The sequence below is a fragment of the Cervus canadensis genome, chromosome 24, assembly GCF_019320065.1.
Source record: "Cervus canadensis isolate Bull #8, Minnesota chromosome 24, ASM1932006v1, whole genome shotgun sequence".
NCBI lineage: Eukaryota > Metazoa > Chordata > Mammalia > Artiodactyla > Cervidae > Cervus > Cervus canadensis.
The window spans coordinates 8,951,948-9,091,406 of record NC_057409.1 but is presented as its reverse complement, the minus strand read 5'-3'; the positions used below and the strand labels follow the sequence as shown (position 1 = coordinate 9,091,406).

At 49.8% G+C, this 139,459-nt stretch overlaps 5 protein-coding genes and 1 non-coding gene across 19 annotated transcripts; 3 read left to right on the top strand and 3 right to left on the bottom strand.

The window, feature by feature from the left end:
• The first annotated feature begins 7,229 nt into the window (after nt 1–7,229).
• Nucleotides 7,230–14,960, top strand: ZNF683 (zinc finger protein 683). Of its 5 annotated transcripts, none has more exons than XM_043445952.1 (6): nt 7,230–7,324; nt 8,226–8,350; nt 8,999–9,203; nt 10,513–11,201; nt 12,292–12,420; nt 13,591–14,960. In XM_043445952.1, the coding sequence occupies exons 2-6, from the start codon at nt 8,237–8,239 to the stop codon at nt 13,897–13,899; spliced, it is 1,446 nt and encodes a 481-aa protein (XP_043301887.1). In that variant the 5' UTR covers nt 7,230–7,324; nt 8,226–8,236; the 3' UTR covers nt 13,900–14,960. The 5 variants fall into 5 exon arrangements, with proteins under 5 accessions (XP_043301887.1, XP_043301890.1, XP_043301889.1 ...); XM_043445955.1 differs by having other exon boundaries at nt 7,243–7,324; nt 8,223–8,350; XM_043445954.1 differs by lacking the exon at nt 7,230–7,324 and adding an exon at nt 7,433–7,722.
• Nucleotides 14,961–15,593: 633 nt separating this feature from the next.
• CRYBG2 (crystallin beta-gamma domain containing 2) lies at nt 15,594–46,007 on the top strand. Of its 5 annotated transcripts, none has more exons than XM_043445606.1 (22): nt 15,594–16,830; nt 18,773–18,842; nt 20,469–21,208; nt 27,099–29,424; nt 30,087–30,134; nt 30,231–30,343; nt 30,525–30,654; nt 34,321–34,460; nt 35,245–35,371; nt 35,608–35,643; nt 35,995–36,131; nt 36,289–36,415; nt 36,648–36,787; nt 36,889–37,015; nt 37,275–37,307; nt 37,434–37,546; nt 40,813–40,942; nt 42,219–42,358; nt 42,743–42,866; nt 44,332–44,490; nt 45,569–45,728; nt 45,825–46,007. In XM_043445606.1, the coding sequence occupies exons 1-22, from the start codon at nt 16,715–16,717 to the stop codon at nt 45,911–45,913; spliced, it is 5,325 nt and encodes a 1,774-aa protein (XP_043301541.1). In that variant the 5' UTR covers nt 15,594–16,714; the 3' UTR covers nt 45,914–46,007. The 5 variants fall into 5 exon arrangements, 4 of the variants coding, with proteins under 4 accessions (XP_043301541.1, XP_043301540.1, XP_043301542.1 ...); XM_043445605.1 differs by having other exon boundaries at nt 27,099–29,733; XM_043445607.1 differs by lacking the exon at nt 18,773–18,842 and having other exon boundaries at nt 27,099–29,733.
• An 11,878-nt stretch (nt 46,008–57,885) lies between these two features.
• On the top strand, nt 57,886–82,280 carry UBXN11 (UBX domain protein 11). 3 transcript variants are annotated; one of them, XM_043444873.1, is made up of 15 exons: nt 57,886–57,971; nt 63,598–63,703; nt 64,484–64,512; nt 65,085–65,183; nt 66,563–66,630; nt 67,108–67,162; nt 67,681–67,757; nt 70,039–70,147; nt 77,389–77,603; nt 77,882–77,959; nt 78,920–79,037; nt 79,162–79,265; nt 81,078–81,151; nt 81,227–81,367; nt 81,448–82,280. In XM_043444873.1, the coding sequence occupies exons 2-15, from the start codon at nt 63,633–63,635 to the stop codon at nt 81,602–81,604; spliced, it is 1,395 nt and encodes a 464-aa protein (XP_043300808.1). In that variant the 5' UTR covers nt 57,886–57,971; nt 63,598–63,632; the 3' UTR covers nt 81,605–82,280. The 3 variants fall into 3 exon arrangements, with proteins under 3 accessions (XP_043300808.1, XP_043300807.1, XP_043300809.1); XM_043444872.1 differs by having other exon boundaries at nt 57,887–57,971; nt 66,563–66,663; XM_043444874.1 differs by lacking the exon at nt 57,886–57,971 and having other exon boundaries at nt 63,597–63,703; nt 65,038–65,183; nt 66,563–66,663.
• A 68-nt stretch (nt 82,281–82,348) lies between these two features.
• Nucleotides 82,349–83,984, bottom strand: SH3BGRL3 (SH3 domain binding glutamate rich protein like 3). Its single transcript, XM_043444875.1, has 3 exons — nt 83,644–83,984; nt 82,910–83,077; nt 82,349–82,796 (listed from the first exon to the last, which is right to left on the bottom strand). Exons 1-3 carry the CDS (start codon nt 83,689–83,691, stop codon nt 82,731–82,733), a joined length of 282 nt encoding a protein of 93 aa, XP_043300810.1. The 5' UTR covers nt 83,692–83,984; the 3' UTR covers nt 82,349–82,730.
• A 1,017-nt stretch (nt 83,985–85,001) lies between these two features.
• Nucleotides 85,002–123,050, bottom strand: CEP85 (centrosomal protein 85). 4 transcript variants are annotated; one of them, XM_043444868.1, is made up of 14 exons: nt 122,912–123,050; nt 117,420–117,495; nt 113,830–113,982; nt 105,682–106,370; nt 104,728–104,861; nt 104,209–104,326; nt 102,725–102,910; nt 95,362–95,514; nt 94,993–95,147; nt 93,802–93,916; nt 92,839–92,889; nt 88,440–88,547; nt 87,023–87,248; nt 85,002–86,705 (listed from the first exon to the last, which is right to left on the bottom strand). In XM_043444868.1, exons 2-14 carry the CDS (start codon nt 117,472–117,474, stop codon nt 86,545–86,547), a joined length of 2,304 nt encoding a protein of 767 aa, XP_043300803.1. In that variant the 5' UTR covers nt 117,475–117,495; nt 122,912–123,050; the 3' UTR covers nt 85,002–86,544. The 4 variants fall into 4 exon arrangements, with proteins under 4 accessions (XP_043300803.1, XP_043300805.1, XP_043300804.1 ...); XM_043444870.1 differs by having other exon boundaries at nt 105,790–106,370; XM_043444869.1 differs by lacking the exon at nt 122,912–123,050 and adding an exon at nt 122,651–122,828.
• Nucleotides 116,795–116,901, bottom strand: LOC122426958. Its single transcript, XR_006265304.1, has one exon. It is a non-coding gene; the product is annotated as a U6 spliceosomal RNA (small nuclear RNA).
• Nucleotides 123,051–139,459: the final 16,409 nt, after the last annotated feature.

Sequence of the window (139,459 nt, the reverse complement as noted above, 5' to 3'; positions counted from 1 at the left end):
ACACCAGGCTTCCCTGTCCTTTACTGTCTCCCGGAGCTTGCTCAAACTCATATCCATTGAGTCGGTGATGCCATCCAACCATCTCATCCTCTGTCATCCCCTTCTCTTCCTGCCTTCAATCTTTCCCTGCATCAGGGTCTTTTCCAATGAGTCAGCTCTTCACATTAGGTGACCAAAGTATTGGAGCTTCAGCTTCAGCATTAGTCCTTCCAGTGAATATTCAGGATTGATTTCATTGAGAGTTGACTGGTTTGATCTCCTTGCATTCCAAAGGACTCTGAAGAGTTTTCTCCAACACCACAGTTTAAAAGCATCATTTCTTCAGTGCTCAGCATTCTTTATGGTCCAACTCTGACATCTGTACATGACTACTGGAAAAACCATAACTTCGACTAGGTAGACCTTTGTCAGCAAAGTAATGTCTCTGTTTTTCATATGCTGTCCAAGTTTGTCATAGCTTTTATTCCAAGGAGCAAGTATCTTTTAATTTCATGGCTGCAGTCACTATCTGCAGTGATTTGGAGCCCAAGAAAATAAAATCTATCACTGTTTACATTGTTTTGCCATGAAGTGATGGAACCGGATGCCATGATCTTCGTTTTTTGAAGGTTGAGTTTTAAGTCAGCTTTTTCACTCTCCTCTTTCACCCTCATCAATAGACTCTTTAGTTCCTCTTTGCTTTCTGCCATAAGGGTGGTGTCATCTGCATATCTGAGGTTATTGGTATTTCTCCTGACAGTCTTGATTCCAGCTTGTGCTTCATCCAGCCCAGCATTTTGCAAGAGGTACTCTGCATATAAGTTAAATAAGCAGGGGAACAATATACAGCCTTGACATACTCCTTTCCCAATTTGGAACCAGTCCATTGTTCCATGTCCAGTTCTAACTGTTGCTTCTTGACCTGTGTACAGATTTCTCAGGAGGCAGGTAAGGTGGTCTGGTATTCCCATCTCTTGAAGAATTTTCCACAGTTTGTCATGAACCACACAGTCAAAGGCTTTCAGTTCAGTTCAGTTCAGTTGCTCAGTAGTGTCTGACTCTTTGCGACCCCATGGACTGCAGCACACCAGGCTTCCCTGTCTACCACCAACTCCCAGAGCCTGCTCAAACTCATGTCCAATGAGTCAAAGGCTTTAGCATAGTCAATAAAGCATAAGTAGATGTTTTTCTGGAATTCTCTTGCTTTTTCTATGATCCAACAGATGTTGGCAATTTGATCTCTTGTTCCTCTGCCTTTTCTAAATCCAACTTGTACATCTGGAAGTTCTCGGTTCATGTACTATTGAAGCCTAGCTTGGAAAATTTTGAGCATGACTTTGCTAGCATGTGAAATGAGTGCAATTGTGTGGTAGTTTGAAAATTCTTTGGCATTGCTTTTCTTTGAGATTGGAATGAAAACTGACCTGTTCCAGTCCTGTGGCCACTTCTAAGTTTTCCAAATTTGCTGGCATAATGAGTGCAGCACTTTAACAGCATCATCTTTTAGGATCTGAAATAGCTTAGCTGGAATTCCATCACCTCCGCTAGCTTTGTTCATAGTGATGCTTCCTAAGGCCCACTTGACTTCCCACTCCAGGCTGTCTGGCTATAGGTGAGTGATCACACCATCATGGTTATCTGGGTCTTATTTTTGCTGACTGTATAGAGTTTCTCCATCTTTGGCTGCAAAGAATATAATCAATCTGATTTCAGTATTGACCATCTGATGATGTCCATGTGTAGAGTTGTCTCTTGTATTGTTGGAAAAGGGTATTTGCTATGACCAGTCCCAAACCTCTTAATGATAATAAACTTTAAAAAAAAAATTGTTTATTTGGCTGTGTAAGGGTTTTGGTTGCAGCATGTGAGATCTTCCGTTGCAGCATGAGGGCTTCTCTCCAGTTGCAGCCCTCAAGCTCCAGGACAAGCAGGCTCAGGGTGGGGCCCTGAGGCATGTGGGATCTTGGTTTCTGGATGAGGGATTGAACCTGAGTCTCCTGCATTGGAAGGCAGATTCTTAACCACTGGACCACCAGAGAAGTCCTGATAATAAGTCTTGACAGTTGCACACAACTCATTATTTCAGCAACATCCTGCAAACCTCCTGGTAAGTGGACTGTAAATTCTAAGGTCTGGGTCATGTTCCTACGGGATATATTCCCAGCAACTGGTTCAATGCCTGACACACAGTTGACAATCAATAAATATGTGAATGAATAGGTGAGTGAATGAATGGCAGATTCTCAGGCCACTTGCAGGGTGCCAGCTGCTAATTCTACAGCTCATTTCCCTAGTACTTGACTTGGGCCTCCATCCATCCTAATTTTTCTGAGGGTCCTTTGGCCGCTGAAGGGAATCCAGACCTTACTGTGCTACATCTGTAGCCTTTTTATCTCTTCACAGGTGCCTCTCCAGCAATTCTTCCCTCAGCTCTCCTTCCCCTCTGGGACATTGCAGCTCCATGTTGGGTTATGCAGTCTTGGGCCAGTCACTTTCCTTCTGAGTCTCAATTTTCTTATCCATAAAACAGAATATAATAGCATCCAGGGTCATTGTGTTGATGGAGTTAGACCAAGCATGTCGAAGTGCTTTGCAGGGTTCCTGGCACATGGTGAGGGCTTGAATGCCAGGAGCTATTAATGCTGTGTTGTGCGGACTGGTGTGGGGACAAGACTGCTTTGGAGGAGAGCAGTGGTCTCCAACCGGGGGTTAATGAACAAAGCAATAAAACTGAATGTAATTCATCTCTCCAAGTGTGCTGCCTAAATTCTGGTCTTCCAAAGGGAGCCAGGAACATTCATCATCAGCTTTTAGGAAACTGACTTGCAGATACTTGCCTAACGAGGCAAAGATCGATGTACATTATTAACAGTAATCCACATTTGTCAAGTGCTTGCATGGGGCCAGGCACTGTCCTCAGGGCTTTACATGAATTATCTTGAGGAATCACTGAAAGAACCCTGGGAGGCAAGCGCTCTTATTATCCCACTTGACAGATGGAGAAAGAGGCAGAGAGGTTAAGTGACTTGCCATAAGGTCACAGAGCTGGAATGAAATCCAGCAGAGGTAACATTCTTTAAAACATATCCACCTGGTGCTTCCCTGGCGGCTCAGTGGTGAAGAATCTGCCTACCAACACAGATGACGCCGGTTAGACCCCTGATCTGGGAAGAGCCCGCTTGCCTCGGAGCAACTAAGCCGATGCACCACAACTATCAAGCCTGTGCTCCAGAGCCTGGCAGCTGCAACTACTGAGCCCATGTGCTGCAACTGAGGAAGCCCTGCGCACCCTGGAGCCCATGCTCTGCAAAAAGAGAGGCCACTGCAGTGAGAAACTCTCACACTGCAACTACAAAGTAGTCCCCGCTCGCCTCAACTAGAGAAAAGCTCCGGCAGCAGTGAAGACCCAACACAGCCAAAAATAAATAAAATTATAGATACATACATGTATGTTTGTCCAATTCTTTTCCATTATAGGTTAGTACAAGATATTGAATACAGTTCCCTCTACTATATAGTAAATTCTTTTCCTATATATTTTACATATATATAAATAGGGACGTGTTTATCTATTTTATACATAGGGATGTGTATCTTTTAATCTTACACTCCTAATGTAGCCCTCCCCTTCCTCTTTCCCCTTTTCTAACCATAAGTTTGTCTTCTATGTCTGTGAGTCTGTTTTTCTTTTGTAAATAAATTCATTTGAATTATTTTTCAATTGCACATTTAAGTGATATCATATAATAACTATCTTTCTGTGCCTGGCAGTGAATATTCTAAAATATTCTGCGTATTACCTCTGTATGGAACTCCTTCCCAGTCTTGTGTGGCACAGGGAAAAATTGGAGCCCACCAACAGAGGGATGCTACATATTATGTCCACCAGAGGGCACGCATGCACTCCTCTGCAGTGGAATACTATACAGTCAGAAGACAGGAGGCAGATGGTGTGTATGTTCTGGCATGAAATGATGGCCACAGTAGACTGTCAATAGAAAAAGTTACAGAATAGTATTATCATATCATCTATTAATGTTCATGTATAAAAACAAAATTTAGAAGTCCATTTATTGTTTGTAGGTTCATGGATAGATGTCTGGAAAGGTTAACATCAAACAAGTCACACTGACCTCCAGGAAACTGGGAAGGAGGGGAGCTTCCATTTTTGTCTTTATATTCCCTGCTGTTTTAATCACTGACCATTCATCTGTATTATCTTGTAATTCACAGAAAGATGAAGAAAGTAAGTGCACAGTGGACCAGGGGTTTGAGGATCCACGTCCACCCCTCCAGCTCTTCTGCTCCAGATGCTGATTTTCTGAGGCCTCCTTGGTGTCTTCCGCTCATCCCTGAAGACCCCTTAATCCTACCTTCCCTCCACAATCACTTCCCAAGGCCTCTCTGGTCTTAAAGGACTTGCTTGGCCTGGGTCTCTCATCTGAGTCTAGGCACTGGTGGGTTTTTTTTTCCCCAGTTAGGAGGCCAAGGTCCTACCCCTGTGCTACTCCTCAGGGGGGTGTGGGACATGGTGACCTCACAGTTAAGCAAGTGACATCACAGTGGGCCTGGAGGCTGACAAGGCTAAGGACCCGGCAGGGCCCAAGAGATAGGAACAAGGAAGAGATTGGCAGGTAGAGGCTATTTCTGATGGAAACTTGGACTGTGTCCTCTTCCCAGGACACTCCTAGCCAGTCCTTTCAGGGGTGGGAGACCTGACAGTCTCCACAGCCATTTTGGTTCCTAACCAAGAGGTTGTACAGACCTTTCTGTGAGTTGGGAGCAGAGTGTGATGCCAGGAGGAGGGAGTGGAGTTGACAGATGGAAGACAAACGTGTATGTGAATCCTCCTGGGAGATGGGGGGGGCATTCCCATGGGTGCTCAGTGAACTTCTTGCTCCCCTTGATTGCAGCACAGCTGGAGGGGAGGCAGGCTGTGACCTGGGAGGCCGGGAGGGCTGCTGCTTTTGGCTGTGGTTCTGGTCAACCAAGAGGGCAAAGAGCACCATGGGAAGGGCTCCTTTCAGCTAATCTGAAGGATGCGAGAGGGCAACTGGGGTGGGGTGGGGGGAGGTGAGGATGGGGGGGATGATCTGGGCCCTGGGAACGGCACATTTGAAAAGAGCATGAGGGACAGAAATGAAGCAGTGGGGGTGGGCTGACACTGCCGAGAGACAGTGGAATCTGAGGGTTGGCACTAGACAGCACTTAGCTGTTTGCTGTGCGTCTCTGAGTGAGTCGCTTACTCTCTCTGAGCTTCTGTTCCTTCATCATGGGGATAATAAAAGACGAAAAGAGAACATTTATGAAGCCCCTAGCTTCGTAATAAGTGCCAATCCTTTGGCCACCTGATGCAAAGAGCCAACTCACTGGAAAAAACCCTGATGCTGGGAAAGATTGAGCGCCAGAAGAGAAGGGGGCAGCAGAGGATGAGATGGTTAGATAACATCACTGACTCCTGAACATGAGTTTGAGCAAACTCTGGGAGACAGTGAAGGACAGGGAAGCCCGGCGTGTTGCAGTCCATGGGGTCACAAAGAGTCAGACATGACTTAGCAACTGAACAACGACAAGCACAGTGGAAGGCTTATAGTAAGCTGTTTGTAAAGGTAGCTCTCTACTCTAATCCTCGAAATAGTCCAACCTGAGCCTGATGCTTCATCTATTCTGGGCACGTAGGGTGCAGAATTCATGGTTGTATGCTATAGAAACCATTTCTGGAGGATTTAAGGAGAGGAGGAAATTCCTTGGTGGTCCAGTGGTTAGGACTCTGTGCTTTCACTGCCGAGGGCCCAGGTTTCCACAGTTCAGCAAAGAAACAACAACAGAGAGAGAAGAAACTCACTTCAAAGATGTTGGAGGAGTGCAGAGAAGTTCTGGGAAGGCTGCAGAGCCAGGCTTGGAGAACAGGATGGATCAAGAGAGGCTGGACAGCCCAGAGAGGACTGTGAGACCTGCCTGAACCCCCTTCTTTGAAACTCTGCTCTCCTGGAAGCTGAGGTAGCACCATCCACAGAGTGGGCTCCGTCAACCTGCCACCTCGGGACCACCGGCTTCTGATCACAGTCTGGATGGGTACATGTGGTCAGTCTGGTCCATGGCACGTGCCTGCACTATGTGTTGGGGTGGGGAGGTCGAAATTCAGCCTGTTGCCTTTCCAGCTTTTATAGTGGAATGTGCCTTCTGCCTCCTTCCAGCCTCTAGTGAGAGAAAATTCCAGGTGCTGGGCATCCAAAACACCTGGGAAATGTCTACATGGGAAATGAGAATAAGTAGAGAGTGGTCCCTGTCCTTCAGGTACAGACATGTAGGGGTCAGTTATACGGGTAAACGATGGTGACAGGAAGTGGTGGGGGCCATAGTGCAAGTAAGTATTGGCCAGGGGCCAAGCCGGCAGAATAACAGGTCCTTTGCTCACATGGAGAGTTTGAGACGTCCCTGTGCGTTCCATGACACCTGGTGGCGTGGCCGGATGGAGCCTGAGGCTTGGGCTGCCGCGTTGGGCCAGATGCTGTGGACACACCAACTGGGGGCAGAATTTGTGTGTGGGCGGGGGGATGAACCTTCCTCAGCTCTCGGCAGTGATGAAGTTGCTCAGCTGGAAAAGCTGTTTCTGGCCTAAGGGGCCTCCCTTTTCAATATCTGGTCATGCTTCATGGGCATTTTGCCATGTCTCTGACTTATCTCTCACCCAGTGGGGGCCTCAGCATTCTATCTAAATTGGAGAAAATGTTCTGAGGACAGAGAAATCAGAGACGGGATGAGGAGGAGGAAGACGTACTTGCTACCTCCGGGGCCTTTGCTGTGCGAGATCAGATTCCTGCTCACCCCGCTGCCTCTCTCTGTTTCCTCCTACGCTGCCTGCTTTTGTCTCTGCCTGTTCCTGTCCGTGCCACTGCCGTCGCTGTCTTCCCTGCCAACCACCCGTCCCTGTCTCAGCTGGGCCCCCTTCCCCAAAGGACCCCAGCTCCAGTCTCTGAGCCCTGCTCCGTCCCCCTCCTGCTCAGCCATCGGGGTTCCCTGAGAGCCACAGCTAAGGCTCCTCCCCACTCCATCATCCCCCACACTGAAATTCCGGTAGCCCCAGTTTCCTGTGGCCCCCAATTCCTGCAGCGTGGCCTCAGGTAGGCAAAGGCTGGTGGGCGGCTCGCCGGCGTCTCAGGTCCCACAGGGCCCCCTGCCTGCCTGCCAGCCCCCCTCTTCCTATTTGTGGCAACTTCAAATGTAGCGCTTTCCTGTCACCTCTCACACCCACCGGGGCCTCAGACACAGGCAGAGAGGCTGGCTGCCCGGCTGCCCAGCGGCTTCCTTCCCCAGCCAGAGAGGACGACGTCTGCAGAACCAGGTGAAGAGCCTCGCACGGGGCCGCGCCTCCTCCTGGGGTGTTTGGAGGCCTGCGGCAGGTGGGGAGGAGTCAGGGCAGAGGGAGAAGAGACGGGAGGACTGAGACACCCACATAAGGCTGCCAGGCTCTGAGGGGCGCTGGGGTTACAGAGGGAAGAGGGCGAAGGGAGGAGATGGAGGGGAGCCTTGGGGCTGTGCGACCCTCAGTGAAGTGACCAGCGGAGAAGCGAGCTGCTGATTGAGCAGACGGCTGTCACCACGCAGCTTCCTGTCAAGCCAGTCAGGACCGGGGGAACCCCGAGCGCACTTGCCCAGTCAGACCAGCCCGGCTGAGGAAGCTGAGCCTGGGAAGTCTGGGTGGCAGGACACTGGGGCTCCCTCAGCTGCCCCCCAAAGCTGGTAGGTGAGCTAGGATGTAGGTGGGGAGCCTGTGGTTGATAGAGTTGTGGAGACATCAGCCCCTCGCAGCAAAGAAGACACTAGACTCTCAGTTTCTTGCGGCCCCCCGAGGAGGTCTGGAATGTTTCCCTCAGATCTCTGAGCTCACTTGGAAGCATCTCCATGAGGACCTCTCTCCCTCCTGTCTTCCCCAGGGATGGGGATCAGGCCAGTTCTATGCTTCGCCTCTGACTGGCCAGCCTCCATCCAGCTGTTGCTCAGAAGTTGCTTCTTCCTGTCCCTACTTGAGAGCGTCATTGGCTTCTAACTGTCGGTGCCGAGAGAGTCCTTTCACGTCAGCCACTCCAACCCTCCCATTTTGCAGATAAAGAAACTGAGGCCAGGAGAGGCAGTGACTGGCTCAAGGTCACACAGTGATTTCCTGGGAGAGCCGACCCTGGAAGTCAGGCTCCTATTTGGAGGACCTTCACTGCTCACCTGTGACTGACCTGTCTTCCCAGCAGGTGGCGGGGGCATGAAGGGGGAGCCCGCTCCAGAGCTGGGTTGTTGCCACAAGACCAAGCCCCTGGGAAGCACAGGGGATTCTCTGTCCCCCCACCTGGACTCCCAGCTCTGCCAAGATGGCCAGGTAAGGTGAGGTTCCGGTCCTATCTCTGAGCCCAGGATGCTTCTGGAAGGAGGAGAGGTTAGGAAGTGGGGTGGGGGGTGGATCTGAAGGGACCTGGATTCTCCCGGTCCTGAGCACCTCTACCCCAGCACCTCACAAGAACGCTCCCTCAGAGGTGCCAGAGACCCGCTCCCATGCCCCAGGGCCAGACTGTCTGTGGGACATGAGAAGGGACAGTGCCACTGGGGCCTGGGCCTTGGAGCAGACTCAGGGCCCTCCTGTGGGGTACACAGTCTTTCATGAGGGGTTTATCTCTTAAGTTCACCTTGGATCCATTGAGAACATGGTAGATAGTCTGAGACAGAGTGGGATGAGGGTGGTGAGGAAGGATGGGTGGGAGGGAAGAACAGGGCTGGGTGGGGGGGTCTGGGGCAGGGGTAGGGCAACCCTGGGGGTGGACATGTAAGTCCCTTGGAAAGGAAATGTGGATGAGGGAAGGGGAAGCCCTCTGAGGGATGGACATGACAGAGGTGAGTGTATGTGTGTGTGGGGGGGGGCGGGGGGGTGGGTCTTAGCTTCTCCTTCCCCTTTGGAAATCAAACTAGGGGTGGGACCATCTCAGGGGACTTCCGGTCCCCACCCCCCAAGCCCCTTCCCTCTGCCTACCAGGTCTTCCCAGCCTTCAAGCCACATCCAGACACAGTGGATCCTCATGGCCAGTCCTGGGCCAGCTGGCTGTGCCCATGGCAGCTGGCACCAGCCAAATCTGCCCTGCTGGCCTGCCCCCAGGGCCTGGACCTATACCTGTGTGCCCTGCAGTCGACAACCCCAGCAACAGCCGCGCGGGGTCTCAGAGAGGATGCTTTGAGCACACGTAAGCCCAGGGCGCAGGGCCGCACCTGGGGGAGGTGAGAGGTGGGGGGAGTATCGTTAGGTTTGAGGAGGAGAGACGGAGCAGACCCAGGGTCCCTGGTGAGGACAGAGCCTCAAGTATATGCTACTTCCACATTTTGATCTGGAGCTCTGGCCTGGGCTTGTGTAGAACTCTCAGGTGGTGACATCTGAGCAGAGGAGGTGGGCAGTGGTTTTTCTCAGGCATGGGTGTGGGATCTGGTGGAGGTGTAGCCACAGTCCCAGGAGTTGAGGGTGGGTGCTCTGTCTGCCTAGAACACTTGAGCTAGAGGGGCCTGTGTTACCAGGCAGGAAGCTTGCTTGGGAGGCAGGGAGTCGGGGGGTGGTTCTGCCCCTTCTAGCTCTATGACCTCGAGCACATCACAGAAGCCAGTTTCTGCTTTCACAATACCTCCACGATCACTGCCTACAGTACACCATTTCCTTATGCATCTCAACCTGGAGGGCAGGGTCCATGCTGCTGTGTCCAGCACAGAGTAACGCAGCCCAGTAAAGTTGGTTGACTGAATCAGTGAGGATCCAAGCAGACAATCTACTTTTGAATATTGATGCACATTTAGTATTTTACTTGATCTCACTCCTAGTTTAAGTTGCACCTCACTCTCCCTTGTTAGCGCTCCTTGACTTACCCTCCTGAGTCTTCCCATGCTCAAGAATCCCGTCCAGGGCTGCCTCCTTGTCCCTCCCCTCATCCCTTCTCCTTCTCCTCCTCTCCTCTCTCCTATTCTTCCCCTCTTCTCTCCTGTTCTCTTTAGCAGTTTGTTGAAACTTCCTGCAATACTAGAAAGGTTCTACACTTGTGCTATCTGACACCTGAGCCTTTTAAATGAGGCTAGTACAAATGAGAAGCTGTTTTTTTTTTTGTTTGTTTGTTTTTGTACTTAAAGGTGTACGGTGGTTGCCGTTTTCGACACAGCAGATCTAGGACCATCCTTTATGTGATCTCATTTGGGCCCGTGGCATCCAAAATTTTGTCTCCAGCTCAGGCTGCTCCTTTAATGTCTAAACCAATTCATCCAACTGGCCTTCTGACTTCTCTACCTGCATGTCTAATAGGCTTCTTGAGTCATTTTCGCTCCCTGAAATGATTACACTCTGCACAAATGCCAGCCTCTTTATCAGCAAGGGCGATGGCAGACCAGGAAAGCCCAGAGAAAGGAGATGCCATGCAGGCTACAGTCCTCTCTCAGGTTGGAGCCAGGCAGCTTAGGTGCAGAGCTGACCTTGACCCCAGGCTGGGTGGCCCTCACCATCTTCCTTTTTCTGCTCAGGGCACCTGCCACCAAGGCCGCCTGCCAGCTCCTCCAATGGCGAGAAACTCCCAGCCAAGTGTCCTCCGAGCAGGGACAAGATGGGAAGCCAGACAGAAAGAGCTGGCAAGGGGTCCCCCTGCCCATCCTTCTCTCCTCCCAACAGTTCTTCCCTAAATTCTTGGCAAAATAAGAAGAGCCCCTTGGCTTTCTGCTCCTGCCCCACACCCCCACCCAACTCCAAAGAACTCTCCTCCCACTTCCGCCCATTCTACCCTGCCTACCCATTTTTCCTGCCCCCTCCTTACCTGGTCACGTGTGGGGGCCTACCTTCAGTGCAGTGTCCCCCCCTCTTCAAGCTGCCCCAAGACACCCCTTATGCCACCATGGCTGTGCCCAGCTTGCTGATTAACGTCAATGAGCCTGAGCACCCCAGCACCTGGGGGGAGACCCTGCGCCCCTACCCAGGGGCCTGTCAAGACTCCGGCCAAACCCAACCCTCCCAGAGTCGGAATCCGGGCCCTGCCGCTGCCAGGACCTACTCCACGGGACCGGAGCGGGCTGGCAGGGTGGCTGCAGGAAAGCGGGCCCCGCTGGGCCCCCAGGCTGGCTCCGCAGCACTGCCTTACCCGCTGAAGAAAGAGAACGGCAGAATCCTGTACGAGTGCAACGTGTGCAGTAAGAGCTTCGGGCAGCTCTCCAACCTCAAGGTATCTGCCTCCAGGCCCCCAGGGCTCCCACCGGGCATCCTTCGATGACCCCTTCCCGTCCTGCTTCTAGAATCAAGGACCTGGGGCAGGGGGAACTCCAGGGCAACCTCTAGGGCCTGTGACCTTGGCTGGTTCATTCGGCCTCGCAGTTTCACATCTGTAGAGAGGAGTCCTCTCCACACCAAAGACTGTCCATGAGATCGTCTCATTTCAACTAAAAATAGAGAATCCGAGGAAAGATGTTTCCAAGGTTACCTTGATTTAAGGGTGCAGCCAGGTCTCCATCTGAGTCTCTCAACATCTAGGGCAAAGTTCTTGCTTGAAGAGTCATCCTCTCTGATTCCCTGGTAATCCTCCTCTTGTTTATTTATTTAAAGGTCAGGTCGGGGAACAGGTGAATTTTAGTGAATCTAGACCTGACAACTAGCCTTTTTCAATTGGGATCCAACACAACAGCAGTGTGCAGTAGGCGTCATTATAGGCATCTTCCAGAAGGGGGAGACCATGGACGTATCTCTCTATCGGCCAAGATCTGACGTTAGGGGCAAGTTGGCACCTGCTGAAATAGAGGAAAATTTACTGATTGTTGGAGAACAGATCTTCTGCATCCCCTAGGGCATGAGTTCTTAAACGTTAATGAGCCTCAAACCACCTGGAGAGCTGGCCCCAGCCCTCGGCCTGCCCTAAGCCCCAGCCCCAGAGATTTCTGTTCAGCTGGTCTGCGGGTGGGGCCTGAGAGTCTGCCTTTCTAACACTCTCCCAGGTGATGCTGATGCTGCTGGTCTGTGGACCACACTTTGAGAAGCACTGCACAAGATATATATCTAAGGGGGTACACATGGGGTACCCCTTACCTGGCCTGTTGACCTTGGCCATCTCCATCTTCCCTCCAGCAGGGCAGCAGAGAGCGCGAGGGGAGCCTGGAGAATGGTAGATTGGCCTTCAGGGAGGTGATACAGAGGCAGGGGGATTGAAAGGCCTTGATGCCAAAAAGGGGTCCTGCGGGGATGAGGGTAGAGATTTAAAGAGGATCCCTGGCCCTGATGGGGGGTCTGGGCGGTTGACAGCATTTCTCCCACACCTGGCTCAGGTCCATCTGCGTGTGCACAGCGGGGAACGCCCATTCCAGTGCGCCCTGTGCCAGAAGAGCTTCACCCAGCTTGCCCACCTGCAGAAGCACCACCTGGTGCATACTGGGGAGCGGCCCCACGAGTGCCCGGTGAGACCCTCCACCCCCTGTCCTCCTGCAGGCTGGGGAGGAGTTCTAGGCCCCTGGGGGATGGCACCTGTGGCCTCCGTTCCTCCACCATCCTGAGCAAATGGAGCTGGGCAGGAGGCAAGGGCTGGGGGGGAGGGAGGGGAACGGAATGGCCAGGGTGCACTATTGGAGGACACTCCCTGGGCCTGGAGGGGAGAATAGAGATATATGTCTGGGAGTGGAAAAGAATGAAGTTGGAGGTCCTGGGGAGCGGACACCCCTTGGCCACTTCCCAGCATAGTCGGAGGAGTTAATGCTAGTGTGTGTGCAAAGTCTATGAACACTAGTGATAACATCAGCTCAGTGTTAGCTCCCTCCCTCTTTGAGCTTCACCATGTCTCCAGGGAGTTCGGAAGGGCCAGAAGTATTTCCCTGTTTTACAGAGGCAGAAACAAAAGCAGCATAATGATGACAGTCTAGGCTACCTGGGTTCAAATCTTAGCCCTGCCTCCAATTTGCTGTGTGAGCTTTGGCTACTGGCCTCACTCCTCTAAGTCTCTGTGTGTTCCCTGTTAATATAGAAGTAGTGCTTAGTCCCGATTCTCCAGTCCTGGAGAAGACTACATAAGACCAACTCCTGGCATGCAGCTGCTGCTGCTGCTGCTGCTAAATCACTTCAGTCGTGTCCGACTCTGTGCGATCCCACAGACGGCAGCCCACCAGACTCCGCCGTCCATGGGATTTTCCAGGCAAGAGTACTGGAGTGGGGTGCCATTGCCTTCTCCGTGGCACGCGGCAGCTCCCAGTAAATGTTAATTACATGCACCGAAGCCTCAGCCCCACGCTTAAGGGTTCTGTGTGATTATCTCATTCAGTCCTCCATGCCTACGAGCTTAGGTATTAATAGTCTCATGTCAGCCATCAAGAGAGCAAGGCTCAGAGTACAAGGTCATGTCTCCTGCACAAGGTCATGCAGGGAGTAGAAGAACCAGGGTACTAACCCAGTCTGCCTGGCTCCAATGTGCCAGATACCGTGGTCCCAGGGAGGAATCATGGGGGAAAGCTTCCAGGCCTGCATCACAGGGAGGTGGTGGTAGGGGGGGTGGGGGTGGTTTCAAGATGGGGAGGGGGGAGCAGAGATCCTGGGTGAACCAGGCAGGCAGAGCTGATACCAGTGCCCATTCCCATCAGATGTGTCACAAGCGCTTCAGCAGCTCCAGCAACCTCAAGACCCACCTGCGCCTGCACTCGGGGGCGCGGCCTTTCCAGTGCAGTGTCTGCCCAAGTCGCTTCACCCAGCTCGTTCATCTGAAACTGCACCTTCGTCTGCATGCCCCACGGCCCTGCGGTCTGGCTCACACCCACCTGCCCCTGGCATCTCTCACCTACCTTGCCCGCTGGCACCAGGGGGCCCTAGATCTTCTGGCAGTGCCATCAGAGAGGCAGATGGACTGGGACGTGGACAAGGTCAAGGTGTCCTCAGCATCCCGGGGCAAGTAAGGGCCTAAGCCAGGGTGCCAGGTCTGCCCTGGGGAGGGGGCAGGGGCAGAGCAATGAAAGGATTTTCTCTACGATGAATTGAGGCCTCCTGAGCTTCAATAGTGCAGGGGGAGGTCAGAGTGTATTTGTCAGACTTCACGTACCACTCCACCTGGCAGGTCATGGGATACAGCCAGGAAGAGACTGTGCTGCCCACCGTGTGTGTGTGTGTGTGTGTGTGTGTGTGTGTGTGTGTGTGTGTGTGTGTGTGTGTGTGTGTGCGTTGGGGGGTGCCTGCAGCCATCTACCTCTGGCTGGGTTTGAGTTCCACTCTCTGGGACCTATCTGGGGCCAGGCCCTCCATCTCAGCTCGCCGATGGACAGTTCAGCCTTCCAGGTCTCTGCAGGGTGCAGACTGTGGTGCTGTGGTGCTGAGCACAGGGCACTCTTTTCTGAACCAGCACCTGCCCAGATGTCTGCTGCTTCCCACAACCTCCTTGTCTCTCAGTTCCTAGAGGCCACTGTGCCCCCTCAGCTGGTACTCCCTGCCATGGTCAGATGGGACACATTCATCTCCCTCTGTACATGCCAGGATCTGAGCCTCCTGTGGGAGAGGCAGGAATACAGGGATGTCAGGGTCCACTCATGACCCAGAAGCAAGATGTCCCCCTGTGTGTCAAGGACTAGTCATCCCAGAGGACAAAGAGCTAAGGGGGTACCAAGCTTGGGGAAGGGGTAGAGGCCCTACAAGGACCACAGGTAGGGAAGAACTGGCAGAGAGAACCTGGGAACTAGGGCCCTCCTGATGGTCTTTCTCCTTGGAGTCCCAGAGGACCCCCTCAAGTGTGTGAAGTGTGCCCTCCCCCCGAAAGAGTGGTAGCATTAGATGGGAAAGGGTACTGCCCTTTGGGGGTATAGGAAGCCCAGGTTATAATCACAACAGTAGCTATTATTAAGTAATAATTTGTTGTTGTTCAATCACTAAGTCAAGTCTGACTTTTTGCAACCCCGTGGACTGCAGTACACCAAGCTTCCCTGTCCTTCACTATCTCCTGGAGTTTGCTCAAATTCATGTCCATTAAGTCAGTGATGCTATCTAACCATCTCATCCTCTGTCGTCCCCTTCTTTTCTTGCCCTCAGTCTTTCCCAGCATTAGGGTTTTTTTTTTTTCCCAATGAGTCGGCTCTTTATATCAGGTGATCAAAGTATTGGAGCTTCAGCTTCAGCATCAGTCCTTCCAGTGAATATTCAAGGTTGATTTCCTATAGGATTGACTGGTTTGATTTCCCAGTCCAAGGGACTCTCAAGAGTCTTCTCCAGCACCACAATTCAAAAGCATCAATTCTTTGGTGCTCAGCCTGCTTTATGGTCTAACTCTCATATCCTACATGACTACTGGAAAAACCATAGCTTTGATTATATAGAACTTTATCAGCAAAGTGATGTCTTTGCTTTTTAACACGCTTTCTAGGTTTGTCATAGGTTTCCTTCCAAGGAGCTAGCATCTTTTAATTTCATGACCGCAGTCACCATCAGCAGCGATTTTGCGTGCATGTTAAGTCTCTTCAGTCTTGTCCAACTCTTTGCGACTTATGGACTGTAGTCTGCCAGGTTCCTCTGTCCATGGGATTCTCCAGGCAAGAATACTGGAGTGGGTTGCCATTTCTTCCTCCAGGGGATCTCTCCAACCCAAGGATCTTATTTCTCCTGCATTGACAGGCGGGTTCTTTACCCCTAGCGCCACCTAGGAAGCCCAACAGTGATTTTGGAACCCAAGAAAAGAAAATCTGTCACTGCTTCCACTTTTTCCCCTTCTGTTTGCCATGAAATCATGCCATGAAGATCATGGATGCCATATTAGTTTTTTGAATGTTATGTTCTAAGCCAGTTTTTTAATTATTAAATAATTATTATTGGGCTTCCTTGGTGCCTCAGATGGTAAAGAATCTGCCTGCAATGTGGGAGACCCAGGTTCGATCCCTGGGTTGGGAAGATTCCCTGGAGAAGGGAATGGCAAACCACTCCAGTATTCTTGCCTGGAAAACTCCATGGACAGAGGAGCCTGGCAGTCTACGGTCATAAATATTAATAGCTGGCCAACTTCCAGCAGGGGGCATACCTGTGGGTTTCAGATTGGCTTCCCCACCAGGGTACTGGACGAGATTTTCGCTGTGCCCTAGGGTCTGCAGGACCAAGAGAGAGAACTCACTCTCATTGGGCAGTCTCACCAGCAGGGCGAGGGCACGGTTGGCTTCGGTCCCCACCAATAATCACGGACTAGGTTCTAAACCCACTCGATCAACCGTTTGGCCCCGCCCAACAAGCCAACCACTCTGGCTAGGCAACCCCAAGACCACGCCCATTCCCGCCCCTGGCTCCGCCCTTGCATTCTAGCCCCTCCTCTGGGGCGGGGGCGCTGGAAAGACCCTGGGCTCGGTCTACCCTCCTGGCCCTGTTTTCCCGCCCACCTTGTGCAGGCCCAACTTGAGGTCTTCCAGCACCCTGACCAGTGGGTCCCGTGGCGCTTCCGGAGGCCTAAAGACGTAGCGCGGCCAGGGCCAGGAGCTGGGTCCCCGGGAGCGGGGCAGGGGTGCGGGAGAGGATCGGGGGGAGAGGGGGTGGGCGGGGTGGAGACGACCCCTGCAGAGCGCAGCCCCTAGCCCTGGAGCTTGGGCAGTATGTGGATCGGTCCCACTCCCCCGCCCACACGGACTTCGGGCTGGGCGCTGTTTGCTCAGGGGGGGCGGGCCGGAGGAGGCGTATCTCTGCAAATGAGCGGGATCCGGTGGCCCCCGCGGCCCCGGAGCAGTCAGTGCCGGGGACCTTGCCCTCGCCATGGCCGAGCGGCGCGGGGGCCTAGGGGCCCGCCTGGCTCGCCGCCTGGCCGGGCTAAGGGTCCGGAGGGAGCGCAAGGGGAAGCGGACCCCGGAGGAGGCCAGATCCCGGGATAGGTGAGGGGTTTGGAGGAGGGGCGCCCCGGGCGCTCCTGGGCCTGAGGGTGTGGATGTGTGTCTTGGAGTGTGCAGTGGATGTTCGAGTAAGCTTGTCTGAGTGACTGGGAGCATTAATATATACCGACCCGTGTACTACGATTTGGGGTATGTGGACTTTATAAAATCCCTGTACTTTTTAAAATCTTTACAACAATTTTGCAGTTTCCTAAGTCTGGCGGGTGGCCAGGGAACTCCTGATTTCCTCTCTGAAGATAATTGAAAGGCAAATACAGTGGCACCTCCTGCCCCTGTGGACTTTGATTCTCTCATCACAGGCCAGTTTAACTCTGGTCTTCATGTCACTTTGTCATGAGTATGACAGACTCCTGAGTTGGCTTAGACTGCACTGTATTTGCCCTTTCATGACATGAAGAGGCTTTCCCCCATCTTCCTAGATTGTATTAACAATAAACTTATTTGCCACTTGCTTGATGCTTTTCCTGGATTATCTCATTTAATCCTCCCAGCAGCTGTACCAGGCAGGTATTTTGTGTGAGTCAGATACGGAAATGGAGGTTCAGAGACATGATGTCACCTCTCCACTCACACAGCTCGGAACTGGTGGGGCTGGGACACAGACTTCTGCAGTCTGACTCCAGGGCCCACAGCCTGAAGCCCTGGGCTGCTTTGTTGCCTTGAGAGATTTCAGAACTCAAGCAAGGGGGCCAGAGTTCTGTCCTAACCCTAGAGGCCACTGGCCACATGAGCTTGAACAAATTGCTACACATCTCTTAGCCAGTTCACCAGTAGCTGATGTGTGAGAGGCAGAGAAAAGGCTGTATGGATTGCCAGACTGAATGGCTGAGAGGGGGATAGAGAAGAGGACCCCAGGAGCTCACAGGCCCAATGTCTGCAAAGAACGTCAGGAGTGATCACAGGCACCGAGTGTCTGCGCAGTTCTGACCTTATCATGACGTAGCTGTCTCCGGCCTGCCCTGTGAGGAGTGGAGGCCTGGTTGAGCCCAGGGTGAGGGAAGGGGTTTGTGCTGCTCTCACACCAAAGAGAGCAGGGACAATAGGGTCTAGCCACCCTGAACCTGGAAGCTTGGGTGCCCGGGGGTGCCCACACCCTGCCAGCGCCCAGCCTGGAAGACACACCCCCTCCTTTTACCCCATCTGGCAGGAACTTGCCCTGTAGGCCCAGATGGCACTGTTCCTCCCTTTCTTTCTCCGCTTGAGAGGAGGCAGGGTTGTAGGTGAGTCAGGGAGAGGGAGGGCCGGGTAGGGACTACGCATGCTCCTGGGGCCAGCCTGATGATACATCCCATGTGTGCACTTGGACTTGGTTCTCACTGGCCGTGGGAATGGGACTCTGGCACAGAGGGACAGGCCCCTGATCCCTGCTGATTGCCTGGAGTGCACGGGGCAGAGTGCACGGAGCGGGCAGCCAAGGCCCTTCCTCTTCTTGCCCCTGTTAGAGGGGTGATGCCCAGCCAGGCTTTGGAGTGAGACCATCCATCCTAGTGTCTTAACTCCACTAGCTGTGTGACTTTCCACTCTGGACCTCAGTTTCCTTATCTGAAAAATGAGGACACTGCTATCTACCCTTTAGGATTATTGTGAGGCTAAGGGGATTAACCCTAAACCTGCATAGGGTGGGCCTCAGCAAATGGCAAGCTTTTGAATTACTAGGGTACTGTCCTTTTTCTGTATTCTGGTCCTGATATAGGCCTAGTCCCCATATTGTTCCAGGCCCATCCCTTTCTCTCTGTCCCTGGGGCTGGAGTGGACAGGTGGGGGAGGGGGCAGAGAGAAGGCTGTGCATTGACCTCCCCTGCCTCCCAAGACTTCAGGTGCTCATCCTGCCTGCGGGGGCCCTTAGAGACAAGGGCCATCAGGTCCAGTCTGGGGCAGGAGACAAGGAGCCTACTTCACTCCTTCCCCTGTGCTTCCTTCCCAGGCCCTGGGGTGGCCAGAGCTGCCCTGACCTGGCCCAGGGCCAGGGCAGCACCAGCAAAGTCAGCCTCAAGGTAGGAGAGAATCCTAGGGTTGGGGAGGGGAGGGGAGGGGAGCAGAAGCTCTTGGGCTGGGCTGGGCTGGCCCTGAGAACCCTGACTTACAAGTTAGGCAACTGCAGTTCTCTCCTACCTCCTCTGCCAGGGATTCACTCTGTGACCCTGGGCAGATCACTCCTCACTTCTGAACCTCAGCTTCCCCATCTGGAAAATGGGGACAATCATACTTCTCAGGGCTGTTGTGAGAATTAAGGTATCAGATGTAGGACATCCAGCATGGGGCCCAGATGCTCAGGAAACAGCTTCCTAATGTCAGGGCCCCTGGAGGAGGCATGGAGGGGCAGTACGTGTTCTCAGGACCCCATTTTCCACACTCCCTCCTTTTAACTTGACCTTCCCCATCTTTGACTCCCTTTTCCCACATCCTGGCATGGCCCCCAGGGGTGACGCTGGGCCAGTGGCTTAACCTTCTGGCCACAGTTTCCCCATCCTCAGCGGGGACCTGAGCCATGGATTGGACAGAGGCAAGGTCCCCCACCCTCCATCCCCTGGAGGAGCAGAGGGCTTCCTCTAGAGATGGCTCAAGCAGCCATGTGTCTCTCTGTGATCCTGAACATCATCAGTGATTGCTAGCGTTTAACTGAGTACTGCTGGGTACCCTGCATGGATTATCTCATACAATATTCTCAGCACTCCCAGGAAGCAGATACTATTATTATCATGCTCATTTTACACATGGGGAAACTAACATGCAAGAGGTATTGCAGCTAGAAAGTAACTGTGCTGAGAATCAAGCCCAGGTTGCCTTGCTCCAGACTCCCAGGTTAATCATCCAACCTTCCTGTTTCTTGAGATTTTCAGCTCCTGGGGAGTGAGAGACTGCATCTATTTCATAGATGTGTAAAATAAGGCATTTGGGGTTAAGGCACCCTGCTAAGAAGGAATTTCACCCTAGATTTGGCTCCTCTGTTGCCAAGGACAAATCCATCCCTGAAGACTGGCATTTGGGGGACAGTGTCTATTTGGGTCTGTGGTCCTGAACCCTCTCCCCTCACGCCCCACAGCTAGGCTGGGCCCCAGGGGAAGACAGCAGACAGAAGTCAGGGTTGTCCCACTTTTAGGGGAACCCTCTCCCCTGGCTTCCTCTTGTCCCAAGAACATCTCTATACCCGATACCTCCTTTAGGTGTGTTTGGAACACTCAGGCTGGGAGGGTATTGGAGAGGCGGTTGCAGGCTCTGGGAGCCTGGAGTGGGCAGAAGCCAGGGGCGTTGTGGCAGGCATGCCCACACAGGTCCTAATCCCCAGGGCAGCTGGTATCAAAGGGCCAGAAGTTAGTGGACTCCTGGGAAACCAGCAGTTGGCCTGAGAGTCAGGAACCCTCACTGTGCGACCTTGGTCATGTCGGCGTCTCGTACGTAGAATGGGAAGGGGTGAGATAAATGCCGAAGGAACTTTCCAGAGTTCTGCCTCTTTATTCAGCTCTTGTGGTGCTGGCAGCCTCTCCGTAGGGCAGCTCCGCTTGGTGTCAGACCTCTGTTCAGCTTCTCCTGTGCCAAGGAGGGCAGCCAGAGGTGTCAGGGGGTACCCAGGGGGCAGGCAGAGAGGCCGTCATCAGGTCTCTGCTTCTGCTTTCCCTCAGGCCCAAGCCCAGAGCCGCTCAGAGTTGGACCTTCGGGCAGGGAGCCTTGGCTCCTGGCTTTGGAAGCGACGACACAGCGCAGGGGGGCCGGCGGAGCCTCTGGGGCGCCTCCAGAGACCTGCTGTAGGCAGCGCCTCTGACCTGGCCAACTATGCCTCCATGGGGCAAGACAGCCTGGCACCAGCAGTGACCTCAGGAGAGCCTGCTGGAGCCAGGGGTCCCTCAGGCCCACCGCCGGCGCCTGGACATTTGGAACAAGGATCTCCGGGCCACACCTGCTGGCAACCCCCACACTCAGCCCGGGGGTTTCCTCTGTGGCCCAAGGCACCCAGCAACCTGGAAGACGTGCTGCCCCACCCAGCGTCCTGCCCCAGGGCAGAGGGGGCAAAGGGCGAGCCTACCAGCCCAGGGCCAGCCCTGCCAGAGCCAGCCCAGACCCTACATGAGCGTCCCTCTGCCAGGAGGACCCGCTACTACCGCATCACTGTCAGCCTGCAGGGGCGTGAGCAAGCACCTGGGGAGGAGACTGAAGAGCCCAAACCGGCCCAACCAGCTCCCCACCCCTGCGGCCCTGAGGAATCCAGAGGCTGGCAGGAGCCTCCCCAGGGGCCCCGCCCCATCACAGGGTGCCTAGCTGACCCGCCTCAGGAACCCCAGCTCCGAGCCCCACCACATCAGGGGAGCACGGCCCAGCGGCAGGAGCTCCTGGCCGGCCGGACGCCTGGGTCCCCGCACAGACGGTGAGTAGATTTCACCCCCACGTGGGGCGGCGGGGGAGGGGGAAACTGACCTGGCCACCCCCTCCCGGGTCTCTATCTCGTCTCCAGGCTTCTCTAAACCATTCATTCAGTTCTCCCGGGCATAAGCTGACTCTGCCATCCCCTCCCCTTCCCATCTCTGCCCTCTGTTGCCTGCCCCCCAACCCCATGTGTGCCCACAGGCTACCTCTGGGGACCCAGTTTTGCTCTCCTCCTCTGTTCACCTGGGGAGGGGGATATCCTGTCACAGAGAGTATGGGGAGGGTCACCTTATCCCCAGCAACACCTTCCCCAGCTCCTCTGTTCTGGAGACCACTTTCTCAGCCTGAGACGAGAACTCTCAGGCGGTACTGGATGTCCTGGGGCGAGTTGCTTAACATCTCTGGGCCTTGAGTCGTCAAGTTGATTTGGTCACTGGAGATGGAGGAGGAGGAGGTTACAGGGAGACACTTTGAACTCTAGAGAGTAGGGCAACCAAGACAGCTGGGATGCTTATTAATAACGCTTCAGTCGCAGCAATAATTACCCCACCTGGCCCTGTGTTGGTGAACAGGCGCTGAGGTTCCCAAGCCTCGGGTTTTTTTTTTTTTTTTAACCTTTTAATTTTGTATTGGAGTATAGCCGATTAACAATGTTGTAATAGTTTCAGGTGGACAGCAAAGGGACTCAGCCATACATAAACATGGATCCATTCTCCCCAGACTCCCCTCCCATCCAGGCTGCCACATAACATTGCTAAGCCTCGATTTTTCTTTTTAAACCTTGGTTTTTAATTTGTGTTGAAATGATTCTCCTGAATCTGCCTGGTGGTCTCAGAGAAAGGAGGATGGGTCCTGTAAAACTCACTGACAACAGGGTGAACTTGAGACCCCTCTAGAACCACTTGGAAGGACATCCTGGGCCTCAGACAGCATTCTGAAAAGTTCCTACTGATGATGGTGGTGGTTGTCACCTATAGTTCCTTTTCTGAGCATAATTCTATTTAATCCTCACAGCAGCCCCATAAAGTAGGACTAATCCTGTTCTCCACCCTCTCACCCCAATGACAGACGGGAAACTAAGGTTCAGACAGGTTTCATCACCTGCTCTAAGTCAACCAGAAAGTGAAGGGGCAAGAATTTGAACCCAGGTACCTGTGTTCTAGGGTTTCCCTGGTGGCTCAGCGGTTAAAAAACTCTGCCTGCAATGCAGGAGACACGGGTTCGATCCTGCGTTGGGAAGATTCCCCTGGAGAAGGGAATGGCAACCACTCCAGTGTTCTTGCCTGGGAAACCCCATGGACAGCGGAGGCTGGTGGGCTACAGTCCGTGGGTCATAAAGAGACAGACGCGACTGGAGCAAGTGAGCATGCACACCTGCACCCATGCTCTAAACACCCCTCTCTCCCGCCTCTCATGGAGGCATCAGGGGCCCCGTGCCGGGAGTGGGGGTGAGGGTGGTTGTTGTACAGAGCTTCCTGTGACCTGGGATTTCTTCCTGCGACCACGTGGGGGGAAATCTACTCACTGTCTGCGCGGGGACCCACACTTGGAAGCACTGTGGCAGCAGAGGCAATGCCAGGGATGCCCAAGCCTCTGCGCTGGAGTCAGGATAATTAATGATCCTGTGATGAGGAAGAGGGATGTGTGCGACCCAGGCTGGCTCAGGGATCTGCTCGGTGGGGAAGGTTGAATAAGAATCCCTGATTATGCACAGAGGATAATAAATGCTCCCCCTATTTTTTTTTCCCTTTTCCCTTCACCGAATAACTAATTCTTTCTTTTTAACCAACATCAATTTTCCATCATGGTAGGCAGAACTCTACCTTGAGAAAGCTTACAATGATCCTAGAAGAGTCAGTTCAAAACAGATGAGCTAATGCAGGGTCTAAAGCAGACCCTGAAGTGTGGGGGGGGGCAGCGGGGGGAGAAGGGCTACAGAGAGAGGGAGGGTGGGTGGAGGAGGCAGGCCTTGGCGAGGGGAAAGGAAGGGGCAGTAGGTTTGGCTGGGGGACTCCATCTGCCACTCCCTGACTATTTTGGGCACGGGTGGATAATGACAGGTTTGCAGGAGGTGAGGGCTCAGAGGGAATGGAAGTGGACCTCCAGGGGTGTGATTTCTTCTCTGTGCTCCCTTCCTAGGGCAGGGTTCCCTGGGCCAGGACTGGCAAATATGGGGAGGGTGTGGGGAGGCACGACGTGATCGGGGCCGAATATGTAAGATGTGCATGCATCCGGGTGTGTGTGTCTGTTCCAGTGAAGGTTAATTTCAAGGGGAGAAGGGCTGGAGACTGTGAACTGACTGTGTGTGTGTGTGTGCATGTGTGTGCACGTGTCATTATGCTTGTGGGTTTCCGCGTCTGTGTGAATCATGTGTCTGCTGTGTCCCTGGGTGTACGTCCCTGAGTACCTATGTCTGACTCTGTGGTTCTGCCTGTGTGTGCAGGGGTAAGTGTCTGTGTGTTTGTGCCTGTGCGTTGGTGTGTGCCTGTGTGTGACACAGCATGTGCTTGTGGGCCTGTGGGCTGGTTTGGCCTAGTTTGGGGGTGACTCACAGGTAAGCAGGGAGAATCCAGGCCTTGTTGAGTTAGACAAGGTTCTTTCCCACACTCCCCCGGCCCCCCTCCATAGCTGCTCCCTTCCCCAGCCCCACACACCTGATCTGGAAGTCACAGGTGACCCGGCTGGTCCAGGGCCTGGAAGAAGAGAGGGCTCTGAAATTGGGCATTTCGGCTGGCCTAGGAGAGGCCTCCTGGGGTTTTGAGGTGTGTCTTCAGAGGAAGGGCAAAACGGGGTCAGGGGATCTATAGGCAGGCAGATTCCTGCATAGTGTGAAGAACATTCTAGCTATCATGACTATTCAGGGATGGGACAGGTCAGCTGTTAAATTGCGACCTCCCTGTCCCTAGAGGTATGCAGGCAGAAACAAATGACTACATGCTTGTGGAATGACTATCAGGGGTGTTGTCTGGGGGCTGGGTTCAGAGAGGCATAGAATTCTGATTATTGGGAGGTAACAGACATATCTGATACGATTATCAATGGCTTCCTCTTCCACTCTCCTGTGGCTTTGCCAAAGCCTATGGAGGCCTTGCAAATGTGGTTCCTGTTTTTATGTCTAATTCTTTGACCCCTGAACTCCGGGAATACCACTTTCAAGAGAAATTGGCTTTGGATGAACCTAACCAGGACCGGGGGCTACCTCCCCAGGGGCTCAACAGTAAAGAATCAACCTGCAATTCAGGAGATGCAGGAGGCACGGGTTTCATCCCTGGGTCAGAAAGATCCCCTGGAGGAGGAAACAGCAACTCACTCCAGTACTCTTGCCTGGAGAATTCCATAGACAGAGGAGCCTGGTGGGCTGCAGTCCACAGGGTCACACAAAGAGTGGGACACGACTGAAATGACTGAGCACGCACGCATGCAACCAGAACCCAGCACATCACCTAACACCATGAACACTGAATGAATGAGTGAAGGAATGAATACAGGGCTTAGAACCCAGGCTTTGCCCCCTACTGTCACTGCCATCATGGATGGTGAATCTCAGCGAATGATCGTTGTTATCATTAGTACCAGCCAGGAGGACAGAGGTTCTGTTGGAAGAAAAAGAGCTCCTCAGTAAGGACAGGGGAGAGGGCTGGGCCTTAGGGAAGGGCTACAATCCAGACCCTCAGGTGTCTGAGTGTATAGCTGTCAGGAATTCTGGCCTGGGGAAAGAATTGGTCATCCCTCCCAGCCCCTCCCCTCCCTCCTACACAAGACTTTCCTGGGGCCACTCAGAGCCCATCCTGGACCAGGCCACATGCTGTCACAGCCACCAGTGGTCCCCGAGTCAGGTCAGGCTTCCCTGGGCCTCAGCCCCGTTCAGCTCTGTCCCTCATAAAACCTGAGTCACTTCTGGGGCCACAAGACAGGGTCAAAGTACTGGGTTCCATCAGCCTCTCAGGAGGGAGGGAAATGGAGAAAGGGGGAGGGCAATTGGGGGCACGGGTCCATTTCCGGCCTTAAGGGCCCCTATGATGGTCTGGGGGCTGCCTCACAGAGAGGAGGAGCTGAAGACAGGCCAGTACTGAGGCTGGCGCAAAACAGGCTGATCTCTTGGGTTCTTGAGGCCTGAGAATAGGATTGTCCTACTCAGCGCAGCCTAGAAGTCAGAGTGGAGACTGCCTGGCCCCCTCCAGGACTGCTGTGCCTCCAAATAAACCCCCCAAACCACAGAGTCTTAGTTTACCAGATACATTAAGGAGTTTGATTTGGTGGTTCACCACTTAGGGTTGGATTCAATCCTTGCCTCTGCTACTGTGTGACTCGGCAAATTTCCTAACCTCTCTGAGTCTTTCCCCCTACCCACATCTGCAGAAGTGGAATGTGTGTTCATAACTTATAAATAATCTATTCTGTCTTTAAAAATTGGAGTATACTTGATTTACAATATTGTGTTGGTGTCAAGTACTAATATATAGCAAAGTGATTCCATTTTATATATATATACATTATTTTCCACTACAGGTTATTACAAGATATTGAATATAGTTCCCTGTGCAATATAGTAAATCCTTGCTGCTTATCTGTTTTATAAGCAGTAGTTTGTATCTGTTAATCTCATACTCCTAATTTATGCCTCCCCCTCCCCTTTGGTTACCATAAGCTTGTTTTCAGTGTCTGTGAGTCTCTTTCTGTTTTGCACATAGATTTTTTTTTTTTTGGCTGTGTTGTGCGGCTTGCGGGATCTTAGTTCTGACCAGAGATTGGACCTGCGCCCTCCGCAGTGCAAGCACAAGTCCTAACCACTGGACCACTAGGGAATTCCCATGCATAAATTCATTTGTTATCATTTTTTAGTTTCTACATGTAAGTGATATCATATTATGTTTGTCTTTCTCTGTCTGATTTACTTCACTAAGTATAGCACTCCTTAGGTCCATCCCTATTTTTGCAGATCGCAATATCTCATTCTTTTTTATGGCTGAATCATAGTCCACTGTATTTATACACCACGTCTTCTTAAACCAGTCATCTATTGACGGGCACGTTAGTTGCTTCCATGTCTCGACTATTGTAAAGAGTGCTGCTATAAACGTTGAAGTGTACGTATCTTTTTGAATTAGAGTTTTCATCTTTTCTGGATATTTACCCAAGAGTGGGATTGCTGGATGATACGGTACCTCACTTTTTAGTTTTTTAAGAAAACTCCATACTGATTGCCATAGTGAATAGTTTATTCTTTATGGGGAAACTTACAAGCCAGCATTTTAGCTTATAAATTGAGTTTTTATTCTTTCTCTCATACTGGATTCTGACAATAACCCTGTGAAGCACATACTCTTGTTATTCCAGTTTCCTGGCTGGGGGCCCTGAAACTTGCCGGCGAAAAGTGGCTGCCCAAGGTCATCTTGCTAATGAGTGACAGGGATAGGGGGAACCCAGCTTTACTTGAGGCCAAAGCTGTCTTTCCTCATCTTCCTTCACCACGATCAGAAACAGGGTCAGAACATTGCTTGTCTAGTTTTCAGCTTTCCGGTATTCTAGTTTTTAGCTCCTGGAGGACTAGCCCCAGGGCTCCTTGGGCAGAGTCACAGCCCTGTCCACACACCAGTGAGTTGGATCCACATGCCTGTCTCTTTTCTTCCTCTCTCTCCTTCTAGGCTTAGGCCTCAGCTTCACCCCTTGAAGGACCCTGGCATAGGAGAATGCCTGAAAGTAGGGAGGGGGTGGGAGCTCTGAGGGTATTGTGCCCATTTTACTGATGAAGAAACAAAGGCCCCGAAACTCAAATGACTGGTCTGAGGTTACTCAATCTGACCTCTGCAGAGGTGGTCATTCTATACTGCAGGGAACCACCCTGACCACTCCCCCGACCCCATCTTTTTTCTTCCCGGCACCCTCTGCAGCGAGCTGGACCACAGTGAGCCAAGGACACCTCAGGACGCCTTGCCGGGGCCCAACATGGAGGAGGCCAGCGGGCCCCCGGCTGAGGCCAAGGCCCGAGTGGTGAGCGCCACGCTGACATGGCGGCAATGGCCCCCTGCCCAGGACGAGGTCAAACGTTTCCACAAGGTGTCCCTGGTATCAGGGGCCCGGCGGGAAGCCCCCTCCGAGGAGATGTTTGAGTCCAGCCATCGTCGAGAGGAAGTCAATGGCTTTGCTGTCCGGGAGGAAGAACCCGTGAACCACCAGGGGCCCCAGGACGGGGCTGGCTCCAAGAGCTTCCAGAGCCACGGGCCCGTCTTTTCCAAGAAGTACACACTCCCCCTCAAGGAGAAAAGGCCAGTGGGAAGACTGAAGGAGGCTGCGGACCGGGGTGAGGGCAGCCCCCAGCCCCCCAGGACCGAGCCGCCGAGCGCGGGAGCCACGGCCAGGACTGAGTTTTCCGTGCCGGTGCACGGGCCCCGGGAGCCAAGCCCCCACCCGGGTGTGAGTCTCACCAGCGGGAGCTCCAGGAGCCTGGAGGAACGGCGGGTGACGCGCACCGTGCGGACCACCGTGATGGTGGGCGGGCACGTGGATCGACGGGTGAACAGCACCGTGATCAACTCCGTGGGGCCAACGCTCCTGGGCGAGGCTCTGCCAAGGGGCCGCAATGTTGCCCGCGCGGTGCGGGCAGTGGTGGTGAGCCCCCGGGCTGAGGGCTCCCCCAGCCGCAGTCAGGCCCTGGAGCTGCTAAGTAGCCTTGTGCCCACTGAGCGGGCCGCCCCCACCAGCCAACTTTCCAGGCCCCTGGCTGTTGTGCCAAAGACTCCAGGTCTGGGCAGCACAGAAGGGTCAGCCCTGAGGCAGCTGCCTGAGATGAGGACGGCAGAGCTGAAGGACAGATCTGCCCCGGGCCCTGTGGGCTTCCCGGAGGAGGCCCACCCCACTGCGAGCCAGGACGTCCCTGCAGCCCACCCAGACCAGGAACAGGACAGAGCCCTGGGCGCTGGGGTCCATGAGGTCCCAAGGGTGCAGAGAACTGCCAGCCCCACCCAGTCCCCTCTCCAGACCTCTCAGGGCCACACCGCAGTACCTTTGTCTCCCAGACTCCAGACCCGAACCCTCTCCCTGGGCCTAGTTCACCCCCCAGAGCAACCTGAAGCACCTACTCAGGCTCGGGCCCAGCTCACTCTCAAGCCCCGGGGACCCCAGGCCCTGCCCTCCATCAAAAGAGAAGGGCTTTCAGATCCCCCTGCAGCCACCGTCCTGCCCATGGTGAAGACTGAGGTTGTTATAGTCCCTGGACAATCTCTTGCTCCATCCTCTATGAGATGGAAGGCCATCACCAGCCCAGGAGGTCTTTCTGCTCCATCCTCCCCAAAGAATAAGGTTGTTCAGGACTCTGAAAAAGTCCCTGTTGTCTCCCTTACCCAGCAAGAGATAGTCCAGGGCCCTGGGGTTCCTGCTGACTCATCTCCCAACCAGAAAGAGGTAGTGCAGGGTCCGAGTGCTCCTGCTGCCTCAGCCCCCAAACCAACCAAGGTTGCCCAGGACCCAGAAGTCAGCCCAGTCAGCCAGAAAGAGGTCGTCTGGAGCACAGCAGGCAGCCCTGTCCCTCCCCGCCCCAAGGAAGAGGTTGCTCAAGGCCTGACAATTCCTGCCGTCCCATCCCCCAAACAGGAAAAGGTTGTCCAGGGGTCTGAAGAAAGCACCGTCTCATCTCCCAGCCAAAAAGAAGTCCAGGACCCTGGTGCTTCTAATGTCCCATCTTCCACCCAGAAAGTAGCTGTCCAGGCCCCGGCCTCTCTTGTCGCCCCCTCCTCCTCAGGGGGCAGGGTATCCTCCAGTCCAGGAGGTCCCCCAGCCCCGGTGAGGATGGGAGCAGAGAGCAGCCGGGAGTCCCAGCTTGTCCTTGAAGCCACCAAGGGCAAGACGTTCCTGGAACCATCGAGGGAGGAGGAGGAGATGGCCCTGACCGCTGACCTGGAGATTTTCCTGGATACCCTGCGCAGCATGGAGCCGCCCGAGATCCTGCGCACTCACCGGCTACCTCGAGCCCCCCGCTCCTCCTACCTGGCCATGTACGCCACCCTACCTGCCATCGAGGAGGACCAGCCTGGGCCATGTGTGCTGGGACCCAGCCCCCAGGAGGTGCCCGCCCTGGAAGTAAAGAAGGAGGAGAAGGCACGGGAGGAGGACGAAGAGCCAGAGAACCCCTACCTGAGTGACGATGAAAAGCTCCAGCGCAGGCAGGAGAGAGCCAGGCCCGGCCCCCCCAGGGACCCCTCTCCTGCCCGGCCCGCCCAGGTCTCTTGCTCTCCTCTGGAAATGATGAAGAAGCATGTAGCAGGTGCCAAGGGTCCCCACCCAGAACCGGGGTCAGAGTGGCAGGCAGGCAGCCGGCCCATGTCCCGTCTTGGAGGCAGCCTCCTCTTTGGGGGTCTGGTGCCTGCCCTGAAGGAGGCCCCCACCTCGGAAACACTGGGCACAAAACTATCCGCTCTGCCACCCCACGGGGCACCAGGGCTCAAGAAGGGTCCAGGACAGCTGCCCCTGCTCTCCAGGGAAAGGCCGCCTCCAGAGAAGCTGGCACGTGCCCGGCCCCCGGAGGGGTGGGTGAGTGAGGCCTTGGGCGGGCAATGGAGGGGGGCCTGGCCTCATCTGGGCCAGGGTTTGGATCCTGTGAGGACTGGGATCCTCGGAGGCAGAGTTTCCCGACCCGAGCAGCAGGCTGTTTGCACTGCAGATTCCGAAGGGCTTGATAAAATCTCAGAAGCTGGGGAAGGGGACAGTTCCTGGGACAGAGTGATGAAGCCCCTGGGGGCTGGGAGCAAGTGTAGCATCCTCTATGGGCCAGGTCTTTGAGGGGTGGAGGCCTGCAGGGAGGATATGGGATTCCTGGAGCGGCAGGTTGAGAGAGGCAATAAGGAGGCAACCCCATAAAGACGTATCACGGCTCTCTATTCCAGAGCCCAGCACTGAAGACCCAGGGCAAACTGAACACCAGGCCTGGAAAGGTAGGGGGCACTGGGGTCGGGGGGCAAATGGGTGGGAGAGCAGGAGGCGGGGGTTCCGGGGACGGGCCCTGAGGACCCCTCTGGGCCTTCTTGCAGATTATCCTCTTCTCAGAGCCTGGCTGCCAAGGCAGCCGCAGGGAGGTCTGGGAAGACGCTGATGATGCTTCCGGCTGGGCCCGTGTGGCCTCCGTACGGGTGGTCCGAGGCTGGTGAGTGCGGAGCTCCCGACGGGCTCCAGCATGTGAACCTCGGGGATGTGAGGACAGTGAGAAGTGCCCACTGAGGGCAAAAGCCCCCCATAGCTACCCAGAGACCCTGCCTTGCGGGGACATCCTCCCCACAACCCCCCACCCCGCTCCATTCAGTGACCCTAGGTCTCTGTGCCCACAGCTGGATGCTGCATGAACAGCCAGCATTCCAGGGCCGGAAGCTGGTCCTGCCTCAAGGGGATACGGAACTTGGAGCCCCAGGGACCAGCTGGAGTACCCAAGGCATTGGCTCCTTGAGGAGAGTCGTCCGGGTGAGTGGCTGGGCGTGGGGGACCAGATGTCGCCTCATCTACCCTAAGTCCCAGGCCTTGAGGAGGAAGACAGCCCCAGGGACACCTAGAGCTGGGATCTCTGGGAGAGATCACAAGGGATTGGAGCCTGAAGAGGGTTTATTATTTAGAGAGTCCTGACTGTGGAGCCAACTGGAGAAGAAAGGGATTCTGGGGGATGCTCAGCCTGGCTTGGGGAGGCCAAGGCCAAGCCGCACTAGCTCCAGCTGGAGCCTGGGGAAGGATGGAGTTAGAGCAACAGAAATGGGTGGGGGTGGCTGTGGGCACGCACTGCCCCCCCAGGGCCTAGGTGTTCAGGCCCACAGCCAGAGCTGAGGCGCCACGTAGAGATGCACAGGCTCACAGATGCTTCCCTGGTAGCTCAGTGCTAAAGAGTCTACCTGCCAATGCAGGAGACAGGGGTTTGGTCCCTGGGTCAGGAAGATCCCTTGGGGAAGGAAGTGGCAACCCACTCCAGTGTTCTTGCCTGGGAAATCCCATGGACAGAGGAAACCGGCCAGCTACAGTCCACGGGGTCGCAAAGAGTTGGACACAACTGAAGGGACTAAACAACAGCAACAATGTGGTTTGAAAGGGCATAGTCAATGTTACAGTTTCATATCTCTAAGGTGGGGGAAAAACCATTGTCATAACACGAATTTACAAATTACTAAAATTAAGCTTGACAAAACCGTCTTGGACACTAGAGAGACCCAGAAGAGAAAGTGGAAATCTAAAATCAGGGCCTGACAGACATTTTGGGTTTTCTTTTTTTTTTTTTCTTCTTCTTTTTTAATGGAAGGACAAGTAACTCTTGAGTCTAGAGCTGTTGCAATCCTCCTGGTAAGAGAGGAAGAGAATCTTAACTAGGGCAGTGGCCCAGCCATGCAAAGGAGGGGTCAAGAGTTTTCAAAGCCTCTCCAGAAACATGCAAATGTTTGCAGACAATTTATTGTGAGCTTCTCACAATAAATTCATCTTCATGTGGGAGGTAATGAGGTACAAAAGAGAACCAAGGGCTTTGAAGTCTGGTGGACCTGGGTTCCTTTGATTCAGTCAGCATTGATTAGATGCCTAATGTGTTCCTGACACGTGGGACGTGCTGGGTTGCAACAGTGAAAAAAACTGCACTGCTCTGCTCTTGGCCCTGCCACTTACAGGCTTTGTGCCCTCAGGCAGCCCTCTTAACCTCACTGAGCCTGACTTTCCTAGTCTGTGAATGCCATAATACTTGGGAAGACCAAATGAGAAGGGGTAGGACAGGACCTTAGCATATGTCTTGCACTCAGTAGATGTTCCATAAACATTAAAAAAAAAAAAATTATTTACTCACTCGGCTATGTTGGTGCAGCATCTGGGATCTAGTTCTCTGACCAAGGATCAAACCCAGGCCCCCTGTATTGGGAGCTCAGCATCTTAGCCACTGGACGACCAGAGAAGTCCCTGTTTCATAAAACATTTGATGAAGGAGTGAGTGAATGAAAAATGATCCTGATGAGGAAGACACACCCAGAAATGCAGAAAGGGCCTGTAGCTTCCTGAGATGCAGTGCAGCTGGAGGCCAGTTTAGTAAGGGGTAGAGATTGATATAGAGTTGGAATTGTATACAAAGAAGGGTCAAATTCAGATCTCCGGAAGCGGTTGTCCATCCTGCCTGTCCCTCCACCAGGCTGAAAACGAGGCTCCCAGAGGCAGGGCAAAGGGCATGGTACTTGGCAGGCTCCTGCTGAGAACTTTGGTCTTAGGTCCCAAAGGGCCAGTGAGGGACCAGCGAGGGCTTTGGTCTCAGGCTTGTCTGGTTGACATTGCAGAGAACATCCCAGTTGTTTCTGGCTTCTGGGGAGAAGCTCCTGGCAGTCCCAGCTGAACAGACTTGGGGAAGCATGTGTGGGTGGGGGTAGTCTTTGAAGGGCAATGGGTGGTTTTGTTTTTTCTTTTGACTATGCCACACGGCATATGGGATCTTAGTTTCCTGACCAGGGGTTATACCCATGCTCCCCTGCATTGGCGGTGGAGTCTTAACCACTGGTTGTCGTTGTTTAGTCGCTAAGTCATGTCTGACTCTTTGTAACCCCATGGACTGCAGCATGCCAGGCTTCCCTGTCTTTCACTGTCTCTCATAGTTTGCTCAAACTCATGTCCATTGAGTAGATGATGCCATCCAACCATCTCATCCTCTGTCGTCCCCTTCTCCTCCCACCCTCAACTTTTCCCAGCATCAGGGTCTTTTCCAGTGAGTTGGCTCTTCACATCAGGTGGCCAAAGTGCTGGAGCTTCAGCTTTAGCATCAGTCCTTCAAATGAATATTCAGGGTTGATTTCATTTAGGATTGACTGGTTTGATCTCCTTGCTGTCCAAGGGACTCTCAAGAGTCTTCTCCAGCACCACAATTCAAAAGCATTAATTCTTTGGCACTCAGTCTTCTTTATTGTCCAATTCTCACATCCATACATGACTCCGGAAAAAGCCATAGCTTTGACCCTATGGACTTTTGTCAGGAAAGGGATGTCTCTGCTTTTTAATATGCTGTCTAGGTTTGTCATAGCTTTCCTTCCAAGGAGCAAATGTTTTTTAATTTCATAGCTATAGTCACCATTCGTAGTGATTTGGGAGCCCAAGAAAATAAAGTCTGTCACTACTTCCACTTTTTCCCCGTCTGTTTGCCATGAAGTAATGAGACTGGATGCTATGATCTTAGTTTTTTGAATGTTGAATTTTAAGCCAGCTTTTTCACTCTCTTTCACCCTCATCAAGAGGCTCTTTAGTTCCTCTTCACTTTCTGCCATTAGAGTGGTATCATCTGAATATCTGAGGTTATTGATATTTCTCCCGGCAATCTTGATTCCAGTCTGTGATTCATCCAGCCCGGCATTTTGCATGATGTACTCTGCATTTAAGTTAAATAAGCAGGGTGACAGTATACAGCCTTGTCACACTCCTTTCCCAATTTTGAACCAGTCAGTTGTTCCCTGTCTGTTGCTTCTTGACCTGCATACAGATTTCTCAGGAGGCAGGTCAGGTGGTCTGGTTCCACCTCTTTAAGAATTTTCCAGAGTTTGTTGTGATCCACACAGTCAAAGGCTTTAGCATAGTCAATGAAGCAGAAGTAGATGCTTTCCTGGAATTTCCTTGCTTTCTCTATGACCAACGAATGTTGGCAATTTGATCTATTGTTCCTCTGCCTTTTCTAAATACAACTTGTACATCTGGAATTTCTTGGTTCACATATTGCTGAAGCCTAGTTTGAAGGATTTTGAGCATAATCTTGCTAGCATGTGAAAGTGAGTGCAATTGTACAGTAATTTGAACATTCTTTGGCACTGTCCTTCTTTGAGATTGGAATGAAAACTAACCTTTTTCAGTTCTGCGGCCACTTCTGAGTTTTCCAAATTTGCTGGCATATTGAGTGCAGCACTTTAACAGCATCATCTTTTAGGATTTGAAATAGCTCAGCTGGCATTCCATCACCTCCACTAGCTTTGTTTGTGATAATACTTCCTAAGGTCCACTTGACCTCACACTCCAGGAAGTCTAGCTCTAGCTGAGTGACCACACCATCGTGGTCATTGGGGCCATTACGACTCCCTCTTCCAGGGAGGTCCAAGGTGCTGTTTTACACTTAATTTTCCCACCCCTCTCCTTCTGCAGGACTACGTTACCCCAGAGATCAGTCTGTACTCTGAGGAGGGCCTCAAAGGGGAGCGAGTGACGCTGACTGAGGCCTTGGAGGACCCCCAGGGCCTGGAGAGGCCCCTGCAAGTGGCATCTGCCACTGTCTCTGCAGGACTGTGAGTCTGGGCTGTTCTGGAAGCCCGTCATTTAACACTCACTCTGCTGGGTGCTGGGGACACAGAGGTGACAGGACATGGTTCCTGCCTGCGAGAAGTGCTCAGCCTACTGGTGGGGCCAGGCAAGCAAGCAGACAGTAGCAATCTGGAGTTCCAGGATGGAGGAACACAGGGCTGCAGAAGCAAAGAGCAGCACCAAACCAGCCCAGGTCAGAGAAGCCTTCCTGGAGGAGGAGACTCCTCGGCTGGGATGAATTCGCTCCATGAGTGCAGGGACTTCATAGGTTTTGTTCACTGCTGTGTCCGTGATGCCTGAAGCAGGACCTGGCATGGGGTAGATGGCCCTAAATATCTGTTAATTGAATGAATGGGGGGAAAAAAAGAGTATACTAGCACCTGCAAAGGCCCAGAGGTGAGAGATCCAAGCTTTGAAAGTTCAGTCTGGTCAGAGAAAGCAGCACAACTGGGGAGATGGGAGGTCCAGGAGGAAGGCCTCTTTGTGAAGCTGGGCTGTATTTTGAAGCTAATGGGGAATTTTAAGCAGGTATGGGTGCTAGAAAGAACTCTCAGCCTCTGTGTGCAATTAGAGAGGGTCAGGTCAGAAGAGAGGACATCAGTGGACTGGCTGCTGCAGGAGATGATGGGGGCCTGAAATGTTCTCCAGAGTTCCCTTGATCAGGGCCTCTCCCCCAAAACTCAATTCTTCCCTCTGCACCTTCCACCTCATCCACTAATCTGTGTTTCTGGGAGTCTAGGGTGCAGCTACTTCTCTGCCTTCCCCCAGGTGGCTTCTATACCCCAAACCCTTCTTTGAAGACACTCCCTGCATTTTGGAGCCTGGAGAGTACCCCACCACAGAGGCCTGGGGAGCATCAGACTCCAGCGTGGGCTCCCTGAAGCCCATGAGACTGGTAAGGAGTGGGTGGGCCCAGTAGCCTTGCCCTGCAGTCTGGTGGAAGAGGCAGGGCCTGGGAACTCCTACTGGGAATAGGATTCGAGGAGAGGGAGGATTTGATTCTAAGGGAAGGAGGGAGGACATGCGATTGGCCATTTTTAAGGGTCTCAGGAACAAGTAAAGCCAAGGTCACCAGGCCCAGTCTGTCTCTCCCCACCTCTGGGCTGGGGTCTCACTCTGTCTTCTCTGCAGGGCTGCCCAGGTGTGGAGAGACCAGGGGAGCCCAAGGTAAGCGCCTGGGCTTCAGGGTCATAGAGGGCCTTTGGGTGGGGGCTGTGTATGTGTGTGTATGTATCATGGCCTGGACTAGAACATGGAGAGGAGGGTGCTGGGGCCAGAGGCTGGGTCTGGGGGTGGGTGGCTGTGGTGGTGGTGATGGTGGAACCCAACTAACTCATTGGGAACTGGCTTTTGGTGTGGAAGGACCAGGTCATGGGTCAGAGAAGAGAAAGGAGTCAGGTGAGGGCATGGGGCTCAAGTGAGGGGCTGGGAGGGCATAGCTCTGGGCTGATGCTGGCGAGTCATCCTGGGATGGCTGGGTGGGTCTGGTCCAACCCCACACCGCCCCTTCCCCCACAGGCTGTGGTGTATGAGGCCCCAGGGTTTCAGGGCCGGAGCTGGGAAGTGAACCGAGACATCTACAACCTGCAGCAGCCAGAGGATAGCCAGAGCCCCAGCTTGGCCTCTGTGGGGTCCCTGCGAGTTCTTGGGGGCTGGTGAGGACTCAGGACCCTTCCTTCTACCTCATCCTCCCCACTGGCCTCTACCCTCCAGGGTGGGGAGTGACCTGGGCTGCCTGGGGGGTGGGGGCAGCTATTTCACAATCCCTAGGGCTTCCTGTGACTCCCTGTTTGTCTGTCTCCCCCTGCTCAGCTGGGTGGGCTACGAGAAGGAGGGTTTCCGGGGTCACCAGTATCTGCTGGAAGAGGGAGAATATGCTGATTGGTCACGTTGGGGAGGCTATAACGAGGTGTTGACCTCCCTGCGGGTCATCCGAACGGTAAGCAAGAGCAATTGGGACATTCAGCTGGTACCCTCTGTTGAGAGAATTTGTGCCTCCTCTCCTTGTTCTCCAGAGTAGTGGAAGTCTCCTGCTGCCCTTCCCCAACCCACCCTGGTCACCTCACATCAAAGTCCTTTAGTGGGATGCGTCCTAGGGGTCTGGGCACTCCCAGGGGTTTCCGTCCGTCCGTCCGTGAGCCGGGAGCAATCTGACTGTCCCCCGGGCCCAGGACTTCGGGGACCCGGCCGTGGTGCTGTTTGAGGCCATGGACTTCGAGGGGCCCGGCGTGGAGGTGAGCGAGGCGCTGCCGGACGTGGAGCTGGCGGGACATGGCCCCAGAACGCAGGCCATCCACGTGCTCAGCGGCGTGTGAGTGACTGGGGGGGTTCCGGGGAGCTGGGCGGGCCGGGGGCGGCTCCAGCAGAGGCATCGGCTCCGCCCCGCTGACCCGCACCCTGCTCTTCCTGCAGATGGGTGGCGTATCAGGAGGTGGGCTTCTCCGGGGAGCAGTACGTGCTGGAGAAGGGCGTGTACCGCAACTGCGACGACTGGGGCTCGGGCAGCAGCGCCCTCGGCTCGCTGCAGCCGGTCCTGCAGGTGCGTGGCGGCCGCAGGAGCCGGGCCTCTTGATGGGGCGGGGTCTAGAGTCTGGGCGGTGCCCACTTCAGTGGAGGCGGGGCTAGAAGGAGCAAGCCTGGAGTTCCTGGGGGCGGGGTCTCCTGGAAGGGGGCGGAATCAACACAGACCCCAGACTAAGCGCGAACTGCGAAAAGGATCAGGAATATTGACACCAGAGGCGTGGAGGCGAGGGGCTAGTACTCGCCTTGAATCTCAAAACTTTGGTCCCTTCCTTCAGGTCGGGGAGCACAATCTGCATTTTATCTCAAAGGTAAGGAGGTGGTGGGGGGTCTCTGTCTCCTCTCCCTCATTTTAAATCTCTCCCTCTCTTCCCTATTCTCTTTCCCCCGTTCCATCACCCTCCTTCTCTCTGATCTCTTCCCGTCTCTGCTGCCAGATTCAGCTTTTCTCTGGCCCCGACTTCCTGGGCGACCACGTCTCTTTTGAAGATGACCAAAGCTCTCTGCCCACCTCCTTCCAGCCCCAGTCTTGCCGAGTCCATGGCGGCAGGTGAGGACGTGGGAATGGGGAGACGTGGGCCTGTGGGCGCCTGCCCTGAAGCGCTTAGTTCAGCTTGGAAATCGAGGCTGTAGTTAGGTCTTTGTTTCAAATGACTTCCTTCCTTTGGCTTCCTTGGGATTAGCTCTTCTGCCCCAATCATTCAGTCTTAAAAGAAACAAAGCAAAATAAAGTTTTAATAGCAAATGTAAACATTGTAGACAGCAGAGTATAAAGAACTTCAGTTTTGTTTCATTCACCCCTCTGCCTTTTTTTTTTTTTTTTTTTTTTTAGTGGAATATTTTAAATCCCCAACCCAACGTAAAATTTCACAGGTAAATCATTCAATGTATATCTCTAACAAGAAAGGACCCTTCCACACACAGCCTCAAGTTATTATCACATATAATAAAATGAACAGTAATTTATTATTACCTAATACCCAGTCCATGTTCAAATTCCTCCCATTATCTCAAAAAATGCCTTTATGAAATCCGTTTGTTTTTCTTAGATCCAGACAGGGTCCACACATCACATTTAGTCCATTTGATCTCTAATGTATAGCAGTCCCCTCCCCTTCTTTTTGTCTGATACCATTTATTTAAGAAATTATTTAAGAAACCCAATAATTTGCCCTTTAAGTTTCTATCTTCTGTATTTTAGATGATTGCTTCCTGGTGGTGTTTTAAACTTGTTCCTCTGTGCCCCATATTTCCTGTAAACAGGTAGTTTACATCCAGAGACTTGATGAGATTCAGGGTGTTTTGTTCCTTTGGCAAGAATATTGTATATGTAGTACGTGTACTCCCCATTGCATCACATCAGAATGCACGTGTCTAGTTGTCCCTTTTTAAATGATATTAAGATCCCTACATTATAAGATTCCTCACTGACCTTTATCTCATGATATCTAGTATCCATTGATGATAATGGCCTAGACTCATTATTTCTTTAGAGGTTACAAAATGATGATTTTCTAAGTTTTGTTATTCCTTCTACATATACTAGCTGGAATACTTCTATAAAGAAGAACTTTCCCTTTTCCAGTATTTATTTACCTGAAATAGTTTCTACAAAAAAGGCAGTTTGCTCCTTTCCCAAGAGTCCGTGTTTGCCCCTTTCTCTTTATCAATTTTCAGAATAATTTTTGAATCAGTGCCCTAGCAACCTCCAAAGCTGACCGATGAAGATTTTTTTTTTAAGTATTGTTAGGGACTCGTGGGTTTTTATGTATATGAAAGGCTTCAGTCCTCTGGAGTCACTGTTCCTTTGTGTATTCAAATTACTTCACCTTTGGCAAATGGAAGCCCCTCCAGATTGCTTCCTGGGCACTTTTAAAAAACTTATATGTTTATTTTTTACTGCGTCTTTGTTGGGCCACCAGGGCTTCTCTCTAATTGTGGCAGGTGGGCTGCCCCAAAGCATGAGGGATTTTAGTTCCTGCACCAGGGCTTAAACCCGAATCTCCTGCATTGGAACGTAGATTCTTAATCACTGAACCATCAGGGAAGTCCCTTTCCTGGGTACTTTTGATATGACCCCAATAGTTGTTTTTTTTGTTTGTTTTTTTTTAATAACTTCCTGTTTTTCTGGTACAATAAGATGTTCCTGGATCATTTTGTATATATTTTTTGCCTCTAACCTGGAGTCACTTCCCAAAGAATCCTGGTTGCTTTTAATGGGTAATGCTCTTTGAAGACCAAAATTTGCATGCTACGTGTTTCAAAATTGTAATACTGATACTACTACTACTGATAATACTACTACTAACAGTAAAAACCAGTGAGCTGTCTGAGGCGTCTCTGTTCTTTTTGTCCTCAGTACATTCACCTACATCCCATTAGGTATGTTCAGTTCAAAATATTGTTTTTTACTTTTTTCTATGCGGTTATGCCCCCAACCTGATATATAATTAGGTTCATTTACATTGTTTATTTTAATTTTTAGGTATACTTCTCATTTTTATTTAATCCTAGTTTTTAGTTACTGAAAATATTTATTGTGTTCCTGTCTTAGCTTGAGCTAGTAACAAAATGCCATACACTGGGTGGTTTAACAACAGGAATTTGTTATCTCATAGATCTGGAGGCTGGGAAGTCCAAGATCAAGATGTTGGTTGATTTGGTTCCCTGGTGAGGGCTCTCTTCTTGGCTGGCAGATGGCTGCCTTCTTGCTGTATCCCCAGGGATCTCGTCCTCTGGTGGGATCTTAGTTTCCCAGTCAAGGATTGAACCCAGGCCCTTGGCAGTGAAAGCATGGAGTCCTAACCATTGGACTGCCAGGGAATTCCCCTCTTTCTCTTCTTATAAAGACACTAATCCCATGATAAGGGCTCCACCTTTATGACCTCATCTAAACCGAATTATCTCCCAAAGGCCATCACATTGGAGGTGAGGGCTTCAACCTATGAATTCCGGGGAGATACAAACATTCAGTTCATAAGAGTTCCAAAGTCAAGACTTAAAAAACAATAAGTTACAGTTTTGTTTATGCTACTTTTTCCTCTCCCACCCTCATTTTAAAAAATGTTTATTCATTCATTTGTTGTTTCTTTTTGAAGGTATAAGCAAATATACACCATATATAAATTTGCATAGACCTGTAGAAACCAAATATATTTTGTTTTCCCCCTTCTCCATTTTCTTTCACAATAGGAAGCATACTGCAACCTGATAAATATACTAAAGACTACTGAATTGTATACTTTAAAAAAGTGAATTTTATAGTATGTGAATTTTATCTCAATTTTTTAAACAGGAAGCATACTATCAACACTGTTACACACCTTGTTTTTTTAGACTGTTTGGAGGTTACTTTATATCCCTTTGATAGCTCTTCCTCATTCTTGTTGACTGCTGTGTTATAGTCCAGATTCGTGCTTTATGCAACCAATCCTCAACTGATGGACATTTGGCTGCTCCCACTCTGCCACTGCAAACAATGTGTAACCACTAGCCTTATGTATGTGTCATTTCATGAAGGGGGTCCTTGGAATAGATTCTGAGAAATAGGCTTGCTGAGTAATTGTGCATGGAGTTTGGCTTGGCTGCCAGATTTCTCCTGAAGGGCAGTGTGATTCCATTCAGTTCTTTCTTAAGTCTGACTTCCGTTTGTGCTGCCGCAGTGCCTGGTCATCCTTGGCCTCCCCTGGACCGGGGGAGCCCCATCAAGGTTGCATTCAGTCTGCTGTATCTCAGAGGGGCCGTGCAGGCCAAGGACAGGGTGGGCTCAAATACCTACTCACATCCCCCTATTCTTCCCCTTCCTTCCTTCCCCAGCTGGATCCTGTTTGATGAGAAGAACTTTGAGGGTGAGCAGTACATTCTGTCCGAGGGCGAGTTCCCCACTCTCACAGCCATGGGCTGCCTGGCCTCCACAGTCCTGGGCTCTCTCCGGAAGGTGCCCCTGGTGAGTGCCCCAGTTCCAGGCATCCCTGAGGCAGAGGTGAGCCTGCCTCTTCCCACTGCTGACTGAGCTGTCGGGCTTAAGTCCAGCCTTCCTCAGAACTACCCCAGGTCCTCTTGACCCCAGAGCTTCAAAGCCAGGTCAGCATACCAGGGATTTACTGAGTCCCTTCTGACATAGATCCTGGGGACCCCAAAATAAATCAGACACAGCCCTGCCTTCAAGGAACCCAGAAGGATTACAGCACAGAGTGGTGTGTCCTGAAACTGGGGTGGGACCAGGAGGGCCAGGAGGGGCTAGCGCTCGGGGTGGGCTGGGGGCAGGGGCGACCACTGAGGTGGTGGTTCTGGGCAGGGAGGCGTGAAACAGGAAGATGGCTCTGCTGCGTGGGCGGAAGTGGGTGGGCGGGGGAAGGCAGTGGGGCTGCTGCGACAGAGAACCAGGACAGATAATGATGTCCTAGACCAGGGACAAGCAGAGAGAAGTGACATGGGCCCTATTAAGGACCCGGAGTCTGCAGGACTTGGTGACGGACCGGGGACCAGTGGGAGCAGCACAAGCAGAACGGCTGGCCTTGACGTTACCGCGCTCCAGGCGGGGTTTAAAAGGCTTCTCATGCTCTAAGATGTTCCATCCTCACCACAACCCTATGAGCCACAGAAGTGTCATCTTCTCCCTTTTTCCCGTGTGAAAACTGGGGCACAGAGAGGTCATGCAGCTTGCTTCAGGTCACACAGCTGGTGATCGGCAGAGCCAGGTTCTCCCCAAGGCGGCCTGGCTCTGGAGTCCTTGCTCTTTACAACTCCACGCTGGGCTCTGAAGACACCTGGAGCTTGGCCGTAGGGCCTTGAGCAAGCGGTTTCCTCCTTCCAGCCTCAGTTTCCCTCTAAGTAGGGATAATCATGGCACCTACATCCAGGGCTGTTAAGTTCTGATGAGATCAAGAGAAGCTCTTAGCACAGAATCTGGCAAGTCGGTCAGCCTGAATACTCACGAACTGATGTTGTAATGACCAGGATTATTATTCTTACTCTTCTTAGAAGTGCCATTTACCGGGGAGATGGTATTAAGGCAGGGGGCGCCCGTCCAGCCCAGGTTGCATCTGATGATCTGGGGCACCCCCAGCTGGCAGTGTCCAGGAGTCAGGGGCCCTGTGGGGTGTAGCTCAGGAGGAAGAGAGCCTGAAATACTGACCTGGGAGTCACACGTCTGGAACTAGGAGGTGCTGAGGGCAGGGCTCTCGTGGGCTCACCCCTTCTCTGTGCCCCCCGGCCCACAGTACTTTTCCGAGCCGTCCATTTTCCTGTATGGACTGGAGTGCTTCGAGGGCAAGGAGATTGAGCTCAGCGGGGAGGTGCGGAGCCTGCAGGCCGAGGGCTTCAACAACCACGTGCTGTCTGTGCGGATCAAGGGGGGCGTGTGAGTGTGTCAAGGGGAAGTGGGGGGCTACTAGTGAGGGAGGGGGGGACCGGGGGTCTCTGGGTCTTCCTCCCACTTCTCTTCCACTCCCCTCCAAGCCAGGAGGGAGCGGGGAGGGAGCGCAGACTGAGAAGGCTCACTGGCCCTCAGGGCTTGGACCCCAGCCTGGGGGGGCCTCTCCAGGACCCTACTCTGCCCTGCAAACCTCAGGGCTCCTTTCCCGCCTCCCTCTCCACCCACTCCTGGGACCCGAACCCCAGGCAGAGGAGTCCCAGCTTGAGAGAAGGGGAGGTGGAGACCATTCTGACGGCCATGCCTCCTCTCCTTCTTGTCTGTCTGTCTGTCTGTCTTCCTCGCTGTGTCTCTGGCGCTCACCGGGTCCAGCTGGGTGCTATGTGAGCACAGTGACTTCCGGGGCCGCCAGTGGCTGGTGGGCAGCTGTGAGATCACCAACTGGCTGACGTACAGCGGGACCCAGCGGGTGGGCTCCCTCTACCCCATCAAGCAGGTGGGTAGCATGTCAGCTTGAGTGCATCTGGGTCAGCTCCTCTGGTTGTGTGTCTGTCTGTCTGTTTGTGCACTTCCCATGTTTCCCAGACTCAGCATTTATGTACTTTGGTCATAATTTTTGTCCTACTGTCATTCCTCTTGAACCATTAACCCTTTAATATATTCCTCTAAATCAACTCACTTTTTTCTTTTTTAACTTTATCCTTATCCTAAGGAATAATGTCCATTAGATCATGGGTTTGATGTGTGTGTGTGTGATTTTCCCTTAATGGACACTGTGATAAACACATTGCCATTACTTTTTTAATAATAAGGCTTATCCACATAAGCCTGAAAATTAGCTCATGTACCACCCATTAGCGAGCACGCCTCACTTTGCAACGCTGTGTCTGTACCTGTGTTTCTCTGTGTCTATGAGTGCATGTCTGGACCTGTGTCTCATTTATGTGCAATGAGGGCATGTATGTGGAGGCCTGGCCACAGGGTGTGTGCGTGCGTGTGTGTGTGTGTGTGTGCCCATCTGAGGGCATTTCTGTGCTCATGATGGCCTCTGTATGCACGTGCCCTCTGGCGGCCATCTGTGGCTACCCTGTACATCTGTGAGAGTGTTTGTGACTGCGTGTGGCTGGCCTTGTGACACTGTTGAAAACATGTGTCTTCGTGTGAGGATACCGGTACAGTCCCTCTTAGAACATCATTGCTAGGAGAAATCTTGGAGATTATCTCCAATCCTCACATTGTACAGATGGAGAAATAAAGGCCCAGAGAAGTAGACAAGGATTTGCTCTGCCATCTTCGCAAGTTGTTTACCTCCATGGCCCTCAATTTCCTCACTTATAAAATGGGGGTGGTATGTATGATAGAGCTGTTTTGAGAATTGAAGGTAATAATGATATGAAGCCCTCAGAACAGTGTTGAATGTCAACAGACATTGCCTGTGATGATTATTATTACTGTCACCACCACCTAAGACCCCTGGGTGATTTGTGGCCAAGCCAGCATCCGCCCTGCCGTGGTTCCTCTTTAGCATGTAATGTGAGCATGTCTCCTAATAAGTGCGTGTGCACATCTGTATTCCTCTATATGCCTCCAACTTTTAGCAAACCTGAGTGTCTGATGTGAAGTCAGCGGGGGGAGCAAGTAGTGAGTGCGCCTGCTGGTATGTACCCATGTGTCTGTGTCTGCCGTCCTGTGCAACCATGTGGATCTTGGGTGTATCTGCAAGTGTGTCTGTGTGCATCTCTACAGACATACAACTGTGTGGGCATGTGCTGTGAGTGTGCCCTCAGCATATGTGTGAGAAAGAAGGGGTGACTTAGAAACAGGGTCCAGGTCGGTTTGGGGCAGGAGGGAGAGCCTGGGAGCTCGGGTTACTGGAGCGGCCAGAGTTGAGGGCATTAGGGGCCCAAGTGGGAGCATCCCTGCCCAGAGAGCCCTGACTCTCGACTCCCCCCACTCACCAGCGCCGGGCTTATTTCCGCCTCTGGAATGCGGCACTGGGGGGATTCCTGACCGTGCCGGACCATGTGGAAGACATGAAGGCAGGCCGTGTCGTGGTCTCTGAGCCCCGAGCTGGAGGCAGCAACATCTGGTTCTATGAGGACGGGCTACTGAAGAACCAGGTACCGGTTTAGGGGCTGGGACAGGGACACCAGGGCCCCCAGGCCCTCACAAACCCACCTTCAGGAGTCCCGGCCTGTGCCCAGTCGGGAGCAGGAGTCAGTCTTGGGCCAGAGAGGCAGAGAGATACAGACAGCGGGACCCTGGAGAGGTGGAGAAGGCAGGCTGTGTACCCTTGGGCCGTTCAGGCTCTTCCCTGGGTCTCTGTCTCTAATCTGCAAAACAAAAGGGGCTGGACCAGAGGCTTCTAAGGGACCTCCCAGCTCTGATAACCTGTGGCAGATCTGGGTCCTATTATAAATGATAGATTCGGGAATTCTCTGGTGGTCCAGTGGTTAGGACTTGGGGCTTTTACTGCCAGGCACCCGGGCTTCAACCTGGTTGGGAAATCAAAATTCCAAAAGTCATGAGGCATGGCCAAAACAAAATGATAGATTCACTCCACAAATCTTTCCTGAGCACCTGCCATGTGCTCGGCCCTCCTGAGGCTTGCTTCCTAGGGGGGAGAGAAAGAAACGGCTTCAATAAGTCTTAGGTGTTGAAAAGTGCAATAGAGGAAAAATAAATTAAGAAAGGAAAATAAGGAATACCAGTATCTCTGACAAGGGGAACCTTTCCTGAGAAAGTGGCAGTGGAGGGGATACTGTGTAGATGTCTTCACATGAACATCATGATGGATTCATGTGAACATTGCTGCAATCCCTAGAGGGCGCTAGGGGGCAGGTCCATTTTATAGGTGAGGAAACCAGAGCACAGAGAAGTTTAGTAACTGGCTGAAAGTCACATAGCCAATAAGTATGTGGAAGTTTGCTGCTAAAGCCTGTGCTTCAAGAGGCAGTCATGAAAGCCTTCCTGGAGGAGTTAATATTTTCCCAGCTCTTTTATGGTTTCTCACATTGAACTAGAACCCTTTCAATAACCATCCCCCCAGGAAAACAGGGCTCAGAAAGATCAAGAAGTTTGCCCAGAGTCACAGTCCACGAGAGCCAGAAATTCAAAGCTGGGTGTATCAAAGGTGTCTTAGGTTTGGCAGAGTCCCTGGGGGATGGCCGGTGCCTGACGACCTCCTGGGGGCCTCAGGTGGCCCCCACCATGAGCCTGCAGGTGATTGGCCCCCCCAGCACAGGCTCCAAGGTGGTGCTGTGGGCTGAGAGCCGCCTGCCCCGCCAGACATGGAGCATCAGTGAGTCGGGCCACATCTGCAGCCAGATGTTTGAAGGTCGGATCCTAGACGTGAAGGGTAAGTTGGGCACGTGTGTGGGAGAAAGCCCCTGAGGGCAGTGGAGCGCCCAGCTCTTTCTGACCATCTCCCCATCTCTTACCCCATTCCCCGCAGGTGGCCGGGGCTACGACCGGGACCACGCAGTGCTGTGGGAGCTGGCCAAGGACAGGGCATCCCAAATCTGGACTGTCCATGTGCTTTGAAACCTCCCTGCCACCCCCCAGCCCTGGAGGCTCTCCCTGGGAGGACATGTTTTTATAGGGTTTTTTGTTGTAACATAAACTGTTTTATACTATGCTCCCAGGTATCCCTGACGCTGCACCTTGATATTTGGGGGTGGGAGTGAGGTTCACCTGCCTTCTCCCGTTCTGGCGTTCAGCTGCAAGGCCTCCCTCTGCCGCCAGAGGGAGCCCTGGGACCAGACTGACTGCCGAGCGGGTCTTGTCCCCACCCCCGCCCCGCCAAATGATAGATTCTCGGAGCATGGGCTTCGGGGGCACAAACATGATCCAAGCCTTGGGCCCTGCCCTCAGGCAACTCACAGTCCAGTGGAGGATTCCAACGGGTAGGGTGATACACTCGGGGACAGGCTAAGAACGGAAGTGGAGGCATGCACAGGGGAGGACGTGAAACCTTTGAGGCAGGCCTGGAACACTGCCGGGAGGAGGGAACCCTCACCTGCGATGTGGAGGATGAGAAGGAGTCAGCCGGGCTAGAGGACGGCAGAGGGATGCAGACAAATTCAGGGGTGGAAACCTGGAAGTCCAGTGTGATGGGGGCAGGGTGGGCCGGATGAGAGAGGCAAGTGGGAGCCACACCTCAAAGGGCCTTGCTCACCAGGGCTCCTATCAATTTCTCCCAACCCTGGTCTCAAGCCCTAAAGGTTTGATCTCAGTCAAATAAGCCGGGACAGGGGGTCTTGGTCCCTAACCCAGCTCAGAGAGGGCAGGACACAGTCATTTGATCTAGCAAACACTTGGCCTCTTGGCCGAGGTCCTCCCAGAAGAGACAGAGGTGGGGGCTTCTCCAGGGTCCCTTTCCCTCTCTGTTGATCCCAATTCCAAGAGGGGTACGGTGGTTAGAGCAGCTGCATGTCCTTCCTGCCTTCCTAACCATGGGTAGGAGGGAAAGAAACGAACAGCGGCCTCTTCACCTTTCTCAGCACCCCTGTGGTTGGCGACGTGACGACAGGAGGCTGGCTGTGAGGGAACCGCTAGAGGTTGGGCGGGCTGTTCTCTCTGGATCTGTTGTTCTGAATAAACTCAAGTAGTGGAGTGGGGGCCTCTCTGAGCCTCTGCAACTGTGGATGCCCAAGGCCTGGGTAGGGGCGGATGGGTCCTCTGGGACCTCCTTCCCTGAACTCCCAGGGACCAGGGACCAAATGCAACGAAAGAGAGGCTGACTACAGCAGGTTCTGGGCTGGGTCCTTTCAAGGGGATCCAAACGGGTAGGGCCCCAGTTTCCAGACTTTGGGGCAGGGAAGGTGGGGTGTGAGCTCCCTGGTGCCACCTCTCCTGCTGATGGGGACACAGGCAGCCCCTGGGGGCTGGCTCTTCAGATCCAGTGATGTCCAGTGACCACACGTAGCACCCCACTCCAAGTACACAACAGCTTTATTGAGCCTCAGCTGGATGGTGCTTCCTTCTCCATGTCAGAACCTCCCTGTGTCGGCCATGGGCCCCACCCCAAGCTCTGCCCATCAATTCCTACAACCTGCTCATCTCTAGCATCAGCGCCTCCCAAGGATTGGGGGTGCTTCTCCTGCTAGTGATGATGGCCGCTCTCTCGGGGGGCATGGGATGAGGGCTGGGGTGTGTCACCTCAGGTGAGGTGGAAGAGCTGGATGAGGGTATTTGTCAAGAAGAAAAGGATGCTGCCACTGGCCAGGCTGCCGAAGGCTGGGGAGCCACTTTGGGGTTTCTTGGAGGAGGTGGTGATGGTGGTGGTACGGTTTCCGAGGACTCCAGTTTGTATCTGCAAAAGAAGTGGGGCAAGCCCGGGGCCGGGTGAATCTCAGGTGTGCTGTTTAGAGACACAGTTCTCCCACCCCCAGACTGTAGCCCCTGGTTCCCTCTCCCAAGGGTCGTGACTTCTGCCCCAAGGTCCTGTGGGGAGGGCTGGCTGCTTTGGGCCACAGTGCAGGCAGGGTCAGAGGCAGTCCCCTGTCTGTTCCCTGGGACCTTCCTTTCACGTCCACCAGGTCATCCGCACCTCCAGCATGCAGGAGATAGGGAAATCTGTGGCCCCAGACTTTGACCTTAATAGCCCAGACAGGGCCTTAGCCTCTCTGAACCTCAGTTTCCTCATCTAGTGAATGGGAAGAAGAGCCCATCATAGTCATGGGGGAGGTCACATGAGACCAGGCTGGAGAGAAGGCACCTGGCGAAGTATGGGTGGGTGGGGGTAGGGAGGGTGTGACTTTTTCCCCCAAAGAGATGGCCAGATGGTGATCAAGCTGTTCTCAAAGCCTGATTACGCTGCAACTAAAGCTGCCCTTGATGGAGATTAAGCTGTTTCTGATGGCAACCAAGTTGTCCTTAATGCTTGATCAGGCTGTTCTCGATGGAGAACTCAATGGCTCCCTTCTCTACTGACTAGCATGTGAGATGCTGCCAAAGCTGCCTCTTGGAGTAGCAGTTGATCTTGAGACTCTAGCTGTTTCTGGAATGGGAGAATTCTATCTTCTTAGCATTGCCAAACACTCAGGCTCCTCACCCAGGGCGGGGGTTCCCTGCCACCTCCATCAGGCTCCATTTGAACCTCTCCTGGTCCCCCTCCCAACAGGACCATTTCCCCAGGTTCCCTGTGGGTTGATGCCATCGTCACTCAGGGCTGTCTTCCTAAGCCTCTTCATCCCCTGTTATTCCACAACACCCCTTGGGGGCCTCAGTATGCTGGCACCCTGTCAGTGTGCCCCAGCCTCAAGTACCGGAGGCAGCAATGCTCAGGGGAAACCCTCCAACAGTCTGACCCCAACGAGAAGAACTGGAAGGCTGGGAGCCAAGCGTCCGGAGTCCTTGGTTCCCATGGGAGGAAGGCTGGGTGCCAAGAGCCTGCAGGCCGTCTCCCCACTGCCAGGCAGGTCTGAGGAGCCTGGGGCGGTGGTTCCAGGGACTCCAGGGGGCTGCTCTTACCTGAATCATAATCAGGAGGCTGATGGTGAAGAGGAGGAAGAGGAAGCCTTTCATCTTGGAAGGCTCTCCGCGGCTCTCTCGGTAGCAGCTTTTGGAGGTGAACTCAGGGCTGTCTGCAGGCCTCTTTGGGCTTGGCTGCTTTTGAAGGAGGGTAAAGCAGGGAGGCGGGGTGGAGGGAAAGGAAGGAGGGCCTCTGGGGTGGGGTGAGTACTGCTGCTGTCCTACAGACCTTGGGATTGAGGATGCCAGGCCCCAGCTCCACAACTCTGGCAGGTGATGGGTTCTGGAGTGGAACTGGGGCACATCCCAGGGGATGGGAGGTGGGCAAACCCAGAGGCAGCTGGGGGGCAGTAAAGAGGGCCCTGGGCTTGGAGCCCTGCAGAGTGGGGATTGAATCTTGGCTTAATCACCTATCAATTCTGGGACCCCGGGGCCAGAAACTGTACCTCTCTGAAAGAATTGCCAGAGAATTACAAAAATATAGTATCATTAAAAGGAGATTGGGGGGGAAAAATAAATAAATAAAAGGAGATTGGGGCAGGGGGTAGGTGCTGAAGGAGGAAAGGCTGGGATAAATTTAGGTTTCAAAGTAATGTTGTAGACCGTTCTAAGATTCAGAAGAAAGGATTGCGGAGCACGAAAAGTGGGATGTGTGGATTTCTGTGAAAATGAAGGTGAAATGTGACAGGAACCCAGAAACCTAGCTTCTAGGTAAGCCCATTTCCTCCGGGCCTCAGGTGAGAAGACTGAGTGGATTATTTCTGAAGTTTACTAAGACCTAGCATCTTGTGACTTGGATAAAGAAAACAGCAGATGGGTGTCTGTATTAGTCTCAGAGCGATGGGAAGAAGGCTAGTGGAGGCCAGAAGTTAACTAAACTTCAGGGGAAGGGATTTGGGGTGGGGGTGTCTGTGAAGTCCCAGCCAGGGGTGGGGGATAGGGTGAATCACAAAGATGCGTGAACCGTGCTCTATTCTTTAAACATCCTCTCACTTTATTATCTCAGTGGGACTCTGCAGCAGGTTCCCTAATTACCCCCATTTTCCAGATGAAGAAACTGAGGCTTGGATATTAAGTGACTTGCCCAAGGTAATAAAAGGAGGAGCCAGTTTCAGGTGGAATTGCATCAAGGTCTGTGTGAAGCCGCAGCCATGTATGTAACTTCTGGGCTGTCTTGGAAGTCACCGATTAAGTCTTGGTTCCCTGCCTGGCTCCCTCCTGGAGGAACCAAGGGTTGTTTCTGCAGCCCAGCTTCAGCCTCACTCACTCTCCCTTCCTTAGTCTATTCTGTGTCTTGTTTGCATGCCAGGTAGTAAAAGAAATCCCCCTCTCCCGCTTCCCTGCTCCAGTTTTGGGCCTCGTGTAGCTAACTTCAGAAAAACTTGAGTAAGCCTCAGAAACACTTGAGTGAGCTCTGAGGGCCTCCAGCCCTGGCTAAAAAGAAACAAAGGAAAAAAAAAAACACACACACAACAAAAACCTGAAAGTCAGGCTGGTGAAAGCCAAGAAGTGAAAAGGAAGGGGCAGGAATCTTGAGGCTCCTGGGGAGGTGGGTAGGGAAGGAAGTGGGTGGAGCCCTCCACTGCCTGCCACAAAAAGTGAAAGTCGCTCAGCCGTGTCCGACTCCTTGTGACACAGTCCATGGAATTCTCCCGGCCAGAATACTGGAGTGGGTAGCCTTTCCCTTCTCCAGGGGATCTTCCTAACCCAGGGATCGAACCCAGGTCTCCCACATTGTAGGCAGATTCTTTACCAGCTGAGCCACAAGTGAGGCCCCAAACTGGAGAATGCGGGCATCGATCCCGCTACCTCTCCCATGCTCAGCAAGAGCGATACAATTTGAGCTAATTCCCCACCCCAGTAGGTAAGCCTGCCTCACCTGCCACGGCCCACCCCCATCAGCTCCTTCACCTGAGGCAGCTCCTGACCCTTAACCTCACCATGTTGGCTGACTTTGGTGCACGTGGGTGGGTGAGAGTCCATGAGGCAGCAGATGCCAGAAGGGCCCAGGCCCCAGGAGACAAGAGGCCCATGTTGAAGCTCAAGATTGCCCTGCTGAAACTGGCTCCATCCCACTGGGCAGTCTTCTCCCCTCTTAAACCCTGGGTCTTTTCTCCATGCTGCGGATTCGTGTAACGATACTTAAATGCCAAGCTCATATCTGCAAAAACATTCTTACAAACCCCAGAAATTTCATTTCTAACATCCTGAGTCTCTGCTGTTGTTTGAGCTTGAGCTGCTAGTGGTTGGGAGATCTGGTGGGTGCTGGAAGGGTTTTTAGAGTTTGGAACTTGTGACTTGGAGGGATGTCTGGAGTCTGTTAGTACCTGAGAGAAGTGGGGCTTCAAACTTCCTCTCCTGCCCTCTGAGCAGCTTCATTCTGTCTTAACACCATCTGGATAAAGAGAACCCTGGTTGCAAAACTTAAAGAGCTTAGTTCAGTTCAGTTCAATTCAGTCGCTCAGTCTTGTCTGACTCTGCGACCCCATGAATCGCAGCAGGCCAGGTCTCCCTGTCCATCACCAACTCCCAGAAAAATATGGAACGCTTCACGAATTTGTGTGTCATCCTTGCGCAGGGCTTAGAGAGACCCCCATTTTACAGATGGGAAAATTGAGGACCCAAGAAGGGTGGATTAATGCAGAGCTAAATAGAGAACCTAGTCTGTCTCTAGATTTTCCTGCCCGACCATACACCTTCTCCAAACCTGACTTGGGAAATCTCAATACATAGCCCCTACCTCCCCCAAGAATCAGGCCTAAACTCCTTAGTGTGACATTCAAAGCCCTTCCTTCCCCTCCCCAGCCTTCTGTTTTGGGTTCCATACTTTTCACACCCTAGCCCACAGCCACACCCACCTTGCACCTCTAGTTGCCCCAGGCTCTTTTACAACCCAAGTGTTTTCTCTTTAAGGGAAGCTGTTCTTCAGTTGTTTTATCTGATAATATTTGTTCTTCAAGACTTAGATCAAGGGACTTCCCTCATGGTCCAATGGCTAAGAATCCGCATTCCCAGCGCAAGGGGCTTGGGTTCAGTCCCTGGTCAGGGAACTAGATCCCACATGCCACAATTGAGAGTTTGCATGCTGCAACTAAAAACCCTGCAGTTCAGTTCAGTTCAGTCACTCAGTTGTGTCTGACTCTCTGCGGCCCCATGGACTGCAGCACGCCAGGCTTCCCTGTCCATCACCAGCTCCTGGAGTTTACTCAAACTCATATCCATCGAGTCGGTGATGCCATTCAACCATCTCATCCTCTGTCATCCCCTTCTCCTCTCGCCTTCAGTCTTTCCCAGCATCAGGGTCTTTTCCAATGAGTCAGTTCTTTGCATCAGGTGGCCAAAGTATTGGAGCTTCAGCTTCAGCATCAGTCCTTCCAATGAATATTCAGGACTGATTTTCTTTAGGACCCTGCATACCTTAACAAAAATCCAGTATCACACGTGCCATGACTAAGACTTGGCAAGCCAATAAATATATAAGTAAATAAAAATAAATATTAAAAAAAGAAGACTTAGCTCAGAAGCCCCTTCCTCTGAGAAAATTTCCATTCCCCTGCTCCAAGAAACTCCTTCAAAGGGAGGGAGTTCCTCAGTATTCCAAGAGCTTCTGTTGGCCACTGCTCTAAAGATTGTGTCTGCTAAGAATATGGTTTAGTAGCTTGACCCAAGACCAGGTCCCTCTATGTCTTGTCACCTCTCTAACTCAGCACAAAACAGAATATGGCAGTTAGGTGTCAGGGACAGCTGAATAATAAGTGAGTAAAAGGTGATCACACCTTACCTCCAAGCCTTGTATGCCTGTATTCATACGGTCAATAAATGCTTATTATGGGGCAATAGCAGACTAAATATTTGGGGAGTTACCTATGAAGAAAAGAATTGAGGGGAATAAAGATGTGAGCCCTTCACTTGGGGCTGCTTTTCCTCTAAAAGTACTTGCTACTTCCAGAAGAAACAGCTGAGAAATTGAGCAGAGCTTTATACAGATTTATGGAGCTGGGGGAGAAAACTGTAGTTCAAGGCCTGCTAAGAAAGGAGGGCCCTGGTAAACTCCCCCACCCTCCACCAGGCTTTGGGTTGGGAGCATGAAAGGTTATACATGAGGAGTACAAGTGAATGAGAAACAACAGCCCAACCCCTCACAGAAATTGAAGACAACATGATCAAAAAAACAAAGAAAAAATAAGAGGAGCAATAAATCATAGAAATAATTACACAGAAAATCCAGATAATGGAATTATCAACCAAACTTTTAACTAATAATGCTTAGTATATTCAGATACATAGAAGACAAGACTAAGAACTATAGGTTATAGAAGAGAACCAAATGGAAATTCTAGAACTTAAAAATACAATGATAGAAATTAAGAACTCAGTGGATAGGTTTAACATCAGATTAGACACAAATGAGGAGAGGATTAGTGAAGTAGAAAATGATGATAAAATATTATAGCAAAATATAGTTGTTAAGTATCCGCTGTGTGCCAGGTACTGCACACACTGGGGCTACAGAAGTGGGGAAAAAAGGGGGTCCCTGATGTTACGGAACTGACATTTGAATGGGTGTGTGTGTGTGTGTGTGCTCAGTCCTGTCCAACTCCTTGTGACTCCATGAACTGTGCCCACCAGGCTCCTCTGTCCATGAAATTTCCCAGGCAAGACACTGGAGTGGGTTGCCATTTCCTTCTCCAGGGGATCTTCCCAACCCAGGAGTGAACCTGCGTCTTCTGCATTGGCAGGCAGACTCTACCACCCAGCCACCTGGGAAGCCCATTTGAATGGGAGAAAACATTAACCATGAAGGTAATTTAAGACTTCAGTGAATGCTATGAAAGAGTCAAAAGGGTAGTGAAAAAAAAGAGAAATGGGGGGAGGACGTGTTGTAGGTTAGTGTTCAGGGAAGACCACTCACAGGGAATGTTTGTGCAGAACAAGAGGGACCTGGGGGGCTTCCCTGCTGGTCCAGTGTTAAGAATCTGCCTGCCAGTGCAGGGGACAAAGGTTCCATCCCTGGTCTGGGAAGATCCCACATGCCGTGGAGCAACTAAAGCCTCGCACCACAGCTCCTGAGTCTGCGTGCCTTAGAGCCCGTGCTCCACAAGAGAAGGCACTGCAGTGGGAAGCCCGCGCACTGCAGTGAAGAGTAGCCCCCACTCACCTCAACTAGAGAAAGCCCATGTGCAGGAAGGAAGACCCAGCGCAACCAAAAAAAGGAACCTGAGCGTGCAAAGCGCCTCAGATGACCCCCCACTGCAGTTTCTTAGTGCCCTTTAATGACTGCCCAGCCCAGGGCAGTCCCACAGTGGGCGACTGCACAATATATGTTTGAGCTCGGTGACAGAATGGAACATAGCACGGATGGGGGGGTGGGGAGGGGTTGCATCTCACATTACAGTTTGATCTGCCCTCCTGCTTTCACCCCCACAGAGAGAAGGCTGTGCATCCCAAGGGAAATCTTCATCCATTTGTCCATCCTTCCATTTCAGGCCATTTGTTGACACCTACTGTGAGTCAAATAAGATAGACGGGTAAGGATCCCTTCCCTTGAGAAGTTCATAGTCTGCAAGGGAGACACATACTGGGAGAAAAAAAAAATCACAAAATGGAATAAGGAATGTTATAATGGCCCCAGGGCTCTCAGAATGTAGAGTGTAACAATTCTATTTGTGGGGAGTGAGCGTATTCATGAATGAGGGGATGAATGAGGGGATATTTGAACTAGTTCTTCATTGAAGGATGGAGGGGAATTTCCCAGGGGGAAAAGGCAAAAGAGGATGTTCTCATTGGCAGGAGAGGCCTGAATGTAGAGAGCATGATAGTTTCTGAAACATTGAGAAGGGTGAAGGGCAGGACACATAATATGATATGAAAGCCCTAAATGTCAACAGGAGATAGGATGGGCTTGACCCAGGATGCCTGTGATATGGGTGGAGAAGAGGGGAAGGTGGGAGAGACAACCAGGTTTTCATTGTGAAGGAATGCTTGGCCTTACAGGACCTCTTTCTCCCTTAGTCTTTACCTCTCCCTCCTGAGCTGCTAGGAATTGATAAACTCTTCAGTGCCAAAGGGGCCATAACTGATAAGGGTTCTTCAGGAAATGACTTAGTTGCAAAGTGAACTCAGTCTTTCGTCAAGAATAGAGGCCTCCAGAACCCTCTGACCCCAGGGCTGGGGTCTACTTCCTCATCCCACAGGTGGGGAGCAGGCCCAGAAAGAACCTCTCTCCTCCCGTTCCAGGGCCTTTCCACAACTGTCAGAGGAATGAGCATCCACCCCAGGATGGAACTAAGAGGAGGCCAAGTGGCCCCCACCCCAGAAAATCCAGAGGAAATCCTGGCTGAGTTTGAAAGTTGGACAAATTTTCCTCCAATGTCCTTCCAACACTCAAATCTTTTGTGAACCTGGAGACCTTGGAAAGACTTCTAGAACCATCTAAGATGGGAGATAGAAAAATATAAGTCAGAAAATTAACTATTAGGTGAGCTTAGATTCTTGTTTCACTCTCATAACTTTGTTTTTGGAAAACAGCTTTCTAAAAACAGTAACACAGCAATGCTATGAGAAAGTGTACACATTTAATTTGCATAATAACCCTACAAGGTAGGTTTTATTAGAATCTCTATTCCAGATATGGAAACTGAGGCTCAGTGGAGTAACTGGAGCAGAGACAGCCAGCTAAGTAACAGAGCTGGGCTTCCCGGGTGACTCAGACAGGAAAGAATTTGCCTGCGATGCAGGAGACTCGGATTTGAGCCCTGGGTCGGAAAGATCCCCTGGAGAAGGAAATGGCTACCTACTCCAGTATTCTTGCCTGGAAAATCCCATGGACAAAGGATCCTGATGGGGTACTGTTCATGGGGTTGCAAAGTGTCAGACATGACTGAAGCAATTTTCACTTCACTTCACCTCAAGTGACATAGCCCAGCCCCATACTTATTAAATTATGCTGCCCATGTTTCCTCAATAAATGATGACTATGATTATTTTCCAAGTTTCTACGAAGAAAATGTATACTTCTACAATAAGGCTCTGATTTCTCTCTTTAATAAACTGCCTGCCAGGTTAGAGGGCTCCCACCTCCCTCACAGAAACTAGATATTTGCTGAGTGTCTGCCTACTGCAGAATCTCAGGCCAGGCTTCCAGCCCTGGGAAGGAGGGAGGTATGTTGTAAACCCTGATACTTGGATAAACGCCAGCTCACTCCCTAGTCTTGCGGAAGTGAGAGGCAGAGCACAACAGGGCCCAGGAGGCCAGCACCCCCTGCCTCCCATAGTGATGGTCCTCGCTTACCTTTGAGAGCAGAAGGAACACGAGCAAGATGACAGTATAAGGTTGCTAATCCTCTGACTACCAATCCCCCAAAACACTGGGCCCCAAACTTTCTCATTTCATACACCTTAAGCCTCAGAGAACCTCCTGAGAGCAGCTTCGTGGCAAGAGAGCTCTCCTACCTCCAACTTCCAATCACACTTTCCACCTGAATTCTTCCCTTAGCCATGAACTGGTACCATCTGTACCCTGACTTATCTTTGTCTGCCTGTTTTACTAAAGTGGGAGCTTCAAGAAACAGCACAGACTCTGGAGGCAGACAGTTCGGGTTTGAATCCACTTTTCTGCTTTCTACCTGCACAGTCTTGAGCAAGTCGCTTTGCTTCCCTGAGCTTCAGTTTTCTCATCTCTAAAGCTCATAATTTTGGCATCTCACACTTGGAAGATGCTCATTAATTGGTAGCTCCCTTCAGTATCCAATTGGTGTGTAAAGAATGCCTCAAGGAGCCTGCCCTCCCCCAAAAGCAGTAGGTTAGAGAGTCAAATGGAAAATATTAATAAGTGCAGTTGGAGACATGCAGATAAAGGGCTTTGGTAGTTGAGTCAAGTTATTAGGAAGTGGGTGCCGGAAATCATAAGACACCCAGATCATCAGAGCTGGATGACTGTGAGATAATGATAACAAAAGTCAAAAGCAGGAAATGTTTTGAAAACTTACTCTGTATGGGTATTGTGATAGGTATTCAGTATGTATTGTCTCATTTAATTCTCATGGCAACGCTATGAGGTGGGTTTGTGGTTGTTCAGTCACTAAGTCATATCTGATTCTTTGGGACCCCATGGACTGCAGCACACCAGGCTTTCCTGTCCTTCACTATCTCCTGGAGTTTGCTCAAACTCGTCCATTGAGTCGGCGATGCCATCCAACCATCTCATCCTCTGTTGCCCCCTTCTCCTCCTGCCCTCAATCTTTCCCAGCATCAGGGTCTTCTCCCACAAGTCTGCTCTTTGTATCAGGTGGCCAAACTACTGGAAATTCAGTGTGAGCTTTTCCAATGAATATTCAGAGTTGATTTCCTCTAGGAATGACTGGTTTGATATGATCCCCATTTTACAAAAGAAATTAAGGTAACTTGCTCAAGGACACACACACAGCCCGGGACTCCTGGGGCCAAAGACCATGCTCTTAACAAAACTATCTCTAGTTGTTCTGATCCAACACGTTTTTCATGTGAGGCTCGGGAGGGGAAGAGTCTCACCCAAAGTCCCTCTCAGTATCTTACCCAAAGGCAGGAGTCTTACTCGAATTTTTACATAAAGGAAATAGAATTTCAGGCGCCAAGAAATTAGCAGAGAAATGCAGATTTAAGAAACATTTATTAAGTACTTGCATCATTTCAATTCATGCTCAAAAGAACTTCCCTTTAGTACTGTACTGATCAGATGGAAAAACAGAAGCTCAGCAAGATAAATGTAATTTCTCCCAAAATCAATTTAGTAAAACAGTGGCATGGTCAGGACTGCACATTCAGGTCCAGAGGTTTCCAGCAGCTTCGTGAGTCTAATCCCAGTTCTCCGCTTTCTGTGCCTTAGGGTGGTAGGAAAGGTAGGAAAGTTTCCCTAAAACCCGAGTCCGCTCAGAGCGGTGGATTCTGGGATTTGCAGTATTCCCCGATGAGTTTGGACTTCGTGGGCCAATAGAATTCGAGCAGAGACGGCTGTACCCGCCTCCGCTGCCTCCTGGTTGCTCAGGGACTCCTCAAGGATTAGCCAATGAGAAGCGCACGGGTCCTGGTCGCCTGGGAAACCGTGTGACAACAAGATGGCGGCGCCGCGGGTGGTTCTGTGGCCTGCGTGGTGAGTTACAGAAAGGCCCCAGACCTTTCTGCTCGTGGAGTCCCTCTCACACAGGCTGGGGCCCTCACCGCGAGAGCCTCGAGGACATGCGAGCTCCACATCCCGGCCCCTCCAGTAGACTCCCCGCGCCTGGGAGCAGATTCAGGCCGCCGCCTACCACGGCTACGGGCGGAGGCAGGGGTTTGGCGACGGAGCTTCCAGGGCGGGTCTGGTGCTAGAAGTCGCGTGGTGAGCGCTTCCAGCTGAGATTTAGGGAAAGAAGGTGTGCAGCCTGCTGGCCCATGTCCGCGCTGGAGAGCACTGGGACCTGTTGGAAGACCAATTTGACTCTCAAAGCTTCAGTCTGAAGAGGCAGGCAGTCTAACCTTTAGCCGCCTCCGGCTTGAGGAGGAAGACAGTCTCCCGCCCCCAGAAAAAACCCAAAGTGAGGGGAATAGACGTGGCTTAGTCCCCAGGGTTCCCAGTCTGAGGGAGGAGACACAACAGCCCTTCTTCGCTTAAGAAGTCCCCAGGCTGAAGGGAAGGAACAGCCGTTGTCCTCCGGGGTCTCCTATGATCACATGGGAAAATTGATCTGTAGACTGTGTGTTGGATTGGCCTGGAGTGAGATCGGAAGCAGGGAAGTCAGTTTGGGGCCATTGTGACAGCCCCAAAGAAGGGCAGAGAGAGTCCCACTAGGATGGCCAACAGGGGGCCACGGGAGGAGAAGCTTTGTGTGAGAAACGTGCAGGGTTTACCCTGCAGGATTCCGGAACTGATGGGATTAGAGGGGAAAAAGAAGGGAAATTTTTTGTTTGGATAATAGGGTACTATTCAGAAAGGGGAAGCGGGAGGAGCTTATTTCGAGGGAAGATGTTGGGTTTGGTTTGGAGACCAGGTCCTTTTTTTCCCCTATGATAGCTTTATTGAGATACAATACACATACTAGATACTTCACCTCTTTAAAATGTAAACTTCAGTTGTTTTTAGTATTCACAGAGTACTAACTGCAATCAAATTTTAGAACATTTTCATCAGCCCCAAAGGAAACCCTGTACCTTTAGCATCTCCCTCTCCCCAGTTCTCCCTAACACCTCCAGCCTTAGGCAACCACAAATCTTTCTTGTCTCTATAGATTTGCCCATTCTGGACTTTTCATATAAGTGGAATCCTAACAGTTGGTGGTCTTTTGTGACTGACTTCTTTCCCTTAACATGTTTTCAAGGTCCATTGACACTGTAGTGTGTATTTCATTTCTTTTTTCTTTTTAACCAAATAATATTGTAAGGATATACCATATTTGTTTATCCACTTATTGGTTGATGAACATTTGGGTTGTTTCCAGTTTTTGGCTATTACGAATAATGCTGCTTATGAACAGATACACAGATTTCTGTGGATGTGAGTTTTCATTTTTCTTGGGTATACACCTAGGCATGGAATTGCTGGGCCATAAGATAACTGTTTAACCTTTAGAGGAACTGCCAAATTGTTTTCCTCAGCAACTGCACCATTTGCATTCCAACAAAACTTCTGATTTCCCCTCATCCTCGCCAATGCTTGTAATTTCTGTCTTTTTGACCAGTTTCTTTTGAGGAGTCATTATGGTGATGAGAATTTGGAGAAGGGAGGGATAATCAGGTTTGGTGGGAGTTCATGCAGAGCAGTTTTGCCACTGAAAGCACAGTGCCTGGGGCTTTCTAGTATGATGAATATGTTCCAAAATTGATTGTGATGGTGGTTACACAACTCTGAATATATGAATATTCTAAGAGCCAAGGGATTGTATACTTTAAAAGAGTTAAGTATGTGAATTATACTTCAATAAAGCTACTTTTTTTTTTTTTTTAAAAAAAAGGTTATTTGATTCCACTTTTTTTTTTAAAGTGCATTCTGGTTTTTCCATAGCATCTTTTTTTTAAATATTTTTTTTAATTCATATTTATTTTTGGCCATGCTGGGTCTTCGTTACTGCTCATGGCTACTTTCTAGTTGCAGTTCTCAGGCTCCTCATTGCAGTGGCTTCTCTTGTTGCAGAGCACAGGCTCTAAGGTGCAGGCTCAGTAGTTGTGGCTTGTGGGCTTAGTTACTCTACGGCAGGGATTAGATACCTCCCTGGACCAGGGATGCAACCCTGACCCCTGCGTTGGCAGGCAGATTCTTAACCATTGGACCACCAAGTTCGGTTCAGTTCAGTCGCTCAGTCGTGTCTGACTCTTTGTGGCCCCATGTACTGCATCATGCCAGGCTTCCCTGTCCATTACCAACTCCCAGAGCTTACTGAAACTCATGTCCATCGAGTCAGTGATGCCATCCAACCATTTCATCCTCTTGTCCCCTTCTCCTCCTGCCTTCAATCTTTCCCAGCATCAAGGTTTTTTCCAGTGAGTCAGTTCTTCACATCAGGTGGCCAAAGTATTGTAGCTTCAGCTTCAGCATCAGTCCTTCCAATGAATATTCAGGACTGATTTCCTTTAGGATTGACTGGTTAGATCTCCTTGGAGTCCAAGGGACTCTCAAGAGTCTTTTCCAATACCGCAGTTCAAAAGCATCAATTCTTTGGCACTCAGCTTTCTGTATAGTCCAACTCTCACATCCATACATGACTACTGAAAAAACCACGACTTTGACTAGATGGACCTTTGTTGGCAAAGTAATACCTCTGCTTTTTAATATGCTGTCTAAGTTGGTCATAGCTTTTCTGCCAAGAAGCAAGTGTCTTTTAATTTCATGGCTACAGCTACCATCTGCAGTGATTTTGGAGCCCAAAAAAATAGTCTCTCACAGTTTCCATTGTTTTCCCATCTATTTGTCATGAAGTGATGGGACCAGAGGCCATGATCTTAGTTTTCTGAATGTTGAGTTTTAAGCCAACTTTTTCACTCTCCTCTTTCACTTTCATCAAGAGGCTCTTTAGTTCTTCTTCACTTTCTGCCGTAAGGGTGGTGTCATCTGCATATCTGAGGTTATTGATATTTCTCCTGGCAAATCTTGATTCCAGCTTGTGCTTCATCCAGCCTGGCATTTCACATGATGTACTCTGCATATAAGTTAAATAAGCAGGGTGACAATATACAGCCTTGACTACTCCTTTACCAATTTGGAACCAGTCTTGTTGTTCCATGTCCAGTTCTAACTGTTGCTTCTTGATTTGCATACAGATTTCTCAGGAGGCAGGTAAGGTGGTCTGGTATTCCCATCTCTTGAAGAATTTCCCACAGTTTGTTGTGATCCACACAGTCAAAGGCTTTGGCGTAGCCAATAAAACGGAAGTAGATGTTTTTCTGGAACTCTCTTGCTTTTTCAACGATCCAACGGATGTCGGCAACTTGATCTCTGGTTCCTCTGCCTTTTCAAAAACCAGCTTGAACATCTCGAGGTTCACGGTTCACATACTGTTGAAGTCTGGATTGGAGAATTTTGAGCATTACTGAACTAGCATGTGAGATGAGTGCAATTGTGCGGTAGTTTGAAAATTCTTTGACATTGCCATTCTTTGGAATTGGAATGAAAACTGACCTTTTCCAGTCCTGTGGCCACTGGTGAGTTTTCCAAATTTGCTGGCATATTGAGTGCAGCACTTTCACAGTATCATCTTTTAGGATTTGAAATAGCTCAACTGGAATTCCATCACCTCCACTAGCTTTGTTCATAGTGATGAGTCCTAAGACCCACTTGACTTCGCATTCCTGGGTGTCTGGCTCTAGGTGAGGGATCACACCATCATGATTATCTGGGTCATGAAGATCTTTTTTGTATAGTTGTTCTGTGTATTCTTGCCACCTCTTCTTAATATCTTCTGCTTCTGTTAGGTCCACACCATTTCTGCCCTTTATTGAGCCCATCCTTGCATGGAATGTTCCCTTGGTATCTCTGATTTTCTTGGAGAGATCTCTAGTCTTTCCCATTCTATTGTTATCCTCTATTTCTTTGCATTGATCATTGAGGAAGGCTTTCTTATCTCTCCTTGCTATTCTTTGGAACTCTGCATTCAAATGGGTTTATCTTTCCTTTTCTCCTTTGCCTTTAGCTTCTCTTCTTTTCTCAGCTATTCGTAAGACCTGCTCAGACAACCATTTTGCCTTTTTGTATTTCTTTTTCTTGGGGATGGTCTTGATCACTGCCTCCTGTATATTATCATGAACCTCCGTCCATAGTTTTCAAGAACTCTGTCTATCATATCTAATCCCTCGAATCTCTTTGTCACTTCCACTGTATAATCATAAGGGATTTGATTTAGGTCCTACCTGAATGGTCTAGTGGTTTTCCCTACTTTCTTCAACTTAAGTCTGAATTTTGCAATAAGGAGTTCATGATCTTGCCACAGTCAGCTCCCAGGAAGGAAGTCTGGAATTTTGAATTTTTTTTTTCCTGTGGGTGAGAAGGAGCCATTGGGAGTATTTAGCAGGGAAGTGACCTGTCAGCTTTGTATGTAAGAAGATCCCTCTGGCACTGTTTGGAGACTGGTGCAGGGAGCCACAGGGGCTATCACACTTGGCCACACAAACCCCGAGGATGCCCGGGCAAGGTGGCAGGAACTAGGTAGGCTGGGGGCAGATTGGGGAGGCTGGATGCTGGGTGATGGGGGTGAGGGGACTCTGGGCCTGGTCCTTGGAGAGCACCTCTGAGTGAGGGCAGGGCATGAGTCCCAAACTTCAGAATCAAGACCAAGGAAGCTGCCTCCTGGTGATGCAGGTCCCCTTCCCTGCTTCCAGGAAAATTCAGGAGGCAGGGTGGAGGCCAGTGCCACACATTTCCAAAGTGGAACTAAAGACTTGATTCAGGATCTAGTGGAGGTCGTCTGACTAAGATGTCTAGATATCGGCCACATGATATACTTAATTCACTGAATAGTGACCTTTAATTGCATCGCTGATGTTCATTCATCTTTCCTGAAGGAAGAGGAAAGGAAGGGAAGCAAACATTTATGAGGGCCTTCTATGTGCTAATAACATCAGCAGTCACAATTTACATTTTTGAGTAATTGCTTTGCGCGTGGCCCTGGGCTAGGTGTTTTACGTGTTACCCCTGCCTGGCTGGTACTGTTACCATCCCCACTTTATGCTGCAGGAAACTGAGGCACAGACCGTACTGGTGGGTGGTAGACCCTTCCCAGAGCCCGCGTCTCGACTTTCTGCCGTGTGCACAGTGTCTTGGTAGAACCCTGCCTTGGGGTTGCCCTCTCTGGCTCTGGGATGTTGGAGGTGGCACCTGGTTCTGGTAGGAGAGGAGGGACACCCTGGCTTTGTGATGATCAGCTTTGTGATGACCAGGTCGTTGATAGATGGACAGAAGCCCCTGGCCACCTGGGTGGTCTTGTGCCGGGGATGGAGGTCTGGGGAAGTCCCAGTTGAGTGGCCAGCCTCTGCCCCCATCTGACCCAATTGCCCATTTCTCGGGTACTGCTAGGCCAGAGGCCTCCAGGAGCAGAGAGAGCTAGATATCCAGCGGAGCAGGTGAACATCAAGCATGGGATTCCGAGGCCAGGTTGCCTCCAGAAACTTCTGCAGGGGCCGTGGGAAGACATGAGGGGCACCGCTCCCTGGGCAGTGCTCTCTCCTCGGAAAAGTAGGCAGGGAAGAGCAGGTTTCAGGCTGCTCCCTGGTCCTCGGTGACTGTCCCCAAGGGCTGACTTCTTTCTTCTCAGGGGGTTCCTGACGGCTAGAATCTAGAAGTAGAAATATGAGCTCACCTTTGGCCTCCCTTGGCAAGATCCGGAGAGTGCCTCTACAGTCGGAGCCTGTAAATCCTGGGTAAGGAGCCAGCCTCTTGGGGTCTTTGTGTCCATGCCCCTGCCTCCTCCTGGCCCCTCCCATGAGCTCAGAGATTGACTCCTAGCACCTTGGGGAAGCAATAAGAAGTGATGTATCTTTCCCTGGCCACCTTTTCTTTCTTGTCCCTTCTTCCGGGAGGTTGTCCATGTGTCTAAGCACACACTGGGCTGTGCCCTCCGGTGAGGTGTGGCCTGTGTGGTAGTTCGGCATCCTTCCATTTGTTCGTTGTTCATGAATTAGTTCTGCAGACACTGATGGCCCAACCATTCTGGGCCCGGCCACATCACATGCTGGACTCTCAGTGAAGGGAATCCTAGTCATCGTCTGTCGCTTTCATCTTTGCAAAGCATTTTTTTTTTTTTAACCTCTGTCCTTGTTCTTCTGACCCCCACTTTGAGTCATCCATGTCATGGCCAAGGGGGTCCAGAGAAGTTAAGTGACAGGCTTGGGGTCCTGCAGCCATTTCAGAGCAGAGCTGGGGCTGGGTCCCTGGGCTTGGGGACTCTTGTGGTCCTCTCCCCAAGACTCTGCCCTTCAACTCTTGCCCATCTGTCTCCATCGGGAGGAGTCAGATACCCTGACGCCTGCCTCTTGGCTCACCCCCTGCCCAGGATGGGATTTGGGGGTGGATGTCCTCATGAGGCATCTTTTTTTAGGCTTGAAGGGGGGATAACCTGGTGCCAAAGCCCCCCACCCCCCCATGGCAGTCCAGGGGGTCCTAACTTGTCTGTCTTCCTTCTCCTTCCTGCCCGTTCCCAGGAGGCGGGGGATAAAAATCTACGGAAATGGTAAGTGTGGGCTCTGGCCCTCGGGCCCTCCTCACGTCCTTGCAGTTGGGCGGATGGAGAGAAAGAGCATGGTGAACTGCCTTGTCAGTCAGGGTGGCTGGCCAGCTATAGTGCTACCCGCGGCTCTCAGATTAGGAGACCCCACACCCTGAACAGGGATGTCCTAACTAACGATGGAATCCCTCCGCTCACTCTGGGGTGGGCCATGAGGGCGCCAGACCCCCACCTGCCGCCCCCTGACAGCCACCTCCAGCCCATTACAGCCTTTTCTCCTTGAAGCCCAGTCTGCATATGGCTGCCTTGCCTCCTGCAGGCTCAGACCTTTGCATCCCAACCCCGCTCTAGCCCCGACTCTGATGCAGGCTTTGGCCACCCAGGGCCCCCCAGGAGCCAGGCTGGAAGAACAAGAAGAGGCCTGTTCTGGTTGGATCCTTGCTCTCCAGCATCCCAAGTTTTCTCTCCTCATACACGGGGGCTGGGGAGGAGACAGGGGGACACAGTACAGGCTGCTTCATCTCGCCCAAGGCCCAGGGCCTCAGCCCCAGCAGTGACCCGGGCATCCCTGTCTGCAGAAGATGAGGTAGACATGCTGAATGACGCTCACGGCTCGGAAGAAAGGATCTCTGTCCCGTCCTGCTATGGTGGCATAGGTGCTCCTGTCAGTAGGCAAGGTGAGTGCAGACGCCCGAGGGGCCTGAGTCCCCGGCAGGAAGGACCCCAGTGAGAGGCTGTGAGAGGCATGGCCTCTCCTCCTGCCTGCTGGGTCAGAGGCAGCTGCTTCTGCTCCTGGCTGACTGTGGGCACGTGCCTGCACCCCAGACCTGTTCAGAGCTTGGCTTGGAATGAAGCTGCACATGGGCCCGGTCCTTAGCCCAGGAGGTCTGTTCAAGCCCCAGGGCAGGCTGTGGCTGGCACCTCGGGCTCAGTAGTTGCTGCCCGTGGGCTTAGTTGTACTGCGGCATGTGGGATCTTAGTTCCCTGACCAGGGATTGAACCCATGTCCCCTGCATTGCAGGGCAGATTCTTAACCCTGGGGCCACCAGGGAAGTCCCTAATTTAAAACATTGTCAGCCAACAGAAAAGGTGAAAAAGTGCAGCAGACGTTCACACATCCTCCTTCTGTATTCAGTAACAAGTGACATTTTGCCATGCTTGCTTTCTCTCCATATACACGTCAGAATGAACACAAGTGTATTTTTTTGGGTGAACCATTTAGAAATCAATCACAGATATCGTGACAGTGCAACTCTACGTACGTCCCTGTGCATCTTCTAGGAGCAAGGAAATACATAACCAGGATGCTGTGATCACACCTCAGAACATGAACAACTCAGTAACTGTGACATCCCAGTGTTACAAAATTTCTCCCACAGCTTTATTGTCCCGACTTGGGTTCTATGTGAGGGTCATGCCGGACATCTGACTGTTGTGCTTCTGCAGAGCAGAGTCCCTGCCTCTTTTAAACAATGATGCTTTTGGAAGAGTCCAGGCCACCTGCCCGCAGGATGGGCCCCGTTGTGACTTATCTCAGTGCCGTTAACTTGCTCCTCTGTCCTCTGTACTGCCTGTGAATTAGGGGTGAGATTAGACGTGTAATTCAGCTGAGGGTGAACTTTTCAACACTGTTCGTAATGGGACCCGGATGTTGTACCACTTCTTTGTACGTCTTGAGTGCATTACTGAATCTCTGTGCCTCAGATTCCCAAAGCAGCTCATTTCCTCAGAAGAGCTGACACGTGAAGCGTGTTCAGGACAGTCCCCATTGTCTAGGGGCTTCCCTGGTGGCTCCAAAGGTAGAGAATCTGCCTGCAGGAGACCCTGGTTCCATCCCTGGGTCGGGAAGATCCCCTGGAGGAGGGCATGGTAACCCACTCCAGGATTCTTGCCTAAAGAATCCCATGGACAGAGGAGCCTGGCAGGCAACAGTCTAGGTGGCAGCTGCTGTTAGCACGCCTCTTTCCACATTTGGGGATCTCTACCCCATCCTCTGGACCCCCACCCCATCAGCCTCAGCTCTAGGCCGGGTTTGAGGACCTTGTCTGATTGGCAGTCCCCGTGTACCATGACTCGGAGCTGGTGGCCACCCTGACACGGAAACTGCGGGATCTGGAACAGCAGGTGAAGGTCCAGACTGACGAGATACTGTCCAAGGTGGGGCCCCAGCGGGCAGAGGGCCAGGGTCTGGTCTGAGGGGCGGAAGGGCCCGGACTGGGGAGGCTAGTGAGGCTACTCTTGCAGTAGGCCAGAAACGATGGGTTCTCAAACCATCTCCCTGACCAGACCTCCCACCTCTGGCCTGGGACTGATGTGGGTCCCTGTGACCTGAGCACGGAGCCTCGAGGTCTTCACCTCCGAGCCAGGCCTTCACCCTCAGGTTGGGTGGCAGAAGTGGCTGCTGAATGCTGGGCACTTGAGGGGTGCCCCACACCCTTCCCCCACCTCGGTGGAGCCACAAAAGGGCTCATCTGAGATACAGGAGCGGTGGCTGTGCCCAGGGTGGGGCAAGGGCTTCAAGCAGGCTCTTCCCATCCGGAAGGGGCTCCCGTGGGCTCTGGAAGCCACCAGGCCCTCTCCCCTCCCACCTCCTTGCTGCAGACTCGGAAGATACAGGCCTTGGAGGAGTTGGTGGAGACCCTCGAGGAGCACCAGGGTAAGAGGCCATCTCTGCAGGCTGGCCAGCTCAGCCTTGCACCTTCCCTGGGGTCCCTGCACCTCCCCTGGGGCTGGTGACCCCTGAGCATCAGGGCTCCAGAGCAGCTGGCTGAGTCCTGGTTGGGGGGTGGTCTGGACAATGGAGCCCAGAGAGGAGCGGTGACACCCGGGACGGTGCCCTTCTGTGTGGGACCGAGTCTCCTGGGCACAGCTCTAGCCCAGCCCTGAGTACAGAAAAGCCTGGAGGAAATGCCGCCCCCCAGGAGCCTTGCTCTGGGGGAGGGGGGTGGGAGGATGGAGGTTGGTGGCCTCCTGAGAGCCCAGGGAGCCCCTCTTCAAGGTCAGGGGAAGGGGCCAGGAGGTGGTTCTAGGGGAAATCCCTTGAGTTTTCAGAGGGGCAGCTTCTCCAGGTAAGCCTCGGGCCGAAGGGCTGGTCAAAGCCAGAAGCGAGCGGCCTGGCAGCCTGGGTGCGGGGACCATGGAACCCCTCCTGTCTTTCCCCCCCGCCCCCTGAAGGCAAGGTGAGCCTGCAGCGGCAGGAGGAGCTGGAGACGGTGTGCGCGAAGCTGCAGCGGCAGGTTGGGGAGATGGAGGTGAGGGAGCGGCAGGCCCAGGGCTGTCTGCCCCCAGACCCAGGGTCAGAGCCTGCTTCTCTGGGGTCTCCTCAGCACACACCCCACACAGGGCCCCCTCCCCGCTTCCTCAGTTTCGTCTTGAACCACTCTCCTCCGGCCACGGCGGGGCCTGCCTTGGGTTCTGTGGGTCTGTCAAGCTCTTTCCCCCCTCAGGACCTTGGTCCAATGCCATTCCTTCCACCTGAAATGGTTTTTTTCCACCTTCCCCTGGTGAGTTTTCACTCATCCTCTTAAAGTCTCAGGTTGAGGCGGGAGGCCCTTCCCTAGGGGACCCCCTTGAACCCTGACCTGGGCAGGTTCTCCCTCCTGGGCTTTCTTAGAACCACACGTCTTCTTCCCTGGGGGACCACGGACTCCACGAGGGAGGGAGGGAAGGACGCTTTGTCCTGTTGGGCGCGGCCGGCGCGGGCCCTGGCCATGTGTGTTTGCTGTGTCGGTCGTCGCCGTTCCCTGCCTCTGGATGTAGCATTGCACTCACTCGGGGTCACCTGTCTTGCCCCCACTCATATAGCAAGGCTTGAACCGGAGGGACCCTAGGCTCCAAGGAGGGTCCTGGGCACACAGGCTTCCTCAGCGCCGCCCCCCAACCCCAACTCCCTCACCAGCCCTGTCAGAAGCTCTTCCTGACGTCTCCTCTCCACAGAGTTGCTCTCCAAAGCCCCAGCCGAATTTAAGAGCACAGATGCAAACTCCCAAGCCACAGCTGCCGCTGAGGGCTCTTCCTACCTGGAGCTGTGGGTGCGCAGCCGCTCCCCGAGCAGCCTGCTGGGAGACTGCCCGCAGCCCATGCAGCTTCGCTGAGCCGCCACCACAGGGGCGAGGGCTGTCCGCTCAGGGCAGAGGGCACTGGGGCTCCCGCCTTCACACTGGTCACGCATCTATTGCTTCCTTAATTTAGGAAACTCATCTGAAGTCTTTCCTATGTGCCCTGCCCTCATGGGGCTGACAGTCTAGAGGGGACAGACAAAGTACACAAGTACATAAGACACAAGTACATGCATAAGACACAAGTACAGAGTACGCTGAAATAGTTCAAGGGGTGATGCAACAGAGACTAGCCAGGATTTGGGCCACTCTGAGGGGTGACGTTGGACAAGAGATACAGAGGATGAGGGAAAAGAGGATCCAAGACGAACAGAAGAAAGCCTCCACCTCCTCCTGCCACGCCGACTTGGGCTCGGGCTCATGACTGGGAGCTGTGGGGAGCGAAAAAGGGAGGAGGGGGAGAGGCCACAGGGACCACATCTCACAGCCGGGCACAGTGGGGAGCAGAGTCCCGGAGTGTGGGAAACTGTAGGCAGGTTTCAGGGGGAGGAGTGGGCCGGGGAAGGCAGGCGGACGTGCAGTTTGGGCGGTCCAGGAGGAAGAGGGCCGTGGCTTGGCCCAGGGGAGGGAGCAGAGAGGATGGAGGACTCAAGTCTGCTTTGGCACTGGTGCCACAGGCCTTGGGGGTCCTGGGGGGCAGGCAGGCAGAGGATCAGGTGATGGAGGAAGCCAGCGCCACTGACCAAGAAGGCTGAGAGGGAACGATTTTTGGGAGTCATGACTGTTTGGGCCAGTTCATTTTGAGTCTGAGATGCCTGTGGGAGGTCTTTTAAGTGGCTAGAAACCTGAAACTGCAAAGGAAGAGCATGCGTCGCAGGAGAGGAACAGAGAAGTGTGCCTGCTGGTTAAGCACTGGGCACGTGGCTGTGTGCAAGGGGCTGCAGTGAGCTGTGGAGCTGGAGGCCCGGCGGGAGTGGGTGGAGGAGAGGCGTGGGGATGAGGAAGCAGCACCAGGAAGTATGGGCGACTCGGAACTCCTCCGGTGGCAAAGGATTGTGAGGCCAGCCCTGGAGAGGCCACACGCGGGTGGGCATACCTCTGCGCCTGCAGAGCGAGGCGTTCCTGCCCCTCCTCACACTCGGGCCAGACCCACACGGCCCCCCCGCAGCCATCGTGGCTGCCTTCAGCGAGTTCCTACTTGTGCCAGGCTCTGTGCTAAGGACATGACATGTCAGTCATCCTCACAAGCTTCACCTGACAACTCCCATTTTACAAGGAGAAGCCTTAGGCTCTAGGAGAAGAAGGGGCCTCCCAAGGCCACAGCCAGGAAGTGGCCCAGGGCCCTGGCCCCATCCCCCCACGGTCCCATCGGCCGAGGCCTGAAGTGGGGGGCTGCATGATGCCACCTGCTCCCTGGGAACGGGCTGAGCTGACAGCAAGTGTCCCCTGACGCCTCCCGCTTCTCTCCTCCCAGCGGTTCCTCGGTGACTACGGCTTGCAGTGGGTGGGCGAGCCCACAGACCAGGAAGACTCGGAGGATGATGAGAGGGACTGGATGACGGCCAAGAAGTTCTGGAAGCCAGGTAGAGTCGGGGTCCACCCTGGCCCCTCCTGCAAAGGAAACTCCAACAGCTCCGGATGGCCCACAGCTGTCCTGACACCAGCTCGTTCACGCCCCGCCTCCCCTGCCTTGCCACTATCACGGGGGCAGGAGGGAGAGGCCCCAGCCTCCAACACTGACCACCTAACCCCGGACGCTCTGCTTGCTCAAGTTGGTAAAGGCTCCAGGGACCCAGAGATGCAAAATGTTAGTAAGACCGCCCTTGTCTCAGGCACCATAGTTTACCAAATGTCACCCATTCAAAAGCTGTGGCCCTCCCCCTACTTCGGAAGCCACCCCTCAATCCAAGGGCTCAGCCACTGCTTTAGACTGCCTCTCCAGGTTCATTCGTAGCAAACCATTGGATTCCACTCACTTCTGTGGGATGCCACCACTTTTTAACTTGACCGCTAATATCCAGAGGGATGTACTCCAGAGATATGGGGCCATCGAACTAGCTGGGTTCTGAAAGCTTGGTCCATTCTTCCATCATTGCCTGGAAGGTAGTTCTCCAGGCTGTGGAGTTAGTCATTGTTATCCTGGGTGTGACCAGGATATGAGTGTGACCACTCACACTGGGTCCTCACCTCCGCCCTCCCGCCTAGCCCCGGTGTGATTTGGATACTCGAGTTCCGTTCTCTGAGCCTCCAATTCCTCATCAGTAGATGGGGGTGGGATAGGAACCACTACCCACTCCAGCATTCTCGCCTGGGAAATCCCATGGACAGAGGAGCCTGGTGGGCTACAGTCTATGGGTTTGCAAAGAGTCAGACACGACTGAGTGACCTGCACTTTCATTCTTCCCCGTGGAGTTGATTAGGAGCCAGTGAGTTGGACATGGCACCTGGCACTGACCTTGCAGGTCGTCAGTCCACAGATGGGAGCTCTCGTTGTTTTCCACTGTCAGAAGGCAGTGGCAGTCTCATGGGAGCATGAGCTTGGCTCTCAGGGGACCATCTGGAAGACAACTGCCCTGTCCTAATTTCATAAGTTTCCTGCTGGGTAAAAAACCCAGGCTGAAAACGAGCATCCCACCTTCTGCACTTTGGGCAGATCCCCCTAAGTCTCGGGGCAAACCCCCCTCACCCTTTTTGCAAAAGTATCATTTCCCATTTGTACCACATTTACTAATTTAAAGCATTTTTATAAATAGCCTTGACTTGGGCCAGGAATGATTCCACTTTACAGATGAGAAAAACGGAGGCACTTAAGTCTGAAGACTGTTGAGGGAAGGGGCAAGACTAAAGGCTGAGAGCCCATTGGGAGGTGGTTACAGACATCCAGGCTGGAAGATAATATGATTGCCCAGCATACAGGTGGGGCTGATGAGGAGGGGCAGAGCAGAGATTTAGGAAGAGTACCCATGGTCTTGATGATTGACTGTACATTAGAGAGGGGGGAGGAGGAACCTGGGATGACCCTGGGGAGCATGGCTGTGGGGAAGATGCCCAGTCCATTTGGGACATGGCAAAGCTGGGGGGTTGTGTGGCGCCCAGGCCATGCCAGGAGCTGAACCCTATGCAGAGTGCTGAGTGTCTCCAAGGACCTCTGCCCCATGAGAGGTGAGACCTGGCAGGCAACTGCCAGAAGCTATAAGAATGTCCCTCCCTGGGGTCTAGGACCAAAGGCCGCCAGCACTGTGCGTGCATACACACAGACACAGACACACACGCCCCACACACCCCACCTCGTGTGGTGAGCCGGCTCAGGCCTCATGTGGCCCTGCGGACTTGTTGGAGGGCAGATTTCCTCCAGGGCAGTGGGGCCTCCCTGCTCCTTTGGGGAAGAGGTCAGACCAGACAGCTGGTTTCCGGACCTGGCTCTGTGGATTCCAGCCTTTTCCCTCAAAAAGAGAGCAGCCCCCACCTCCCCTGTGTTATTTGTTTTTGCTCCAAGTACGGCTGCTCTGAAGTCACTTGTGAAAGACACCCGGCCACATGCTCCCCATCTGTGTCCTCTTTCTTTCTTCTGCCTTTTGATTCTTCAACATGGAGGGGCCTCAATTTAGCTCTCTTGCCCGATGAACAACATGCTTCTCATTTCTAGCAGCTTCTTTCCCCAGGGACTGCCCTGGTTTTTTTCCCTTCTTCTCCCCACAGCCTTGTCCCCAGGGGCCAGCTTGCTGCTGCCCCCAGGGCCCTGGGGTCCCTGAAGCTGGTCTCTGGCTGGCCCTGTTGCTCTGGCCCATTTCTTGGGCTGTCTGATTCCCTGGAGAAGGAAATGGCAACCCACTCCTGTCTTCTTGCTTGGGGAAATCCCATGGACCGAGAAGCCTGGAGGGCTGCAGTCCATGGGGGTCACAAAAGAGTCAGATACGACTTAGTGACTAAACAACAGCTGTTGGCTACCACCCCCCACAGACCCTGGGGCAGCAGGCCAGCTGACAGGTGAGCTGGGGTGTCCATATTAGGCAAACAGGCTGATCCTGGGACTCTTGCCTTAGGGAGGACAGTCGATTAGGCCAACGAAGGGCCCAGGGGCTTGAGAGGAAGCCTTGCGAGGGCTTCGCCTCAGGCCAGGTCGTTCACCCCGTCCCACCAGTAAGCTTCGTGGAGGCCATGCCAGGCGCTGCAGGGTGTGCAGGGACATGAAAGGCACCGTTCAGCTCAGGTCCTAACCACCTTCGAGTCAGGTGCTGCGCCTCAGGGCTGAGAGCTCCGGACAACTCTGAGTCCTCACTCCCCTTTCCCCACCCCTCTGAGTGCTTCAGTCCTCCAACCCCTCATCCAGTTCCTGCCCTCCTCCTACCATCCCCACCTCCCCAACCCTTTTCCCCAAGCCCAGGCTCCTGCATCTCCACTCCAGAAGCCACCCTGCCGCCTCTGTGGGGCTGCAGCCGGCTTCACTCATCCCCAGGCAGCCCTTGAGCCCCTGGAACTGGGTCAGCCTAGACCTCAGGCAGGCTGGCCACCTCCCACCAGCTCAGGCCTGTGCTGTGACCGCCCCCCACCCCCGCAAGTGCCCTGCCCCCTTTTTCTCCACTCCTTTGAAGCTCAGCTCAAAGCCCACCTGCTCAAGCAGATGTGCATAGTGTGCCTGCTTGGCGCCAGGCATGGTGCCGCCCTGCAGCTGCCTGGGTGCATGGTTTGGGGCCCTGCATTAGAGTGAAAGCCTTAAAGGCCCTGGCTGAAGAGGGGGGCGTGGGTCAGATTGGACCCTGTGCGAGGAGACCGCTTTCCCCTGTGAGTCCACATCCTGCTCTGTGAAGTGAGGAGATGGCATGATTGACCCCCCACCCCCCAGGCCACGGAAAGCCCCACGAGCCCCAGTGTATGTGGAGCGTCCTCTCGGGGCGATGTGCAGGCAGTGACCAGCGACTGTGTCCATTTACCGCTCTGGCCCTGCTGTGCTCCAGAGCGCCGACCCGGGGCTCGCTCGACCTAAAGGCCAGGGGCAGGTGTCCATGCAGGTGACGGGCCCATGCAGGGCCTGGGTGCCCTGGCCTGGGTGGTCGGAGCCCCTGCACGGGATGAAGGGGGATGGGCCCGAGCAGTCGGACCCTGCTGAGTCAGGCTGGTTGTGGTGCCAGGGGTGACCAGACTGGGGGCCTGTTTTCTCCCTGCTGGTTCCTCTGAAGAGCGGAGTAACTGTAGGCAAAGTCCCCAGAGCAGGGCCTGGCTTGCAGGTGTGTGGGAACAGTGGGTTTGCTTCCTGTTCAACCGCCTTCACCTGGGTGCTCGGGGACGGGCCTGCCGGGGTGCCTCGGGCACTGCTGGCATTTCAGGGCAGCCAGCTGGGCCTCCCACGAGGGTGGGCCCCCCCGAGGGGCCAGCCCAGGATGGGCCCACCACTCGCCCGCGCGTGGTTGCAGGGTCTCCTCCTCCTGTGGGCCCCGCAGCCCCCTTGGTGGCACTCAACCACATGCCATGGACACCGTTCGCCTCCCCGTCTCCTTCGCTCAAGTCTGAGCCTGAGGAAGGCAGAGCCCGGGGCATGGGCACCGCCACGCCGCTCAGGCTGGGCAGAGCATGGCTGCCGCGGACACGCTTGCTGGATGGCGGGGTGATGGGTGGAGGAATGGATCCGGTGCTTCTTGAGCAGCCGTTTCTGGGCCAGGCTCAGGGCTGGATGTGCTTGCCACTGTAGCCGGGAAGACAGGCGAAATGACAACCTGTGACAAGGACCAAGAGTGGGCCCAAGGGTCCCAGAAGCCCGGGAGGAACGGGGTCTCCGGCTCGGGGTGGGACGAGGGGCTCCTGACAGGGGCCTCTGCTCAGAGATGGTGAGAGAGCGCCCCGAACCCTGCGATGAGCGAGGGCGGGGTGTGAGTGACGCAGTGGCTCTGTCTGCCCGGCACTTCCTGCGAGCCTCCCAGCAACCCTGTGAAGTGGGGCCTGTGAGTGCCCTCATTCTGTAGAAGAGGAAGCTGAGGCCCAGAGACGTTGGCCCACGTGCCCAGGGTCCCACAGCTGGGAACTGGTAGCCCTGCTCGTACGGCTTCAGAGTGTGAGCCCGCAGAGCCTGCCGATGGCAGATGCAGAGCTGGGGCCCTGAGGCTCTGGGAAGCTGGGCCCGGGGAGCTTGGGCTTCATCTCCGAGCCTCAGCACTCCCCTCTGGAAGTAAAATCATGGGCCCTCACAAGTTGGATGAGGGTCTCCCTGCGCTGTGCCCCTCCCCGCCATAAGCAGAATCTGAAGATCCAGCACTGAGAGGCAGCCTGCGTGGCCACTGAGGCCAGAGGCCGAGGGTTCCCTGGGCCCTGCACACAGCGTGACCTGGGGCGTGTCACTTCCTCAGGCCTGGAAGCAGGAAGACCTGCCTCTCAGGGCTTGGCACGTAGTCTAGTGAAAAGTGAAAGTGAAGTTGCTCAGTCGTGTCCTACTCTTTGGGACCCCATGGACTGTAGCCTACCAGGTTCCACTCACTGTCCATGGGATTTTCCAGGCAAGGATACTGGAGTGGGTTGCCATTTCATTTCCTTCTCTAGGAGATCTTCCCAACCCAGGGATTGAACCCGGGTCTCCCGCATTGTAGGCAGACGCTTTACCGTCTGAGCCACCAGGGCAGCCCCTCTTCTCAACTTCCTGGAGAAGCACAGCTCAGAGAGGAAGTGCCCCACTTGACCTCTGTCTGACCTGCCTCATCCCATGTGACTTGGCTGCCAGGTTGCTGGGAGGTGTGGGGGGGCCCCCCCGGCTTCTGTTGAGCACTCCCTGCTGTGAGAGGGTGATGCCTGGCTCTTCCTGCCTTATTCTTTTGGCCCTGGTTTGTCCAGAGCTGCGTTTCCTTCTCTGGGGGCGCCTTGTCTCACTTCTGCAGCATCTGATACCTGCCAGCCCACCCTGCTTTCACTTCTCCGTCCTGGCTGGGAGAGATTTCCTTGGCAAACTGTCCTTTTCCCTTTTGTTGCTTCTGGGCGTCCTCCCTGGCCTTCTGCCTGCGCCTTCCCCCTGTCGACCCATCAGCTCCCTGAAAGAGCCCAGGCCCCAGGAGGCGGCTCCTCTTGGCTCTGCTCTGCGTGGCCTCCTCTGGCCAAGTCACGTGACTTCCTGGGCCTCGCTTTCCCATCTGTAAGAAGCTAGGGACAGGGGCAGGCGTGGAAAGTGATGAGCTTCTCTGTTGTTATTTTTAGGTTTACCGAGACATCCTGAAAGTAGTTAGTTGTTAAAGGAAAATAGTATCTTGATGTTGTTTTGACTCATACAACGGATACCCAGGATGTTCTCTGAGTTTTTCTGGGAATCTCAGGGACCCCAGGGGACCCTAGGAGAGGGCGGGGCAGGTGCAGCCCCTACAGCAGTAGAAGGTGCAGACAGATGAGAGGGGAAGGCCAGCTGGGGCCTACCGTTTCAGTAGCCACAAAGGCAACAGGAAATAGGGCCACCCACATCTGCACTTCCCCCATACAGCCACTGCACTTCTGTGGGGGAAGGAACTGGGTCCCCAGAATCCTGACCCACATCCTGCCACACCCTGGCTGTCGTGGTGAAAAACAGCTTCCAAGAAGGACCAGAAAGCCCACCGGTGTTTGTTTGTTTGTTTGTTTTCATTTGTTTGCTTTTGGCTGCACCGTGTGGCAGGCATGTGGGATTTTAGTTTCCCTAGCAGGAATCGAACTCGTGCCCCCTGTATTGGAAGCCCGGAGTCTTAATCACTGGACTGCCAGGGCAGTCGCCAGTCACCAGTATCTTGTAGCCTTGCCACCCTAGTAGATGACTGACTTGGGGGCTAGATCCCTTCAAAGACAGAACAGGCTCCTGGCCTGCCCCCACCAGCATCCCACCTGCCCTGTCCCCCTTTCTGCACTGGTACCTGTCCTGACTGTCCCCAACACCCCACGGGCACCCCCATGAAGCTTAGGAACGGCTATATGGAGAACCTACTTCAGAAGCAGAGGCCAAAGCTGGCAGCTTGTCAAAGGGCTCTGTGACTCAAGAAATACATGTCCAAGCCAAGGTCTGTCCCATGTCCATTCTGGGCAGTGGCTGTCCTGACCCTCACCTCCCTTTCCTGATGGCGCAGATAGGTGGGAAAAACAGACTCCAGGTCAACCGCTTCTTCTAACTTGCCAAGTGGCCTGGGGCAAGTCACTTTTCGTCTCTGTGGGCCTGTTTCGTCATGTGGAAAATGGAGATAAATAACCCCTGCCCCGTAGCCTCTGGCCTGGCCTGAGGTCCGTTTGTGCACCGTAGACTTGCTAACAGTAGCTGACAGACACGTGCTCGTTGGAATCCTGACATGGTCCTCTTGGATCCTCATAGCCATCCTCGTACTGTTATCATCCCCTTCCAGAAGAGAATGCTCTGGTGCAGAGCGGTAAAATGACTTGACCAGGGTGAGGGGAGCAGGGGAAGAGCTGGGTTTGAGCTCAGACCTCTGGGGACCCTGCACTGTGCCGTTTAGCTTCCAACCCCGTGCCGGGCACATCTGACCCAGGATCAAGCCTGCTCCTGCCACTTACTGCGTGTGTCCCAGGGCCAGCCTTTAACCTCTAGCCCTTCATTTCCTAATGTGGAGAATGGGGGCGTTTATAGTCCCTACAGCATAGGGTTGGTATGAAGAGAGAACCAGGTAATAGACGGTAAACTCCTAGCACAAAGCAGATAGTCACTGAAAGACAGCTAGTAGTATTATCTAGGTCAGCTGTCCTCTCCCTCCCCAGGGGGGTCACTTAAAGAGATGCTAAGTCCCCTGCCCAGCGTGGGAGGGGGCCATGGAACCAGGGCTCCAGAGCACACAGCAGCCCCGAAGAGAGGCTCATGGGTGTCTATCCGCTTTGCCAGGGGACTCGTTGGTTCCCCCCGAGGTGGACTTTGACAGGCTGCTGGCCAGCCTGAAGGATCTCAGCGAGCTGGTGGGAGACAGCGACACCCAGTTGATACCAGTGCCCGACAGAGTGCCGCACCGGACCCTTGAACCCATCCCACTGAGGCTCTACCGGAATGGCATCGTGATGTTCGACGGGCCCTTCAGGCCCTTCCACGATCCCTCCACGCAGGTAGGAGTGACGGGGAGGGGGAGACCGGCCCAAGCACCCTCAAGCTGCTCTGGGGGCCGACCCCTTGCTCACCATTAAACGGGCCCAGCTCTCCCCCAGCATCCCAGACTCGTGCGCAGCCTTCAGAAGCACCCCTACCCACCTAAGCCCTGGGGCTCTACTTCCAGAGTAGTATCCACAGAGGGAGCCGGCCTCCGTAGCCTGCCACCTAGACAGGAAGCAGGGTGCAGGGCACCGTGTAGTCTAGCCCAGGCCTCATCCTACCTCTCTCCCCACAGCGCTGCCTCCGAGACATACTGGATGGCTTTTTCCCCTCAGAGCTCCAGCGGCTATACCCTGATGGCGTCCCCTTTAAGGTGATGGGCTGCTCCCAGAACCACTCACTCCCTCCCAGTGTGGGGATTTTGCAGGGGGGGTGGGATTGCTTTCTCAGACCTCATCTAGAGGCGCTGCCCCACCTCAGGGGATCCTCCTTCTCCTCCCACCGTCTGATGACCTCCAGAAGGAGAGGGCACCTGAAACCAGGCTGGGAAGGGAGCTGGGAGGCTGCGGTGACCCCCGGGGCTCCAGCAGCAGCAGCAGCAGGAGGGAAGGCTGGTGGCTGAGTGGCAGGCAGCGCCCCCTGCTGGCTGCCTCAAAGCCCAGCCTTCAGCTGCCTAGGACCCTCCTCCACCGCGTCCAGGACACCAGGACCAACTGGGGACCGCGAAGTGTCTGTGCAAAAGCGACCTGGCTCCCCCCAGGGGCTCCTGGCACCTCCTGGTTGGGGTGGAAAGCAGTGCCTTGGGAGGAGGCAGATGTTGGGACTAAAGAACTTGAGGTGCAGCCAGCCCCCTGCTGTGGGGGCAGTGGGCGGCGAGATGAGGGTGACTGGACCACCCTGAGGCCGTGTCCCCGAGGGTGGTGCGTTAGTTCCACAATGCGAGCATGTGAGGGAGCGCGTGTCAGCCCAGCTTGGAAACTACCGTGAGTCATGACCGGGGGTGTTCGAGGCAGTCCATGCCAAGCCAGGCTTTACCCTCTCCTAAACACCCTCATCCCTCCCCTGCTCTGGGAGGGGGATGTCAGTACTGTGACTCCAGCTGGCATGATGAGGGGAGCTTGCAGGGAGCGCAGGATCGGGTGGGTGAGAGCAGAACAAATGGCAGTTCTCCTGCTCTCTCCCAGGGCCTCAGTTTCCTCATCTGTAAAATGGGGATTGCGTCAGGCCACCCTGCGGGCCTATTCCTGGGGCCTCTGTTTGGGCACGGAGGGGTGGGGATGAAGCCCAGGGCTGAAGAGCTGTGCCTGCCGCTGTCTCCCTTCCTTCTTGCCAGGTGAGTGACCTGCGCAGTCAGGTCTACCCAGAGAATGGGCTGGACCCGTTCCCAGGTGAGGGCCGTGTGGTAGGCCTGCAGAGGATTCGAAAACCCTTGGACAGCATGGAGCATCCAGGTGAGCTCAGCCCTGCGGCTGGGCCAGGTGATGGGAGTGCTGTGCCCGACAAGCTCCAGGCAGGCCGCCTCCACTATCACTCCAGTCCCCGCCCAACCACGGCTCCCCGATGCCTTCTCTACAGGCTCCAGGATGACTGCCGAGAAGTTTCTGAACAGGCTCCCCAAATTTGTGATCCGACAAGGCGAGGTGATTGACATTCGGGGCCCGATCCGGGACACCCTGCAGGTGAGCCCAGCCCTGGCTCCCCTGGCCTTACTCTATGTGTGTGTGTGTGTGTGTGTGTGTGTGTGTGTGTGTGTGTGTCCTGGGACACCCTGCAGGTGAGCCCAGCCCTGGCTCCCCTGGCCTTACTCTATGTGTGTGTGTGTGTGTGTGTGTGTGTGTGTGTGTCCTGGGACACCCTGCAGGTGAGCCCAGCCCTGGCTCCCCTGGCCTTACTCTGTGTGTGTGTGTGTGTGTGTGTGGTGTGTGTGTGTGTGTGGTGTGTGTGTGTGTGTGTGTGTCCTGGACAACCTGCAGGTTGAGCCAGCCCTGGCTCCCCTGGCCTTACTTGTGTGTGTGTGTGTGTGTGTGTGTGTGTGTGTGTCCTGGGACACCCTGCAGGTGAGCCCAGCCCTGGCTCCCCTGGCCTTACTCTGTGTGTGTGTGTGTGTGTGTGTCCTGGGACACCCTGCAGGTGAGCCCAGCCCTGGCTCCCCTGGCCTTACTCTATGTGTGTGTGTGTGTGTGTGTGTGTGTGTGTGTGTCCTGGGACACCCTGCAGGTGAGCCCAGCCCTGGCTCCCCTGGCCTTACTCTGTGTGTGTGTGTGTGTGTGTGTGGTTGCCATCAACCCTCACCCAGCCAACCAGAGCAGTGGTTAATCTGGAGGCTCAGGCTTGGGGGGCCCTCAGGGTGGCCTGCACGGAGAGACGAGCCCCTCACAGCCAGCTGTCCCTCTGTCTCCTGGAAATGATGGAGCTGCTGAGGGCTCTGAGTGGGGACCAGAGAGCATCTGGCACAACACGGGAGCGGGAGCTGTAAGAGCGGGCAGGTCAGGGGACTCTAGGTTGGGGGTGAGCCCAAGTCCAGGCCACCCCCTCGAGGTTCAGTCTGAAATACACCTTCCTGGGCTTCGCAGAACTCACCATGCCCTCTTCTCACTCCCTGTCCTGCTGCTCCTCCCTCCTCTCCCCCTGTGAAAGGTACCAAACCTGTTTCCACCCCCCACTCTGCCTTCACCACACATGGCCAAGTCCTGCCAGATCTGTCGATCCCCAGAACTGCTCCCAAATCCATCTCTTCTCTCTATTTCTGTCCCTGCCAACCTAGCCCAGGCTCCCGTGTCTCCCAGACAAAACTGTAGTGGCCCCCTCACTGACTTCATCTCCACTCCCACCCTGCCAGCCATCCTTCCCCAGCAGCCTCAGTACCCTTTTAAAAATGCAAATTGGATTTTGGCTCTTCCCTGTTGAAACCCTCCAGTGGTTCCTAGGTAAAGCCTGTCATTCCTTCCTGGTCCTCTTCCCATCTTTTACCTTTTCTTTCTTCCCAGTTCAGCCTGATCCCCATGAACTAAGAAAGAAAGTGAAATCGCTCAGTCGTGTCCAACTCTTTGCGACCCCATGGATTGTAGCCTACCAGGCTCCTCCATCCATGGGATTTTCCAGACTCTCAAATATATCACCTCTTCTTAGAAGCCTTCTCTCATCTATGCTATCTGGGATATCCTTGTCCCCCCTCCTTCCATTTCTAAGAACTCCTCTTCATCCTTCAGTCAGCTCAGGTGTCATTTCCCCAGGGAAATGTTGGGTTAGGCATCCAGCCTGGTCGCTGTCTGTCGGATTCTGTCTTCCCCACTAGAATGAGGGAATGATGGAGCCACCTCCCCAAGCTTCCCTTCTGTTTCCTCTCCTTGGGCCCCGGTTTACGCACTGGGCCCTTTTTGGCTCACTGGTCTCATCCATCCCTGGGCAGGGAGACGTCCCCTGTAGGGGCTGGGGGAGGCCCTGACTCTGGCAGGGCCCAGGGCTCTGTCCACTCCATCAATGCTTTCCAGAACTGCTGCCCGTTGCCTGTCCGGATCCAGGAGATCGTGGTGGAGACGCCTGCCTTGGCTGCTGAGCGTGCGAGGTGAGGGCCGAGTGGAGAGGTGAGGATGCTGGGCTTGGTTCCTCGGGGGAGCACTGACGGCCTCTGGGTCCACAGGAGCCGGGAGTCTCCGGAGTCGCCGGCGCCCCGGCTCTCCATGCTGCGCATCAGGTCTGAGAACGGCGAGCAGGCTTTCCTGCTGATGATGCGGCCGGAAGACAGGGTCGGCGATGTGCGCGCCCTGCTCGCACAGGCCAGGTGGGCGTGGGGCGCGGCTGGCGACCGCAGTGGGGCTCAAGCCCCACGACCCAGCCTGATCCGTGCTTCCCTGTCCCCAGGGCCGTGGAGCCCACCACCTTCGAGATCTTCAGTACGTTCCCGCCCACAGTCTACAACGACGACGCGCTCACACTGCAGGCCGCGGGCCTAGTGCCCAACGCCACGCTACTGCTTCGGGTGCGCCGGGCCTCGCTGCCCGCCCCCGGCCCCAAATAAACCGCCCGCCCGCCCCATACCGGCTGCTCCGCGAGGCTCTCTTGGCGGGGCAGCCCCGCTGCGCTAGCTCTGCGGAGGGGAGGGGGCGGCGCCCACCCGCCCCTCCGTAACCCGAGCCCCAGCTGGCGGGCCTGGCCCTGGGTCTTTGTCCTGTAGGTTCCTCTTTCTGCCCGGAGGGCTAAGCTGCTCCAGGGGAGGGAGGGCCTGGGGCCGCCCCAGCCCAGCGCCTCCTGGGCCAGCGTGCAGCCAGCAGATCCCTGCATCCAGACGCGCACACGACCACAAGCACGTATGGACACTTCCCACTGCACCAGAGCCCCTGCCCCCGCCCTGGCAGAACTGCACCCGGGCACCCACTTCCACGACACCCCCACACCGAGCTGAGCTGCCGGGGCACAGGCAGGAGGGCACAGGGCACTGCCCTGTTACTGACTGGCGTGCAAACGTGCAGTGCACACCAGGCCACAAGCGCGTCATGGACACCACCACATGCACGCCCACTGCAGGCTGACCCACCCCCAGTATCTCTAGAAACCAACAGTCCAACACAGTTGTGTGTGTGTGTGTGTGTGTGTGTGTGTGCTGGGCATATATCCAAACACATGCACCGTCACACAATAAAGGTGCCACATAGGACTGCCAGTCGACCTGCCCGCCAGGCACAGCCTCAGCACAATCACGTCTACCACCAGCTTTGCTCAGAGCCAGGACCTGGGAGGCCCAGGCCACACCAGACAGACACGGTGCCAATGGAATGGAACATTTAATTGTTTCTGTGGTGCTCCCGGATGGGGACTGCGGGGCCTTTGGCAGAGCCCTGGCTAATGGAATCAACAGAGGTGCCCATCAGCCAGGGCCAGGCAAGGGTGGCAGCCTCAGGACCGAGCTGAGGACAACCAGCACTTGGGCTGTTGCTTAAGACAATTTCTGAGACCGGTGGGTGAGGAATGTTGCTGCTGAATGGAGGAGAGGGGCTTACAGTTAGGGGAGGAGAAGGGGTCTTGGGTTGAGGGAGGGGCTCCCCGTTCAGAAGGTTAGGAGTAACAGGGAGTTGGTCACAAGGTCCTTCATGGCCGGGGTGATGGCTGGGGGGGAGTGATGACGAGGTCCGGGGGGAGGACTTGGCTCAGGCCAGTTTCAGGAACTCCTGCAGTGTGTTCTGCTCCACAGCCTCCACGAAGAGCTCGTAGTCCTAGGGGAGGGGAAGAGAAGCGGTCACCAGGGTGCTGGTGTTCTGTCTCAGGCCTGCCTCCAGCTGGTGTCCTCCTGTAACGCTCCCTCCACCCCCACCCCCGAGGCCCGTACCCCACAATACTGGTCCCCGTTGACAATCTGGGGTGGGGTGGCCTTGGGGTTGCCGGCCAAGGCTCGCATCTCGTCCCGCAGGGCGTTGTCCTGGGAGATGTCCACTAGCTGGTACTGGATGCGCTTCCCATCCAGGATGCGGGTCACCTCACTCTGCTGGGACTTGATCTGGGAGCAGAGGGCGGGTAGGGGTTAGTGAGCAGCCTGGAAGGTTTAGGGGGAGAACCCTGGGCAGAGACAAAGGGGCTGTGGCCAGAAGCTTTGGTCCCCCTGTCCCCTTCCACACCCTAGGGGAGGGTTCTGGCCACAGGGAGTTGGGAGGATGAGTCAGGCTTGTGGTGGTGTGGGAGAAGAGAGGGACCACCAACAGCGTCAGGGTGAAGGTGAGAGAAATTCAGGGTGGGGAGAGCCAGGAGCTCAGCAAGGAGAAAGCAGGGCAGGCCTGGGTGGAGGCTGGTGAGGGGCCACCCCCGCCCCAAGTACTGACACAGTGGAGAGAGGAAGGGCCAGATAAGGACAGGGTCAAGGATTTGCCTCGTAGTGGGGGTGCGGAGGACCCAGGATGCCCTCAGGAAATGTTCAAGGCTCAGGATGGGGCTGTAGAACCTGCCCCCAGCCCAACTCCGGAGGCCATGCCCAGCACCTCGGCGCCCCCACCCTGGGGGCGGGTCCCAGGCGCCGCGTCCAGAGCCCCGGAACCGCCGCCCGCGCTCTAGCCCAGGGCGCGCACTCACTTCGCGGGAGCCGGTGACCGACGTGCTGTAGACGCGCAGGCCGCTCATGCTGCGGGTGGACCGACGGGAAGACGGGCAGACAGACGGCGGTGGCAGCAGCTGCACGGCCTAGAGACGAGGCCGCCGCGCTCGGGAGCGGTTTCCTTCCTGCTCAGCCCGCGAGTCACCGCTCTCGGGACCAATGGGCGGCGCGGACAGGCGCGCGGCCGGGGCGGGGCCTGCGCGACCCCGCCCCGCGCACCACCGGGCCCCCTCCCCTCCCCCTTGGGGACTGGGCGCGCCGGGGACCCGCGTCCCACGCAGGGCCGCCCCTTTCAGCCCTCCCCGGCCTGTGGCTCACAGTGTGAGGCCAGGGAGCGATCTGATGGAAAGGGCGGGGGCAGGGGCTTGGCAGAGGCCGCCTCAGCCTCGCCCAGGTTTGCTGCACCCAACTGGTTGCCCTCCCCCGGGTGCCACGACGCCGCTGCTCAGCTCCGGGCTTTGAAGGCTCGGGCTGTTCTCAGTTCCCCGCCTAGGGAACCTGGTTCCAGTCGAGCATTGTCCTGGGGGCCACCCACACATAGCTAACCCTGCGGGGCACGCCACGGCAGCGACGTGACAATCCGTCACTGCGAGTTTTCCCCAGAGCTCCTCTCCGCTCAGATAGGCAGGTTGAGACAAGTAAGGGTGGTGGCCGAGACAGAGCCACGTCCTCAAAGAGCCAAATGGGGGCCAAGGTGAGAAAGGCTTCTAGCGCTGGGCCCGGTGGACGCAGAGGCTGGCAGCAGGGTTCCCGAGTCTGGCTGAGCCCTTGTTAAAAATCCACAGCTGGTCTTGGGGTGGCCCCAGCCCCACCCGACTTCATGCTGCAGATGGCCCTCCAAAACTCCTACTTCCAGCAAAATGCAGGGAGTACAGAGGCAGCAGCCAGCCCAACTTTGGAGACTCAGCCATCTGTCTGGGGTGGGACATGACACCCCTCAGAAGTCTTCCCAGGCCCAGAGCCCCGAGAATAACCCAGGGAGACAAGCCTAGCTGCTGGAGGCAAACACTGCCCCGCCTGGCTCTGGGGAAGCCACCTCCCTGCAGCAACCCACAGGCAGCAGACTTCCTTGTCTGGATTACTGAAACTCAATGACAAACTTGCTTTATGACTCAGGGCAGCATCACCCAATAGAAAGTGCTGTGGGAAGAGATCTTATCTGTCTCCACAGACAAAGGAGCAGAAGTGGTAGAGATACAAAGAGGCTGGACCTGCCAAAGTTCCCTCTTTGCTGCTGTTTGGAGAACTTGGCTAAACACCCAGGCTTTGGCCTCAAGAAGCCAAAATGAGGGGTGAAGTATGAGATGATGGCGATGGAAGGCAATGGAAAACTGAGGAGTTTGTTAAATTTTTATTTTGTAAACAAAATAGGCAATACAAACCAGTTTACATAACAAGGATTCATATAAATAACTGCTTATAAACTTTATGAGGAAAAATACCCGTGAGCATAGTGGCTGGGCTCCCAATTCAGGGTGGAGACCAACCGGGCAGCTCTGCTTTTAGCAGGCAGGAGCCCAGAGGCTGGGGGGACAGCTGGGTGGGGATGCTCTGAATGGAGGGTTAAGTCACTCCATAAATAAAACACCAACTTGTAAAAACACTTAAGAAGGACTCTCATTCAGGCCTGGGAGTGAGGTCCAGGATGCTGCCCTGCTAGCCCAAAGCTTAGCAACAATCTCCCAGTGGCTGGCTCTGAACTCCTGAACTGCTCAGGGCTCCCCCCTCACACAGCCCTGGCTTGGCCTGGCTCCAGATCTAGAGGCAACCTTGAGCTGGCCCAAGTACCAGACACAAACAACTACAAGATGCTCTCTCAACAGAGGCAAGAGAAACCAGAAAGCAGAGGTCCAAAGGCCCCAAAGAAACAACTAAACACAAAACGCTATACCTTGAAGCTGACCTGTACTGGCTACTCTCAAGGAGCCCGGAGCAGGAAAGGGAAAGGACCCCCACCCCCAAACACGAGAGAGGCACAAAATCAGAAGGCCAGGCGCTGCCCCAGCCTTGGGGGAAGGGGGTGAGCAGCTTGACAGTTGCCCTGTGGTATCCTAGGGGAAAAACTTGCCCAAACCCAGAACCACAGAGAAGAGTTTGCACTCAAAGCCCAAGAAGGAGCTACCTGGCCAGCCTGAGAACAAAGGACAAAGGGGCTGTGCTGACTACATGACCAGGGCCCCAGGGGCACGGGGCAGCTCCGGTGCGTCTCCTGTAAACAGGCATGGTAGCACAGATGAAGGAGCCCTGGGTATAATCCCTGGGCCCCCAATCCTAGCAAATACTTTGCTAATGAACAGATCACCCTGAGGCATCAGTGAGAACAAGAGCCCTGAGGAAGGAGGAGTGGGCCTGGGCCTAGGAAAGTCCAGAGCCAGCTCAGGTCCCAGGAAGGCTGGCACAGAGGGCCGGAGGATTCTCAAATGGCTACTGTTACTGGTACTCAGCCTTTCCTGGCCCTTCTAAGGAACTTTGGGCATCAGCACGACCAAGGTACAGAGTGGGAATGAATGTGGATCCATCCCAAAGGATGGAGAAGGGAGTTAAACAGCCTGTTTGCCTTTGACATCAGCTTGCTACTGGGAACAGTCTGTGAGGATTTACCTGCAAGTTAATTAGTAACTCACCCTAAAAGAGTGAATCAGGATGACAGGATAAATGCAACCCAACAAGGCAAAGCCAGAGTTGGGCAGGACAAAAAAAATTCTCTCATTGGCCCTTGGCCCCACATGCAGGCTCATACCTCCTCCCTCCCACCCCTTCTTTCTGGGAATAGCAGCAGATAGGAGGCAAGAGATTGTCAGGGCAGGACCTGCTGGACGGTGCTCTCAGCAGACCAGATTCTCCCTGGGGGAACACAGCTTGTCCACCCCCAGCACTCCTCATTGCGTGACACAGTTTTCTCCCATGTCCTGGGCATATCTGTCTGACATGGTGGTCCTTAAGTCCTCGATGTCACGGCGTAGCTGCTGAACCTCTTCCAGTTTCCTCCTGATCACATCTGGCTTCTGAAAATCTAGTTGAGTCCCTGGGTGCTGTGCAGCTGGGGAAGAGAAGAACATTTTGACAGAATATTAATAAGTCAAAAGATACTTCCATGTGGAGGGGGTAGTGTGGACAGGCACTACCCTAAGGCCTGTGGTCTTGGAACATGGCACTTTTTACAAAACAGCTAGGGATAATGGGCTAAAAATCCTGCTGCCTAAGGGCCACTTTTTTGTTTGTCCGACACCCAGGTACCCATAACGATGCCTGCTTCCAGAACAGATTTACTGAACATCTAACTGGGAAAGGTAGATAGGGGTGAGAGGAGCATGAAAGCCACTCTCTCCTAGGTCCCAGACTGGTCTAAGGACTCACAGTGAATGCCCAGGAGCAGGGAGAGATTGGGATCGTGGCCCTGGGCCCTCTGGGTCACAATGCTACAGACAGCCTGCAGATCTTGAAGACAACTGGCCAATTCCTGGTGCAGCTCAAATGCCAGCTGGGTTGTGTCTGATGAAGATGGGGACCCTGATTGGGCCTGTCGCAGGTGTTCCTGGAGCGTCAGATTCTTCTCAATGAGGTCCTGGTTCTGTACTGAAAGCTGAGCAGACAGATAGGTGAGCACATTAACTCAGTTCCAGGGAGAAGCAGAGTAACTGCACACGAATGTGGATATACGTATACGGTATGTCGAGGGGAAGCTATGAGTCAAAGGCAATGCTCCCCCCTCCCCACTCCTAGCAACAGGCTTTGCGTTGCCCCCTCCCCCATCATGTCAGGCTGAGTTTCTCCTGCAGGCAGTTGGGCCCACAGGACCGCAGCACTGGGGAGGAGGCTGCACCCCAGCAGACTGAGTCAGTAGCCTCCAGGTTTCTGTTCAGGAACCAGAGAAGGTACTCCTGCTCCTCGGAACTCTATCTGAAGCCAGTCCCTCAGCCAACTCTGTTAGCCAGGCTATTAGAGAAGGCTTAACGTGAACTGTGAAATCTGAGGAGACACTGGTTTCAATCTCTCCCTGCCACCCTGACAAAAGTGGCCATCAGCCAGCTTGATCAGTGTGTGTCAGAGGAATAAAGTGGGCAAGAAAGGCAACATGACAGCTAGTGGCCACTGGGTAGGTAAAGGTTAGGGGGCTAAAGAAGCTGCTGACCTGGAGGACACAGTGCTGAAATGTGTCCTGCCTTTTCAGTCCTTCACCTCGGTGGAGTCAGGCTTCACTACAGAGACCAGCTCATTCACTTATATCTGTGTCTTTCTCTCCCTTTCCCACAACATCCTTCACACACTCTCCTTCCCGTCCTACGACTATTCTGTTTTAAAGACAAGGAATAGAGTTCCTCCACTAGCCCCAACCCTTCACCCACACTGGGCCATATGACCATCTTTGCTCTGGGAGACTCCTTCCTCAGCACTTGGCCAGTGACCTTGACCGCCCCCTGCTGACAGTTCTGTTTACTCCAGGAGGATCACCAAACTTTGTCTTCTTGAACCCTTCATCCCCAACCCCACAAACCCATCACAGCAAGAAGACAAAATAAGAGAGAATGATTTTCCATATCCAAAAAGCATTACTGGATAATTACGGCCAAAGATAGGCTTAGGACCTTTAATATAAAGAATGATACCTTTAATATAAAGGATGATGCAATGTTCCTTCTTACTCCTCCAAAACAGCTTAGTAGAGACTTCCTAAAATGTCGGGAGGGGGGGATCTTGTGGGAGTAGGGATGGGTAGAGTACACAGAGAAATGAGGTTTGTAAAGACAATACCAGGAGGCCTGGTGCTGCTCACCTCTTTCACAGCTGTGCGCAGCTGCTGCAGGGCCGTCTCCCTCCTTTGGGCCTCCTCTTTCAGGGTCTGGCTTGTTTCTTCTTCTTGAGCCACTTCCTGCTCTAGGCTCTGAATCCCATGGCAAGGAGGGTGGGAGAACACATCAGAGGTAACAAGTCTGGGTCAGACCACATCGCCTCTGGTCTAGACTACATAATAGTAAAGCCCCACCCTGCCCACACACTGCTGCTAAGAGATTATTTTAGAACAACCCTGATCTGTGACTTCCCATCAAAACCCTCCTCGAGCCCCGACCATGTACCAGCCGAGGTCAGGCTCCTCGGAAGAGCATTCTGTTACAGGTCAGCCTGGCCTTCACCTATTTCTCTGTCTTTACCTCTTTTAACCCGCCAGAGCCTCCACTCTAGTCACACGGACTGACTACTGGCCTTCATCCCCAAAGCTTCCAGCGCCAATACTGTTGCTCACTTCTCTTCGCTTTTGCCCAGAATGCCCTTCTGCTCTGTCAGTAACCTGGAAACTTCCCACCTCAACCTTCCTTCATCTGCAAATCAGATTCAATTAATCCCAACCTTGCCCTGCTACTAATACTCATGGCTCATGAGCACATTTGTTGGCTGTGCATTTGATTCCTCTATTAGACCATAACTTTCTCGAGGGCAAGGAATGTCTATTCAGTTGAGTTCAATTATTTATTGAGCACTTACTACTGTCAGGCACTAGGTATACAGAAAATAATACCAAACAATTCCCGTCTTTGAGGAGCTCACAGCCAAATGCCCTTGACAATTGTTGTTGTTTAGTCACCAAGATGTGTCCCACTCTTCTGCTAGCCCATGGACTGCAGTCTACCAGGCACCTCTGTCCATGAGATTTCCCAGGCAAGAATATTGGAGTGGGTTGCCATTTCCTTCTCCAGGGGATATTCCCAAACCAGGGATCGAACCTGCGTCTCCTGCATTGGCAGGCAGATTCTTTACCACTGAGCTGCCAGTAAAGCACTGTATATTAAATGCTTTTGACAGAGATGAGAAGTAGAGGGCACTCTCTCAGTCATCTAATCTAGTTATGTATATGTGTGTGTATGTGTATAGGGGTGGTCAGAAGGAGGTATATAGACTTGTTATCTTTTGCCTCTCATTCTGTTCATTCCAATTTCCCTCTGGTTTTGAAACTGATTTGGACAAATAAGTATAAATAATATTTCTGAGCTTTTCCATTTTGTTTTAATAAAAAATTAAACAGCCAAGGAGAACGTCTCACCACCACCAAAGACCCAAGGTGACCATTTTGACCATTTTGAACCCACCTAATTCTACCAAATTCACCTGACATTTTAATTTGTCTGAGAAGTCTCACCATGGGTAAATATACATTTAAAATGTTGTGGAGGGCTTCCCTGGTGATCCAGTGGTTGAGGATCCACCTTGCAATGCAGGGGACACCGGTTCAATCCCTGGTCCGGGAAGATCCCACATGCCTTGGGGCAGGTGAGCAAGCCCCCGCGCCGCAACTATTGAAGCCTGCGCGCCCCAGAGCATGTGCTTTGCAACAAGAGGGGCCACTGCGATGTGAAGCCTACACGCTGCAGCCAGAGGGCGGCAGCCAGTTGCTCCAACTAGGGGAGGCCCTCTCAAAGCAACAAGGACCTAGCACAGTCAAAGATAAATAAATATTTTAAAAATAAATAAATAAAATGTTGTCAAGAGTTCCAGGAAACATACTTTGAGATCCATTAAAAACTACTAAAAGCCTCGGATTTTAAGTGGATGTAGGTAATTCCCTGACTGTCCAGTGGTTAGGACTCCCTGCTTTCACTGCCAAGGGCCCACGTTCAACCTCTGACAGAGAATTAAGATCCTGCAAGCTGCACAGTGAGATCAAAATAATAATAATAATAAAATAAATGGATGTAAATACTTGCTGCTGCTGCTGCTTCAGTCGTGTCCGACTCTGTGCGACCCCATAGACGGCAGCCCACCAGGCTCCCCCGTCCCTGGGATACACCAGGCAAGAACACTGGAGTGGGTTGCTGCCGGGAGCCAACACACGAGACCCTACCCATGACAAGGCCATGAGGGAGAAAACATGACGGGCAAGGCGGATCAGGTTTTCAGGGGTTTCGAAAAGGCCAGCTCACGAGATCCCACCCATGACACGGTCACGAGGAGAAAGCCTGACAGGCAAGGCAGATCAGGTTTTCAGGGATTTTGAAAAGCTGCCCCTGGCCCTCACCTTAAAGATAATATCTGTCTTTCTGATGCCTGCCTCAATGGACTACTCCCTAATTTCTCTGACACAAGCAGGAAGGCCTTCCCCGATCTCTTCCCAAATAAGAATCAATTTAGAACTTTAATCAATAAGTTTCCCAGGTGGTGGTATTTTATGAGATTATTCAGGGTGAAAGGAGTGTTTTAATTTAAACTCCTTTGCTGGTAGTTTGTTAGCCAAATGCATTTATGCGCTTGGTACTAATATGCATGATTGCTTATAATATCCTAATCATAAAATAGCATAAAGAACCTGATTATATAAAAGCCCTAATAGATATAGAGCCCTTTTAAGGGGTAAAGGAGTCCTATTAGAAAACATAAGAAAAATTATTCTATAGGTGGTTATTGGGTTGTGATTTGCTTGCTGTGTTTTTGCTTGCTGTATTTTTGCCTTTAATGTGCTAAGGTTGTGTTATAAAAACCATTGTTAATATAGTTAAAGATCTAGAGAAATAAGAACTTAGCCCTAGTGTGGTAACAATAAGATGGTTGTTAATTGTCAGTCAGGAGTGCTAGGCAGAAGCTGCCTCACCAAAGTCGCAGAGTCAGTATGGGGTAAACTTCTTAGATAAACGCAACTGACAACTTTTGCAGAAAGATTAATTTTTGTATTAACAAGAATATAATTCTACTCTGTACTATTTCCCTATGACACTGTTACCTTTCAGTTAAGGTCACCATAAAAATGGAAAATAGGTTTACAATCACCTGACCTGCATAAAATGTTAATAGCCCCAAGGCCAGAAGATCAGGTGCTAAGAATTACTATAGATTAGAAAGCAAAAAAATCCTGCTTTTCCTAAAAATCAAAATGATGTAATGCTAATCCCGTGTAATCATGAGTAAGCATCTTGTACCTTGAAAACGTTCTGTGAAAGGGTATAAAACCGGTTGTCAAAAAGTAAAACACAGACTTGGCCCTATCAAGGCTAGTCTCACGTGTCTTCTCTCTCTCGCCGACGCCGTTCATCCTGAGGGTACCCCCTGGATCCTGCCGAGGCTGGACCCCGGCAGGTTGCCATTGCCTTTTCCAGTAAACACTCACTAGGTCTGACTATCTCTTTAGAGGATTTGAAATCTGTGAACTAAATAGACCCACATGATGGCAATGGTAGGACTGAGCTTTCAGCTATTCCTCGGTGGAAGTGCATTTCACCTGTTTTGGTGTGAAAACCTCTTTAAGAATCCAAAGAGAACCCGTACCTAGGATTTCTTGGAGAACCCAATTAAGGAAACTCCCACTCTGGTCCAGAATAGAAACCAGGAGTTGTCTTTAATTTCTGCAACAGACCTGCCCTCCAGCCTTGCCTCTCTCTAACTGCCAATCTTCTTCCACACTCAAGTCTGAGCTGCAAACCTGACTATATCACACCCCAACAAAATGCTACGGTAGATTCCCATCATCTACCTAAAGAATAAAAGCTAACTTCACTGGACAGTCTAAACCCTCCCATAGCCCAGTTCTCCATCTGCCACCTTAATCAACACTAGCAAACGACTTGCAGTTCCATGCACAAACCCTGCTGTCACATGCCTTCGTGTTCCTACCCACGCTGTTCCTTCTACCAGAATTTCAATACCATCCTATGCTAGCCTCCTCATTGCCTGGCTAACTCCTCCTCCTTCAAGGCTCATGGTCTCCAGAAACTCTTCCTTGATCTCCCTGCTTTCAATCACTCTTTTATGCTCCCCCAGGGTAATATGGATGCTCTCACTGCGCTGTGCTGAATGAAACCCCTTCCCAACAAGATGGTAGGCCACAAGCACTGATTTGGTCTCATGCTTGTACTCCTGGATGTGTGCTAAGTCACTTCAATTGTGTCTGACTCTTTGCAATTCTATGGACCATAGCCTGCCAGGCTCGCCTGTCCATGTGCTTCTCCAGACAAGAAGACTGGAGTGTGCTGCCACGCCCTCCTCTAGGGGATCTTAATCACCCAGGGATCGAACCTGTGTCTCTTACATCTCTTGCACTGGCAGGCAGGTTCTTTACCACTAGTACCACCTGAGAAGCCCTAAGCTGGTACTCTTAACACTGAGCAAATCGCATGGCAAAGAATAGGATTGGTTGAATTCTATAAATTCCATCAAGTCCTGCCCATCATGTCCCAAGGACTCCAGCTCACCTGTACTTGTGAGTGCAACTGATCAATCTTCTGCTGTTGCCTCTCCACAATCTGAAAGGCAAAGTTATCAAGCACGATTGTAAACACATGCTAATAGTGGGGCCAGATGGCAAGAGGCTGCACTAAGATCTGCGGTTTGACTATGATCTCAACTGGCTACAGACAATTAATAGTGAGAATAGAGTGAAAACAAGAAATATAAACCAGACTCCCTATCCTGGCTACTTAGCTTCACAGTCCTGTGCTCCAGTCACAGAGGTTTAAACAAAGAGGAACGCAATGTGGAGGACCCATGACTGCCATGGGGAAGTCAGGTGGAGAGAGACACCTTCACCCTGATGACTGTTGGCCAGTAGAATTAACTTCATATACATATACAGTGTACCTTCTGGTTCTTTGGTGAAGGACATGACTGAAAATTCAGTTTAACGAAGCCAGTCCTGTTCAGGGCTGTGAAAATTTTTCACTGATAGCTTTGGTCCCACTGTTCGAGGAGGGAACCTAAACAGGTCCAGTGTCCTGTCCTATGAGACCCCAGGTACTCTCTGAACCATTTCTGTGTCTTTTCTGCTGACATTCAAACAAGTCTCTCTGGTAGGTCCTGGGCTCCTTCTTCTATGCTGAATTAAGGGTCACCTCACTGGCTAAAACTCTGCTCAGTGCAAGAGGTTCTGTAGAGGGCCTGAGCCATGAAGGAAGTGTACCAAGCTTCAGTGCACCATTTTGGTACATCTAAGGTTGGATATTCAGAGGCATGTCCTTCCCTAACTTTGCTTGCCAGTACTAAGGATGGCTATCTAAAATGTGAATTTATTATGCAGGGATGGCTTCTGGGAAAAGGGAGGAAAAACTCTGGGTAACAGATCCTAGGGGGCTCGGGGCCAGAAATTCATGGTTCCCTACCAAAACCCAATCTTCTGCTTCCTCAGCCTACCCCCTTACAGCCTGGACGCCCTCAGTCACCTTTCGAAGGGAATCACATTCCTTCTGCCAGGACTCCACTTCCACTTGGGGACCTTGTCCTTGTTGAGCTGGACCTTCTCCACTGGCATCTTCCACACACTGCTTATCTTGCAGGCTGAAAGACAGTAGCCTCTTCAAGAACTCTAAATCAGAGAGATGTGGCTTTGATTCCTGATACTGCTATTTACTGGGCAAGAGAAGTAGGCCCTTCCAAGTCATAGCTGGGGATAATTGCTTAGGTCTGTTTAAAGTAGGGAATGCCACACAGAAGCTGCTTGCTCAGTCTATGTTAGTTCCCTTCCCTAGAGGTCAGCATCTATACAATGTGCCAGCAATTCTTTACCTACCCAAGGCTTCTTTATTCTTTGTTTTGATATTTAAAAGTAAACATTCATCACATGTATTTAAATTACAAAAGTCACACATATAGGATAGAGAAATTTTAGAAAATACAAAAAACCCAAAAAGTCCTTTTTTCTTTGCACACCCAATCTGGAACAGACCCAACTTTGTCCCCTAACCACAATCACTTTCATCATGGGCCATATGCTGAGATAAACAACAGGGTTACTGTGGTTGAATGTGGGATGAGAAATCCAATCCATCCCATCAAAAATTGGATTTGGTCCAAGAGGCTGTTGAAACTCAGCCACATTTTCAGAAACTGCTATTAATATGGAAGAAGTTCCCAAGACACCCTGAGAGTACATTATAGCATCTTGTTTTGTTCTCAGAACCTGCTGTGGCAATTGAGAGAAATCCCTAGGGCTAAGGAGAAGTAACAGATGTTCCTGGTAGCCTTCACAAGATTCACCATGTGGATAACCCTCCGTCATCAGCACCAGGATCTACTTCTGCAAATACAGATACTCACTTCCCAGTTTATAAAGTGCTCCCATTCATTCAACACATACATATTCAAGAATTATTACCCAATACTATTATGATGCCAGGCACTGGGTTGCATCTTTTCAAAGGACAGTGGAAAACCCCACTGCACCACTATACCACCCACATTCCATCTCAAAGACACAGTCCCTGCTCATAAACAGTTTTCCTATTACTTACAATCCAAAGAAAACAAAGCTCAGAGAAGTGAGTGAGTTGCCCAAAGTCAAACAAGCAGTGAGTAGGGTAGCCAGGACCAGAACCTAGCTCTCCGCTTCTTTCTAAACCCTCAGGGCTATTTACCTATGTCGGGTGGAGGAGAAGTCAGCTTCCCTCTGTCTCAGGCTTTCCAGTTGAACTTCCCTTTCTCTGCAGGCTGCCTGGGTCTCCGCCAGCAAACTCTCCAGTTCAATCACTCTCTCCTGCAGCTCTGTGCTCTTCAACTCAGAATCCTTCAGCTGAGAGACAGGAGTCCACATGCTTAGGTCAACAAGCAGGGAAGACTTTGGGTGTATTTCAAAAACTTTGCAGTTCAGTTGTGATGTGAGTCTGGACATGACTCCCTTGGGATTTTCCTTTCAGGACACCACAAGGTCACTGCATGCAGCAGAGGTTGAGAAAGCCTCCCCCCGCCACCACCAACTTGCCCCAGGTATTGCTCATTGCTGCTACCTGCTGGCTCTGCTTCTGATGATCTTCCAGAGTGGGCAGGTCAGCCAAGTAGCGCTCCAAGGTCTCAATACGCTGCTGCTTCTCCCGGTTCTGCTCAGATTCCTTCTGACATTTCTTTTTCAAATTATTAATATGTTTATCACGACCCTTGACCTATTGGAAAGAAATGTTAAGAATCCTTCTCCACTGACCCCTCTACCATCTTGAACGTTAACTATTTTTTTGAAGTGAACACTGTCTTTGACCTTAGGACTATAAATGTTTTCTACTACCATGAAGTCAGGAAGTTGAACAGATTTTGCCATTGGAGATTAGGACATAAAATAGAGTTATCACACAAGAACTTTCCATTCAAGGGCAAGGAAGAAGGGATTCTTGGGCAGTTTTCAAAACCTGGTAGCTCTACTGTATAATAAACAATTTCTCTGGTCTTTGTTCAAGTTTCTGGAGGTAACATCTAAACTCTTAGAATATCCCAAATAATAGGTATGTCTTTGTTATTCACAGTGGACCAGTTCAGTTCAGTTGTGTCCGACTCTTTGTGACCCCATGAACCGCAGCACTCCAGGCCTCCCTGTCCATCATCAACTCCCGGAGTCCACCCAAACTCATGTCCATTGAGTCAGTGATGCCATACAACCATCTCATCCTCTGTTGTCCCCTTCTCCTGCCCTCAATCTTTCCCAGCAACAGGGTCTTGTCAAATGAGTCAGCTCTTCACATCAGGTGGCCAAAGTACTGCAGTTTCAGCTTCAACATCAGTCCTTCCAATGAACACCCAGGACTGATCTCCTTTAGGATGGACTGGTTGGATCTCCTTGCAGTCCAAGGGACTTTCAAGAGTCTTCTCTGACACCACAGTTCAAAAGCATCAATTCTTCTGTGCTCAGCCTTCTTTTTTTTTTTTTTGTGCTCAGCCTTCTTTATAGTCCAACTCTTTTTTTTTTTCCATTTATTTTTATTAGTTGGAGGCTAAATACTTTACAATATTGTAGTGGTTTTTGCCATACATTGACATGAATCAGCCATGGATTTACATGTATTCCCCATCCCGATTCCCCCTCCCACCTCCCTCTCCACCCGATCCCTCTGGGTCTTCCCAGTGTACCAGCCCTGAGCACTTGTCTCATGCATCCAACCTGGGCTGGTGATCTGTTTCACCCTTGATAATATACATGTTTCGATGCTGTTCTCTCTAAACATCCCACCCTTGCCTTCTCCCATAGAGTCCAAAAGTCTGTTCTGTACATCTGTGTCTCTTTTTCTGTTTTGCATAATATAGGGTTATCGTTACCATCTTTCTAAATTCCATATATATGCGTTAGTATACTGTATTGGTCTTTATCTTTCTGGCTTACTTCACTCTGTATAATGGGGTCCAGTTTCATCCATCTCTATAGTCCAACTCTTACATCCATACATGACTACTGGAAAAACCATAGCCTTGACTAGATGGACCTTTGTTGGCAAAGTAAGTCTCTGCTTTTTAAAATGCTGTCTCAGTTCAGTTCAGTTCAGTCTCTCAGTTGTGTCCAACTCTGCGACCCCATGAACCGCAGCACACCAGGCCTCCCTGTCCATCACCAACTCCTGGAGTCCACCCAAACCCATGTCCATCGAGTCAGTGATGCCATACAACCATCTCATTCTCTGTCATCCCCTTCTCCTTCTGCCCTCAGTCTTTCCCAGCATCAGGGTCTTTTCAAATGGGTCAGCTCTTCGCATCAGGTGGCCAAAGTATTGGAATATGCAGTCTAGGTTGGTCATAACTTTCCTTCCAAGGAGTAAGCGTCTTTTAATTTCATGGCTGTAGTCACCACCTGCAGTGATTCTGGAGCCCAGAAAAATAAAATCAGCCACTGTTTCCACTGTTTCCCCATCTATTTGCCATGAAGTGATGGGACTGGATGCCATGATCTTAGTTTTCTGAATGTTGAGCTTTAAGCCAACTTTTTCACTCCCCTCTTTCACTTTCATCAAGAGGCTCTTTAGTTCTGCACTTTCTGCCATAAGCGTGGTGTCATCTGCATATCTGAGGTTATTGATATTTCTCCCGGCAATCTTGATTCCAGCTTGTGCTTCCTCCAGCCCAGCATTTCTCATGATGTACTCTGCATATAAGTTAAATAAGCAGGGTGACAGTATACAGCCTTGACATACTCCTTTTCCTATTTGGAACCAGTCTGTTGTTCCATGTCCAGTTCTAACTGTTGCTTCCTGATCTGCATACAGGTCTCTCAAGAGGCAGTTCAGGCGGTCTAGTATTCCCATCTCTTGAAGAATTTCCCACAGTTGATTGTGATCCACACAGTCAAACGCTTTGGCATAGTCGATAAAGCAGAAATAGATGTTTTTCTGGAACTCCCTTGCTTTTTCAGTGATCCAGGGGATGTTGGCAATTTGATCTCTGGTTCCTCTGCCTTTCCTAAATCCAGCTCGAACATCTGGAAGTTCACGGTTCACGTATTGCTGAACCCTGGCTTGGAGAATTTTGAGCATTACTTTACTAGCGTGTGAGATGAGTGCAGTTGTGTGGTAGTTTGAGCATTCTTTGGCATTGCCATCCTTTGGGACTGGAATGAAAACTGATCTTTTCCACTTCTGTGGCCACTGGTGAGTTTTCCAAATTTGCTGGCATATTGAGTGCAGCACTTTCACAGTATCATCTTTTAGGATTTGAAACAGCTCAACTGGGATTCCATCACCTCCACTAGCTTTGTTTGTAGTGATGCTTCCTAAGGCCCACTTGACTTCATATTCCAGGATGTCTGGCTCTAGGTGAGTGATCACAGCATCGTGATTAACTGGGTCGTGAAGATCTTTTTTGTACAGTTCTTCTGTGTATTCTTGCCACCTCTTCTTAATATCTTCTACTTCTGTTAGGTCCGTACCATTTCTGTCCTTTATTGAGCCCATCTTTGCATGAAATGTTCCCTTGGTACCTCTAATTTTCTTGAAGAGATCTCTAGTCTTTCCCATTCTATTGTTTGCCTCTATTTCTTTGCACTGACCGCTGAGGAAGGCTTTCTTATCTCTCCTTGCTATTCTTTGGAACTCTGCTTTCAAAAATGGGTATATCTTTCCTTTTTTCCTTTGCTTTTTACTTCTCTTCTTTTCACAGTTATTTGTAAAGCCTCCTCAGGCAGCCATTTTGTTTTTTTGCATTTCTTTTTCTTGGGGATGGTCTTGATCCCTGTCTCCTGTACGATGTCATGAACCTCCATCCATAGTTCATCAGGCACTCTATCAGATCTAGTCCCTTAAATCTATTTCTCACTTCCACTGTATAATCATAAGGGATTTTCTTTAGGTCATATCTGAATGGTTCAGTGGTTTTCCCCACTTTCTTTAATTTAAGTCTGAATTTGGCAATAAGGAGTTCATGATCTGAGCCACAATCCACTCCCGGTCTTGTTTTTGCTGACTTTATAGAGCTTCTGTATCTTTGGTTGCAAAGAATATAATCAATCTGATTTCGGTGTTGGCCATCTGGTGATGTCCATGTGTAGAATCTTCTCTTATGTTGTTGGAAGAGGGTGTTTGCTATGACCAATGCGTTCTCTTGGCAAAACTCTATTAGCCTTTGCCCGGCTTCATTCTGTACTCCAAGGCCAAATTTGCCTGTTACTCCAGGTGTTTCTTGACTTCCTACTTTTGCATTCCAGTCCCCTATAATGAAAAGGACATCTTTTTTGGGTGTTAGTTCTAAAAGGTCTTGTAGGTCTTCATAGAACCGTTCAACTTCAGCTTCTTCAGCGTAACTGGTTGGGGCATACACTTGGATTACCATGATATTGAATGGTTTGCCTTGGAAACGAAGAGAGATCATTCTGTCGTTTTTGAGATTGCATCCAAGTACTGCATTTCGGACTCTTTTGTTGACTATGATGGCTACTCCATTTCTTCTAAGGGATTCCTGCCCACAGTAGTAGACATAATGGTTATCTGAGTTAAATTCACCCATTCCAGTCCATTTTAATTCGCGGATTCCTAAAATGTCAATGTTCACTCTTGCCATCTCCTGTTTGACCACTTCCAGTTTGCCTTGATTCATGAACCTAACGTTCCAGGTTCCTATGCAATATTGCTCAGTGGACCAGAGTGCACCATAAATGCATTTATGCTAATTAGATGACTTAGAATAGGAACTGATCACTATAAAAACCAATGGAGTTGAACCCAACTTCCTGTGAAGAGGGGACAAAGACAGGAGATTTGAGTTCAATCATGCCTACATGATAAAATCCCAATTAAAAACTGTGGACACCAAAGCTCAATGGAGCTTCCTGGTTGATCAACACATGCATGTGCTGGGAGGATGACAGGTTCTAATTCCAAGAGGGAAAAGGTATGGAAGCCCTGCTTTGAGGACTTTCCCAGACCTCATCCTATTTGTCTCTTTACTTGGCTTATCATGATTTGTATAACAAAACTCTAATCTATGGAATTAGTGAACCTGAAGGCGTCATGGGAACCCCTGGATTTATAGTCAGTTGAGCAGAAATATAGGCAATCTAGGGAACCCAAAACTTGCAGTTGGCATCTGAAATAGTAAATAAGCAGTCTTTTGGAGGACCGTGTCCTTTAAACTTGTGGGGTCTGATGCTAACTCTGAGTAGTTTGCATCAGAACTGAATTGCAAAAGTATATATAACCGTACAGATAGCATACATACAGCCCACCTGGTCTGTTCTGATGAGACAGGTAATACATTCTTCTCTAAACACTTTATATAATATAAAGCTAAGCAATCATCTGGAAGGGCTAGTGAAGACTGTAAACTCCTTGAGAGGAGGGGCTATGTCCATTTTGCTTTTATCAAATTGCCAACACACAGCACAATGCTTGGCACTAAGCAGGCAATCAATTAAGATTTGCTGAATGGAAACTTCTCTACTATTACAGCTTTTTCTTTGGCTTATGAAAAAGGAAGCTGGAGATAAAGCAGAGAAAAAGGGCAGATTTATTGATGCCAAAGAAGCTCAGGCCTAATTTGATCCAAAGACAACACAGTACTAAGAAGGATCCCTGAAAATCAGTTAAAAGCTTTACCCCAGGTACAATCTGTACCCTTCAAGCTCCATGTGATTCCCCAGATTCTCACATCTTAATATGCATCAGAATCACATGGGAAGCTTACTGAAAATGCTGATGGCCAACTCTTAATTAAAAAAATGGTAGGCCAGTCAGAGGTGTTTATTTTTTCTCCCTTCCAAAATATTTTTAGAATGACAGGCATAAAATAAAATACCAATTCTTAAAAGGCAACAGAGGAGACAAAAGTATACAAGATAGGGGCTTCGGTGACGGTTCAGTGGCAAAGAATCTGCCTGCCAATGAAAGAGACATGGGTTTGATCCCTGGTCTGGAAGATTCCACGTACTGTGGAACAACTAAGCCCCAGAGCCACAACTACTGAACCCATGCTCTAGAGCCCCAGAACCACAACTACTGAAGCCTGCATGCTCTGGAGGCTGTGCTTCACAACAAGAGAAGACAAAGAGAAATCACACCACCCCTAGAGTGTAGCTCCTGCTCACCACAACTAGAGAAAAGCCCATGCAGCAACAAAGAGGCAGCACAGCCCCCCAAAAACAAATAAAAAGAGTATATAAGATAGTTCAAGATGTTTTCGGAATATGAAAGGGAATGGGAGGGACAAATGATTTGGAGCAGAGGAGTTATAATTTGCAGTAGGAGTCACAGACAACTTGGAAGACAATGTGCCCTTCACAACCCACAAGAATCCCTGTACTTGAAACATGAGATACCTGAGGCAGGTAGGTATAAGCCATAAACCTGAAAAATAGGGGAATTCATTGGAAGTCTAGATTCAGGTTAGCTGGATATCATTCTCACCCTAGGTTTTCCCAAAAGGAGTCTGGAGGTTTATTCTTTGTGGAGAAATAAAATCAGAGAGAGCCCAGCCCAGGGGTATCAGTCATGGCAGAGTGACAGAGAATGAAGCACTGGGTTGAAAATAAGCATAAATAAGAATCTATGTGTAGAACTACGGGACTTTAAACCTAATTTCCTTCTCAGTGTTGAGAACCCAAAGGCCAAAAGCATTCCTGTTCCCAGCCTCCCCACCAGGCAGCAGACTGAAGATTCTTTTCTAGAGAGAGTAAGATGAGACATCAGATATTGACATTTAAGGGTTCCCAAGTGAAAAGGGAAGACTAAGTCTGATCATCCCACAGGGAAGCCCACCAGGCAATTTCCATGAACCCAGAGCTTCCATGCAATTTAAAAATACTATATTCTTAAGTATGAGCACTCTTTCATTCAAGGATCATCAATCCTCTAATGTGAAAAACACAAAAACAAAATAAGACCTGAAGGAAACACTATAAGCATATGCAGATATCCCAAAAGGCATAATCAATATCATCAGAGAAAAGATATTGCATTCATGAAACTAAAACAGCAAAAAAATGCAGTAAGAGAACACTATTCAGAAATACAGACGTATATGTCAGGAGAAAGAAAAGAGTTGAGGACAGCTAATTCTGTAGACTGGGGCTGGGCAGAGAATCACTAATTTTTATTATCAGCATTGAAATTTGATAACAAGTTGGTTATTTAACTTAGACACATGTATTATTTTGATTAAAAAGTTTTTTTTCTTTTTTTTTAAACAAGCCTCTAAGTCCATGCTATACCAATGGCACCAACATCACCTGGTAAGATTGTCAGAAATGCAGAATCCCAGGGCTGCCTCCCCTTCCAGAACTACTGAATCTGGATCTGTATTTTCATCAAGATCTTCAAATGATTCTTAAACACATTAAAGTTTAAGAATCACTGCTTCAGCTGACTTTGATGCAAGTGGTCCAGAGCTAAACATTATTAAACTGGCCCCCCAAGAACATCTATATTAGAGCAACCCGTGAACAGAACCAGAAGACTTAGCTCTTTCTATGATAACCAATCTCAACCTGAGGCAATTCTAAGAGCACTGGCAAAAACGTAAAAACTCCCAAAATAGCTGCATATGCGGGATTCTTCACCTACTTTTTAGGTAGAAGTGAGAAGAAATCATGCTGAATGATGTACCACAGGTACATCTTGCAACAGTACCATTTGGTATGACTAGCCAGACTGGTTTTTCACCTAGGCCAGCTGGTTCCCCATCACAACCTGGGACAGTGAGAGATTATACAGCTTTCCCTGTCTGTGACAGTTTTTTGTGGAGATAAAGCAGATATGAAGGGTTCCATTTCAAACAAAACAGTCCTGCATGAGAAGTCAATGTAGGGTGTCTCACCCAATTGTCTCCTCCAGGTTCCAAGAATAGTTTGGCAGGAAAGGGCGGACTGCCAATTCTTTTGTGAATTAGAAAGCTATCAGCTCCTTAGCTCACCCTTTCTTCCTGTTTCTTCCCTTCCTCCGAATGCTTCTGCAGTGCCACTCTGAGTGACTCTCTAATGAGCTGGACTTCAACTTCTGAAGCAGAGAGTTTCTTTTCAAGCTCGATCTTCTCTTTGCTCAAGGCTTCTGTCTTCTGTGCAAACTGTGCACGTAAGAAAGTGTTCTCTCGCTGCAATTCCTGCAGAAAGATTCACAACATGTAACGGTTCCTTACCCTGAGAGTCCCATGTACTTTACTTATACCTAGCATACTTTGTGGTCGAATATCAACTTTCTCTAAGAATTTCCTCAGGCAGTGCTTCTCAAAGTGTGGTCCTAGGACTAACAGGGGTTTCCTTGATAGCTCAGTTGGTAAAGAATCCACCTGCAATGTGGGAGACCTGGGTTCGATCCGTAGGTTGGGAAGATCCCCTGGAGAAGGGAAAGGCTACTGACTCCAGTATTTTGGCCTAGAGAATTTCATGGACTGTATAGTCCATGGAGTCACAAAGAGTTGGACACAACTGAGCTACTTTCACTTTCAGGAGTAACAGCTTCAGCATTACCTGGGAACTTGTTAGAAATGCAAATTCTTAAGCCCAACTCCCAGGCCCAGTGAATCAGAAACTCTGGGGATGGGTATTAATAATCTGTGTTTTAATAAGTCCTCCAGGTGATTCAGATGCACACTCAAATTTCAGAACCACTGGCTTAAAGCAATATTCAAGGACCAGTCATGTAACAAAGGAATACAGGACAATATATCAGCAGACCTGGGCTCAAGGCCTGGTTCTCCTCCACTCATTCTTTATATGATTTAAGGCCAATTCTTCCTCCTTCTTGGGCCTCAATTTTCTCATCAGTAAATGAGAAGACTGAGATATATTTTATGTAATGGCCATTCTCACACTAACATTCTGATTCTCCAAGATGGAACACTGAAGATGGAACAATGTCTTAAGAAGCCCAGTAGGTGGCAAAGGCAGTAGAGTACTACAGTCTGTCTAATACTCATCACTCAAAAGCCCAAATTGCAGAAGAAGCTTGGCCAACATCTTTCAGAGCTATTGACCTAAGTAAGAGTACAATTTGCCCTCAGTTGCTCCTAGACATGGAAGAATAAAAATGGGAATGGCTTTAAATCCCGTACTACCTCTGCTGCTCTTTTCATTTGGCCAGGGCCGGTAGATCAAGACTTCTCAGAACATCACTCAATTCTGGGACCTTACTATGAACCTTGCTCTGCCTTCCTTTTCTCCCAAGTATGTCCTGATATCAAGGCACCTGAACTTCCACTTGATTCCATCCTCAGGCCTTTTCTGCCCCGTCAAGAGCAGAACAGGAGATGCTTTATAATTAGAATGTTTACTCTCTGAGGGCAGGAATACCTTACTTCACTTGGTCCATTTTCTATCTCCTGGATACCTATCAGTGCCAAGCACAGGGAAGATCCTGAGTTATGACAAGCAGAATGTCATCCTGGCTGCCAAAGCTTACCTGCAGCCTCAGCAAGCAGACATCCCCAAAGGGGGCAGGGCGGCCTAAAAGAGCACTGTGGACTTGCAGTTCACTCTCTCGTACCTTCTGCTCCAGCTGAGAGATATGTTTCCTCTGCCTGCAAAAGTAAGAACAGAATGAGGCCCAGGGTCCTGACACAAACCCACTTGCAATATGAACCCCAACTTTCCTTTAACAGGTAAAAACCACACTTTGTAAACAAAGACCTTGGATTCTTGGGTTGTGCAATTTCCTGAAGGAGGAAACGCAAATAAGAAAACTGACTGAGGTGAAATGAACAAAGATTAGCTGCAAAGAACCAGCTACCTCCTCTAGGCATTCCCCACAGCCCCTGCAGATATGCAACAAACTTATCACATTATTCACACACAGGACTAGGCTCCTTATCCTGAGGTAAAGCAGGGGTCTAAACAGAGGAGGATGCACCGCCCCTGGGGAGACGTCATCAGCAGGGGCTGGGAGAGCAGAGGCTGGCCCGATGACCCCTTGCCCCCTTACTTGTCAATAAGGAGCTCCTTTTCCTTCAGAAGGTGTTCATTACTGTTCAAGATGCTGATCCATTGTGCTGGGTCTAACGTGGGCAATGAAGGAGAAAAACCAGCAGGATGGTGGCAGACGGCTCCATTCTGAAGCTGAAAGACAAGCAGGCCCAGTGGGACTTAATGTTAACCTACAGGCACCTGAAAGCACCTACGAAGCACCCAGCTGTGTCTGCAGTCAAGAGTCACTTTGGCTCAGTCTGAGAAGGCCCACTGTTTATGAAATAATTTTAGCTCTGATGCATGACTGGAAAGAACCTGCTTGACAGACTTCTGCCAACTGGACACTCCCTGCTCAGAAAGGCTCTAGTTTCTAAGAAAAGGTCAGTTTATCTTTCATTATCTGGAACAAAAGCAAATCAGGAGCTAAGATGCCCTCACCAACCAGGAAAGGAGAATGTATCCTGCTTCCTTTCTCCCCATTCTTAAGAAGTACAAGAACTTTCAAAAAACAAAACAAAACAAAAAAACAAATACAAAAGTAGTACAATGGAAAGAATATGGGACTAAAAGATAGTTTTTGAACCCTAGAGCTCTGCCACTTAAACCAGCTCTGTGACCCTGGACAGATTACTTATTCTAAGAACCTGGTAAATTTCTACGTTTACCTCTCAGAGTGCCGTAAGGATCAGATAGGATTCTGTATGTTGAAGTACCTCACCGAGTGTTATGTAAGTATGTACACACACCATCAGTGTCAGTGTCCTACTGCTGGGTTTTCCTTTGTAACCCTCTGCTTTGGAGAACATATCTGGTGTTTAGAACTGACAGATTTGATGACATTCACAAGATTTCATTTCCTATCTACAAACATCTTGCCTCCTTTTTACAAACACTTTCTTTGGAGTCAAAACTTATAAGAAAAAAAGATTAGCACAGAAACTGCAAAGTCCAAGGAAAGAAAGGCCTCTACCTGCATTTGCTCCATCTGTAAACGGATCAACTCCAGCTGCTGCCGACAAGTGCTGAGCTCACAAGATCGCTCGCGGGAATGCCAAGGGTCAGGATTCGGCTGCCATACCTGAGAAGGTAGAGGCTTGGAGAGCCCAGGAGCAGGCTGGAGTCCCAAAGGAAGAACCCCACTGGCGCCAGGGTGTGGTCCATTCCGCTCACATACTGCCCCGCTGCCTGGTGCCTTCTTGGTCTCAGGCAACCCTTTGTATAGCTCCTTGTTTGTGTCGGTTCTCGGGTTGTGGAAGTAGACTCGGTAGTGGGGATCTGAATAAAGTGTCTCCAGCATTGCCGACTGATTGAGGGTAGACTCCATATTGGGAACATCAAACTTTCTCGCCTCTTCTTCCCTTTCATGGCCCACTGCTGGAAACCAGGACTGCTCAACTCCATTTTCTCCAGCAGCACCACAAAGATACATGAAATCTCTAGAAAGGCCTGGAGAACGTTTCATTGAACAGAGGTCTCCATTTCTTGTCATCCCCACACTTTCAGCCAACCCTGACAAAGGAAGTTTGGAAGAGGGTCCGGCAGCAGAATTTGGCTTGGCAGGAGAGGTCCCCAAAGTAGAAGGTATCACATGGGCTGTTGGAATGGTTACGTGGCTTTTGATGGGCTGGAAAGAAGGGCTGCTACTTGAACTGCAAAAATCTGTGGAGAGAATAGTCTTCCGTAAGTCAAAACCGAAGCAGCAAGCTTTTTTTCAGTTTGGCTGCTATTCCAGACATTCTCTGCCTGAGACCAGGCAGAGAGGGCACCATCACAAGTATCAGGCAGAAAAATATAGCAGCCTAAATGGGAGATGTGTGTTCTAGGATCTCAAATGCCATTCCCAGGGCAAACCAAAGCAAGGTAACATTGGCTTCACTTTTAATTTATACTCTGTTCTTTGTATCTGAATAACAAAAATCCTGTCAGTCAACAAAGCTGAAAACTGAACTTAAAAAAAAAAAAAATCACTTACTTAAGGGAACTGGATTAAGTCCGAGTCTTCCAAGAGCTGGGCTATAAGCTATAATCCAATCTAATAAAAATGTCTTTTCCAAGGGCTGCCAGAATCCTCTTTAATCTCCAAAAGCTCCACAGCAAAGGTGAACAATGAATCTAAACTATCCAAAGAATAAGGCAAACTGGATAGTGTGGCTGTGTATCTGGGGCAGGGAGCACCACATCTGAATCAGGATTCTGCTCTCTCTCCTACACGCCAGACCTGACTGCCAGGATATGTGAAGTTATTCTTAGCAACTCTCAGGTTTCATTCTAGCGCAGTGAGCATTCTCAACTGGTAAACACTGAAATCCTCTATTTTTTACTTTGCCTTTTATTTACCCCCTTGTTTGTATATAAATGTGATTTTTCACTTTCTTTGAGACTGGATTTATGTTTCCTTTAGCTCCTGCCTAGTCTTGGGAGACAACCCTCTGGTTGGCTCTGCTGCAGAAGGTTCATATTTTTACTATTTCCAACTTTCAAGTGCTGCTGTGAAGAGGACTACAAGGTCATAGAACTAACACAGGGCAGTGAGCTACAAGCAAAGTACAAGGCAGGAAACTAAGGAAACATACCTGTTACCTTTAGCAGGCAGGAAACTGAGTGAGGGAGACAAGGAATAAAATGTCTTCCTTTTTCAACTATGTCCAATATTCTTTTCCAAACTAAGCAACATCTACCGTGGAGAACAGATCTCTGATTTGTTTCATTTTCCATCAACCAACACAACACACTCAGCTAATGAGGACAGATACTAACCTTTTCCAGAATTAAATGGGTATAGATCTGCTATCATCTTCTCACATGGGTTTGTAAGCACTTCTTTAAAAACAAGCAAGCCAAATTATCCCTTATAATGTATGCAGAGTATCTAATGTCCTCTACTCAGATGATCATGGGGATATATAAAATACCATAGTAAAAACAAACAAGAAACAAAACCACCAGTAATTTTTGATGACATGCATCAGCTTCTCAGGACCAAGAAAGACAGACATTTCAAGAGTCAAAGGACACCGTTTTTGATGTCCCAAAACTTAAATACAGAACAGGTCAACAGGGTTAAGGTAGACTGGTGGTGATGAAGATTCTAAGACTAGAAAGCTCTCTACTTGAAATCTCCCATAATAACACCATAATATTCTCTCATCAAGGGTCCCGACTCTCTAAATATAATTATGGAACAGAAGGCAGTAAGATTTTGGTTATGAGGGCTGCTACTACGCTGAACTCAGCAACACCTCCTCCCATTCTCCCTCCATGGCACCACTCTCTCTCACGACTTCACCAAATTCAGTTTTGAGCCCATAATGCCCAAAGTAGTAATGCCAAAACCGAAGTCAAGAAGAAAGGTACCAATTGCCCAAAAGAATATTGTTTCTCTAATTTGCCGGCGAGTGTGGTCCATCTATGGATGATAAAATGAGGTCTGTCAGCATTTGTCATTTACCTACTGAGTTTATCTATTTACATTAAGGAAACTGTGTGATTCTGAAAACGTACTATAAAATGTCAAGTTACATTAAAGTCAGGCTTGTGTTTTAGAGCATTTTGAAACAAAACAGCAACACATTTTCAAAAGGGTCACTGTCTTCTATAATTTTCAAAGGTGATTCAAATTTAGCATATGAGATATGTGATTTTTGAATATGAGCTATTTCAAATCCTAAAAGATGATACTGTGAAAGTGCTGCACTCAATATGCCAGCAAATTTGGAAAACTCACCAGTGGCCACAGAAGTGGAAAAGATCAGTTTTCATTCCAGTCCCAAAGGATGGCAATGCCAAAGAATGCTCAAACTACCACACAACTGCACTCATCTCACACGCTAGTAAAGTAATGCTCAAAATTCTCCAAGCCAGGGTTCAGCAATACGTGAACCGTGAACTTCCAGATGTTCGAGCTGGATTTAGGAAAGGCAGAGGAACCAGAGATCAAATTGCCAACATCCCCTGGATCACTGAAAAAGCAAGGGAGTTCCAGAAAAACATCTATTTCTGCTTTATCGACTATGCCAAAGCGTTTGACTGTGTGGATCACAATCAACTGTGGGAAATTCTTCAAGAGATGGGAATACTAGACCGCCTGAACTGCCTCTTGAGAGACCTGTATGCAGATCAGGAAGCAACAGTTAGAACTGGACATGGAACAACAGACTGGTTCCAAATAGGAAAAGGAGTATGTCAAGGCTGTATACTGTCACCCTGCTTATTTAACTTATATGCAGAGTACATCATGAGAAATGCTGGGCTGGAGGAAGCACAAGCTGGAATCAAGATTGCCGGGAGAAATATCAATAACCTCAGATATGCAGATGACACCACGCTTATGGCAGAAAGTGCAGAACTAAAGAGCCTCTTGATGAAAGTGAAAGAGGGGAGTGAAAAAGTTGGCTTAAAGCTCAACATTCAGAAAACTAAGATCATGGCATCCAGTCCCATCACTTCATGGCAAATAGATGGGGAAACAGTGGAAACAGTGGCTGATTTTATTTTTCTGGGCTCCAGAATCACTGCAGGTGGTGACTACAGCCATGAAATTAAAAGACGCTTACTCCTTGGAAGGAAAGTTATGACCAACCTAGACAGCATATTAAAAAGCAGAGACATTACTTTGCCAACAAAGGTCCGTCTAGTCAAGGCTATGGTTTTTTCAGTAGTCATGTATGGATGTAAGAGTTGGGACTATAAAGAAGGCTAAGCGCAGAACTGATGCTTTTGAACTGTGGTGTTGGAGAAGACTCTTCAGAGTCCCCTGGATGGCAAGGAGATCCAACCAGTCCATCCTAAAGGAGATCAGTCCTAGGTGTTCATTGGAAGTACTGATGTTGAAGCTGAAAACTCCAATACTTTGGCCACCTGATGCGAAAAGCTGACTCATTTGAAAAGACCCTCATGCTGGGAGAGACTGAGGGCAGGAGGAGAAGGGGATGACAGAGGATGAGACGGTTGGATGGCATCACTGACTCAACGGACATGAGTTTGGGTGAACTCCGGGAGTTGGTGATGGACAGGGAGGCCTGGCGTGCTGCGGTTTTTGGGGTTGCAGAGAGCCCGACACGACTGAGCAACTGAACTGAATTATGTGATTATTTAGAAAAGTTTACAATTCACCAAATCATTGGCTTTCTGCCACTTCAAGGATATATCTCTAAATCTCTCCTTTCCTCAAACATACTCCCTGTCCCCTCAACTCCCACCCCCCATGAAAAGCAATTCATTCTTTCTAGCAACCGTCCTTTCTTAGTAAGAGGTAGACTTAGCTATTGCTAAATTTTGATCACATCTGCCTATATCCCTTACTGGCTTATGAAGTACGGTAGTCTGAAATAAGCCAGTGATGACTTCTGTCTTTGTCAAAAAACTGAAAGACTTCTGAAATCTCAGGTATCTACCTCCATCCTGTCCCTTGAGAATCTTCAAGGTAAAACACCTTAATGAATGGTAGAATCACAAACCTAAATGGGGAATTCCCTGGCAGTTCAATGGTTAGGACTCCATGCTTTCACTGCCGAGGCCTGGGTTCAATCCTGGGTTGGGGAACTAAGATCCCACAAGTTGCACAACACGACCAGGAAAAGCAAAACGAAACAAAAAACCCTAAATGTCCATCAGCAAATGAACCTAAAGATATGGTACGTATATTCAATGGAGTATTACTTAACCATAAAAAAGAAAAGAAAGAAAAATGAAATAATGCCATTTGCAGTAACATGAATGGACCTAGAGATTATCATACTGAGTCAGACAAAGACAAATATCATATCATATGGTATCACTTATATGTGGAACCTAAAAAAAAATGATACAAATAAACTTATTTACAAACAGAAAATAGACTCATAGACTTAGAGAATGAATTTATGGTTACCAAATGGGAAAGGGGAAGGAAAAATTAGGATTTGGGGATTAACATACTATTGTAATCAACAAGGACCTACTTGTATAGCACAGGGATCTCTACTCAACATTTTATAATAATCTAAATGGGAAATGAATATGAAAAATAGATATATGTGTATATATAACTGAATTACTTTGCCGTACACTTGAAATTAACACATTGTAAATCAGCTGCACTCCACCATAAAATAAAAAATTTTTTAAACAGAAAAAAAGAACACCTAATGAACTATATTTTATACCAGTCACAAATGTTCTTGTCAACTGGGCTCCAAATAAACCAAGATACAGTCATGAACAAAATGAGCAAAAAATAAAATTAAGACCACAGTATATAACATGGCAGAAAAGAAACCTTAGATCCTTTTAAAAGAAACTTCTAGACCAATGGCTTTGGCCACCATGTCAAGACTACTATAATTTAAAAAAGAACACATGACTGGCAATTCCCTGGTGGTCCAGTGGTTAAGACCCTGAGCTTTCACCTCTGGGGACCCAGGTTGATCTCTGGTCAGGTAACTGAGATCAGTTGTGGTAATAAGCCACACACTCAGACAAAAAAACTAAAAATAAAAATGCACTAGGAAGGAAATATAAATATATATTTCCCCAAAGATATAAAAAGCATGCAGAGTTATACACAATCTGTGTAACAATTTGACTGGATGAAATACAGCCAGTCAGTTTAACAGGGGGAAAAATCTAGACAATTGTTTGATTTTTAAAATCTCTATTTTCATTACACAAGTGATGGAAAGAATACTACAGGTGGGAGACCTGAATCTGATAATTAGCTGTGTGACATTAGGCAAGTTACTTAACCCTGTGTGGAATTTGTGTTACTCTTTAGCAAAAAAGAACCGGATTAAGTGATTTTTAAAGTCCTGTCTATTAAAATCTACTATTCCATTTACTCAATATTTACTGACACTATGCCCATATACATAGCTATCAAATCAAATGCCAGGTGCCCAGGAGTCAGTACTAGTATTTTATTCTTCAAAATAGAAGATTTTTTCCCACTTTTTTTTTTTTAAAACAGCTTTACTGAGATATAGTTCACATACCATACAATTTTTACCCACTTGAAACACACAATTCAATGGCTTTTTAGTATATTCACAGAATTATGTGACCATCACTACAATCAAGTTTAGAATATTTTCATCATCCTCAAAAAAACCTTTTTACCCTCTAGAGGTCATGCTGCATTTACTCTAACTTCATAGCCTTAGGCAACCACTAAATCTCCTTTCTGTCTCTATATAAATTGGCCTATTTTGGACACTTCATACAAATGGAATCATATAATATGTGGTCTTTGTATCTGGCTTTTTTTACTCAGCATGGATTTTTTAAAGTTCATCCAGTTTGTGGGGTGTATTCATACTTCATTTCTTTTTATTGCTCCACAGTATTCTATAATATGAATATACAACATTTAATCATCTATTTGTTAACTGATAGACATTGGGTTGTTTCCATTTTTTGGTTATTATTATTAACCAACGCTGCTATGAACATTTGTGTACAAGTTGTTGTGCGGATGTATGTTTTCATCTTCTCTTGAGTATATACACCCAGGAGTAGATTTGCTGAGCCATGATGCAACTCTATGTTTAACCTTTTAAGAAACTGTCAAACAGCTTTCCAAAGCAGCTGCAACATTTTACATTCCCACCAGCAATGTACAGGCTTCAGTTTCTCTACATTCCCACCAACACTTATTATTATCTTTTTGGTTATAGCCATCCAAATGGGTGTAACATCTGAGAAAGTACCAAAGTAATTAGTTTTGTGACTTTAATCAGCTCATTTAATCACTTTGAAATTCAGCTTTCTCTTTTGTAGATTGGAAATAAAATATCTCTTGGAACTTCCCTGTTGATTCAGTGATTGAGACTCCATGCTCCCATTGCAGGGGGCTAGGGTTTGTTCTCTGGTCAGGGAACTAGATCTCATATGTCACAACTAAAAATCTCAAGTGCTGCAACCAAGACCAAGCACTTAAAAAAAAAATGCATAGAATTCTTAATGGTATTAATGAAAAAAACCATATTCATCATAAAGTATTTGATAAACAGTAGTTAATTATTATCACTAGATTTTCTGTCCTCCTAGGAACCCACCATCTAAATGAAAAGAAAAAAAAAATACTCTTGTGAAGTACAACCTTACAGCTTTTTGCCATTTTTTCTTTTTAATTTTTTATTGGGATATATTATTTACAAAGCAGCCTAACAGCTATTACTTAAGTGCAAAAACAAGTGGCAGAAAAAATAAAGTATAAGATTGCAAAAAGGAAGATCAGTAATGGGAGAAAGGGATGTGAAAAGTTTGGTCAAGACACTTCACTAAATCATGAAAAATAAGATCAACATAGCTGGGAGGGGCAAGAGAAGATGAGAATAGCACAAATGGGTCCAGATTAAAGAAGGAAAGAGCCCAGGTATCACAAAAAAAAAAAAAAAAAGTTCTGTGCTTTCATAGCATAGTTAAGACAATATACCTGAGGACAGTAAGAAATATGTCTGGGGCTTCCCTGGTGGCTCAGTGGTAAAGAATCCGCCTGCCAATGCAGGAGACAAGGATTCAATCCCTGGTCCAGGAAGATTCCACGTGCCACTGAGAAACTAAGCCCGTGTGCCCACAACTACTGAGCATGTGCTCTAGAGCCCTGGAGCCGCAGCTACTGAGCCCACATGCCCCAACTACTGAAGCTGGCACACCCTAGGGCCCATGCTCTCCAACAAGGGAAGATACTGCAATGAGAACCCCGTGCACCGCAACTACAGAAAAGTCCATGCAGCAATGAAGACCCAGCACAGCCAAAAATAAATAAACAAAATTGAAAAAAAAAAGTTTTAATGGGATAGGGACAGATCACAAAATTGAAGACTCTGACCTTTATCCTCCAAGTAACAGAAACAGTTGAGGATTTGCAGAAAAGGGAAACTATGAAATCAGGATTTTAAGAAGATTAATCTGGCAGGAGAGGGAAAGACCTCATGCCAAGAAACCTATTAGGAAGTTGTTCAGGCAGGACAAACAGCAAAAGTTGAGAGGAAGGGACCAGTTGTGACGAGCATAGCACAGGAAGAATCAAACAGACTCTGAGTAAACTGACTTATGAATATTCTGGAAATGACAATACACCTGAAATACAATCTGAAAACGACAACATATTTTAGTAATCAAATCATTAATTCAAACTTACCCTCTGCGATGTCTGAGCATGATGTGCCAATGGCTGTGTCCCCACTGTCAGCTACACTTGAACAACGACTGAAGCGGCTCCGAAAGGCCTCTGAGATAACTGGGGTCTGCCACTCAGTCCCCAGGGAACTGCCCTTCTGAATCACGCTGGAACCTGAAACAAACAGCATTTCCCACTGTTAGTGTGAATCAGCTCGTGTAATTCCACAAAACTTTTTCTAAAAAACCACTTAAACCTGTGAGAGAATAGCCATACTTCACCCCTTTCTTCCTCCTGTGCCTATTTCAGCTACTCTGAATTAGTTAATTTTATTTTTTTAATGGTGTTTTTTAAAATTAGGCATTCATCCATTCATTCATGGCTGCACTGGATCTCTGTTGTGGCATAGGGACTCTTCATTGCTGCGGGTGGGCTTTCTCTAAGTTGTGGAGAGTAGGGGCTACTCTCTAGCTGTGGTGCCGGGCTTCTCCGTGCAGTGGGTTCTCTTGTCTCAGAGCATGGGCTCTAGGCACTTGGGCTCAGCAGCTGTGGCACACAGGTTCAGTTGCCCCAAGGCATGTGGAAACTTAGTTCCCAAACTAGGGATCAAACTCATGTTCCCTGCATTGCAAGGCAGATTCTCAACCACTGAACCATCAGGGAAGTCCCTGAATTAGTTAAATCTAAATGGAAATAGCATAAGAGATAAGAATGTTCAAAGACACAAAAAAAGACCTACCAAGGATCCAGGAGTACTGAGACAGTAATAATTAACAGCAGCTCCATTCTTTGAAATCTAGAAGCCACGGCACTTTACAGACATGGTCTCATCTACCTAGTGAAAAGTATTATAACCCCTGTTTTACAGAGGATACAGCTGAGATTTGAACCTATGCTATTCTGATTCCAATACCCACATTTTTTCCTCTTACAGGGTTTCTCAACAGGTTCTCTTGGCATTCTGGGTCTGACAATTCTTCAATGTATAGTCTACCTACTATAGGACGGTTAAGCACCCCTAGTCCTTCCCCATCCCCTAAATGCCAGTAACAGACCTCACTCCATCCCACCATCATTGAGAAACCTGAAAATACCCCCATATGTTTCCAAATGCTCCACAGGGTAACATGCAATTCAGTGTCCTTTGAAAATCACCACTTGGGAATGAATCAGGATATCCTTCTGGGCAGGGTGAATCCAGATCAAGGCAAGTCTTACAAGTTAATCTGAAGGTTTCTGGGGGGCAATGCAGAGGAACTACTAAAATTTCTGAGCAGGTAAGATGAAACAAGACTGACGAAATTTATCTGACTTTGTCAGCTTGCTGTTTGAGGGCTGGTAGATAGGAATTGTTCAATAAATACTTTATTTATGAACATATTAGCAAAGAGTTAAATTCAAATTATTTTTTAAAAATCACTGTAATTTTTCTAAACTTTATATGAGATGATACATGTAAACAAACAGGTAATGGCAGGTACTTATCCATTTAAAGTGTCAGAATCTGAGTGTGTAAAATATGTTTCTACACACTCTATGATCTAGTGGGAAGCAAATGATATTTGAATTTAGTGCTTCTCCCACCTTCTGAACCAACCTACTTTTGCATCTTTTTTCACTACCCTTATGTTTACTTTCTACTGAAGACATTCTCACTTTCCCCAAGAACTCCTTTTGTTTTTTGGCTCTTAGGGGACTGTCTGATTTGAAAACATTTATATATACACAGTAATCTGTAACAATCTTTAATAGAAAACACAGCCAAAAATTAGAGCCTCTGATCTGTGTAAGATCAGCCAGTGTTACTATACTAAATTAACACAAGTCTAGCCAGAAGCAAAGAAATTTGACTTCTTGGTGAGTCTATATGGCATTATATCTCCAGTCAGTGTATAATTTGTCAGGTTTTTTGAAACAGTGAAAATCCATGAGGGCCCCATCCTGGAAACCACTCCCTGTTACTACTACTAATCTTTTTCTTCACTTCTACCATCTTTCTAGTCAACCACTCAATATATCAATTCTCTCTTTTTTTTTTAGTTCTACCAGTTTATTGCTACCAACGCATCTCCCTCCACCCTCATGCACCCATGCTCAGTCATGTAATCCCATGGACTGCAGGCCGCCAGGCTCCTCTGTCCATGGACTTTTCCAGGCAAGAATATTGGAGTGGGTTGCCATTTCCTTCTCCATATATATCAATTCTAAAAGAAAGATTTGCTGAAATGAAAGTGTGTTTTGGTACAGTTACAGAGATTGATTATCTGAAGTGTGAGTTCTGTGTTATGCCATGTGTCCTATCACCGGCTTGTGGGCGATGATCAATCAAACAAGAGACTGCAGAGAACAACGCACAGAAAGGCAGTGAGCTGACAGGAACTGCTGCATTCCAAAACTTGCACTATACATAGCTGTCCTAAGAAACTGTACATTTAGTCCTAAGACAGTGCATAGCAGATGTTCAATAAATATTTGCCGAATGACTCGAATTTTTTCAAAGTGCTTACTACATGCAGGGCCATATGCCTAGAAGAAACTAACATACCTGTCAAAATGTCTTGTTATAAGGCACCGTAAGATTTTTATAAAGAAAACATATCATTAGTTCCATAAATGTATTCTTTCTTCATAAATGTCCCAGAATGCAAAAGTTATTTTTCTAAAATGGTACTTCCTATTTGAATATACCGTATCTAATTAAATGTTGCCTATTGAGTGTGTATGACTGTACCCTTCCAGGCACCTCTGCCCATGGAGTTTTCCAGGCAAGAATACTGAAGTGGTAGCCTTTCCCTTCTCCAGGGGATCTTCCCAACCCTGGTATTGAATCCAGATTTCCTACATTGCAGGCGGATTCACCAGCTGACCCACATGGGAAGCCCTTTACTTAATGTTGTCTATTGAGTGTGTATATATATTTACATGTTTTAATACATATATAAAATATATATATATACTTTTTTCTTAAGATACTTTTTTATTTAGAAAAAATATGGAACACTTCACGAATTTGCGTGTCATCCTTGTGCAGGGGCCATGCTAATCTTCTCTGTATCGTTCCAATTTTAGTATATGTGCTGCCTTAGCGAGCACAAAATATACATATATACTTTTAACATATTAACTTAGGATATCAACTGAGCTTTCAAAATCCTTTAAATTCATTCTAGAGATAAATTTCTGAATCTCTAGTGACAACACAAGTGAGACTGCTGGCATCCAAGAAGAATTCCAATCTTTGTGGGCTAGCAGATGACTGACCCACCCACAGGACTACAAAGACAACATAGACCACAGTAATTTATGCTGTGTTTTTCTGATTTCAAATGGAACTATGTTCCAAAGTCATTTTGTTCCAATCCTTTATGTGGCCCCCCCCCCAATAATTAATCACGTGGTCTTGTTGGAAGCCATGTAGCACCAGAGATAAACAGTGGTTCTCTCAGAGAGATCTATTTTTCTATTCAATGTAGCACCATGTCATTTTTGTTCTTTTGGTACCAGCATTTCAGTGAATGCTTGTTTGTTCAGTATTTCCTTTTAAGGAAATTTCCGTTATAAAGTAACAGAGCAATGGTCAGAATTTAATCCAGAAAACTTTGACTACTCACCTGGTGAGGTGGCATGAGAGATCCTCTCACTTGGGTATTTCTCTTGCATGGCCATGAACACAGTTACTTGAGCCAGCTGTAAAACGAAGGAAGCAGTCAGATCTCTCCATTATCTTTTAATTCCCTGTAATTCATTCTCATTCAGCTGAAACTGCCAAATGCACACAAAGTATTCAAGTATTCTTCCACATGTTTTACTCCTAAGGATATTTTTTTAAGGCAAAGCAACTCCCAATATTTCACTCTACTTCTCCCAAAGCAAGAAGAAAAAACCTAGAACCAAACAGAGATTCCCAATACTGATCCTATAAGGTCTAGAACCCTTCTGATTATTGCAAAAATTAAAAATAATATTATTTTAATTAAAAAGCTGCCAAAGATACTCTTACCCACTGGAATGGGATGGAAGAGTGAGGTAGGAAAAAAAACTAAGTAACGAAAACAAGAGCAAAGTATTACAGCTTCAATCCTGATGAACATAAAACGAATTCCCCGATTCCTCCAGTAATGAAAGTTAGTCATATGATATACAACGATAGACAGAATTCTTGGTTAAAAGCAGAACTCTAATCCTCAGCTGGGAACATGAGATTTTCTTCCCATTTCCCCATTACTTAAATAAAACATATATATTTATTCTAATGGTAGGATCTAAGAATTCAGTATAAGTCTGATTAAGAGTTGTATAAACAAAAGCTTTAATTAGCTGTAACTAATAATAGCAAATATATGTATAGTACTTGAGAGGCAGCACAGAGTAAGAGAAGTGGCTCAGAGCACTGACTCTCAATCAGACAGTTCAGGTTTGAAGCTGGACATGAGCCAACTCATTGGAATAGACCCTGATGCTGGGAAAGACTAAGGACAGGAGGAGAAGGGGACAACAGAGGATGAGATAGCTGAATGGCAAGACAAACTCAATGGATATGGGTTTGAGCAGGCTCCAGGAGACAGTCAAGGACAGGGAAGCCTGGCATGCTATAGTCCATGGGGTCGCAATGAGTTGGACGCAACTGAACAACAAATGAACAATGTACTAGCTGTGTAACCTTGGGCAAATTTCTTAATATCTTTGTGCCTCAGCTCCTTCCTATAAAAATGAGAATAAAAACGACCTAATTTGTTCTCATTTAGGATTAACTTACAATGGTGTCTGACACATATTAAGTGCTTAATAAATGCTTTTATTATACTTGGCATATTAACAGTTTATGTTAATAAAAAGTGAAAGAGTACAATTCCTGGAAGATAAATTATGAATTTAGAAACTTTGAATTTATAAGAGCCCATGGGGCTTCCCTGATAGTTCAGTTGGTGAAGAATCCACCTGCAATGCAGGAGACCACGGTTCTATTTCTGGGTCAGGAAGATCCCTTGGAGAAAGGATAGGCTGCCCACTCTAGTATTCTTGGGCTTCCCTTGTGGCTCAGCTGTTAAAGAATCCACCTACAATGCGGAAGACCTGGGTTCGATTCCCAGGTTGGGAAGGTATCCTGCAGAAGGGCAAGGCTACCTACTCCAGTATTCTGGCCTGGAGAATTCCATGGACTGTATAGTCCATGGGGTTGCAAAGAGTCGGACATGACTGAGTGACTTTCACTTTCAGAGTCTGGGACAAACCCTATCCACAGAACACAATTCTTAGGGTGCAATTTAACTTTGGAGGAAAAAAAAAGGCTATATGGTACTTTTTCCCTAATGTGCTTTACTGACCTCTGCAGTTTTTTCTTAGTAACAACAACAAATCCTAATTCACTGCATCTACAACAGAAATTGTATGATCCCCTGAAATCCCAGGTCTCCACATACTGGGTAAGAGAAACTTTGTGCAGTTAAACAGTTTCCATTTATGGCCACTATGTGATTCAGTGTTTCACTGTGACACAGAAGGATGATCTACCTACTAGTGATACCAGTCAATATCAAAACTCATTTTCATCCCCTTCTTTAAAATATAAAAAGGTTGGTCCATTAAATTCTGAAACCTTTCCAAATTCAGAGGAGTTGAAAATGGGATGACAAAAGAACTCTCAGTTAAACATGGATTTACCCTATGACTCAGTAGCTTCAAACATATGTCAACACAAAATCCTGTACATTAATCTTCATAGCAGCATTATAAAGTGGCCAAAAAGTAGAAAGAAATGTCCATTAGCTGACTGATGGATAAATAAAACGTGACCTTCCCTCACAGCTCAGTTCATAAAGAACTGGTCTGCAATGCAGGAGATCCCGGCTCAATTCCTGGGTCAGGAAGATCCTCTAGAGAAGGGAAAGGCTACTCACTCCAGTATTCTGGCCTGGAGAATCCCATGGACTATATAGTCCATGGGGTTGCAAGGAGATGGACACAACTGAGCGACTTTCACTTTCTTTTTCAAATAAAATGTGGTATATTCATACAATGGAATATTATTAGGCAGCAAAAAAGGAATGAAGTACTGATACATGCAACAACATGGATGAACACTGGAAATAACATACTAAGTAAAGAAAGACAAGTACAAAAGGCCATATATTGTATGAATCCATTTATATAAAGTGTCCAGAACTGGCAAATCCATAGACAACAGATGAGTGGTTGCTAGGGACTAAGAGGAGGGCAGGGAGTTTCTGACTAGCCTGAACAAAATGTTGAAATTAGATAGTGATGATGGCCGTGCAAGCTTGTGAATACACTAAAACCTCTGAATTGCACACACGTAAAACTGAATTTTATGATATGTGAATTAAATCTCAATTAAAAAAAAACTCCCATAAGGAGTAATACAGTACAGAATAAGTAATTCTTAACTTCTTCCTACTTAAGTTTACAAGTAGATGGGCTACTGGTGGAAATTTTTAGAGACATTGAAAGAGACAGACTTCTTGAGATAAAAGTGAGAGAAATGAATGGATAAGAAGTATTACAAATAGCCAATTATACAGCCAAGAGAGGTAGAAATGAATGTAGGCAGACAGAAGAAAAGAACCCAACACTGATGATTTCTACTTTCAAAGCTGTTTAAACTACAGAACAATTAATTCAACAAATTTAACATGTATTAAGTACAAGCATACATCTTTTTTTAATTGCACTTCACTTTACTGAGCTTCACAGATTCTATTTTTTTAACAAAGTAAAGATCTGTGGCAACCCTGGTGTTGAGCAAGTCTGTGGATGCCATTTTTCCCTGCAGCATTTGCTCACTTTGCGTCTGTGTCATATTTTGGTGATTCTTGCAATATTCCAAGCTTTTTCATCATTATTACATCCATTATGGTGATCTGTGATTAGTGATCTTTGATGTTACTATTGTAATTGCAGGAGTGGTAGAACTAGCAAGAGGACTAAAATTAGAAATGGAGCCTGAAGATGTGACTGAATTACTGCAATCTCATGATAAAACTTTAAAAGATGAAGAGGTGCTTTTTATGGATGAGGAAAGTGGTTTCTTGAGATGGAACTACTTCCAGTGAAGATGCTGTCAAGACTGTCGAAATGACAACAAAGGATTTAGAATATTACATAAACTTACTTGACAGAGCAGCAGCAGGGTTTGAGAGGACTGATTGGTTCTGAAAGAAGTTCCACCATGGGGAAAATACCATTAAACAGCTTTGCATGTTATAGAAAAATTGTTTGTGAAAGGAAAAGCCAATCAATGCAGTAAACTTCACTGTTGTCTTATTTTAAGAAATTGCAACAGCCACCCCAACATTCAGCAACCATCACCTCATTCAGTCATCAGCCATTAACATCAAGGCAGAATCCTCTACTGCCAAACTGGCAAACAGATTACGAATCACTGAGGGTTCAATGACGGTTAGCTTTTTTTTTTTTAGCAATAAAGTATTTTTTAATTAAGGCATGTACATTTTAAAAAGACATAATGCTATTGCATACTTAAACAGTAAAGTGTAAACATAACATATACATACTGAGAAACCAAAAAAATTTGTGACTCGATTTATTCCGGTGGTCTGGAACCCTACCCACAATATCTCTGAGGTAATCCAGTCCTTACTACACATCAAGCACTGTGCTAAAGGTTCTATAGTATCATGTCTTATGTTTAATACTCACATCAAACCTATGAGGTAGTTACTAAGGCACCACAAGTTGGAGTTTCCACCTCAGACAGAGCCAGAGCTGCAAGTCCCAAAGCACTTAGGGGCTGGGGCAGCTCATATAATTTCTTCACTTCACCCAAGCTCTATTTCCCAAGTTGCTATCCAAGAACTAGATTTTGACTGTTGTATTTCTCCTTTGAAGAATTATAATCTTAGTGTGGAACACATTTGGCAGCTGTTGAGAGAACCACATCAAGACAGGAGAGGATTTGAAGGGATACAAGACAGCTGACACACACTAAGAATCTCACACCATTACACTATTTCCATTGCCTTGATCATTCATCGAACCAGATCTAAAGAGAAGCCAAATCCTTGCCAAGATGTTGCCTTTACAAAGGAGTCCTGAAACACACCACACCATCAGATTATTATAAAACATACAAGGCCGAAGGGCAAGAAATGAAGCATGGTTATCGTAATCGTCCTTGTATCACCACTCCTCCCTTCCTAGCACACAGTATTCAATTCATTAACCAAAATTTACTGAGTGTCTATTTGCCTGGCTCTGTGCCATGCAGTGGAAGTAGACTGGTGCAGAGGACAAACAGGGTTCTGATCCTCCCATTTAATGTGCGGAACACCCTCTATTGAATAAATAAGTTTCAACACACTTTCTGTGCATCCAGAGAACCAGCTCCTCCCTGTCTATAGCAGGGATCCTCAATCTTGGTACTACTGACACTCAGGTTGGTAAGTCTTTGATGTAGGGCTGTCCTGCAGGCTGTTCAGCAGCACCCCTGACACCTACCCATCGGATGCCAGGAACAATCCCAGAGTTGTGAGAACCCAAAACGTCTCCAGACACTGTTAAATAGCCTGTGGAGGGGGGAGCAAAACCGTGCCGGCTCAGAAACTCCAGCCCAGGGCCTTCACGAGTGCTCTCGGTCCCTCCGACCTTCCTTCTCTATTCATGCTCCAAATCTTGGCTCGAAATTCGCTTCCTCGGGGAGGGCTCCCAGCCCCCTCAGACCTGTTGGTGCCTAGGGGTCCGCGCTCCGTACTTTTCCACCCTGCACAACCACCCGCTTGACGTCTACTCTCCCAGGGCTACGCGTTCCAAGAGGGCAAGGAACTTCCCTCCCGCCGTGCCCTGGCGACGGAGACCGGCACTGTACCTCACAGAGGTCCCGCAACTGCTGTGGAATGAGGGACGGAGAGAGCAAGGCGATGAAAGCGGGGGGGGGGGGGCGTTATTTCAGAAAGCCGGGGCGTGAGAGACTCAAGGCGGGCAGCTCAGCGGCTCTGCGCATGCTCTTCGCTCTCCCACGGCCCCCCCACGGAGGCAGGTCGATCGTGCCTGAGGCTCTGCCGGGGCTCTCCAAGGAGGGCACAGGGTTTGTCAGTCCAACGAAGGCCCGGGAGAGAGGAGGACTTACGTGGGCTTGAAAGCAGGCAGCAAAACCCCTCACTCAGGAACACCAACCGCTGCGACCGCGTCGGCCACAGACAGCGACTCGGCCCCCTCAGCTCGCTTCCCTCAGCTCGCCTAACGGCCGTTAACACACCCGCCAGGCCGCGCGCCGCGCGCCCCGCCCCAGCCCCGCCCCTTTCTGCCCATCTGCGACCAATCAGAAGTAGGGCCGCGCGGGTGTCCCACCCTTGCACGCCTCCCTCGGCGCGGGGAACGGACGGATCTCTCTGCGCATGAACCAGTCGCCGCTCTCTGCTGTCGCCTCTACCCCTCGGCTGGTCTCGCCTTTGGGCGGAGCGCTGCTCACCGGGCCCTGTAGTGGCCTTCTTGGGCCTGTGCAGATTGAGAAACTGGCAGCCAGCGCAGCTCATTCCGGGATCCCAGCCTCCTCCCATTCCTCACCACCTATCAAGTACTCCCACCTGAAACAGGGGGTCACATTGTGACCAGGAGTTAGGTTGTGATCAGGGTCACTGTCTTGTCAGGGTCGGGACTTGATCCGGTTACATAACAGGCCATGGTCAGTCTGTGACCAGGAGTCAGATTGAAGGGTATGGGATCAATCTTGCCTCCCTACTCAAACGTGCTCCCCTCTCATTTATATTTTAATGAAGACTTTTGGCGTTAATTTAAGAGAATATTAACAATTTTCAACACAGTTTTAAGTTCAATAGCTTCCTTTTAACTTTATTTTGTTTCATTCTGTTTTCTTTTTGAGATATTTAAGCATAATATAGTCAATGGTATTTTCCCCTCATACTTTAGGATATTTTCTTTCTTTTTTTGCCCCAGCCTGTGGCTTGCAGGATCTTAGTTCCAATCTTAGTTACCCTACCAGAGATTGAACTGTGCCCTCAGCAGTGGAAGCCCCAAGTCCTAGCCATTGGACTGCCAAGGAATTCCCTAGGTTTATTTATTTATTTTTTTACTTATTTTCTACTTATTTTTTTTACTTATTTTAAAATATTTTTATTTGGCGACTTAGTTGCGGCACATGGGATCTTAAGTTGCAGCATGGGGTCTAGTTCCCTGATCAGGGATCAAACGTGGACCCCTGCATTGAGAGCACAGTCTTAGCCACTGGACCACGAGGGAAATCCTGCCTAGGATATATTTTAAATGTGGGCAAGGGTTAATGGCTTTGTCAACAGGGCTATTTAAAAGGTCTATTTATTCCAGAGTCATAAAGTGAATATGAATTCCCAATGAAATGTAATTAATTGTACTGATTTAATGTGTGTGATTTTTATGTACATGAAAAAATAATATGGATTGATCATTTGACTTAATTTTTTTTCTGGAGCTGTTAAATCATTAAATGATAAGAGAAGATTTTGCAAATGAAATGTTAAAGACTTTTAGTTGCTTGTAACAACATATTTCCCCAAGAAATTAATTTCTGGAATGATTATAGATACAAATAAAAGCAATATTTTAAAAATGAAACAACAAAATAGGCATAGGGCCTTCTTGGGATTTTGTGAAAGTACCACCTCTGTCAGCTTCTAAAGCCTGCCCTGCTTTGTGGTTCACACAATGCAGTGGTACTTCCTGCCTTCAACTATCCTCTCTGTAGGGTCAAAGCCTGTGTTTTGTGTGCTGTTGAATCCCCAGTAGATTCCAACCTGTTTTTGAATGAATAAATGGTAGCACACTGTTGCCTCTATCCACCCTCTGTTAGGAAAGGGGAGTTAATGAGGCTGGAAATAATGATCAGAATAATATTATATTCATACCTGTTGTGTTCTGCTTAGTCATTCAGTCATGTCTGACTCTTTGCAACCGCATGGACTGTAGCCCGCCAGTCTCCTCTGTCCATGGAATCCTTCAGGCAAGAATACTGGAGTGGATTGCCATGCCCTCCTCCAGGGCATCATCCCAACCCAGGTCTTCCACATTGCAGGCAGATACTTTACCATCTGAGCCACCAGGGAAGCCCATGAATACTGGAGAGGGTAGCCAATCCCCTCTCCAGGCGATCTTCCTGACCCAGGAATCAAACCAGGGTCTCCTGCATTGTGGGCAGATTCTTTACCAGTTGAGCTACCAGGGAAGCCCTGTATTGACACATTAAATCCTAATTCTGAAATTGAATAGATCTTGCCCATTCTGCGGAAGAAAGGAGACTTGGAACCAGTTGGCCACAGCTCAGCAACTTACCTAGAATGTGAGTCATGGAGTCCCCATGTTGAAGCAAAAACCATCTGGTCAAATTCTTTCATTTTACAAATGGAGGAACCGAGACCCATAGAGAACAAAGTTACTTCTCACATGTATGTACACACACACACACACACACACCATTCCTCATAAAGCCTCGAATTTTGTGGTCTGATAACAGAAAAGGAGTCAGATAAAGTAGGAAAGTTCTCTGCTGTTTATTGGCCATAATCTCTGCCTACACCTTACCATATTGAGCAGTACAAACCTACCCTTGGAAGAGTTCCAGAGATGGGAAGGGAAGGTGAAATGAGGAAACACTGCCCAAGGCTCAGTGGTCACAATCCTTACTAGACAGTTTAATAAGTCACACATGGATTCCATCTTCACCCCCAACCTGTTTGGTCACTAACAAGAGGAGAGACTAGTTGCCTTCCCCTACATCTTCCTCCACCCTACCCTTGCCTCAGGCCACTAAACTAAAGTCTAAGGACTAGAGTTTCAGGGGAGTATCTGGATAGGATTTTATCCTAGCATCCAGTCTATCACCGTGAGAAGAAAGATGGCCATCCAGGATCCTGCAGGAAAGAAAGAAAGGATTTTAAAAGCAGAATTAGGTGGCTTTGTGAGCCTGGGAAACATTTTAGACTCAAACACTCCACTCTGGAGATTATTTAGTAAGTCATTCATGCATTCTTTCAACAAAGCTTTCCCGGGGCTTACTATGTGGCCCTGAGTACTCAGACAGTTGGATAGCATCACTGACTCAATGGACATGAGTTTGAGCAAACCCCAGGAAATAGGGAAAGACAGGAAAGCCTGGCGTGCTGCAGTTTATGGGGTTACAAAGAGTTGGACATGACTTAGTGACTGAACAACAACTGTGTGGCAGTTCCTCTGTTGGGCTGGGGGTGAGATGGATGGAGATACAGAGATGAACTCTCCATTCAGTGTGGATTCCACTCAACCTCCTCACTTGTTACTACCTTCCTGGCCTCATATCTTGACATTTCAACCCCTACTCTAAATCATTTCTGGATAGCCTCAGGTTCTGATAAGGGATAAAATGTTATGACTACAAACAGTCCCAAAATGACAACTCTGCCATGTATAGCTGAGAAAGTTGAGACTTAGGGTAAATAAGTTCTCCCAGGTCACATACTACTGAGTAGAGATAAGATCCAAGACCAGCCAGTGTGCACCCCCAGACCCTGGTGCAGCCATCATAACTTTGTCACAGCAATCCCTGGGTACCAACCTGCCAGACTCCTGCTACTGGAGGCACTAGACTCTGAAACCGCAAAGGAAGAAAGATTAAGCTTAAACTTTTTAGGCTTAAACAGTCCACTCTGGGGATTATTTAGTGTCATTTATGCATTCTTTGTGGAGAAGGAAATGCCAACCCACTCCAGTATTCTTGCCTGGAGAATCCTAGGGACAGAGGAGCCTGGTGGGCTGCCATCTATGGGATCGCACAGAGTCGGACATAACTGAAGCGACTTAGCAGCAGCAGCATGCATTATTTGATTAAGCAAAAGGACCATTTCTCGAAGCATGGGCTCAGAAGGTTGTGATGATGAACCTTCTGCCTCTAAAGAATGGACTTACTAAGAAGATAGGCTTTCCTGTGAGGGTCAGAGCTTTGGAAGGTTGTCACCAAACAGAGAGAAGGGAGAGATGGTTTCAGACTAGCAGGAGGGTTTACAAAAGCAGACTGGCACAAGGGACAAACATACTGGGCAAAAATGGGTCTGGGGTGGGCAGGAAAGATGAGAATGGGAGGAGAAAAGTTTAATGAGTGAGAAAAGGAACCAGGATGGGGTGAGAAAGGAGACCTCTCCAGAGCAAAGGAATCAAGGAGGACACGGACTGGAATTGAGGGAAGAGTATGGTAGGAAGAGGTTAAAGGGTTGACATCTCAGAACAGGTCAGTGGGGAAATCTAGAAGAGGAGCCAAGGAGGCCCCCAAATGATCCAGTTACCACTCAATTGAATGGGCCCGAACACCAGCCAGCCAGTGCCGCTCTCCTGGCCCTCCCGGGTTGAGATCTCCCAGGCTCGATTCCTCCCAGGCGGACTGTTCTGTCTACAGGTCTGTGGGGACAAAGCAAAAGGGTAGCGAAGTCTCTCTCCACCCTCACCTGGTTGGGCCTTTGCCCGAGATGCCCAGGTTGCCCCAGTGAATTCACCAAAATCCTGCCCTTAAGGTCAATCTACAGGCCCCTCACCCCGGGCAGGCTAGGCCAGGCCCCAGCACCACCGTCCTCCAGGCCCCTCCTTAGTCCCACCCTTGGGATGAAGGAATTGCTGGGAGCCCAGCTCCCCAGCTAGCCGCCCTCAGCTGTGGCCTGTGGAGCGCCTAGTGCTGCCCGCTCACCGGTGGACACGGGCGTCCTGCCTGCTTGTCACACAGGGTCACTCGGCTGTGCAGGTAGAGCGCATCGCTGGGCAAGAGGCGGAACGGGTTGAAGGCCAGTTTCACCTCCAGGGAGGCCCCGTTGGCCTGCGGGCCCTCCAGCAGCCGCTTGCTGACGGGGCAGCTGTCAGGAGAGTCAGTGTCCCCCATGGTTAGGAGCCCAGGCAAACACTGATTTCCCCTTTTTTGCTTGTCCACTGTGGGTGTACATGCTGGGTCTCATGATGAAAATTCACATGCATTATTTCATTGTATTCTCACATCAGTTGTAGGAGGAAGACAATCCTTTTGCCCCCCTCCTCTTTCTTTCTTTACTTCTTTCTTTCTTTCCCTCCCCTTCTTCCCTTCCCTCCTTGTGTCCCTCTCCCTCCCTTCACTTCTATCTCCTTCCCTCTTTCCCTCCCTCTCTCCCCTTTTTCTTTCTTTCTCTTTCCCTCCTTCCCTTTTTTTAAAAGTCTTTTCTTTCCCTCTGTCTTTTCCTTTCTTCTCCTTCCTCTCTTACTTCTATTATTATTTTGATGATGTGGTGGTAGCAACTTAAGGCAAGATGACCTTTTATATTTATGTGTGTTTTTCTAAGGCCCTCCCCTTTCAGTAAAGTGCACTTCACTGAACATAGTTTATCAGTGGGCACTTATTAGCTGCTCCACATTAAAAAAAAAGGAAACCTCAGCTACTGGTGGCAAACTGATAGGCACAAAAAATTATGAGCTAAGGGATTCACACGTAGTGGCCTGAACTGTCCTTGGCGTTGTCATGGTAACTTTTTTGAGGTGACAATAACCTAAATGTAACCCCTTCACTATAACTGATAACATTGGAATAGAGTCCGTGCAGAGTCCGTGGGCAGAAAGTCTTACTGTGCAAAGGTTCTCTTCTTGGTGCTTGGGAAAAAGTTCACTCAGGGAACTGAGTTAATGAAACAGACCAAACCTCCTATTCTCTTGTGAGTAAGAGGAGACACACAAGAAATAACTTAATAAAAAAAAAAAAGTAAATGAGCTCACGTAACATAGTATATAATAGGAGGTGATAAGTAGATAGAAGAAAGAAATACGGATCTAGAGTGGATGAGTGGAGGGTAGTTGCAATTTTAAATAGCAAGGATGGGGTAGGCTTCATTGAAATGGTGTCCTTTAAGTAAAGACTAAGGGGATGAGAATTCTCCATATAGGTATCAGGGCGTTGAGGATTCCAGGAAGAGAAAACAGCCAATATAAAAGCCTAAGGGACAGCGAATTATCTTCCTACTAAATTACCTGTCCCCTCCTATGGGCATTAGGCGATCACCTCTATGACCGCTCTCCCTTGTACTTTCCGAAGCTCATGTAATCTTTTTATACCCTGGGGTCTTTGTTCCAGGACTCAAGCCTGCCTGCTTGCTCAGATGCTTCAGCCGTGTCTGACTGTCTGTGACACTACGGACCGTAGCCCTCCAGGCTCCTCCGACCATGGGATTTCCGGGGCAAGAATGCTGAAGTGAGTTGCCATGCCCACATCCAGGGGATCTTCCCGACCCAGGGATCGAAACTGCATCTCTTGTGTCTCCTGCATTGGCAGGCAGGTTCTTTACCACTAGCGCCCCCTGGGAAGCCCAGTATTTTTTATCCTTGGGTCTTTATCCCTGGTGGCTCAGATGGTAAAGCGTCTGCCTGCAATGTGGAAGACCCGGGTTCGATCCCTGGGTCAGGAAGATCCCCTCGAAAAGGAAATGGCAACCCACTCCAGTACTCTTGCCTGGAAAATTCCATGGATGGAGGAGCCTGGTGGGCTACAGTCCATGGGGTCGCAAAGAGTCGGACATGACTAAGCGACGTCACTTTCTTTATTCCAAGGCTCAAGCCTACTATCAGTAAATCCATTCTAGTTTCCCCCCTTGATGGTTCTTTTCTTCTACTTCTTTTATCTTTGACTATGTCATGTGGCTTGTAGGATCTCAGTGGTTGGGATTGAACCTAGCCCCATGGCAGTGAAACTGCCGAGTCCTAACCACTGGACTGGGAATTCTGTCCTTTTTTTCTTTTAAAGATGAGGAAACTGAAGCTCAGAAAAGCTAGGTAGGTGGTCCAGGTTTCTTCAGGTAGCAATCTGAGTGCAGTGACACCCATACCCTTAATCACTAGGTTCTCTTTTCTCCTAACAAAGGCGCTTCCCTGGTGGCTCAGATGGTAAAGAATATGCCTGTAATGCAGGAGACCTGGGTTCCATCCCCAAGTGGGGAAGATCCCCTGGAGAAGGGCATGGCAACCGACTCCAGCATTCTTGCCTGGAGAATTCCAAGGACAGAGAAGTCTGGCAGGCTACAGTCCATGGGGTCACAAAAAGTCAGACATGATTCACTTTCACTTTCTATTTCCTCCTGACAAAGGAAGAATTGCACGGTAGAATGGATTTGGTGGTATTTCAGAATCAGGACTCTGGAAGAATGAGTAGATCAGCATTATGTCCTTGGTCTAGTCATTAAACTCTGAATCCTCTAATCCTCTAATTTTTAAAGTGGGGGAAATAATACTTCATAGGGTTTTTTCAGGAATAAATGAGGCGATGAATGATTCACTGTGCTCTGTGAAGACTTATTAATAATAATGAAATAAAACCAGGAGGCAGGAAACATGTCTCCTTCCCTTGACCTTGAGCTGTTGAAGGTAAGGACTTGAACCACCACTTATCAAGGTCTACCACTTATGAGTTGTGTGAACTGAGCCTAAGTTTCTCCATCTATAAAATGGGAATGAAAATATAACTATCTCATACCGTGTGTTGTGAGCCTTATGTGAATTAATATATGTGAAGTGATTTGAACAGTGTCTGTTCAAATGTCACATATATTATGTAGTGTATCATACCCTGAAATGTTAGCTTTGTTTTCATTTTTTACTTTTATGACTGTAAATCCTCAGTAACTGTTTGAGGAAAGATGACAAGGAATGAGTGCCATTAATTGACTGTAATCTTGTAGAGGCCTTCATTTCCCATTGCCTTAGTTTACTCATCTGAAACATGAAAATGATAATAATCTTTGCATTTTTTCCAACAAACATTCACCCAGCACTTACTTTCTCCTCCTGTTTATGTACCAGGAATACAGAGGAAAGTGACAGCACCTGTGCTTATGGGTACGGAACCACCCAGCTCAAGCTACAGTCCAAGAGCTAGAGTAGCAGTGAAAGGAGGTTACCAGGGCCCCACAGGCACTTACCTCCCCTTCACAAAGTGGTGGGTGGCCGTAACAGCACCAGTCCTGGAGATGCTGGTGCTGGCAAAGACCTCATTGACCACCAGGGCAAATCTATTTGGGTCCCTGCTTGTCGCTCTGAGGACCACGTAGAGAGGCTTGTGAAGGGGAGCTGGTCTGTTCTCAAGTGGAGATGAGCACTGAGGGTCTGTGTAGATGCCCAGGATGACGATGGTGTCCCCAGTGCCCGAAATATGGATGGTGATATATCTGGAGAGGGATGGCAATAAGACCCTCACCACAAAACCCTAGAGGCAAGGGGTATCATTCACCCTCTGCCTTGTACCCTAGTTCACTGAGCACTGGTAGCCACAGAGAACTAGGGGAAGAGAAGTGTTAGTCGCTCAATCATTCCAACTCTTTGTTGACCCCATGGACTGTAGCCTGCCAGGCTCCCCTCTCCATGGAATTCTCCAGGCAATAATACTGGTGTGGATAGTCATGCCCTTCTCCAGCGGATCTTCCTGATCCGGGGATCAAACCTGGGTCTCCTGCACTGCAAGCAGATTCTTTATTGTCTGAGCCTCCAGGGAAGCCCACGGAAAGGGAGTGGAGGGGCAAGTTTGCTAAGCTTCCTCCTGGACCTCCTAAAAAGTGAGGGGCCACGTCATAGATCCTCAGACCCCAGGGCCCTTGAGGACATCTGAGCCATCCTACCTCAAGGTAATTAACTTACATATACAACCCATAATGTATTACTTCATAAAAGCACCTTTTTCTTCCACTAATACTTTGAATCCCAGTCTAAGAGGTACCTATGATTGCTGGGTGGGCATGGCGGGGGGACCAACATCCGGAGGGTGTTGACTCCTTTTGCATCGATTATAGGTAGCAGTGGGAACTCGAAAGCCTCTGCAGGGCCCAGCCAGAGAGGCAGCTGATGAAAAGGAACTCACGTGAAAGAGACTACTGGTTTGGGGTGAGTGACATTCACCACCAGAGCATAAGTGCAGCTGAGGCTGAGCATCATGACGTCAGTTTTATTGGCAGCATCAGGGTGAGATTTCAGAAGCTGCACCTCCAGAGAATAAAGGGCATGGCTCTTGTTGATCTGGAAAAAACAGGGAGGCAGCCATTACCCTCAAATCTCCTGGGGAATCTCTGCTTTCCATCGTCATTTGTTGCAAGTTGTTTATTTAAATAAGAGGAATGGCCAAAACCTGGACCTCTCTGGCAGTCCAGTGTTTAAGATGCTGCACTTCCCCTGCAGGAGATGTGGGTTTGATCCCTGGTGGGAGATCCCGCAGCCAAAATATAGGGGGGGAAAAAGAGTAATGGCTGAAGTTTACTGAGCATGGGTTGTATTCCAGGCACTGTGGTCTGAATGCAACTCTGTGAGGAGGGGGTCCATTATTGGCCCCATTTTACAGAAGGGTAAACTGAGGCTTATTCATTTGCCTGCACAGTGCACCTGCAGGATCTTAGTTCCCCAACCAGGGATTGAACCCAGGCCCTCAGCAGTGAAAGTGCAGAGCTCTAACAACTAGACTGCCAGGGAATTTCCAAAAGAGTAAACTGAGGGTTAGAAAGTTAAAAGATTTGCCCAAAGCAACTAACAAATCCAGAATTCAACATCTCACTGATCCCAGAGCCCATGTTCTTAACCTCTGTGCCAGTGGTTCTCAAATTTCAACATGCATTTTAGAATCTCCTGGAAAAAAATAAAAGAATCACTGTGGGACTTGTTAAAATTGCTGATGCCTGGTCCTTATCCCAAGATTTGGATATTTTTTTGATATTTCATTGTTTTCCACAGCATTTCTTAAAAACAAATCAAAATTATTTGTTTTATTGCTATAAATCAAGCAGTTTGTTTTAAAAAGAACACAGAATTCTAGGGGCAAAGCCATGGACTTATCTATTACATGTTGAAACTGTCAACTCTGTGCTATTGACTTAGGCAAGAGAACCCATCTGTGGGTGGCAGAACTAAATACTGGAGGAACTACATCACCCACCTTACCCCACCATTAGAACAAACTCTGGTTTTCAAATTGAGCCTGGAGAGCTCCAGAGCCTCTTTGAAGGGGCATTAAAGTCTACCCATGTGTTAGGTGGAAGCTGACCCAGCAGGGCACTCTTCCTCTTGCTGCATTCAATCAGAGCTGCTCTATTTTTATATATTTCTTTTTATGTTTGGCTTTTCATAAGAGCCCTTTCCAGGAAAGGAGGTAACAGCACAGTGAGCAGTTAGGAGCACAAGTCAGCTCGGTTAATAACAACTGTGTGACTTGGGATAATCCCTCAGCTTCTCTGAGCCTTAGATTGCTCATCTGTAAAATGGAAACTTCAGAGGATTATTGTGAAGATTTAGTGAGACATTGCATATAAAAAAATTTCTGACCCACAGCACATGGCACACAGTATGTGTGTGTCAATCAGTCATGTCTGACTCTTTGTGACACCATGGACTGTAGCCACTCTCCAGGCAAGAATACTGGAGTGGGTTGCCATTCCCTTCTCTAGGGGATCTTCCTGACCCGGGGATTGAACCTGGGTCTCCTGCATTACAGGCAGATTCTTTAACATCTGAGCTACCAGGGAAGCCCGGCACACAGTAAGACATTAATACATACTGGTTGCGGTTGTGGTTGTGGTAGTTATTATTTTAAAGGATTCTGTGGCTGACAAGTTTGGAAATCAATTTCCCAATCCATCAAACATGGCACCATTTATAAGGGCATTCCTAATCTGATGAGAGACAACATGGTCTCCTTCCCCAAAAGACTAGTCTGATTGCTAAGACTTCATTCCAGAGAGTTATCCTTCATTTCGATGGAAATAAAGTCACAACTGGTACCCAGTCATTCATTTCCCAGTCTGCCGGGAGCCCGCACATGAGATCCCACCCATGACAAGGTCATGAGAAGAAGACCTGACAAGCAAGGCAGATCAGGACTTCAGGGATTTCGAAAACCTGCCCCGGCACTCACCTTAAAGATGATATCTGTCTTTCTGATGCTTGCTATATTAGACTACTTCCTAATTTCTATGACACAGGTAGAAGGCCTTCCCCTATCTCTCTCCAAACAGAATCAACTTAGAACTTTAATCAATATGTCCCCCGGACGGTGGTATCCTATAAGATTATCCAGGATGAAAGGAGTGTTTCAATTTAGACCCCTTTGCTGGCATTCTAGCCTGCTTGGCAAATGCGTACTAATGCACATGACTGCTCACGACACTTTAATCATAAACAGCATAAAGAACCTGATCACACAAAAGGCCCTAATAGGCACAGAGCCCTTTGGGGTGAGGAAGCCCTATTAGAGAACACAAAAATATTATTCTAAAAGCGGTTATAGTTAAAGATTTAGAAAAATAAGAGTTTAGAATTGTTAATTTTAACCAGGAGTGCTAAACAGGGGCTGCCTCACCTGAGCTGCAGAGTCTTTGTTTGGTAAACCTTTTAGATAAATTTAACTGATAACTTCTGCAAAAAGACTGACCTTTGTGTTAACAGGATTCTATTTCTACTATGTTGCAACCTGCTGTACCTTGAGACTTCCACTTTTCTGTTTTCTGCTAAGCTCAAGGCAAAATAGAACAATGAAAAATAGACTATATGGAAAACAGCTTTGCATTCACCTAGGTCATAAAATGGCAATGGACCCCAAGGCCAGAAGATAATGTACAAAAATCTACTATGGAAAAAGACTCTCATAAACAAAGAAGTATGCAGAAAACTTCCTGGTTTCGTGAAGGACAAGCTGATGTAATGTTAAACTAACTCTGTGTGCTTATCTTTCCCTTAGATATGTACTAACTTAGGGTATAAGAGCTACGGTAAAAAAATAAAGCAACGCCAGACCCTGCTGCAAACCCCAGTCTGCTTTCTCTCTCTCTCTCCCTCTCTCTCTCGCCAACGCCGTTCATCCTGAGGGTACCCCTGGATCCTGCGGAAGCTGGACCCCGGCACCTGTCCCTCCCCCAAGCACACATACAGCCCAACTTCCTGTCAGAGGGTCCCTTCCAGATTTCTCACAGAGAGGTGGAGTCCACAAGAATGCTCTTTCTTCTCCACGGTGAAGACCTGGGCTCTGCGGCCCTCCTCTGACTTGTCGACGCTGGAGCATCCTGAAAAGGTGCCTTCCCCCAGGACCCAGTGGCGAGTCTTCAGGAAGCAGCTGCTCAGGACCACCTCAATTTTCTGTGGCTGGCAGCGCAGAGCCACCAACGCCCCGGATAGTTCTGTAGGGGACAAGAGCCAGGACAGAGGCTTCGTGAGGCTTCCAGGGTGATGCCATGGGCAGGGGTACTAGTTCTAATCTGGGTGGAGGAAACACTGTGGGGATACGAGCCCAACCCATAGCCAATTCCTTAAAGACTCTCCCTCATGGGAGGAGAGACCCCTCTGCCATGATTGCACTGGGGACCTAATCCCTGGCCTTAGCTGATCCACTCAGAATCTCTTTCCCAGGAACTGAGCCTGCAAGGAGGCGGTACAAAGCCCGAGAGTTGTGAGGCAGCCCTCTCGTGCCTTGTGGGCTGAGATGCAGGAATAGCCAGTGTTTGGAGAAAGGAACAAAGCAGTTGCGGGTACAGAAGGGGGTAAAGCAAGACTGAGAGAGGAGAGAGGGGTGACTTGCTGGTTGCCACCACATCCATCGTTCCAAGTCCCTGGGGGCCCTGGCTGGAGCCTACCCTTGGGCTCCATGAGACACCCTTGTAATAAATTCTCCTGTTTCCCCTTCTCCAATCCCATTGGCTTCTGTTACTTTCCTGGAAAGATTATTTGAGGAGATAATAATTTGCTTTGTTCTTTGATTTCCTTCTTATTCCAACAGGTAACCTGGGCCTTGGGGTTTTTGAGGGACCTAAACTGTCTGAACTCAATGGCTCTTTCTGTCTTGTAAAAGCCAAGGGAGCACGATTGAGAGTCATGAGAGAGAGGAGTGCGTCTTCAGATCCTTTTCAGGATTTCTTAGCTTCACAAGGCAACAAATTTTGCTTTGTTCCATGTTTTCCGTTTTTTTAATTAATTAATTAATTATACCTAAATCAGTTAGCATTGATTTTTCTGCCCCTGGCACCACATGGTGCCCTGGTATTGTCAGCACCATGTTTTGGGTGATGAAGGAGAAGCTAATATTTAGCCCTTCTGTTCTTTCTGTGTCTGCGCGTTCCACACTTGCTGTTGAATTTGGGATGAACTGCTTACAGTTAGTCATTAAAAAGTAACATATCAAGGAAATATGAAACATTTCTGGACTTGCTTCATTACTTTGAGTTTAAAGAGTTTTGTTTTTGTTTCCTTTAAAAAAAATCTCCTTGATTCTATTTTAGCAGGCATGTTTGGTCAGAAGCATGGACTGAGATATAAGAGCTGATGCTTTGGAAGTTCCCTGGTGGTCTAGTGGTGAACACTCTAGTGATTCCACTGCAGGGAGTATGGGTTAGATCCCTGGTTGGGGAATTAAGATCCCACATGCCACATGGCATGGCAAAAAAAAAAAGGCAGAGTAGTCTTTTTTAGAAAAATCAGAGTTTTATTAAATTGAAGTATTGGGGGGGGGTTTAGATTTATTTCCACTGTAGGGGGCATATGTTTTGTTCCCAGGACCCAGCTTCAGCCCTGCCAGAGGCTGAGCCTGGGAGGTAGTTGCATTGCTACTCACACAGAGAGATCCTGTGACCTCCACCTTTCTATAATATCTGCTATACTTGTCTTGCCTCAACAAAACTTTTGCTCGTTTCCCTGCTTAGCCCTCCAGGCCTCTGCTGGGGTTTTATCTTTGATTGCTCATCATCTACTCCCTGCAGGAAGGCTTAATCTCAGATCACTTGTTGGAATCCTGGGGGCTGGAGGTTGATGAGTTGCCCATTCTACCTCTGCTGTAGACCATATGTTTGCACCACCACCCCCAAATCCATATGTTAAATCCTAATAGCCAATGTGACATTATTAGGAGGTGGGTCCTTTGGGAGGTGATTAGGTCATGAGAAGGGAATGGCAACCCACTCCAGTATTCTGGCCTGGAGAATTCCATGGACTGTGTAGTCCATGGAGTCGCAAAGAGTCAGACATGACTGAGTGACTTTTGCTTCACTTAGGTCATGAGGGGAAAGCCCTCATGAACAGAATTGGTGCCCTTATAAAAGGGACCCCAGAGAGCTCCCTTGCCCCTTCCATCCTGTGAGGACTCAGTAAGAGGACAGCTGTCTGAACCAGGACATGGGCCCTCACCCAATTCCAAAGCTACCCGTGCCTTCATCATGGACTTTCAGCCTCCAGAAATGTAAGGAATAAGTTTCTGTTGTTCATAAGCCAACCTATGCATGGTATTTTGTTATAGCAGCCCGAACTAAGACAAATTCATATGTCTAGCTACCTTTGCTCTCACTGGAAATCACCTCTGCCCAGGTAGACTCTTTAGATGTCAGTGTCTGACCAAACCTCACTAGCTCTCCCATACCCTTTGGACTTAGTTCATCTGGGCCTTCACAGAGTTGTGGGGAGTTCTTAGCTGCACTGTCGGGAGTTCCTCAGACTTACCTGAGTGGGCATAGTAGCTGTTATTGCACATACAACCTCCACTGTCAGCTAGGTACTCATCCAAAGCACAGATTTCTGTTCCAGGACGGCTGCTCCCGGTGTGTTTGGGGGACACTTGACTGACTCCAGTCCTGGCAGAGGATTTTGTTGTCCCTGGGGAGATGGGAGTAAGGGCTGTTGGATGAGCAGCCGTTGTCTCAGGTGACGGGGTCGTGGCAGTACCAGCCCTGGGGGCTGATTCCATCGGAGGGGAAGGTGTTCGCATGACGGTGTTGTCTTCGGACTCCGTGCTTATCGTGGAGGATGTTGTTGGGGTGGAGAGTGCAGCTGTAGTTACCCCTTCCTGAGTCCCAGGCATGTCTGTTCCAGGAACAATTGTCTCCAGGGGGGTCATGGTTAGTGAAATGGTGTGAGTAACAGCACTGGTGGTCACAGGTGAAGATTCTATTGCATCAGTGGTTTTGTCCAATGTCACTCGGGATGTTGTAGCTGACATCTCAGAGAGAGTGGTTGTCATGGACCCTGATGACGTAACGTCAATGCCTGAGGTGTTTAAAGCCATTGGAGTTGTGATCGTGGCTAATTTTGAAGAGTCAGTTGCCACTGATGACTCCAGTCCATTGGCTGCAGAGCTTGATGTGAATGGGGCTGCAGCTGGAACACTCTGGTTCTGTTTCGAGGGGTTTGCTGTTGTGGCCATGCTGGATGAGGCTGTGCTTCTGGATGGTCCTCCCTGGGCCTTCAGTGTGGAAGTCATCATGGAATTTGGCAGTTTTGTGCCCTCAGAAGTTGTGGTGATAACTGTATTTAATTTCTCCTCCTGAATCTCATGTGTTGGGCTTGTCTGCTCAGTGGACCCAGCAGAGCTGCTGGTTGGTAATGAAGTTAAAGGAGCAACTGGCGTTGTATGTTGCTGGGTCTTGGACACTGTTGTCCTCCCAATTGTTGGTGAAGCATTAGATGAAACTGCAGGGCTATCGTCTCTCCCACTGTTGGATGGGGCTGAAGTTGTGCAGGAATACTCTGTAGTTCCCGAAGCTGCAGAGTCATTCACGGAGGATGTTGTAGTTGACCCCCGGGTTGTCATAATGCCTATAAAACAAACAAAAAGAAACCAGTATACCTGTTCCCTCCACCAATCCAGATGTTCTCACTTTACCAAATATCTTTATTGCAAGATTCAATTAAGTAATATCAACACCAACTCTATTATTACTGGCTTGCACCATTTATGTGCTAGCTCTGTGCTAATTTTATTTTCTTGGGCTCCAAAATCACTGTGGACGGTGACTGCAGCCACGAAATTAAAAGACACTTGTTCCTTGGAAGAAAAGCTATGACAAACCTAGACAGCATATTAAAAAGCAGAGACATCACTTTGCTGGCAAAGATCAGTATTGTCAAAGCTATGGTTTTTCTAGTAGTCATGTGTGGATGTGTAAGTTGGATCATAAAGAAGGCAGAGCACCAAAGAATTGATGGCCAAAGAATTTCACATTGTGGTTCTGGAGAGGACTCTTGAGAGTCCCTTGGACAGCAAGGAGATCAAACCAGCCAATCGTAAAGGAAAGCAACTCTGAATATTCATTGGAAGGATGGATGCTGAAGCTGAAGCTCCAATACTTTGGCCACCTGATGCAAAGAGCCAGTTCATTGGAAAAGATCCTGATGCTTGGAAAGATTGAGGGCAAGAGGAGAAGGGCATGACAGAGAGGTGGTTGGATGGCATCACTGACTCAATGGACATGAATTTGAGCAAACTCTGGGAGATAGTGAAAGACTGGGAAGCCTGGCATGCTGCAGTCCATGGGGTCGCAAAGAGTCGGCCACAACTTAGTGACTGAACAACAACTGTGCTAATAGATCTCAGCTGATGCATGCCAGGGAGTGCTAATTTAACTAATTCTGGCAACTATGTCTCATTATACTTAAAGACTATTCCAGAGACAAGAGTCAGCAAAAGATGGAAATCTATTATCACACTTGATCTTTGATTTCTTTTTATTATGTTCATCACCTATTTATTATTAAAGTAACTTCTCACAAATTTTTATTTACATGCATATGTATGAGCATGATCTTTGATTTCTTAATACCTTTTTTGATGTGCCTTTCATACTGCATTGAATATAATTTTAATATTTAAAAGTACACTTGTTTTTTTTTTGCAACCTGACCCCTAATTGAAAGCCAAGTGCTTCATTTA

Excerpts from the sequence above, each read along its gene's own strand:
- ZNF683 (XM_043445952.1), top strand. The coding sequence starts at position 8,237 with ATGAAGGGGGAGCCCGCTCCAGAGCTGGGTTGTTGCCACAAGACCAAG. Across the intron at positions 8,351-8,998 it reads AGCTCTGCCAAGATGGCCAG|GTCTTCCCAGCCTTCAAGCC; the intron begins GTAAGGTGAGGT and ends TCTGCCTACCAG. Across the intron at positions 9,204-10,512 it reads AGAGGATGCTTTGAGCACAC|GGCACCTGCCACCAAGGCCG; the intron begins GTAAGCCCAGGG and ends TTTTCTGCTCAG.
- CRYBG2 (XM_043445605.1), top strand. The coding sequence starts at position 16,715 with ATGGCCGAGCGGCGCGGGGGCCTAGGGGCCCGCCTGGCTCGCCGCCTG. Across the intron at positions 36,788-36,888 it reads ATCCACGTGCTCAGCGGCGT|ATGGGTGGCGTATCAGGAGG; the intron begins GTGAGTGACTGG and ends CTCTTCCTGCAG. Across the intron at positions 44,491-45,568 it reads ACGGGCTACTGAAGAACCAG|GTGGCCCCCACCATGAGCCT; the intron begins GTACCGGTTTAG and ends TGGGGGCCTCAG.
- UBXN11 (XM_043444872.1), top strand. The coding sequence starts at position 63,633 with ATGAGCTCACCTTTGGCCTCCCTTGGCAAGATCCGGAGAGTGCCTCTA. Across the intron at positions 64,513-65,084 it reads GATAAAAATCTACGGAAATG|AAGATGAGGTAGACATGCTG; the intron begins GTAAGTGTGGGC and ends CCCTGTCTGCAG. Across the intron at positions 66,664-67,107 it reads CTGACGAGATACTGTCCAAG|ACTCGGAAGATACAGGCCTT; the intron begins GTGGGGCCCCAG and ends TCCTTGCTGCAG.
- SH3BGRL3 (XM_043444875.1), bottom strand. The coding sequence starts at position 83,691 with ATGAGCGGCCTGCGCGTCTACAGCACGTCGGTCACCGGCTCCCGCGAA. Across the intron at positions 83,078-83,643 it reads CGGTCACCGGCTCCCGCGAA|ATCAAGTCCCAGCAGAGTGA; the intron begins GTGAGTGCGCGC and ends CTCTGCTCCCAG. Across the intron at positions 82,797-82,909 it reads ACGGGGACCAGTATTGTGGG|GACTACGAGCTCTTCGTGGA; the intron begins GTACGGGCCTCG and ends CCCCTCCCCTAG.
- CEP85 (XM_043444868.1), bottom strand. The coding sequence starts at position 117,474 with ATGGCCATGCAAGAGAAATACCCAAGTGAGAGGATCTCTCATGCCACC. Across the intron at positions 88,548-92,838 it reads AGTTGCACTCACAAGTACAG|AGCCTAGAGCAGGAAGTGGC; the intron begins GTGAGCTGGAGT and ends CATGGGATTCAG. Across the intron at positions 86,706-87,022 it reads CCTGCTCCTGGGCATTCACT|CTGCACAGCACCCAGGGACT; the intron begins GTGAGTCCTTAG and ends TCTCTTCCCCAG.